The sequence below is a fragment of the Heptranchias perlo genome, chromosome 2, assembly GCF_035084215.1.
Source record: "Heptranchias perlo isolate sHepPer1 chromosome 2, sHepPer1.hap1, whole genome shotgun sequence".
Taxonomy (NCBI): domain Eukaryota; kingdom Metazoa; phylum Chordata; class Chondrichthyes; order Hexanchiformes; family Hexanchidae; genus Heptranchias; species Heptranchias perlo.
The window spans coordinates 32601598-32745776 of record NC_090326.1 but is presented as its reverse complement, the minus strand read 5'-3'; the positions used below and the strand labels follow the sequence as shown (position 1 = coordinate 32745776).

Below are 144179 nucleotides of genomic sequence, written 5' to 3'. Positions count from 1 at the left end.
TCCCCATCGCCCATTCTCCCTCTCTCCCCATCGCCCATTCTCCCTCTCTCCCCATCGCCCATTCTCCCTCTCACCCCATCGCCCATTCTCCCTCTCTCCCTCTCTCCCCTGCCCCCCATTCTCTCTTTCTCTACATCCCTATTCCCTAGTCTCCCTCTCTCCCCATCGCCCATTCTCCCTCTCTCCCCATCGCCCATTCTTCCTCTTTCCCCATACCCCTATTCCCCAGTTTCCCTCCCCTCTCCCGAGTACGCGGGCCAGTCCCAGTTCTCCGCGGCAGTGGGTGGGGTGAGGGTGAGGGTGGGGGTGATGATGTCACTGAGCCGGTGATGTCACGGGGGGGGGGGGGGGGAGGTTACTGCTGAGGCGGGAAATTTAAAGTGTGAAGATCTCCTGGGCAGCTCGCAGCAGGAGCCGGGAGATCCGTGCCCCATTCTGGGAGACTACCCCCAAAATCCAGGAAGATTGCCAACCCTCCCGGATTGATGGAGTCTCCAGGAATTAAAGGTTAATCTCCTGGACACGGCAGCGAGCAACACAGGAGAAAAGTCACAGTGGCATGGAAAAAAATGCGATTTGTTTTTCATTTTCTTCGAGCATTTCCGTTCATCACGTGAGAAAAATGATGCAAGAAAACAAGGCTCTCGGGCTTATGGTGAAGAATCATTAACATATACCCCAAAAAAGCAAGAGAAAACTCATTAATATATACTGAAAAAAGCAAGAGAAAACTCACCCAATCGGGTGATGCACTGGGCGTGTCTGGTCACCAAAGGATGAGGTCTTGGGGACTAATCGCGGAAGTGATTGCATGAGAGGAGGTGACAAAAAACTGGAAAAGTGTAAGTCGGTTCGGTCAAGCGAGTAGGTAACGATAGTAAATCGCCAAAATAACATACAACTCTAAAATAAGCAGCATTAGTCCAGCAACCAGCATGGAGTCGGAGTCGGGGGCCACCTTGTATCTGGAGGCTTCCAGCTCGTCTCTGCAACCCCGGTGTGAGCGGGTGAGTTTGGTGCTTCTCTCTCTCTCTCTCCCTCCCTCCATAGAGCCGGTTCATTTTTTAAAAAGTTTTATTTTTTTTGATGTATGGAGAGGCGGATCATTGATTTTGATGGGGGGTGGGGGGGGGAGGTTGAGTTGGTGAACTCTCTGCTTTATTCTGTGTCTGTGTGTTTATCTCCTGGAACTGGAGGTTTTGACTCTGGTCGCAGCTCCCGCAACATATCAATGATTCTGTTTCCGTGCATTGGATTTTTGCTGCTTTTGAGTTACTGCCTTTCCCCGCTCCTGTTCGGGCTGTATTGGAATTTCCCCATGCGAGCGTAGCAAAATCAATGGTTGGAAGTAACGGCAGAGATCTCGCAAATCTCAGTTCAGAGCACTTTGGAGAAGTCGGATTCACCAACCCCACGTAGGTCGGGCCGAGATCGAGCTATCATTGCCGTGTCGGTCCCCCAGCCCACGCTTTCCACAGGACTAGAGTCAAAGACTTCGATCCTTCCACATTCCTTGTGTACCATCTCTGACCAGAATTGTGAGTGTGGTTGAAACAGTGCCATGCGATTCACCGAAATCCTTGTGGTTTTTGCAACCGCATACCGCTTTGTTAGTCTGACAAGACCCATGACCACAGATCATACTGCTCCATAATCAAGGATGTGTAACTTTACAGTACTACCATAGTTATGAGTTGTCATTATTTAAGTCCCGGAAGGCACAAAAACCACATTCGTTTTTTGACTTGATACCTTGCCTATCTCTTTAAATCGTTCATTCCTTTTTTTGCCTCAGAAAGACTTGTCTCTTTATACTATTGAACGGAGCTCCCCCTGTTATACTGTGTACAGTCACAAGAGTATTGTCACTCATTTTCCTTGCACTTCCATTTTATTTTTGTTAATATGAGGAGGTTTTGCTGTTTAATGTTGCTGCTGTCAGCCAGAATGTGGATTTGGGCTTACACCATCCTTTTCACCACTAAATTTATCGAGGAAGAAGGAATGTGAGGGAGCTCTCAGCAAATTAAATCACAATAAAATTCTTAGAATCATAGTCATAGCATCGTTACAGCATAGAAGGAGGCTATTTGGCCCATCAAGCCTGTACCGGCTCTTTGTAAGAGCAATCCGGTTAGTCCCATCCCTCGCTCTTTCTCCGTAGCCCTGCAAATTTTTTCCTTTCAAATATTTATCCAATTCCTTTTTGAAAGCCACGATTGAATCTGCTTCCACCACCCTTTCAGGCAGCGCATTCCAGATCATAACTACTCGCTGTGTAAAAAAGTATTTCCTCACGTCTCCTTTGGTTCTTTTGCCAATCACCTTAAATCTGTGTCCTCTGGTTCTCGACCTTTCTGCCAATCGGAACAGTTTCTCCTTATTTACTTTATCTAAACCCCTCACGATTTTGAACATTTCTATTAAATCTCCTCTCAACCTTCTCTGCTCTAAGGAGAACAACCCCAGCTTCTCTAGTCTATCCACGTAACTGATGTCCCTCATCTCTGGAACCATTCTAGTAAATCTTTTCTGCACCCTCTGAGGCCTTCACATCCTTCCTAAAGTGCGGTGCCCAGCATTGGACACAATACTCTAGTTGTGGCCGAGTCAGTGTTTTATAAAGGTTCAACATAACTTCCTTGCTTTTGTACTCCATGCCTCTATTTATAAAGCCCAGGATCTCATATGCTTTTTTAACCGCATTCTCAACCTGTCCTGCCACCTTCAAAGATTTGTGCACATATACCCCCAGCTCTCTGTGTTCCTGCACCCCTTTTAGAATTGTACCATTTAGTTTATATTGCCTCTCCTCGTTTTTCCTGCCAAAATGTATCACTTCGCACTTCTCTGCATTAAATTTCATCTGCCACGTGTCCGCTCATTCCACCAGCCTGTCTATGATCTCCTGAAGTCTATTACTATCTTCCTCTCTGCTTACTGCACTTCCAAGTTTTGTGTCATCTGCACATTAGCAACCCAGGTTAAGATCTTTTCCACAGAGGCCTGGACCAACTTGTAGAGTATCTAAGTTTATACAGACTCATTAGCTAATGTTATTTCGACATAACAAGGCAACTATGAATGCGGATCAGGAAAAGTTTATTGGACAGGGTGGGCCTTCTTACTTTCCTTTCACGTTAGCTAGAGAACCTGTGTTGACCCTCGATTCTACCAGAACAGGGTGTTCCAACCAATCCTGTCCATGATCCAAACAGAAAGACCAGCCCACCTCCTGCTTGCTGCTATTTTTATAGTGCAGTGGTCTTGAACAAGCTTTGGCACCATATATGGGCAGTCCAGATTGTGGGTGGGGGGGTGCACTGGTCCTAGACCCTCTCCATATGCAGTTTGATCATAACACTTTGGTTTTAGGGAAGCCATCTGCTTTATGAGCCTTGATCACCTTTGTTCAAGCATGGAGCTGGCCTCTTCCCATTCCCATTTTGCGTGCCAATAGCTGGTAGTTAGATAAACTGCTCACATCGTGTGGCGGCTGTGATTCAGACTCTCTTGGTCTCAACTGCAAGGGAGAGCCTTGGCTCCCGTGCTGGAGCTTTCTTCACACTGCTAGGCCAAGTGCAAGAGTCCGAGGTTCCCTGAGTGTCTGACATTCAACATCTTCTATGGTAATTCGGGTCCAGGTTGAGTCCCACTACTGCACGCACTAAAGGCAGTGTTGGTACAGTTCCTAGAAGTAATGGTCGGTGGGTGTTTTTGTGAGTGGAAGGCTGTTTCCAGTGGGGTTCCGCAGGGCTCAATACTAGATCCCTTGCTTTTTGTGATATATATCAGTGGTTTAGACTTAATCATGCCCCCGACATTTAAGAAGTTTGCAGATGATACAAAAGTTGGCTGTGTGGTTGATAATGAGGAGAAAAGCTGCAGACTGCAGGAAGATATCAATGGACTGGTCAGGTGGGCAGAAAAGTGACAAATGGAATTCAATCTGGAGAAGTGTGAGTTAATGCATTTAGGGAGGGCAAACCAGGCAAGGGAGTACACAATAAATGGGAGGATACTGAGAGGTGTAGAGGAACAGAGAGATGTTGGAGTGCATGTCCACAGATCCCTGTAGGTAGCAGGACAGGGAGATGAGGTGGTTAAGAAGGTATATGGGATACTTTCCTTTATTAGCTGAGGCATAAGAGCAGGGAGGTTATGCTAGAACTGAATAAAACACTAGTTAGACCACAGCTAGAGTTGTGTACACAGTTCTGGTCACCACATTACCGGAAAGATGTGATTGCACTAGAAAGGGTACAGAGGAGATCTACAAGGACGTTGCCAGGATTGGAGAATTTTAGCGATGAGGAAAGATTGGATAGGCTGGGATTACTTTCTTTGGAACAGAGGAGGCTGAGGGGAGATTTAATTGAGGTGTATAAAATTATGAGGGGCCTAGATGGAGTGGACAGGAAGGACCTATTTCCCTTAGCAGAGGGGTCAGTGACCAGGGGGCATAGATTTAAAGTAATTGGCAAAAGGATTAGAGGGGAGTTGAGGAGAATTTTTTTCACCCAGAGGCTGGTGGGGTCTGGAACTCACTGCCTGAAAGGGTGATAGAGGCAGAAACCCTCATCGGATTTTAAAAGTATTTGGATATGCACTTGAAGTGCCGTAACCTACAGGGCTATGGACCAAGAGCTAGAAAGTGGGATTAGGCTGGATAGCTTTTTTGTCCGGCACAGATACGATGGGCAGAATGGCCTCCTGTGCCATAAATTTCTCTGATTCCATAACTGCTTTTGTTGTTGACAGTTCCCTTATAGACTGCCATTCTGTGATTGCACATCCCTGCAGTAGCTGCAAGAACCCACTGTCTCTTACATAACTGAAAGAAATAACTTGTATTTATATAGTACCTTTCACAACCTCAGGACACCCAAAGTGCTTTACAGCCAATGAAGTACTTTTGAAGTGTAGTCACTGTTGTAATGTAGGAAACGCAGCAGCCAATTTGCACACAGCAAGGTCCCGCAAACAGCAATGTGATAAAAGACCAGATAATCTGTCTTAGTGATGTTAGTTGAGGGATAAATGTTGGCCAGGGCACCGGGGAGAACTTCCCTGCTCGTCTTCAAAATAGTGCCATGGGATTTTTCTGTATCCACCTGCGAGGGCAGACAGGGCCTTGGTTTAACGTCTCATCCGAAAGAAGATACCTCTGACAGTGCCGCACACCCTGAGTACTACACTGGGAATGTCAGCCTAGATTTTGTGCTTAAGTCTCTAGAGTGGGACTTGAACCCACAACCTTCTGACTCTTAAGGTGAGATTGCTATCAACTGAGCCATGGCTGACCAATGCAGCCTTCATCTTATAAAATGTGTTAGTCCCTTAACCATTTTTTCTTCACGTTTTCATTCTTTCCGGAATCTTTGTTTCCTTTTCTTCCAGATGCAGCGTGACTCTGCCTTCCTCCGTCTATGGGAGCAGTTTGGTCTGATTGCTATACTTCAGATTCAGAAGCTGAACAGTTGGTTCTCTTTCGTTGCCTTCATTCTTCTTGCATACATCGCGGCTCCGACAAAAAGTAGGTGAAGCATTGTACGATACCTTTGTGTTCTGTAGAAGTTACCAGTTATGCTGCCTAGTGGAATCACAACTGACATAAGCAAAATTTAAAAATGCAAAAGGTCATGTCTGTTGTAAGTTGATGCTCTTCTACACCTATAATAGGACCCTGTAACTTGTTACCAGTCAGACAATGTCTACATTTATGTACTATATATTTCACTGTGCTTTGGTATGTTGGACAATGCTGTCCTGGTCTATATCTTGTGATCAGAGCACAGATTGTAGTTTTGCATAGTGATGAACACCCTAAGCTTAATTTTATTTTTGATGATCTTAAACATAAAGGCCCTTAATTCCCTGTCCGCCACAGTGTCGACTGACATTCGGCAGGACACTACTCCTGCCTGCCCCTTGGTTGTGCCCCTGACAGTGGTCCATTTCCTGGGGTCAGGGACAGTTAAATATTTTGCCATTTGCAGCACTACTGGGGCACCTACCTCAGGAGGGGGGGACAGGGGCTTTGATGATCTTGGGGAACATTGAAAAAAATTTTGAATGTGCTCAGTTCTCTCTAATGTTAGTTACTCTAGGGAAGCTGGTCATTTAAAACTTTAAGCTACCCACCCCTGGAAGTCCTTAGCAACATTGAATGCTAGGGACGCACAGGCATCCCGTGTGGTCAACATTGCAAGATGCAATTGATAGGAAATGTTCGAATGATGTATTTTCCTCATTTACCTATTGTAATTATATGCCTGCTCATTTTGGATGGGCATATTATGCACCCATTCCCACTGGGCATGAAAAAAAGGAGCAGTAACCTAATATAGTGGTTTCTTTCCCAAATTACACAGAATTCCTGGTGCAACAGCACAGGAAATTCAGGGCCAAAAGTTTCCCATTGATCGCGTGCAATAAAACTGCAGTAATGGTGCCACCAGTTTTACTGTATGGTACAGAAAGTCACACTAATATCCACGCTGGCGTAAAAATGGGCTTAAAACAGAACAAAGCTCGCACCTATAATTAACAGTACGGTTTATATTTTGAGTGCCAAAATCACGGCATGTTACAGCACAGAAACAAGCCATTCGACCCATCAAGTCTGCGTAGAATCTGAAACACTGTTTTAAGTTCTTATGCAATGCTTTCAATTTTCAGTTGCTGCAGCAGAAACCATAATTCAAGAGAAAACTTACCCAATCATTCACATTGGAAACGAATGTAGCATTGATATTAAAAATATCTCTTGTGGCTGCACTGTTGGATGGCAGGAAGAAAAAGAATGGCATGCAGATGTAAGTTTTGTGTTTTAGCATCTTGCTGCAGAGGATCCCACTTGTTAAATATCTAATAGGAGACAAAGGTGCATTTCAAGCTGAAATTTCCTGCCACTGGGTCAAGGCAGTACAGCAGAGAACAGTCCAACCTTTCCTGTTCATTCTGAACCTAAGATTAAGCTAGGCCAAAATTTTTAAGTAATCCTTAATAATCTGTCTTTCAGACAAGACATTGAACGGTGACCCCGTCTTCCTGTTCAGGTGGACGTAAAAGATCCCTCGGTGCTATTCAAGGAAGAGGAGGGAGTTCTCCCAGTGTCCCATCCAACAATCCTTCCTCAATCCACATCTCCAAAAAAAGATTATCTGGTCATTCCTTCATTTGCTGTTTGTGGGTCCTTGTGCACTAATTGGTTCCCACATTTGTACACACACAATAATGGTGTTTGTAAATAATACTATTTAATATTTATTAAATAAATAACGGTTTACAAAAGTAATTAATTGGCTGTAAAGCATTTTGTGACAACATGACAGGTGTTATTAGAGTTCAAGTCTGCCTCTTTCCTTTCATTCTCTTTTGCTCCCTCCTCTTTCCTCCACTCTTCGATTTCCTTCCGTTTCTATTTCTTTCTCTTTTGCTCTATATTTCCCTCTTTCTTCCCTTTCCTCCATTCTCTTTTCTTCCTCTTCTCTCTTTCTCCCTCCTGTCCTCTCTATCACTGTGCCTCTAACCCTTTCCTCCTGTCTTTCCTCCTCTCCCCCTTTCCTTTTCTTTCTCTCTCTCTCACTCTCTCCTTCCCCCTTTCCTTTTTCCACTCTCTCCTTCCCCCTTTCCCTTTTCCACTCTCTCCTTCCCCCTTTCCTTTTTCCACTCTCCTTCCCCCTTTCCCTTTTCCACTCTCTCCTTCCCCCTTTCCTTTTTCCACTCTCTCCTTCCCCCTTTCCTTTTTCCACTCTCTCCTTCCCCCTTTCCTTTTTCCACTCTCTCCTTCCCCCTTTCCTTTTTCCACTCTCTCCTTCCCCCTTTCCTTTTTCCACTCTCTCCTTCCCCCTTTCCTTTTTCCACTCTCTCCTTCCCCCTTTCCTTTTTCCACTCTCTCCTTCCCCCTTTCCTTTTTCCACTCTCTTCTTCCCCCTTTCCTTTTTCCACTCTCTTCTTCCCCCTTTCCTTTATCCACTCTCTCCTTCCCCCTTTCCTTTTTCCTCTCTCTCCTTCCCCCTTTTCCTTTTTCTCCACTCTCTCTCCTTCCCCCTTTTCCTTTTTCTCCACTCTCTCTCCTTCCCCCTTTTCCTTTTTCTCCACTCTCTCTCCTTCCCCCTTTTCCTTTTTCTCCACTCTCTCTCCTTCCCCCTTTTCCTTTTTCTCCACTCTCTCTCCTTCCCCCTTTTCCTTTTTCTCCACTCTCTCTCCTTCCCCCTTTTAATGTAAGCGGGTGGGGGGAGAGATAAATTGACTCATTGAGGATTTGGCTGATGCATTAGGAGGTTGTGTCCGACATCATTACTTTCTTTGGGGCTTTTTTAATCTGCTTTATTATTTCTAATTTCATAGTAAATTTGAATACCATTTGCAAAAAATAATTTATAACTGGATGTCATTTGAGGAAATAAAACATATTAATAGCACTTTTTTTTCTTTCCACAGAATAGACCCATTGCTCTTTTGGAGCAAGGCAAACCATTACATTGTATTGAGCCTTGTATAAATCTACAGCAACATAAGATATGGATTGACTGCTCTTCAATGAAATATATAATAAAATATACATGCAGATGCGTAAAAGAGAATCAAGTAAGGTTAGAGGGGGAAAAATCAGTGAATTACTTTTGGTTTGACAGAATTATAATATTCAGGGATGTCTTCTGCTCTAATCAACGTGTTTTTTTATACAATTTTAGGTAAAAGAGGCCTACTTTCTCTTCAAATGTAAGTATCAGTTTGGATTTGCAGTACTGACAAAATTTGAAATAGCAGCTAAATACTAAATATTAGTAAGCTACTTCATCTCACCCTATCAGTATATCATTCTTAATGAGATTGTAGTGTTTTTCATATAAATATAAATCAGATGTGGCAAAAGAAAGGACAATTTAAATAACACGACAAACTAAACTACAGCAGGGATTCTTGACCATATCTGTAGCTGCCGTAACAATGTGCCCCAGTCCCAGGACCATGTTCCATGGGCAGGATCATTTGTGTTTTTTAGGCAACTCCCTGGCAGGGAGTGTGCCGCAAGGATGGGAGAGAGAGAAAAAAGGAAAGGGGGAGAGGAGGAAAGACAGAAGGAAAGGGTTCGAGACACAGCGATAGAAAGGACAGGAGAGAAGAGGAAGAAAAGAGAATGGAGAAAAGGGTAGGAAGAAAGAGGGAAATATAGAGCAAAAGAGAAAGAAATAGAGCAGTGAAGGAAAGAGGAGGGAGCAAAAGAAAGCGAAAGGAAAGAGGCATTGGAAGCCAGCTACACTGTCGCAAGGCTGGTAGCCGAAGAAGGGGATAATATTGTTTAACAAGTTAAATCACAGGCCCGGGGAGTTGAGTCGATCACCCCATGTAACTAGCATCACTCAAACAGGAAACCTAGGCCAAAGAGTGTTCCTGTTTTTTGTAGTCGTTTGTATTTTAAATTTCTGTGATTTTCTGTATTTAACTAGAATGTGACTATATTTATACAGTCTGCATAGTGTTGATAATTTTGAAATGATGATGTGCAAAAAGGCTCTATGTAACTTGACCAGAGCTTGAGATGCAAGTGGAGTTGGAGCTTGATCAAATGATTTCCGTTAGTCTTATAAATGAGTAACATGCTATAGACAGAGCTAAGCGATTCCACAACCAATGGATCAGATCAGATCAAAGTTCTGCAGTCCTGCCACATGCAGTCGTGAATAGTGGTGGACAATTAAACAACTAACAAGAGGAGGAGGCTCTGTGAACATCCCCATCCTCAATGATGGCAGATTCCAGCACGTGAGTGCAAAAGACAAGGCAGAAGCGTTTGCAACCATCTTCAGCCAGAAGTGCCGAGTGGATGATCCATCTTGGCCTCCTCCTGATATCTCCACCATCACCAGAAGCCAGTCTTCAGCCAATTCGATTCACTCCACGTGATATCAAGAAACGGCTGAGTGCACTGGATACAACAAAGGCTATGGCCCCGACAACATCCCGGCTGTAGTGCTGAAGATTTGTGCTCCAGAACTAGCTGCGCCTCTAGCCAAGCTGTTCCAGTACAGCTACAACACTGGCATCCACCCGACAATGAGGAAAATTGCCCAGCTATGTCCTGTCCACAAAAAGCAGGACAAATCCAATCTGGCCAATTACCGCCCCATCAGTCTACTCTCAATCATCAGCAAAGTGATGGAAGGTGTCGCCGACAGTGCTATCAAGCGGCACTTACTCACCAATAACCTGCTCGCCGATGCTCAGTTTGGGTTCCGCCAGGACCATTCGGCTCCAGACCTCATTACAGCCATGATCTAAGCATGGACAAAAGAGCTGAATTCCAGAGATGAGGTGAGAGTGACAGCCCTTGACATCAAGGTAGCATTTGACCGAGTGTGGCACCAAGGAGCCCTAGTAAAATTGAAGTCAATGGGAATCATGGGGGAAATCTCTCCAGTGGCTGGAGTCATACCTAGCACAAAGGAAGATGGTAGTGGTTGTTGGAGGCCAATCATCTCAGCCCCAGGACATCGCTGCAGGAGTTCCTTAGGGCAGTGTTCTAGGCCCAATCATCTACAGCTGCTTCATCAATGACCTTCCCTCCATCATAAAGTCAGAAATGGGGATGTTCGCTGATGATTGCACAGTGTTCAGTTCCATTCACAACCCCTCAGATAGTGAAACAGTCCGTGCTCGCGTGCAGCAAGACCTGGACAACATCCAGGCTTGGGCTGATAAGTGGCAAGTAACATTCGCGCCAGACAAGTGCCAAGCAATGACCATCTCCAACAAGAGAGAGTCTAACCACCTCCCCTTGACATTCAACAGCATTACCATCACCGAATCCCCCACCATCAACATCCTGGGGGTCACCATTGACCAGAAACTTAACTGGACCAGCCACATAAATAGTGTGGCTACAAGAGCAGGTCAGATGCTAGGTATTATGCGACGAGTGACTCACCTCCTGACTCCCCTTAGCCTTTCCACCATCTACTAGGCACAAGTCAGGAGCGTGATGGAATACTCTCCACTTGCCTGGATGAGTGCAGTTCCAACAACACTCAAGAAGCTCGACACCATCCAGGACAAAGCAGCTTGCTTGATTGGTACCCCATCCACTACCCTGAACATTTACTCCCTTCACCACCGAGGCACAGTGGCTGCAGTGTGTACCATCCACAGGATGCACTGCCGCAACTCGCCAAGGCTTCTTCGACAAGACCTCCCAAACCCGCAACCCCTACCACCTAGAAGGACAAGGGCAGCAGGCACGTGGGGAACAACACCACCTACACGTTCCCCAAGTCACACACCATCCCAACTTGGAAATATATTGCAGTTCCTTCATTGTTGCTGGGTCAAAATCCTGGAACTCCCTACCTAACAGCACTGTGGAACAACCTTCACCATGTGGACAGCAGCGGCTCACCACCACCACCTTCTGAAGGGCAATTAAGGATGAGCAATAAATGCTGGCCTTGCCAGTGATGCCCACATCCCATGAACGAATAAAAAAAAAAGTTAGTGATAATAATGTAGTGAAGGGTTTGCACCCCCGAGCTAAGCATGTCCAATTGTGTGGTAACTCCTGAATCCTGCTACTTTTTAACATGCTTTGCAAGTACTTGGGGTGGGATTTCATACACTGCTGCAATAAGGTGTCAGTCTTGCCTCAATGATGGTGCTTTGAGTCAGAAGGTCATGGGTTCAATCCCCACTCCAGAGACTTGAGCAATAATCTAGGCTGGCACTTCAGTGCAGTACTGAAGGAGTGCTGCACTGTTGAGGGTGCTATGTTTCAGATGAGACATTAAACTGATATCCGACAGCACTAGTCAAGGAAGAGGAAGGGAATTCTTCTGGTGTCCTGGCCAATATTTATCCCCCAAGCAACACCTTAAAAAAAAATAGATGATCTGGTCACGACCACATTGCTGTTTGTGGGACCTTGCTGTGCGCAAATTGGCTACCATGTTTCCTACATTACATCAGTGACTACATTTCAAAAGTACTTCATTGGCTGTAAAGCACTTTGGAACATCTTGAGGTTGTGAAAGGTGCTATATAAATGCAAGTCTTTCTTTAAAGTTAAAGGCTGTAGCTGCTGTTTAAAGGCAAGTGGTGAAATGTAGAAAGTTGTAAAAATGATTGGTTTGCAAAAATTATTTTAGGGCATAAAGTGCTTGGATCCCACACAGTACCTGGATCCCACACAGTACCTATCGGGGGGGGGGGGGGAATGTGGAGACAGCAAGAATGTTGAGCCAGGAAGCAGAAAAGTAAATTTTCATCTTCACAACATGGGTGGTAATCCGGATCGTCAATTTGAATGTAAAAAAATTGGAATAAAAATCAAGCAGGTTCTACAACAGTGGGTGATCTACTTTGTAGGTTTACTGCCCAGGCAGTGAAGACAAAAATTGCCCCTTGAATCTCTGGGCAGTACAGGACCAGGCAGTAACGGGTGTGCTAGACGTGGTTGCAGGGCCATGTCACGACTCAGCGTAAGAAGGCACAGGGGCACCTCAATTCCAAGTTTATATCACTGACAATCACCTTACTTCATCCACTGGGGAAGCACTTAGGAGAATTACATAGAATGGACAGCACAGAAATAGGCCATTCGGCCTAACAGGTCCATGCCGGTGTTTATACTCCTGAAGTAGCAATATAGGTTCTAGAAGAGGCACACCAACATTATCACTAGAAACCTGTGGGGAAAAAGAATAATAAAGGCATGTACACGTATTACAAATAGGGAAGTAAGCTTATTTGAACTTTGTCCAGAAAATTTTCTTTAGATAGTGCAGCATAAGTAGCAACAAATCAAAGAGTGGACAGCCATCGTTGTTGAGGTAGTGTAGAAGACAGTGTTGGGGATAGTGTATTGGGTAGATAAAAATGGGTTAATTGGGTGATTGAGGCGAGTGAATCTCACCTCTGAGAGCCTGCGTACTATTCCTCTAGGTAGCAAATGTGCTTCATTGTCGGTGTCCTGATGTGGCATTGCCTGTGGGCGGACCTCCTCCTCCATGGTTAGAAGTCTTTTGAAGGCACAGTTCTGTAATATCCAGCAGAAAATGATGATCTTGGAGATCCTGGTGAAGCTGTGCTGCTAGTTCGCTACGTGATCTGTACAAGCATTTGAAATGCTGCTTGAGGATGGCAATAGTTTGTTGCATTATCACTAGACTAGTTGCATAGCCCTTTTGTCTATAGTTCTCAAGTCATTTACCGGAGCTGTAGAGGGCCATTCTTCCAGTCTGCCTTCTCCTTTAAATAAACCAGACACAGGGTTATGTACATGTATTATATGTAGAGCAATAAGTTTATTTGAACTTTGTCCAGAAAGTTTTCTTTAGATGGTGCTGCATAAGTAGCAACAAATCAAAGAATGGACAACCGTCGTAGCTGAGGTAGTGTAGAAGACAGTGTTAGGGATAGTGTATTGGATGGATAAAAATGGTTAGTTAATTGGGTGATTGAGGCAAGCAAGTGAATCTCTCCTCTGAAAGATAAATGAATTATGACAGCTGCTTGGGAAGTGGTCATTGACTGGCATGATCTTAAGTTGCTAGTCACTGAGCACTTGGACATTGATCGATTGGAACCCCTTGCAGTTCGCAGACCTGAAAAGATTGTAGTGCCCTCTCATTCTATTGTTGCTTTTCCATCAGGAAAGTGATGAGGGTGTTTTCTCTGGTGAATAAAGCATTGGTGGCCTGCTTGATGCATCAGTGCACTGACTGATATTGCAGATGTCCACTGCAGTAGTTTGGAAAGAGCTGGAGGTATAAAAGTTCAAGAGTGTCATGACCTTGACTGCCAGTGCTGTGCGGTAGACTGTGGTGGAGGTTGTCAGCTGGTGGCACGGGTCTGTCGCTGCTTCCCTGGTGAACCTTGGCTGGCGAAGGCAGTTCTCCTCTGACATTTCCAGAAAGCTGTGCCTGGTTTTTAAAGATGGATGTGTTGGTAATGGCAGGTGCGTGCAGTCTGCATCTGGGGTAACAGGACCGCCCTCGCATCCCTTCCTTCGTCCTCCTCTTCCATCTCCAAAAAAAAACTCAAGTGCAGATCATCAATTTTTGTTCCATGTTGAGTGTCAGTTGGAGACTTTTGGGACTGTGATGACCCTCCACCTGCATTGAGTTAGGCTTTGGGATGATCTAATTACTGATTCTGCCACATCCGCAGCTGCAGTATGGCTCAGTTGGTAGCACTCTTACTTTCTGAGTCAGATGTTTATGCATTCTAGAACCATCCCAGGATTTAAACAAGTGACCTAAGCTCCAGTGCAGTACTGCGGGAATACTGCATTGTTGGAGGTGCTACCTTTCAGGTGAACATAAAAGATGCCATGGTATTATTTGAAGAAGAACAGGAGTTCTCCTCGTGTCCTGACCAACGTTCCTCCCTCAACCAGTATAAACAAAAACCGATTAATTGGCCATTCAACTCATTTGCTGTTTGTGGGATCTTGCTGTGCACATGTGACGACACTTCACTTCAAAAGTAATTTATTAGATGTGTATCACTTGGAGATGTATTAGAACGAACTTGCCTCTATATAGCAGCCTTTATGTCCTCCAGAATTATCTCGTTGTTAAAAAGGTACTTATGCTGTTAATTACCAAACTTTACTTTCTGCAACTGGTTTAATAGGCAATTAATGTGCAAATCCAGCAAGTTCTTAAAAATAATGGGAAGGGAGCGATGCCGTTTGTGCAAACCAAGTGGCGGAATGGTGTAAATCGACCAGCAAGTTCAGGAGAGTCACAACTCTCAGCGTATCTCTTAATCCCCTGAATTTGCTGGCTGATCTGCACATTAATAATGGCGTGCGGCATTAACACGCCTTTATTTTTCCAACAAGATTCGACCCAGTACAGCCTAGGATAAAGGAAGGAAGAAAGAATGTAATTCTATAAATCCCTTTTACGACCTCCGGATATCCAAAAGTGCTTCACAGTCAATTAATCACTTTTGAAGTGTAGTCATTTTGTTTCGTATATAAAGAGGGTAAAATATAAGGAAAGTAAATAAAGAATTGAAGAAGTGCATCTACAAAGAAATTACTGCTTCGTTTCTGAATTCATTAATTGGTCAATTGCAAAAAGGCATTATAGAAAAATAATAATCTTTCCTTTTATAACAGATATTCAGGAGCCGGTATCTTCTTTTCCAAAGCTGACCGCACTTACTCCAGGTAACCTCTTTGCAATTATTTCTGGATAGCCTACTGTATTGTACTTTTGTGTGTTGTTTTCCATTCATGCTTAATCATGCATTTTTTTTTTGTCTTCTCTTTCCATGCAGAATCCAAAACACCAAAATTAGAATTGGAAAAGCAAAAGCATATAGGTAAATCAAAAAAATCAAATTAGTATTTGTAAAAGTACAGTGAAAGTATTCTGTGTGCTACTGCTAATCGATGTGTTATATGTGGTCGTTTGGTGTGTCATAGATGCATTTAAGGGGAAGGTAGATTACATAGAATATACCACGCAGAAACAGGCCATTCGGCCCAACTGGTCTGTGCCAGTATTTATACTCCATATTGAGTAGTTGAGGCGATTTATCATAGATGCATTAAAGGGGAAGCTAGGTAAGTACCTGAGGGAGAAAGGAATAGAAGGATATGTTGATAGGGTTGGATGAAGTAATTTTGGAGAAGGTTCAAGTAGAGCTTATTATATGTTCATAAAGGTGAAGGATACTAGTGGTATCCAGTATCAACCTCAAATGTTCCTACAGAATTGTAACATAGTTAGCTTCAAATGAATCAACAATGTGCTCAATCCCAGCCTCAAAAAATGACCTCGACTTATAACAGCCTGAGACTTCCATTCATCATGCTGTGACCTTTTGGAGTAGGATTACAAGCCTAATGCCAATTTACACTAAATTATGGGCAGTTTTGTTCTGTAAAGACTGCCAAATGCATTTCAAATAGCATCCTTACAACCAACCATCAGTTGTGGGTTCAAGTCCCAATCCAGAGACTTGAGCACATAATCCAGGCTGACACTTCACTGCAGTACTGAGGGAGTGCTGCACTGTCAGAGGTGCTGTCTTTCTGATGAGATGTTAAACTGAGGCCCTGTCTGCTCTCTCGGGGTGGATGTAAAAGATCCCATGGCATTATTTGAATAAGAGCAAGGGAATTCTCCCGGTATCCTGATCAACATTTATCTCCTAACCAACACCACCAAAACAAATTATCTGGTCATTTATTTCATTGCTGTTTGTGGGACCTTGCTATGTGCGAATTGGCTGCCATGTGTTTGCCTGTATAATAACGATACTTCAAAAGTACTTAATTGGCTGTGAAACATTTTGGGATGTTTGAGGATGTGAAAGACACTAAATAGCGTGCTAGTTCTTTGTAGGTGACATCAAGTGTCTTTGCATTTGTGTGTATAGAAGGAAGAAAATATAGTGATCAAGGAACCCTGGTACCAAAACAAACTGTTAGTTTTATTATAATCTGGAATCATTTTTCTTTAGGTGCTGCCATGTCATTAGGGATTGTAGCTCTAGCAGTGCTTTTTATCTACCTAAAAAGGTGAGTGAGACTTTGCGCATCTAATATTTTTAATCTTTACGTTTTCATTTTGGAAGACTGTATCTGAAGAATTCTAAATTGTTATCAGTGTTGAGACTTATTTTACTCTGGGCTATTGGTCAGTAGTGTATGAATAATGACTTTAGACTGCTATAGAAGCCGATTTTTACAAAATCTTCCTGGTGGGGAGTCTCATCTGCACGCTCCCCATGATTTACTATCCATTCATTTCGGACAGAAAATTGTGGAGAGCTGCACCAGAATTCCCGGGATGTGCTGCAAGCAGACCAGGCTCGTCATCAGGAGTGTGATTTTATTTCATTTAATTCATTGTGACGTTGCTAACAAAGCATTCTATCCTGTTCTCTATTTGTTTGAAACTCACCAGCAAGTCGTTGAATAAAAGCAAATAGTTTTGCAACTGACATTTCCCACTCTGTGTGGTCCATTACACCAGTGTGGAGTTATTGAACTCAGTATTGCAGTGGTGGGATTTGACCTTATGACCACTGGATTGCTAGTCCAGTACGATAACCACTAGGCTACTGTACACCTGAGGATCCTTAACCAAGGAGAGAGACAAATGGGAGATGAAATTTAACACTGACCGATGCAATGGCCTAGAAATTGGATTGGGTCCGAGTCAGGGTGTCCATAGGACCAGGGCAAATGTGGTTCGCCGACGAGCTGCGGACGCCAGTTGCGACCCCAGAGACAGCTCACCGGTCATGCTGGGGGAGCCAATTCAGTCAGCTCGGACACAGGCTGAGATCCTCAGCAGAGTCCGGGAGCAGGGAGGCACTTGGGAGGGGAGCAGTCCCGCTCCTCCTGGTTCCACGGTAAGGTAAGTAAAAACATTAAGATATAACCCTTCGGGTAGCAGCCTCTAGTGGTCCCTTTAAGGACCATTGGTTTGGCTGCTAAGCCCCTGAAGAAACTGGCCGCAGCACGCACGGTGTGCGCAATTTTGCGAAGGGGCCTGAAACATACGTTAGGCCCCCTATTTGCTTTTGCAAAGGGCTTAATGTCTGTTTCAGGCGCACGTCCTGGATGCCTATGGAGGAGCCCTAACCAATATGGCGGGCGGCGCAATTCCTGCACACCGCCCGCCATATTGGACCTTTAAGTGCCCGTTTTATGCCTGTAAAACATAATCCGTTTTCTAGGCCATTGTGTTGGAAGAAATAACGTAAGTGATTCAAATGGGATGGGATGGCATAGAATTAACGCATGGTAATTGAGACAGAGGGCCTGGGGGTAATGGTGGGCTGGTCACGTCAATGTTTGAAACTCACCAGCAAGTCGGTGAATAAAAGCAAATTGTTTAGTGTTCAGTAGCTGACATTTGGCAGTAGCTAATGGTGCCACCGTGCATTGGGCAAGCCAGGGCCAGGGACCGGGCAGGGATCATATCGCTGGATCCTTGCAGAGCCTCGCAAAATTGGCCCTGCAATGTGGTTACTGTCGTGGACCAAGGATAGTCATTGTAAATAAATGCAGCTTAGAGAATGGATGCACGTCATAATTTACTATTGCCTGTTTGCTTTGCGTTTTTTAGGCAATGTCGGAAAACCAGACGAGCAGCTGAAACAGATGACTCCACAAGCTTATGAATGAAACAAAACTCAGCAGCTCAGAAAAGCTACGCTACAACTCTAGAAATATTTTTATTAAATGTATTTAATATTTTAAAACTAAATAAATATAAACTTTGTATATTTAATTGCTGATTTCATAATCATACTTAGACTTGAAATGACTTGGCTTAACCTTTGTTGGCAAGTTTAGTCCGTATCTACGGTGTCAGTACAGGAACTTCACGCCATTCAATATGTTTGAACGGGGAGCTGGACAGCAAGATACTGGGCTCGATATTAGCACCCGCTATCGGGTGCGTTCCTGGCGGGGGACTCCAAAAGTCGGGGAATCCCGGAGCGGGTCGGGAGCCCAGCTCCAACCCGCCCACTTCCGGGTTCCCCACAGACGCGCTGACATGCGCGCGCAGCCCCCACATGTGGGACAATTAAAGCAGGCGGGGTGCCACTTAACAGTATTTATGTAGGTATTTCAGGTCGTTAACAGACCTGATTAAGGGAATATTTCAGGAGAGGTGGGATTTTACAAACAACTGGGACTGTTTCCCATACTGGGGGAAACACTCCCAGTTGAAATGGACGTGTTGCAGCTATCAGCATGTGGCAGCTGCAAAGGTCCATTTGACAGGTTGGGGGGGGGGGGGTGGGGAGACCCTCACTCATTGCAGGAGGCCACTCTGTCACTTTGGACAAAGTTTGGCCTCTGCCACCCTCCTCCTAACAATCAAATTCACCAACTTGCACATTTACCCTGGGGTCCAGACACTTGTACCTACCTTGCGGACCCCCTCAGATGTGCATCTTCCGGATGGGGGCCGCCGTAGCTGCAGTCATGACCTCAGAGGGCAAACAGCATCACCAAACTCACCGGCCACGCCGTCCACCTCTGACACGTGGAGCTCCACAACACAGTGCTGTGACACATCCACCTGCACAGCAGGAGGGAGGGCAACTGCAGAGAGAGATGCTTCGCAGAGGGCACTACCCTCGCCACAGGGTCCACAGACCAAGGCTCAGCTTCCTGGACCTCTCTGAGCAGCAGTGCACACGGAGGCTCAGTGTCACTCGACATGCAGTCGTGGACATCTGCAGCCTCCTTCGTGCAGAGCTGCTCCCAGCTGGCCCGAGCACCATCTTCTTACCTGTCACTGTCAGTCACCACTGCCCTGAACAACTTCTCTTCCGCATCCTTCCAGGGTGCCACCGGGGACATCACCGACGTCTCTCAGTCATCTGCACAAAATAGCACCTACACCCACTCTGCAGTGACACAATGGGTGGCATCAGGTGTGGGTCTTCATCGTGATCCTCAGGAAAGGGCATTATTGCACAAAGCAGACAAGATTCGCAAAGACGTGGCAGTAGTGGTGCCAATATAATATGTGATATGAGTGGGTCAGAATGAGATAGAGCCATGAGATTGTATGAGGATTGGGTTGAGTGGTAGTGGCGGGATGAGTACTGGCGAGGTGAGTAAGTGCAGGTAAGATGAGGATGAGGTTTGAGTGGGTGTGAGGGGTGATGTGACAGAGTAGTGTTGGCAGTGCAGGAGGAGATGTGGGGTGGGGGCGGTGATGTGGCAGATGGAGTGTAGGGGAATGAGTGTACTCACTTTGGCTGACCTACTTAGGTCATTGCAGCGCCTCCTGCACTGTATGCAGGTGGGCGATATGTTGGTGGTGCAGGTGACCTCCTCTGCCACCTTGAGCCAGGCCTTCCTGGTGGCAGAGGCAGGCCGCTTCCTCCCGCCCGCCGGGGGGAAGATCTCTGTCTCCCCCTCCTCCTCACCCCATGTATTGATACCTGGAGTGAGGCATCATTAACCTGGGAGCAGCCTTCCCCCTGGGCTGCTCCATGCTGTAATTTTTCCTATTTCTTGCAGCATCAGTCAGTGAAGGACTGCCCCTTTAAATAGGGCTCCTCCAGCTGACGGATCTTACTGCGCATGCGCAGTCCGCCGGCCGCGCAGCTCGGCAGCGGGGAACCCGGAACAAGAGGTAAGTGGATCCAATTAGGCTGCGATCGCGCGCGGGGCAGACTGATTTCACCGGGCGCGAACCCGCAGCCCTCCTAATATCGAGCCCACTGTTTTCATGCAGCTTTTGGAGGAGCAGGGCATAGAATCATAGATTGGTTACAGTGCAGAAGGAGGCCATTCGGCCCATCAAGCCCATGCCGGCTTTTTGTAAGAGTAATCCAGTTAGTCCCGTTCCCCCACTCTTTTCCCTGTAGCCATGCAAGTTTTTTCCCTTCAAGTATTTGTCCAGTTCCTTTTTAAAAGCCATGATTGAATCTGCTTCCACCACCCTTTCAGACAGCGCGTTCCAGATCGTAGCTACTCGCTGCATAAAAAAGTTTTTCCCCATGTCACCTTTGCTTCTTTTGTCAATCACCTTAATTCTGTGTCCTCTGGTTCTCAACCCTTCCGCCAATGGGAACAGTTTCTCTTTATTTTAAGGAAACTCTTCATGATTTTGAACACTTCTATTAAATCTCCTCTTAACCTTCTCTGCTCTAAGGAGAACAACCCCAGCTTCTCCAGTCTATCCATGTAACTGAGGTCCCTCATCCCTGGAACATTCTAGTAAATCTTTTCTGCACTCTGTCTCAGGCCTTCACATCCTTGCTCAAGTGCAATGTCCAAAATTGGACACAATACTCCAGTTGTGGCCGAACCAGTGTTATATAAAGGTTCAACATAACTTCCTTGCTTTTGTACTCTATGCCTCTATTTATAAAGCCCAGGATCCCATATGCTTTTTTAACCGCTTTCTCAACCTGTCCTGCCACCTTCAAAGATTTGTGCACATATACCCCCAGGTCTCTCTGTTCCTGCACCCCCTTTAGAATTGTACCATCTAGTTTATTTTGCCTCTCCTCATTCTTCCTGCCAAAATGTATCACTTCGCACTTCTCTGCGTTAAATTCCATCTGCCATGTGTCCGCCCATTCCACCAGCCTGTCTGTCCTCTTGAAGTCTATTACTATCCTCCTCACTGTTTACTACACTTCCAAGTTTTGTGTCATCTGCAAATTTTGAAATTGTGCCCTGTACACCCAAGTCCAAGTCATTAATGTATATCAAAAAAAAGCAGCAGTCCTAGTACCGAACCCTGGGGAACACCACTATACACCCCCTCCAGTCCGAAAAACAACCGTTTACCGCTACTCTCTGTTTCCTGTTACTTAGCCAATTTCATATCCATGCTGCCACTGCCCCTTTTATTCAATGGGCTTCAATTTTGCTGACAAGCCTATTATGTGCCACTTTATCAAATGCCTTTTGAAAGTCCATATTCACAACATTAGCTGCATTGCCCTCATCAACCGTCTGTTACCTCATCAAAAAACTCAATCAAGTTAATTAAACATGATTTGCCTTTAACAAATCTGTGCTGGCTTTCTTTTATTAATCCACACTTGTCCAAGTGACTAGTGCACCTTGTACAGCAACTTTCGGATTTCCGTGGTCGCCAATTTGCACATGTTAGCCTCACCGTTATTTTTACAGCAAAATCCAACCCATTTTAATTTTTAAAATTGTATTTATGAAAGATTAAAAAGTAGCATTTGATGGAAGGCAATATTATTCCACACTGCTATAATTTTGTATTCCTTTTTAGGGATATTTTGTAAGGATCCTTCTCCCCAAACAATCCAATCATCTTTAGTACTTTGGATGTCTGCTGAGTAAGGGTTTTAGAACTATAGAAGTTTACAGCACATTCGGGACCATTGTGTCTATTTTGGGCCTTTGCTACAGCAATCCAAAACTAATCCCATTGCTTTGCTCTCTTTCCACCTCCCCATAGCCCTATATTTTCCTCTGCTTCAAATATTATCCAAATATTCCCTAAAGGATGTGGTGGTCTCTGCCTCAACTATTCCCTGTGGTAAAGCATTCCGTGTTCCAACAACTCTCTGGATAAAAAGAATTCTCCTAACCCCTATCCTCACTCTGTGATAATTTTAAATTGATGACTCCTTGTCACTGACTCCTTGACCACAGGAAATTGTCTTTCCCTATGTAATGTCCTTCATAATTTTAAACTCCTCTATTACATCTCCTCTTAGCCTTCTCTGCTCCAGTGGAAATAGTCTCAGTATCTCGAATGTCTCCTGCTTACTAATGAAAGCGAAAGACTGCTAGTTGATTGAGCCTGTTCTATACGGTTATGGTATAACTTCTACACACCATCATCCCTTCTGGAGAAACTACCCACACATTCTGCTGAGAGAAGTGAGAAAAGGTTGGACTATTTTAGGGAAAATCTTTGGGAAATTCTTCTCCAACCCCTGAAGGTGATCAGACAAGTTCCAGGAGGCCATGGTGACTGGAAACACAATCCCCAATGTTCCACCCACATTCGATATGCAGTTATGTTGGCCACTCTCAGGAACTTGTCTAGCTTCCCTTTGAATGCATCCAATGAAGATGCACTCGCTACACATGTCAGAAACATTATTTCAGAGGTCTCTGCAAAAGTGAGTGTCTTCCAGCAGCTGATCTAGTTCTATGCTTATGTCCCTTGGTCCTCCCTACCCTATCTAGCCTAAATGGCCTATTCACATGGACTGAGTCTAATCCTTTCATTTTTTAAAAAAAACCTCAATCAAATCTCCTCTAGAGTATAAAAACTCCAGCTCTTTAAGCCTATCATGGTAATCAAGGGCCTTTTAAACTATGTATCAATCTGGTGATCCTCCTTCTGAACCTTTATATCACCTACCGTGCGATGGGACCAAAACTGGACCCAGTATTCTAGATGAGGCTGACCAAGGCCTTGTAAGAGTCAGAATAGTATTTCTTGTTCTGTGTTTAATTATCCTAGCAACATATCCTAACACTATTTGCTTTTGCAACAGCCTCACAGCACTTTTTAAAAATTCAATCATGGGATGTGGACGTCCCTGGTAAGGCCAGCATTTATTGTCCATCCCTAATTGCCCTTGAGAAGGTGGTGGTGAGCTGCCTTCTTGTACAATTGATTGGCTTGCTAGGCCATTTCTGAGGGCAATTAAGAATCAACCACATTGCTGGAGTCACATATAGGCCAGACCGGGTAAGGACGGCAGGTTTCCTTCCCTAAAGGGCATTAGTGAACCTGATGGGTTTTTACGACAATCCGGTAGTTTCATGGCCACCATTACTGATACTAGTTTTTTTAATTCATTGAATTTAAATTCCCCAGCTGCCGTGGTGGGATTTGAACTCTGACTCCGGATTACCAGTCCAGTAACATAACTACTATGCTACCGTACCCGATATAGGGTACTGGTTATAGGCCTTCAGTGACTCGCACACTGTCACACCCAGGTCCTTGAGCGCACAACTCTGCATGGTGTATACCTTCCTGCGTAGTGCCTACCTTATAACTAAGTGTAGATGTTAACGGGGATCCGGGGAGGGTGTGGGAGAGTACGTAATCGGTCAAGGAAGCCAGCAAAGGCTGGGGACGAGGTAACAGGACCTAATTACAATTTGTTGGGCCACTTCCTGCCTGGCAGCCAGCCAAATGGACAGCCTGGCCAGCGAGTGGGAAGGAAAACTAGCAGCAGGAGGCCACAGCCAGGGACCTGTGGGGACAGTCCTGAGCCCTCCTGGTCCACAAGAAAACCGGAAAAGTAAATTTTAAACTTACCTGCTGGGCCTCTTCTGGCCCAGGATCTGGCTCCTGGGAGGTTTTGCCTGACAGGGGATACTTCACTGCCCCCCACCCCCCATCTCAAGCCTCTTGTTAATATTGCAGATCGGGTCCTGATGACATCATCCGACCCGATCTGCATATTTAAAATAGGACCCCGCTTTCTTCCTGCGGTTTTCCTGCTCGCCTGCTCAAAAGAGCAGGTTAGTATGGGGACATGCGTGGAAGGAAGCGGGATTGATGGGGGTATGATGATTGACTGACACCTGTTATTTTAACTGACCCCCACCCACCCCATACCCGGTTTCCGCCAGGTGGGGCAGTTAAAATCAGGGCCTCAATGTCAAAGTTCATAAATGATAGGCATTGTAGTGATTCTGTGATCCAGTGCTCCCAGCGGGGAGCAGTGCTCGCAGGGAGCACATTTTCCATCCACTAAAATTAATGGAGCGCTGGATTGCGGAATTGTCTCTCGTATCATATCACTATGGAGGTGCACAAAACCATTTTTCTTCCTGTACACTCAAGCACGCGAATCTAACATTTTTTGACATGAGAAAAGTGATCGTCCCAAATTGAACTCTGATGGTGATTTGTACAAAGCTGTTTTTGTGGTGGCACTATCGAAATTGAAAACTGTGTTCAGTCTGTTTGTCACATTGAGCCTTAGAAAAGAAAATCTTCAGCAGTTAAATAGTTTGGTATTAAATAAGGATACGATTTATCTATAATCCCTCTAGCTGTCTTAGGTTCACTTAGAATGCAGCTGTGGCGTTGGTGCGAAATGGCTAAGGCGAAGAAAAGCAAAATGGCAAAAGTTACGAGCACATGCTGGATATTGTGAACCTCAGACAGGAGATCACAATTTTCTGTATGAAGCTCCTACCAAATGCAGAAGATTTGGTCAGCCTGTTTATCAGTCTAATCCATTCTGTTATGTTTTTCCATTCCCACAGTACCTCCGTTGACCTGTATTGACATGTTTGCTTTATGAAGCTGTACAGCCTGTATGTTGCCTTATCATAGAATCATAGAAAGTTACGGCACAGAAGGAGGCCATTTGGCCCATCGTGCCCGTGCCAGCCGAAAAAGAGCTATCCAGCTTAATGCCACTTTCCAGCACTTGGTCCGTAGCCTTGTAGGTTACGGCACTTCAAGTGCACATCCAAATACTTTTTAAATGAGTTGAGGGTTTCTGCCTCTACCACCCTTTCAGGCAGTGAGTTCCAGACCCCCACCACCCTTAGGGTGAAAAAATTTCTCCTCAGCTCCCCTCTAATCCTTTTACCAATTACTTTAAATCTATGCCCCCTGGTCACTGACCCCTATGCTAAGGGAAATAGGTCCTTCCTATCCACTCTATCTAGTCCCGTCATAATTTTATACACCTCAATTAAATCTCCCCTCAGCCTCCTTTATTCCAAAGAAAACAACCCCAGCCTATCCAATCTTTCCCCATAGCTAAAATTCTCCAGCCCTGGCAACTTCCTCGTAAATCTCCTTTGTACCCTCTCTAGTGCAATCACATCTTTCCTGTAATGTGGTGACCAGAACTGTACGCAGTACTCAAGCTGTGGCCTAACTAGTGTTTTATACAGTTCTAGCATAACCTCCCTGCTCTTATATTCTGTGCCTCGGCTAATAAAGGAAAGTATCCGGTATGCCTTTTTAACCACAATATCTACCTATCCTGCTACCGTCAGGGATCTGTGGACATGCACTCCAAGATCCCTCTGTTCCTCTACAACTCTCAGTATCCTCTCATTTATTGTGTACTCCCTTGCCTTGTTTGCCCTCCCCAAATACATTAACTCACACTTCTCTGGATTGAATTCCATTTGCCATTTTCTGCCCACCTGACCAGTCCATTGATATCTTCCTGCAGTCTACAGCTTTCCTCCTCACTATCAACCACACGGCCAATGTTTGTATCATCTGCAAGCTTCTTGATCAAGCCCCCCCACATTCAATTCCAAATCATTAATATATACCACAGAAAGCAAGGGACCTAGTACTGAGCCTTGTGACCCCACTGTAAACAGCCTTCCAGTCGCAAAAACACCCGGAACCATTCCCCTTTGCTTCCTGCCACTGAGCCAATTTTGGATCCAACTTGCCACTTTCCTTTAGATCCCATGAGCTTTTACTTTTTTGACCAGTCTGCCATGTGGGACCTTGTCAAAAGCCTTGCTAAATTCCATGTACACTACATCAAACGCGTTACTCTCATCGACCCTCCTTGTTACCTGCTCACAAAATTCAATCAAGTTAATCAGTCACAGCCTTCCCTTAACAAATCCATGTTGTCTGTCCTTGATTAACCCGTGCCTTTCTACATGACGATTTATGCTGTCCCTCAGAATCGATTCCAATAATTTGCCCACCACCGAGGTTAGACTGACTGGCCTATAATTACTCGGTCTATCTCTTTCTCCCTTTTTAAACAACGGGACATTATATAGGGGGCATGATTTTAACTCAGAGAAATGGGTGGGTTGGGGGCGGGGGGCAGGGCAGCAAAAAAAAGTTTAAATCTAAAACCCGCTCCCAACCTGCCCATTTCCGGTTTTAATGGAGGCGGGACGAGGGGTGGGCAGCCAACCGCTCTCAGGAGGTGGGTTGGTAACTAAAAGCTTTCGAGGAGACTGCGGGCCTCCATTTTAATAGATTTTTTGTTTTTATCCCCTGGGTCCCAGGATTCCCGGGCCTTCTACTTCACACCACGTGAGAGGAGGTGAGAAGACTCGAAACAGCAGGTAAGAGCAAGAGTGCTTCCCCCAGGCCCAACAAGCCTACCTGTAGGCGGCCACCCTCCAGATCTCCGCCCCCCCCCCACCACAATTTCTGCCCCCCCCCACCCCACGATCTCCGATCCCACCCCCACGATCTCTAACCTCCCCCACGATCTCCAACCCCCGCGATGACCCCTGACCCTGACCCCCTGATGACTGATCCCCCCAATGACCCCTGATGACTGACCCCCCCATGATACCCGATGACTGAACCCCCCCCCCCACCCCGATGACTGACTCCCCGATGACTGAGCTCACCCCGATGACTGACCCCTCTATGACTGAGGCCCCCGATTACTGACACCCCCCCCTCCCCCGATGACTGAGCCGCCCCACCCACCCAATCTCAGACTTACCGGCTCGCACCCTCTTCCTTCCTCTTCTCCAGTCCGACTGAGACTAGCCTGTCAATCAGACCAGCCTGTAGGGCGGGAAACCGTCAAAAACAATAAAAGACGTCCTTACGTCAAAATTGTAAGGACATCCCGGAAACCCGTACTTCCGGGCTTCCCATCAGGAATTCTAGCTCCCGCTCCCTTTCCGATAAAATCATGCCCATGACGTCTGTCCTTTGATCCAAATAAAAAACATATTGTCTTCTCTGAACATATTGTATATTTGTACCAGTTTCTTCGATATACATTAATAGGAATTTTAATTAAGTTCAATCTCTTCAGTTTCTTCTGCGGGAGTTTAAGTGGGGCTGGGTAGAGTCCATGATAGACCAGAATTTGTATCTTCTTTGGATGTTACAATTCAGGCTTTCTCTAACTTCTTATTTGTGTTCACAACAAAAGATAGTGTCCATAAACTGATCCACACCTATGATCTGAAACTTACAACCTTTGTCATGTCATTTTTTTTTGCTTGATTTTTTTTTTCCTTTTTCTTTGTTTTAGGCCCCCTTTTTATAAGAAGGGGGGGGGGTAGGGTGTGTTTATGTGCAGAAAAACCAAAAAACCCATAATAAGTGTCAAATTAAACTTTTATTATCTTGGTCCAGGATGCACTCCAGTCCCTGCGGTGCCCACCGGTTGCAGAAAGCCTCAAGCATACCGGCAGACACCGCATGCTCCCTCTCCAGGGCCAACCGGGCACGGTGAATTCCGCGCAAGAGAGGCAGACAGTCGGAGCGACCGCCCCTGTGGGCCGCGTCTAACCTGGACCTGTGGATACTTTGTCATGATTTGAACAGAATACCACAATTAGTCTTTCTCCACAGTGTTAAGTACCAAAAACCTACACGGGTTGCCCACCACACACTCCCGCAACATTGATCTTGCAATGTGGTGCTTTCTACATTTCAAAACATTCAGGCTAAAATTAATAGTCAAATTTATATGTAAGAGGTATGATTGCACAGAAACAAGAAAATTTAGTAATTAATCTGCAACATAATCCTTAACTTGCTGAATTTGTAAACTGCTCTGAAACAAATTAATAGAGTTCAACCTTTTAGCAATTCCATCCAGAATCTTTTCACTGAGTTTCTGATGAATGTAGCATCCATGCTCAGTTTTATGGAGCCTCCACCCCCCACGACAATGTGAAAACAGGCAGACAAACATGGAACTGGAGAATGTAGAAAAATAGAGGCACTTATAACGTTGAAAAGTAGATTTCAACACACCAAATCAAAGGCAATCTTTCTCCATAAGTAGGTTTAACAGGCTCTTGGGAGCTCCGTATCCATGATAGGAATACAGCTTTAAGAAGTTCCATAAAATGTCAGAATGACCAACGTAGGGCAGTATAGCTTTAAAAAAATCATTGACCATAATCGCCTTTAATCAGGAATGACTCCCAGCCTGGAAGGATAAAAGGCAGGGAAATAGTTCAGTTGAGGAGAGGAGCTGAGTGTGGTAAGGTGTATGCTGGAAAGTAATCCCTATGGCTGTTTTGTTCATTGCTGCACTTAAAGATACAACTGCAGTGGGTGAATCCACCTCACTTGTGTTAACCATTAAGCTCTAATCTGTGTGTCTAATTGACCACTGGGTCCTGGACCTGCTTCAACTTGCTACATGTGGCGTCAGGAGTGGGATTTTGGCACTCTGAGAAAGGCCAAGATCCACCATCATGGAAGAAATGCTGAGAGCATTCATGCAGGCCGCATTGGCACAACAGGAGCAGACTAACAAGATTCTGGAACTCTAACAAGAAATGAATCTGATCATGATGGTGAAAGTGGGCAGAACTGAGGCTGAGATCCAGAATTTGATGCAGAGACTGGTGTTGGGGGGGATCCGTGGTGACAGGCCTACAGCTTATCTGGCCTAGCTTAGTATAACATAGAAAATATGAGCAAGAGTAGGTCTTTCGGCCCTTCGGGCCTGCTCCGCCATTCAAAATGATCATGGCTGATTGTCTAACTCAGTACCCTGTTCTGGCTTTTTCCCCATATCCTTTTAGCATTAAGAAATATATCTATCTCCTTCTTGAATACATCTAATGACTTGGCCTCCACTGCCTTCTGTGGTAGAGAATTCCATAGGTTCACCACCCTCTGATTGAAGAAATTTCTCCTCATCTCGGTTCTAAATGGCATACCCCATATCCTGAGACTGTGACCCCTGGTTCTGGACTCCCCAGCCATCGTGAACATCCTCCCTGCATCTAGTCTGTCTAGTCCTGTTAGAATTTTATATGTTTCAATGAGATCACCTCTCGTTCTTCTAAACCCTAGTGAATATAGGCCTAGTCAACCCAATCTCTCCTCATACGTCAGTCCTGCCATCTCAGGAATCAGTCTGGTAAACCTTTGTTGCACTCCCTCCATGGCAAGGACATCCTTCCTCAGATAAGGAGACCAAAACTGCACACAATACTCCAGATGTGGTCTCACCAAGGCCCTGTATAACTGCAGTAAGACATCCCTGCTCCTGTTCTCAAATCCTCTTGCAATAAAGACCAACATACCATTTGCCTTCCTAACTGCTTGCTGCACCTGAATGCTCGCTTCCAGCGACTGGTGTACAAGGACACCCAGGACTCATTGCACCTCCCCTTTTCCCAATCTATCACCATTCAGATAATAAACTGCCTTTCTGTTTTTACAACCAAAGTGGATAACCTCACATTTATCCACATTATACTGCATCTGCCATGTTCTTGCCCACTCATCCAACTTGTCTAAATCACATTGGAGCCTCTTTGCATCCTCCTCACAGCTCACATTCCACCCCAGCTTTGTGTTGTCTGCAAACTTGGAAATGTTACATTTAGTTCTCTCATCCAAATCATTGATATATATATTGTGAATAGCTGGGGCCCAAGCATTGATCCCTGCGGTACCCCACTGCCTGCCACCTGGACAAAGACCCGTTTATTCCTACTCTGTTTCCTGTCTGTCAACCAATTCTCAATCCATGCCAGTATATTCCCCCCAATCCCATGTGCTTTAATTTTGCATACTAATCTCTTATCAAAAGCCTTCTGAAAATCCAAGTACACCACATCCACTGGTTCTCCCCTATCTATTCTACTAGTTACATCCTCAAAAAACTCCAGTAGATTTGTTAAGCATGATTTCCCTTTCATAAACCGATACTGACTTTGTCCAATCCCGTTAATGCCTTCCAAGTGTTCTGTTATCACATCTTTTATAATAGACTCTAGCATTTTCCCCACTACTGATATTAGGCTAACTGGTCTGTAATTCCCTGTTTTTCTCTCCCTCCTTTTTTAAATACATTTGCCACCCTCCAATCTGTAGAAACTGTTCTAGAGTCTATAGAATTTTGGAAGATGATCACCAATGCATCCACTATTTCCAGGGCCACTTCCTTTAGTACTCTGGGATGTAGATTATCAGGCCCTGGGGATTTGTCAGCCTTTCGCCCCATTAATTTCCCTAGCACTATTTTTTTTACTAATATTGGTTTCCTTCAGTTCCTCCCTCTCAATAGACCCTTGGTTTCCTAACATTTCTGGGAGGTTATTTGTGTTCTCCTTTGTGAAGATAGAACCAGAGTATTACAAAAGATGACTCCAGATGATGATGTGGAGGTGTGCCTTCTGCCCTTTGAATGATGTACAGAGTGAGAACATTGGCACAAAGAACAATGGGCAGGGAGTGTGGCTCCATTCTTGATAGGAGATGCCCAAAAGGCATACTTTGAGTTGGAACTGATGGATGCAGTTGATTACCAGACACTGAAGGATGAAATCCTGGCCCATACTAGAGTAACCTGCATGATGAGAGCTCGACGGTTTCGAGCCTGGGCATTTGAGGTGGGGAAATCTCAAGTCGCAGATGTATGACGTAATACACCTGGCCCGGCAATGATTGCAGCCTGAGACAAATACCAGCGAAGATCCTGGAGCTGGTTAACATGGACCGGTTCATCTGAGCTCAACCCCTGAATGTCAAGATATGGGTCGGACAAGGAGAGCCGGCGGATGCCCAGGAGTTGGTGGCTGTAGTAGAGCGACATCTGGCAGCAGGAACTGGCTTGCGATTGAGGAGACGTCCCCTCCAGGTCCCTGTGGCGCCCTCCTAACCTGAAGAAAAGTGGCCATCCCAGTAAACTGTCCGGGGGGGATGCGGGTGCTGAAGTACAGCAAGAAGTGGAGCAGGAACATGGTAAGCTCTTTGATAACAAATATAATTTAAAAATATTAAATGGGTTATTGTTATGGGTTAGGGCATATTGCAAGACAATGTCCTAACATTGGGGAATCTATGGACAGTATTCGGGGAAACCAGAACCCAGCCTCTGGGGAGGATTATTTGATTGGCCAGTGCAAACTGTGAGCCATGCGGAGGCCACCCATTGTTTTTTTTAAAGCCCATAAAGATAAATGGTAAAGAGGTCACTGCGCTGACTGATTCCAGTAACACTGTGATCTTGGTAGCTGCCAATCTGGTCTGACCCTCCTGGTTACTTCATGATCCAAAACAAGAGTCCGGTGTGAGCATGGGGATTTGCAGTATTATCCCACTACTACTGTGACTTTAGAGTATGATGGGAAAAGTCAGGCAATTACTGCAGGGGCAGTCCCAGGCTTCCCTCAACCAGTGATCCTGGGAAGGGATCTTCCCGAAAGTGAAGCCCTTGTTCAGAACAGGCCCATGTCGAATACAGACGATAATGAGGAGTTTGCTCAAAATTTCCCCTTTCAGGCCCTTGACATATTTCAGGGGATTGGGAAGAAAAGAAAATCTAAAGGAGGGCGGAGGTGGAATATGGCTGGAGGAGCTAGAGATCCCTACTATTGTCGTAGGAGGTCAACTCGAGACCCCTTCCACTAGTAGAGCACCTCTGTCAGACGCAGAGGGAGAAGGTTCCTGAGAGGACCTTCTTTGGAGAAGGGCAGATTCCCGAGAGGAGTTTCCCATGAGTGACAGGTTTCAAACCGGAACAGGCTAATGACCCGACTTTTCTGAACGTGGAAACCGAAGTGGTATCAGTTAATAGACAGCTGGTAGAAGGTAAGTTTAAAAAGGGCTGGGCCTTATGTAATCGAGAATGATTTATTGTACAGGGTGATCAGTGAGTGTGTGGTAGAGGTAGAACAACTATTGTTTCAAAACCCTTCTGGTGGCTAGTATTAGATCCGGCCTATAAACATTTGTTGGGCAGATATCACGGGGTAGAGAAAACCCAGGAGAAAATCTTACGATGATTTTTTTGGCCAGGGATTTAAAGAAGTTTAATTGTATGATTCCTGTCCAGAATGTCAATTGGCAGGACCTAAACCTCCTCTCCATGCTCCGTTGCTCTCCCTATCCATAATCCATGTACCCTTCGTAAGAATTGCTATGGACCTGGTGGAACCTTTGGAAAGGTCTGCTTCAGCTTGTTACAGTAGGCAATAATGCAACTTATGAAAATTGCCATTCAGTTAGATAAAGTGTGAACAACAGTCTTCTGGCACTTATTTGCTTTTGACACAATTTCAATATCAAACAGCATACCTGCTCGCGTGCAGCTAGTTTGATGTCTGATAAGCGTATGCAAACTTGCATGCATTAGCATCTCGAAAAGGTGAAGGAATTTCTGATGCAATTATCTTGTGAATGCAAAAGGTGATTCTGCAACACCAGTCCAGAAACCACCTTGTTTGTAAGGTGGGTCAGAGATAGGCCTGAATTGCAGTAGAAGACTGTGCAAGAAGTCTTAATTTCGATGCAGAGAGGATGGTGAAAAGATTCCAAGAAATACCATTAATTGCTCAAGGTTAAGGTATAACCTTTATTTATGACAAACACTGCATTTCTTAGCAACAAACAAAACTTTAAGTTGTCGTCAATTGTACACAGTTACAAAGCTCTGTTTTGCTTTTCAAATCCTAAAAGAGAAATCAGAACTTGAGCATAATTTTTCGACCACCCATACCAAGAGCACTCCGCTAAATGTATGAGGCTGGTATGAAGATGCTTTGCTTTATTGAGGCGTCTAACTATAGGAATGTTATTGCAGCAGAGTACATTCAGCAAGTAGCATGTCCAGAATTTGACCTTTATGCTCATGTGGTGGGTGTTTCTGGTGTTCAGGATTGCAACCAGCGTAATGAGGATTTGGAAATTTACTGCAAGGTTTTGGTTGCTGGTGTTATTGTAGCAAATTCCAGCCAAGCTCTGCAGGACCGTGATCTTGTCTTTTTCTAAAAACAATGTTCGATTCAGGAAGCGGAGGAGATCTTCAATGTGGGCCTGCGCGCAATTCGCTGCCTCGGGTCCGCCTGGTGGAAAGAAGAAATTGATGCAATATCAATTATCTCCCTCTCCCAAAGTGACATGATAGAGTAAATGAACAACACTTGGCATACTGGGGGGTCGATTTTTTTTCTTATTTCATCTGGGTATGTTGGATTGCCTGGGCACAGTGCATAGAGGGAAAAAAACGGAAGGGAAGATTGCTTGACAATAGGGGAGCCCACTCGATTATCTGCGCATTGATTTCAATGGGCAGAAAATTGGGCAGGTTCCATTATCAGCATGTGGTTCTGGCATCTCCATTTTCCTCTATGTGTTGGACTCATGATACACTCAGGTATAATAAAAAATACCCAGCTCACTTAGTGAGCAATATCTTGTTACACCATTATGCTCTTGCATTAGACTCTAGAATCTTGAACGTAATGGGTTAAAGCTTATTCACCCAAACCAATTCCCGCTGATTCATTCGGAAATACACAGCATCGATTGTCATCTGGGGCTTCTGCTCCCTTGTAAATTGACTGGTGTGGTATTAGAATATCCTTGAGTCTTAATGCACTAGTTCTGCCTCTATTTCTGGAGTCAACCTCATTTACAAAGCATGGTCTAAGGCATCAGTAATGTCTCTCATTGGGAACTTGCCCATTAGTGGAAGGAAAACTGTATGTTTCTGCAAGCCTTAGAGCTGCAGCTGTGAATGGGACCATTACTGTTTCTGGATGCAATGGGGAAAGCACAGAAATTTCCAGGCATATTGACTGGTAGTTGTGCAAGTAGCAGGATGCCCCTATTTTTGGATGGGGAAACTGAGGTGTCGCTGATGCAAGTGCACCAGAAGAGGGAGAGGTTGCCAGTGTCCAGACAAGCAGCTCGAACTGTGTGTCAGGAGGTCGCCACAAACATTGATGCTAACTGCGTCACTCAGCAGGCGTGGCTAAGCTTCAGCCATGCCTGGCATATACAGTTGCCTCCCACTCACAGTCTTCCAGTGCCTTGAATGCTTCCCAGGAATGCCCACTCAGTAGCAGGGTAAACTTTCCAGTAGCTCTCTTCCCCTCTGAGTGCTCCTTCCCTTTATACTCTTGAATGCCATTCCCTGAAAAAGTCCTTCTATCCACTGCCCAACATGATGTATGTTCATGTACTCCCACACACTATAAGCTGCTCGTTGACATGGATATGACCTTATTTGCTCAGACCCACTATGAAAGAAAAAGAAAGACTTGCATTTATATAGCATCTTTCACAACCTCAGGACACCCCAAAGCACTTTACAGCCAATGAAGTACTTTTGAAGTGTAGTCACTGTTGTAATGTAGGAAACGTGGCAGCCATTTTGCACATAGCAAGGTCCCACAAACAGCAATGAGATAAATGCCTGGATAATCTGTTTTTAGTGATGTTGGTTGAGGGATAAATATTGGCCAGGACACCAGGGAGAACTTCCCTGCTCTTCTTCGAATAGTGCCATGGGATCTTTTACATCCACCCGAGAGGCAGAAGGGGCCTTGGTTTAAGGTCCCATCCAAAAGACTGCACTTCTGACAGTGCAGCACTCCCTCAATTCTGCACTTGAGTGTCAGCCTAGATTTTGTGCTCAAGTCTCTGGAGTAGGGCTTGAACACAACCCACAACTCCTGACCAAGAGGCGAGAGTGTTACCCAACTGAGCCAAAGCTGACACCTGATGCACTGCTATCAAGGTATGTACTCACACCCATTATGGGAAGCACAGTGGCTTGTCTGAAAATAAAGATGTGATTGTTGGGTATTGAGCTGCATGGTCACAGACAAGCTGTTGACAGACCAGATACATGTTGATGTAGCGATAAGCCTTGCAGTTCATGAATGCGCAGTAATTGTATGCTGAAGCAGGTGGGGCTAAATGAGACCAATCAATGTTGACTTGGAAGAATTGGAAAGAAACACGACACATTCTCACACTGCTTCCAGTTGTCTGTGGGGAAATGTTTGAGGTTGTAGCTGGCTCAGGAAAACACTGCATCAGTCACTTCCTTAAAACAATTGTGAACTGCAGATTGACTGATGTAGCTGGTGTTCCCTTTTGTAGCCTGGGTTGGGTCTGAGGCTTAAAAGTTCAGGGCTGATGTGACCTTGACAGCCATTGGCTGTGCTGTGCCTGGAATTTGGCTGTAGGTCAGTTTGTGGTATATGGCATGACTCCATCATAGCCTTCCTGCTGGACGTTCCAAGGTGGCACCTGGGCCGGCTGCTCCCTAGAGAACTCCTCTATCCTTGGCCATCCGTAGCCATCCTTTGCCCTTTCTCCCCCAATCTCCTCTCTTCCACTGTTTAAGTTCCCCTGGCTCTAATAGTGGGTGCATTTTAGCCCTAACTACAATTTCAAGCAGAAAGTTTAAAGTTACCTGGGCCCACTGCCCATCGCCCGACCATGCCTGCTCTTCTATTTTCATCAAACTTTTGCTCAAATTTGGCTTCCAAATTCCTGAACAATTCTGCCGTCAAGACCACACTACTCCACTGGACTACACTGTAAGTCTCAGCTGCTGTGACTCTGATCTGTTATTCAATTGCTTAAGTTTTAAAGCAACTTTGTCCAGCCTATTGCCCATCCGCCACTGCGTTGGTTACCTGCTGAGTTTATGACTGTCCGACTGGTCCTACTGGTTTTTTAGCTTTATTTTGCTACACTGTGGTTCCTGGTCAGAAATTCACTCTGCTGGGCCGTAGTCCATTTCTCCACCGCTTCTGGATCTTATTGTGACCTCCAACTTCGCCAGCGTTTTTTTGCCCCGTGATCAATTCTGCACACCTCCTGGGTCTTCATTACCACGGAAATACCTCCAACAGTGCGTCCTCCAATACTCTACCATTCAAATAGCTTCTGGACTCATTTGCCCTCTGCACCTGTCTCCGAAACTGGACATCAGTTCATCGATGCTCCAAGCTGACCCCCCCTTATCTACGTCAACTTTATCCCACCATCGGACCTCTGACTTTAACCTTCGACTCCCTCCTATTGTCTCCTCTCTATTCCCTGTTTATTACCAGGACATATCTATCCCAATCTTACTATGTAACCACACCTATGTATCTTGAGTTTTCAGTGTCCATTCACGTGCGTGTTTGGGCTGCTGCTCTGGACCCGAGTCCATCGCTTCTATTTCCCCTTTTCTCACTTTTTAAAAATTCTTTTCTCTTTGCCCCTCTTTCCTGTCACCATGCCTCCTTTCATTTCTCCCCTCTCAGGTACTCTGCCTCCCCAAATCCCTACCCCAAAACTTCAGCACTCCTCGACCTTCCTACACACCTTCTGCCATCCCAGGCCTGACTTCCTCTTAGATAAGCCGACAGCTTCACTCTGTGCTTCTCTTGGCATCCTCCGAAGGGCCCTTCGAGGCACTCATGGCTGCCTCCTTACATGCAACAACCCCAACTGCCCCATCCTACTCTCTCTCGCCAACTTTCCTGCCCAGCGCGCCTGCTAGGAGCTAATCTTGCCAATCTCCTGGTCCCACTCACCCCTCTCAGCTCTGACCCTGTGGACTCTGCCAGTGGGTCAGCTATCACCGCCCCTCTCTGCATCTCCCTCCAGAATATCCGTCACTGTGAACAAGGCTCCTGCCATCCATGAGCTTATTGTGGATGATTGCATTGACATCATGGCCTTGATGGAAACCTGGCTGTCAGGTGATGATACCTTCCCCCTAAATGAAGCCTCTCCGCCTGGCTATATCTTCCACCACTTGCCCCGCCCAGACCGCCGTGGTGGCGGTGTGGCCCTTATCACCAAATCACACTTTGGTCAATCCCCGTCCTCCTCTGGCACATTCTCTTCCTTTGAGTATCTCACCTCGTTCCACCCCTCTCACCTCTCCTTTAAAATCCTCGTTCCCTACCGCCCACCCAAGTACCACGCCAAGTTTCTCACCGAGATATCTTTAGTACTTTCCTCCATCAACCTCTGCACCAAGTGACTTCTCATCTTCGGTGATTTCAACCTCTAACTCAACTCATCATGCCCCCTCTCCTCTGAGTTCACTGCTCTCCTATCCTCCCTTAATCTGTCCGTCCATAGAAACTCCCCTATCCATATTCACGGCCCCCCCTCGACCTTGCCATCTCACATGGCCTCACTACTCCCATCATGTCAATCACGAATAGGCCCATCTCTGATCACTTCCTTCTGTGTCTGCCCCTGGAAAAAACTCATCCCCCCCCCCCCCCCGCCCCGCCCCGCCCAAGTCATTTACCACTGTACTTTCAAATTCCCAACAGCTACCAATCTGCTCAATCACACCCTTACCTCCATCTTTGATGCCTTTGTCCCCATTAAAATCATTACTCTCTCTCAACCTGGTCATTCCCCCCGGTATGGCCCTCATCTCCACTCCCTTAAATCTAAGGGATGCAGATTTGAACATTTATGGCGGCAACTGATTTAGCCATTCATCGCCAGATCTGTCTGGACCACATAAAGCACTATCAGGTCCTGCTCTCCTCTGCCAAAACTGCTCACTATTCCAGAAATGCAAAGATATTGCCCGGATTCTCTTCTCCACTACAAACCGTCTTCTTAAACCCCTTTCCCCTGCCCCCTCCACCCTCACCTCCAGCAAAAAATGTGAGGAGCGCATGGACTTCTTTGTCACTAAGATTAAGACCATCCATTCAGCTGCCTCTGCCGCTTCTTTCCCTTCCCCTAGCCCACCAAGCCAAACTTCCCCTACGGTTCCTCCCTGCCCTAGCCCTGAACTTGCATCTTTCTCTAGTTTCTCTCCTGTCTCCCCTCATGCCCTTCCCGAGCTCAGCTTGACCATGTGACCCACCTACTGCTCCCTCGACCCTATTCCCACTAAACTGCCAACCACCCAACTTCCCTTCCTGGCCCCCATGTTAGCTGATATTGTTAATGGTTCCCTCTCCTCAGGTACTGTCACCCTCCCCTTCAAATCTGCTGGCATCACCCCTCTCCTAAAAAAAACCACCTTTGACTCTCTGTCCTTGCAAACTACCGCCTATCTCCAACCTCCCTTTCCTCTCCAAAGTCCTTGAACGTGTTGTCGCCTCCCAAATCCGTGCCCATCTTTCCTGCAACTTCATGTTTGAATCCCTCCAATCAGGTTTCTGCCCCTGTCACAGTACTGAAACGACCCTTATCAAAGTCACAAATGACATCCTATGTGACTGTGACCGTGGTAAATTATCCTTTCTCATCCTTCTCGACCTGTCTGCAGCCTTTGACACGGTTGACCACAACATCCTCCTCCAACGCCTCTCCTCCGTCGTCCAGCTGGGTGGGACTGCGCTCACCCGGTTCCGTTCTTATTTATCTAGTTGTAGCCAGAGAATCACCTGCAATGGGTTCTCTTCCTGCTCCTGCACCATTACCTCTGGAGTCTCCTACGGATCTATCCTTGACCCCCACCTATTTCTCATCTACGTGCTGCCCCTCGGCGACATCATCCGAAAAAACATCAGGTTCCACATGTACGCTGACGCCATCCAGCTCTACCTCACCACCACCTCTCTCCACCCCTCCACTGTCTCTCACTTGTCACATTGCTTGTCTGACATCCAGTGCTGGATGAGCGAAAATTTCCTCCAACTAAATATTGGGAAGACCGAAGCCATTGTCTTTGGTCCCCACCGCAAACTCTGTTCCCTAGCCACCGACTCCATCCCTCTCCCGGACCACTGTCTGAGACTGAACCTGACTGTTCGCAACCTTGGCGTCCTATTTGACCCTGAGCTGAGCTTCCGACCACATATCTGCTCCATCACCAAGATCGCCTATTTCCACCTCCGTAACATTGCCCGTCTCTGCCCCTGCCTCAGCTCATCTGCTGCTGAAACCTTCATCCATGCCTTTGTTACCTCCAGACTGGACTATTCCATTGTTCTCCTGGCCGGCCTCCCAACTTCCACCCTCCATAAACTCAATCAAAACTCTGCTGCCCGTATCCTAACTCGCACCAAGTCCCGTTCTCCCATCCCCCCTGATCTCGCTGGCCTACATTGGCTCCTTGTCCGGGAATGCCTCAATTTTTAAAATTCTTATCCTTGTTTTCAAATTCCTCCATGGGCTTATTCCTCCCTATCTCTGGAACCTCCTTCAGCCCTAGAACCCTCCAAGATCTCAGCGCTCCTCCAATTCTGGCCTCTTGCCCATCTCTGATTTTAACCGCTGCACCATTGGCACCCGTGCCTTCAGCTGCCTAGGCCCTAAGCTCTGGAATTCCCTCTCTAAACCTGACCACCTCTCTATCTCTCCTCTCCTCCTTTTAAGTCAGTCCTTAAAACCTACCTCTTTGATTCAAGCTTTTGGTCACCTGTTCTAATACCTCCTTATGTAGCTCAGTGTCAAATTTTGTTTGATAATGCTCCTGTGAAGCACCTTGGGACATTTTACTATGTTAAAGGCACTATATAAATGCAAGTTGTTGTTGAATCCTAGCCAATGTATGCACTGCTCCTCAGACATGTCCAGGGAAGGCTGCCTTTGTCTATATGTACAATTTGGACAATAACAGTGGGTCACTGCAGTCCTCCTCTGATGTAATCTGATGGTGGCATCTCTTCATTCCTCCTCATCAACATATTCTCCTTCCATATAGCATAAATAAAGACGGATTCTCACAAGGACTTCCATTGTCCCAAGGTTGGTAGCAGAAAATGGGTGGACCAAAACCCAGGTCACGAATCTTTTTCAGTCCCAGAAAGAAAAGCACCAAAAAAACCTCAAAAAGCAATTGAAAAGAACATTCGAAAACTGTACACTAAAGCTGCACCGTGTCCCTTTTTAAATGCGTTCATTTTTAAAGGCATACTCGAGTACTGCTGGGTAAAATGATGATTAACTCGACTTCTGGTCAGGAAATAGCAGTGATTCCCAAGTAACACTTCCACCTCATTAACCCTGTTAATTGAAGCTCCTCCCAATACTGGAGGGAGCACCAGCCATACAGCCCCATTGGAACTGCACACCATACGTGTTTTGGAGGGCGATCCTGCCGAAGTGATTTTGCCATGTATGGGACACAACCAACACAACAATCCACCCTTGTCAGTCTTACTGAAATAGTACAGATGACTGTCTAATGACTTTGGCTTGTTACTGCAGTGAAAATTATTACGTTTTGAGTGACGATTCTGTGGCGTGAACTCTGACCTTTGGTGTCACAGCGATACCTGTGGTTATTCACTAAACATACAGTGAGACTAAAGCGCTGGTGAGTGAGGGGTAAAATTAAACTCATGTTTGTTGTAAATTTTCTATTCCTGACTATAGAAAGATAACTCCTTAGCTCGCAGCGATTCTGTGTATAGGTTTTGTAAGATCATTAGCTCCAGATGAAGAGCTTGGCCTGGTACAGGCAAAATGTGCCAAATGGTCTCCTTGACTGCTGTAAGTTCTATAATGAGCAACACAACTTCTGCCCTGTGTACATTTGTGCCTTTGTTTTTACTCTCCCCTCAACGACCAGGCATTATGTGGGCCCTAAGAATAACAATCATCTTTAAACCGATCTATTCAATGAGAATGAGAAATCTGTTTAGCTAGTATAACAAGAATGGCAGTAGCAGTAAGCTGACAGACCTGTAAAACTTAATATGCCCATGGATAATGCAGCTTGGAGCCTGCTGTTCAATGGCAGATGAGTTTTCTGTAGCGCAGCTCCCAAGTTCTTCATCTGTTTGATCTGCAGATTATCTTCCAGCGCAGGCAGCTCATCTTCCTGCGAGCCCCAGAACACACGACGTGCGATGTAAGTTTCATAAATTTCAACCAACCACTGGAACATTTTATGCAGCTGTCCTTGAAGTGGCTGTTCAAAGGATCAAAACGGTGGTTTATTAAGCAGTTCAGATCTCGGAGAGCGGACTGTTTAAGACTATGCCAATGGTCATGCTGCTGGAATTCTATTCAGTAAAGGAATGATAGACTCAGATAAGTAACAAAGGGCAAATGTGACGCCCTACCTTGTGATGCGATCAGATTCTTTTTTAAGAATAGTCGTTTTCTTTTTAAATCATCAAATGCATAGTAACGGGTAAATTCTATTACAAAGCATGATTCCACAGCTGCGGGACTCGTACTGATACTACCAGTTACAACAACTTGCATTTATAAAGTGCCTTTAACATAGTAAAACGTCCCAAGGCGCAACAGAGGAACGTACTAAACAACATTTGGCACTGAGTCATGTAAGGAGCTATTAGGACAGGTGACCAAAAGCTTGCTCAATGAGGTAGGTTTTAAGGAGGAGAGAGAGGTAGAGAGGCGGAGAGGTTTAGGGAGGCAATTCCAGAGCTTAGGGCCTAGGCAGCTGAAGGCACGGCCGCCAATGGTGGAGCGAAGAAAATCAGGGTTGTGCAAGAGGCTAGAATTGGATGAGCATAGAGATCTCGGAGGGTTGTTGGGCTGGAGGAGGTCACTGAGATGGGGGGGTGGGGGGGCGAGGACATGGAGGGATTTGTAAACAAGGATAAGAGTTTTAAAATCAAGATGTTGCCGGACAGGAACCAATGTAGGCCAGCGAGCACAGGGATGATAGGTGAACGGGACTTGGTGCGAGTTAGGATACGGGCAGCAAAGCTTTGGATGAGCTCAAGTTTACTGAGTGCAAGTAGAAAAGGACATCTGCATCGTTAGTTGCACATTAGACAAGTACCAGTTTGAGCCCTTGATAGGCAGACAGCAAATACCAAATTATTCAATAAGGCCCATCTTAGAAAATTGGCTGTTAGCTGGTGAGGATTTCTTTTATCGGTGATTGTGTTTTTTTAAATCTTTATTTTTGTTAAGTTTAGTTAATCTAATAAGTCGAGGCATGGCAGGGCATCTCGCACCCATGGAATGTGCACCCTGTGCCGTGTGGGAACTCCAGGACACTTCCCCTGTCCCTGGACAACCACAGGTGCAGGAAGTGTCGTCAGCTGGAGGAGCTTGAGCAGCAGCTGGCGTCACTGCAGTGTATCCGCGAGGCTGAGAGCTACGTGGATAGCACGTTTCAGGAAGTGGTCACCATGCAGCTTAAGAGTGTGCAGGCAGAAAGGGACTGGGTGACCGCCAGACAGACAAGGAGGGCCCAGGCAGGCAGTGCAGGAGACCCCTGAGGGCATCTCACTCTCTAACCAGTATTCAGTTCTGAATACTGGTGGGAGAGAGGGTTCCTCTGTAGAGTGCAGCCAGAGCCAAGACCGTAGCACCATGGGTGGCTCAGCTGTATGGGGGGGGGGGGGGGGGGGAGGAGAAAAGTCAGGAGGGCAATAGTGATAGGAGGTTCCATAGTTAGGGGAGCAGACAGGCATTTCTGCGGCCGCAGACATGATTCCAGGATGGTATGTTGCCTCCCTGGTGCCAGGGTCAAGGATGTCACAGAGTGGCTGCAGAACATTCTGGGGGGAGGGGGGGGGGGGAAGAGGGTGAACAGCCAGAGGTTGTGGTCCATATTGGTACCAACGACATAGTTAGAAAGAGGGATGAGGTCCTGCGCTAGTGAGTATAGAAATAGGAGAATAGAGCAGATGAATGCATGGCTGGAGAGATGGTGCAAGAGGGAGGGCTTTAGATTCCTGGGGCATTGGGACCAGTTCTGGGGGAGGTGGGACCTGTACAAGTCGGACGGGTTGCACCTCAATAGGGCCGGGACCAATATCGTAGCGGGGAGGTTTGCTAGTGCTGTTGGGGAGGGTTTAAACTAAATTGGCAGGGGGATGGGAACTTGAGAGGAGATTCAGAAGGAGAGTAACAAAACTGGAAGTGGAAGGCAGAAAAGTAGTAAGTGAAATTGGAAGACGGCGGAAACAAAGGCCAGCAGCAAATAAGGTCAAAATAGGAAAAAATGTTAAAAGGCAAAATTAAAGGTACTTTATCTGAATGCACGCAGCATTCGCAACAAGGTAGATGAATTGACGGCACAAATAGAGGTAAATGAGTATGATCTAATTGCCATTACGGAGACGTGGCTGCAGAGTGACCAAGGCTGGGAACTGAATAGTCAAGGATATTCGACATTTAGGAACGACAGGCAAAAAGGAAAAGGAGGTGGGGTAGTGCTGTTAATAAAGGATGAGATCAGTACAATAGTGAGAAAGGATATTAACTCAGAAGATCAAGATGTAGAATCAGTTTGGGTGGAACTAAGAAACAGCAAGGAGCAGAAAACATTGGTGGGAGTTCCTTATAGGCCACCAAACAGTAGTGGTAATGTAGGGCACGGTATAAAGCAAAAAATTAGAAGTGCACGTAACAAGGGTAATATAGTAATCATGGGGGACTTTAATCTACATATAGATTGGGCAAACCAAATTAGCACTAATACTGTGGAGGATGAATTTCTGGAATGTATACAAGATGGTTTTCTAGATCAGTGTGTTGAGGAACCAACTAGGGAAAAGGCCATTTTAGATCTAGTATTGTGCAATGAAAAAGGGTTAATTAATAATCTTGTTGTAAAGGAGCCCTTAAGGAAGAGTGACCATAATATGATAGAATTCTTCATTAAGTTTGGAACTAATGTAGTTCAATCCCAAACTAGGGCCTTAAATCTAAACAAAGGAAACTATGAAGGTATGAGATGCAATTTGGCTGCGGTTGATTGGGGAACTACATTAAAAGGTATGATGGTGGACAGGCAATGGCTAGCATTTAAATAATTAATTAATTCATAATTTGCAACAAATATATATTCCTTTTAAGGCACAAAAACCCAACAGGAAAAGTGGTCCAACCGTGGCTAACAAGAGAAATTAAAGATAGTATTAAATCAAAGGAAGAGGCATCTAAAGTTGCCAGAAAAAAGCAGTAAGCCTGAGGATTGGGAGTATTTTAGAATTCAGCAAAGGAGGACCAAGAAATTGATAAAGAAAGGGAAAATAGAATGAGAGTAAACTAGCAAGAAACATAAAAACGGACTGTAAAAGCTTCTCTATGTATGTTAAAAAGGAAAAGACTGGCAAAGGCAAATGTGGGTCCCTTACAGAGACGGGAGAATTTATAATGGGGAATAAGGAAATGGCAGAGAAATTAAACAAATACTTTGTGTCTGTCTTCATGGAAGAGGACACAAAAAAACCTCCTCGAAATATTAGAGAATCAAGGGTCTGGCGAGAATGAGGAGATGAAAGAAATTAGTATTAGTAAAAAAATAGTACTAGAGAAATTAATGGGACTGAAAGTTGATAAATCCCAAGGACCTGATGATCTGCATCCCAGGGTTTTGAAAGAGGTGGCTATAGAGATAGTGGATGTATTGGTTGTCATCTTCCAAAATTCTATAGATTCTGGAATGGTTCCTGTAGATTGGAGGGCAGCAAATGTAATCCCACTATTTAAGAAAGGAAGGAGAGAGAAAAAACAGGGAAGTACAGACCTGTTAGCCTGACATCAGTGGTAGGGAAAATGCTAAAGGATGTGATAACAGGACACTTAAAAAATAATAATAGAGTCAATATGGATTTATGAAAGGGAAATCATGTTTGACAAACCTATTGGAGTTTTTTTGAGGATGTAACTAGTAGAATATTTAAGGGGGAACCAGTGGATATGGTATATTTGGATTTTCAGAAGGCTTTCGATCAGGTCCCACACAGGAGGTTGGTGAACAAAGTTAGAGCACATGGAATTGGGGGTAATATACTGGCATGGATTGAGAATTGGTTAACAGACAGAAAACAGAGAGTAGGAATAAACGGGTCTTTTTCAGGTTGGGCAGACTGTGACTAGTGGGGTACCGCAGGGATCGGTGCTTGGCCCCAGCTATTCACAATCTATATCAATGATTTGGATAAGGGGACCAAATGTAATATTTTCAAGTTTGCTGACGACACAAAATTAGGTGGGAATGTGAGTCGTGAGGAGGATGTAAAGAGGCTTCAAGGGAATATAAACAGGCTAAGTGAGTGGGCAAGAACATGGCAGTTGGAATATAATGTGGAAAAATGTGAAGTTATCCACTTTGGTAGGAAAAACAGAAATGCAGAGTACTTTTTAAATGGTGAGAGATTGGGAAATGATGTTCAAAGGGACCTGGGTGTCTTTGTACATGAGTCACTGAAAGCTAACATGCAGGTGCAGCAAGCAATGAGGAAGGCAAATGGTATGTTGGCCTTTATTACAAGAGGATTTGAGTACAGGAGTAAAGATGTCTTCCTGCAATAACCTCGGTGAGACCGCACCTGGAGTATTGTGTACAATTTTGGTCTCCTTACCTAAGAAAGGATATACTTGCCACAGAGGGAGTGCAACAAAGGTTCACCAGACTGATTCTTGGGATGGCAGGATTGTCATATGAGAAGAGATTGAGTAGACTCGGCCTGTATTCTCTAGAGTTTAGAAGAATGAGAGGTGATCTCATTGAAACATACAAAATTCTTACAGGACTCGACAGGGTAGATGCAGGGAGGATGTTTCCTTAGGCTGGGGAGCCTAAAGCCAGGGGGTCACAGTCTCGGAATAAGGGGTAGGTCATTTAGGACTGAGATGAGGAGAAATTTCTTCACTCAGAGGGTGGTGAATCTTTGGAATTCTCTACCCCAGAGGGCTGTGGAGGCTCAGTCATTGAGTACATTCAAAACAGAGATTGATAGATTTCTAGATATTAAAGGCATCAAGGGATATGGGGATAGTGCAGGAAAATGGCGTTGAGGTCGAAGATCAACCATAATCTTGTTGAATGGCCTACTCCTGCTCCTCTTTCTTACGTTCTTATGATTCAACAGAGATGGCAGCACTGTCATGAAACGGGCAGAAATCTGGCCCTGATGAGGTTGTAGGAAGGAAAATCCCATCCTGCTTGTCAAATAAGACGATGTGCATGGTTGACTCGCTGCAGGGCATGTGCCAATTCTCTTGAGCTAACTATTAGGAGGTATGCGAGAGTGGTCCAGGGTGAATTGCCAGTTAATGTTTGCCCCTTCACTTTGGTAAAGGGCCTTGTCTATACTCATTGTCTCCCCTGATTATTAAACTGAGATTAAGAACTTTTCACATAGGAAAATCATGAGCATGCAACCATGTACTACCACCTGCAAAGCACGGCATCATTGACCATCAACCACTGCATTATCTTGGCTTCTGGGTAGAAATGAGAAAATAGGGGCAATTTTCATCTGTTGGCTGCCTGTTTCTTGCCTGAAAATCGGTGGGGGGAGGGGGGAAACACATCAGCTGCCCCATTGACACCCAAGACCTGTCTGATTCCATTTTTCAGGCTGACCTGTAAATGGGCGAGCAGCAGGCCCGCCTTTATCCAGTGGGAGGCTGTTTAAATATGTAAATTGGGGTCATACATTGGCTGTAGGACCCCGATTGCAATTTTCAGGCAAAAGAGACCGTTGGAGGTCGCTGACAAATGGCCGAAGGAATTAATATTTTTGTGGGGAGGAACTTGTACAAGGCCCTAACACCCCCCACCACCCAACAGGATCACCTCTCTCCCCACCACCCCCCAACAGGATCACCTCTCTCCTCACCACCCCCCACTCCCCCCAGGCCTTACTTGCTGCCCGGCTCAGTGTGAGCCGACTGATTTCCTGCCTTCCCACACCTGGCAAAATGAAATGCGGTGCCCACAGCTCACTGGCAGCATTTAAATGAGGCCTGGACCCGAAAATGCCTTGGGCCCGCCAATACTAGCTTCGGGCGAGCGTAGGGCTGGCAATCCTCCAGGATTGTCCTGGAGTCTCCAGGAATTGAAAATTAATCTCCAAGACACTGCTGCGAGCAACACCCGGGAGAAAAATTATCAGGGCATTAAACAAAACTGTGGGTTTTTGTATTTTCTTTGAACACTTTCATCTATTAGTCATAAAAAAAATATTGGAGATGGTGGTGGGGGGGGGGGGGGAAGAAAGGCTGTTTGACTAACGGTCAATTGGGCAACAAAGAATCTGTTCCCTTTCCAATTGGAAGGCAGAGCGCCTGGAGGATGGAGCAATGGTGGGAGTGTGGGGGCGGGGTGGTTTGAGGTGGGAGGTCATGTGATGAAACCTCCAGGAATATACCCAACCAGAGTTGGCGACCCTAGGCGGGCAGCACTCCGTGCCCATTTCAGACGGATGTCGAAGATGGCCCCCTGTCTCTCCCAAACGCACTCATTTCTATCAAGAAAATGACTATTGTAAATATTTGACCTCACATCAGGAAATGCTTTACAAATTCCTGCACTTCAGAATGTAAAATAGCACGCTGACACATTCTGCATTCTCAAACTTGGATAGTAGAAGAAATCAATGATTCAAGTCTTCACTCAAAGGACGCACGGGTCCTAGAATTCAGGCCACAATCTTGTAACCTTATTTCCCATCCACGGTCCCATCCAGCTCAGCTCCCCACTGGGATCACATGGTCACGATCCAAAAGTGAAGCCATGTTGAGATATTTTCTCCTGAGCTAGTGCGCAGGACTCACAATTCATCTGTACACCGCAGCCAAATCTTTTTGTTGAGTGCACTTGCTGAAATATTGGTAATTCATTTGATACTTCAGTCCACAAGGTGGCAGTCAGTGTCCACGATGATTGTCTTCCAATTCTTAGGAACACAGTACAGAAATTTGAATACAGTCAAGAGCGCAGAAGATTTACTGTGGAACGGCAGCCCGTGATATTCAAATAAACATTTCCCTTCATGGCTATAAGTCTGCTGAGTTCTAGTAACTCAGGGAAAAGTCACTGATAGATTAGTAGATTTCAGATACTCATGGGGTTTCGAACCATTGCAGTGGTATTAGGGAACGTGTGTCATATAGAATTCGACAAGAATGTGCACTCAAATGTAGAAAAAAGTTTGCAGTGTTTTTAGCTATCAAATAAGGGAGGGTAGCCTACTGGTCATGGTATTGGACTAGCAAGCCAGTGGTCCTGAGTTCAAAGCCCAGTTTGGAATTATGACGTTGAATTCAATAAATCTGGCAATTTTGTGAGTTGGTGACAAAATACAAGAAGGCACTAACAAACTTGCAAAATGGGCCTATAATCAGCAAATTAATTTCAATATAGATAGTGTGAAGTGGTGTATTTTGGTAGGAGGAATAAAGAGACCACCTACTCCTTGGAAAAATAAGAGTCTAAATGGGGTAGAGGTGCAGAGGGACCTAGGAAATACAGATTCAAAAATCACTAAAAGTAGCAATGCTGGTTAACTAATCCATAAAAAGTGCAAACAAAGCACTGGGGTTCATATCTCGAGGACTAGAATTCAAAAGCAAAGAAGTTATGTTAAACTTGTATAGAACCTTGGAGTACTGTGCACAGTTCTGGTCTCCATATTATGAAAAAGATATAGAGGCATTGGAGGAAATGCAAAAAAATATTTACAAGGATGATACCAGAACTGAGAGGGTACAACTATCAGGAAAGACTGAACAGGCTGGGGCTCTTTTCTCTAGAAAAGGGGAAGGCTGAGAGGTAACCTGATAGAAATTATCTAAGATTATGAAGGGATTCGATAGGGTAGACGTAGAGGAGGTGTTTCCACTTGTGGGGGAGATCAAAACTAGGGGCCGTAAATGTAAAATAGTCACTAATAAATCCAATAAACATTTCAGGAGAAACTTCTTTTACTCAGCGATAAGAATGTGGAACTCACCACCACATGGAGCGGTTGAGGCAAATAGCATCAACGCCTTTAAGGGGAAGCTGGATAAATGCATGAGGAAGAAAGGAATAGAAGGATATGCTGATAGAAGGGTGGAAGGAGGCTCATGTGAAGTATAAACAACGGCATGGGCTGAATGGCCTGTTTCTGTGCTGTAAAATTCAATATAATTCTAGTTCTACACTATGTAGATGACTCTGAACTAGGGATGATGCCTTGCCAGTGGCACCCACATTCCAAGAACAAATTAAGCATCTACCAGAGCAGGCCCTGACCAGAACCAGCTGGTTCATTTTAATCCAGTCATTTGTCAATAGTCTTACCAAGAGTGCCTTCTCATAAGCTCAGCAGCAAACGAAAGGCTCGTAAATTGATCTCGCCGCTCCATAGATTTATACTTGCCCACAAACTTACCATGGCCTTTACTGTGGGAACTTGCTCTAATGTGAACCTGAAGAGTCCAGCGTTAACTCCCGCAAAGCTCGCACACATGCAAGCGACGAGAGGATGGCTCGCTCTCCCCTCGACCAATCGGATTGCAGCATGATTGACAAGCCACAAAGAGTCAGTGCGATCGGCAATGAGTCAAAACTAGGAAGTAAAAGCTACAACAGTAAAATCATTGTAAAAACCGTTAGACAGCGGATTAAAAAACAGAAAGAAAAAGTTTTAAAAATTTAATTTAAAAAAAATGTCCAACAGCTATTAAAATTGCAATGACTGAGACTCCACATATTTTAATTTTCAGTGCCAGAGAGGTGGTTTGGCAGTCATTAAGACTTACCACGCTGTTAAAACTTAGTTTAGACCTGATGGGCCAGAAATTGCTTTCAAAATAACGGTGAGCCTAACAGTGCTCACTGTTTATTAGTGGCAAAATCATAGAGCAAGTTTCGGCGACCACACATTCGCAGTCAAACATGGAAATCCAGAACATGCTCTTCCTGGTTCACTGGTGATCTGACAGCTTTGCCTTAAAAGGGACCTCGCTGACTGCAATCAATGGAATCAATGGACCAGCGCCAATTTGCTCTCCTGCCCAGCTGGACACCAACTAATCTCGCCAGCAAACAGGTATGCTCAAATATATCCAGACTAAATCCCGATCGATCCCAACCCCTGACTCTCGACCCTCCCTTGACAGTGGGAGCTTACCGTGCACAGGTAATGAACCACAAGCCAGAAAAATGGGTCAGGGCTGAGGTGATTACAAAGGGTGAGGTGGAAGTCCCACCTGCCGTAACTCTGCCCCAAAGAGGAGAATTCCCCCCACCCCCCTATCAGTCAAAATGTCATGAGGTGATTTTTCAACACTTTACATCAGTTTCTTAAAATATGTAAATTTGCTTAGCAGCCCTCCAGTATCTGAACTAACGAGCCCTTCTTCGTGTATAAGCCTGGACAATGACAGTCCACCTGAGAGTGCAGATGGACCCTCAGTTTAACGTCTCAGCTGAAAGATGGGGCACCTCCGGCAGTGCAGCACTCCCTCAGTACTGCACTGGAGTGTCGGCCTAGATTTTATGGCCCCGATTTTCAAAGGAAATTGCGGGTGTGTTGGGGGCGGGGGGGCTGGGAAAATCCCAAGCGGGTGAGGAAGCCGGCCCCAACCCGCCGACTTCCGGGTTTCCCACAGACTCGCCCGTGTGTGTGCGCGCACTTCCCGAATGCGGAAGTCCCGCCGTCAATTAAAGGCGGTGGGATGATAGTTAAGAACCAAGTGTACCTCATTGAGGTTCTTAAGGTACTTTATTTCTGACATAGTAGATAGTTGAAACGATTTTAAACTTACCTGGGCAGCTTTCCCACGGCTTCCGATTCATACCTGGTGAATCCACCGATGTCACCTGCACCCCCCGCTCCGATGTATGTTTCTCCCACCCCCCGATCTTTCCCCCACCCCCCGATCTTTCCCCCACCCCCGATCTCCCCCCTCTCTCTCCACCCCAGAATCTCTCTCTCTCCACCTCCCTGATCTCCCCCCTTTCTCTCTCTCCACCCCAGAATCTCGTTCTCTCTCCACCCCCCGATTTCTCCCTCTCTTTCTGTCTACCCCCCCCCCCCCCTCTGCTCTCTGCCCCTCTCTCTATCTCTCTCTCTCCCCGCCCCCATCTCTCGCTTTCCTCCCTCCCTCACTCCCTCCTTCCCACCACCCTCGGTGTTGACACATTGGCTGCCGGGCACAAAACCGAAAACAACGTTAATCACCATCAATTACATCCCGAACCCCTCGGAAAAGATGTTTTTTTAATAAATTCGGATTTGCCACTCGCATCTTCACACCACCCCCACCCCCCCAACCTCTCGCTGCCAACTCGCCACCATTTCAAAATTGAGCCCTATGTCTCTGGAGTTGAACTCAATTGTTAGCTACAGTTGAGCCTCCTCCTCCCCCCACTGGACAACCATACCGTCATACTTATAGCAGCGGTCCCTGAACAGTGAGCGGGAGTATGAACCCTAGTTGATTTTCCTTTTCTAGGCTGGGAACAACATATTCAGTTGTAGCCCACCTTACATCCTGGTTGAAATCAGTGAGCTCGACACAGACCAGGGTTTGAACCTTGTGGGGTAGAATTGCAACTCCAAAAGACCAGTTCCTATCGATCCTCGGGCCTCTTGATTTGGGCCCAGACCAATTTCTACCCCTGTGTCTTTTTGGTTCCGTGCCACAGAAAGCAGAACACTTACCCCAAAGTTCATTTGTTTAAATCCATTAGTTTTACCCCAGGTCACTGCCTGACATGAATAAATGTTTTGTTTTAATTATGATGCAAAGATGTAGCAATGAGGACATAATGCGTATTTGAAATTTTATTTTAAAAATGCCATTTAGGTAAACAAAGAATTTGTTGCTTTTTCTTCAGACAGACAAGGCAAAGAAATGAAATTTTAATTGAATGACTTAATTATACGATAGAGTATTTGATCAGTGGGCAGTCCCTCTTTCACAACTGCATCTATTCATTAGTAGGTGATGTAGTCCTCAGTTTAATGTTCAGTCTGACACTCCACAGGTAAACCCTGCTTCATAACATTTTATAAATTAGTACCCCAGTCTCACACTGCTACAATAAACCTGTCGTCTCTGACATCTGTCAAAACTAACCTCTCAGCTCCATTTGCAGTGTGTTTGGAGGAGAGCTCCTGCCTCGCTGGAAGAGTATTCTAAGCATGTTACACGTACAATATCCACAGGTACTGCTTTATGCATATGACGATTGTCATCTTCTGTGGAATTTTTTTTGCTTCTAAAATCCTAATAGTTGAAACACTGCATCTGTCATGGATGCAAACTTCAAAGGACCAATCTCAATTGCACCGCACTCTCCCTTTCACAGGCCTCATGTCGGTCTGGCCTTTGTTTCAGCTATACGGCCAAATCAAGGCCCTGCGTCACCAGAAAGCCAATAGAAAGTAAGAATACGTTCACTAGAGAGGCAATATATACATTGTGTACCCTGATAACCCAGCTCAAAAATGTGCAAATTAAAAAAAAATAATGCCAGTGTGAGCTCAAAAAAAATGGAAAGAAATGGGAAATTCAGTAGTTGAAACATTTCAATTCATTCTAAATAAATTAACACAAAATAAAGTGATTTCCGTGGAGTTCGAATAACTTTGGTAAAAGTATGTTTGAACGAAATGACTCTCTCATTGATTTGTTCGCTTCCTCTTTGGATGGTGTCATCAGGCGTGTTGTGGTTGGACTGTTGTTGGGGAGGGCAGTTTTTGCCTGGAGAAAGTATCTTGTTCTGGTTGTGCACTCCTGGTTCTCTTCGACCTGCCACTGAGCCACATCTTTCACCCTCAGCACAGAGTTTGTGTGCAGCTACCATCCATTCGGGCAGTCCCTAATACTGAGGTGCGTTGCACAGTTTTTGTTTTAGAAGGCAGTGCTGACCGCATTTCCCCGTCTTCCTGCGAGTCGCACTATTTCCTGAGGGACTTTGTCCAGCTGCTCGTAAGCCAAGCGACCGTCTTCCCCTACGGAAGGTAGAAGTGTGGGTTATGAGAATGTATTTTTGCAATTGGGTCATGACTGTGATGTGCGTGCATTTTCAATACATTAAACATTGTGATGGATCATAGAATCACAGAATTTTACAGCATAGAAGGAGGCCATTTGGCCCATTGCGCCTGTGCCAGCTCTCTGAAAGAGCTGCCCAACTAGTCCCATTCCGTGTTCTTTCCCCATACCTTTTTAAATATTTATTTTTCAAATATTTATCCACTTCCCTTTTATAAGCTGTTACGGATTCTGCTTCCCCCATTGTTTATGATGGGGTATTCCATCTCCTAACAATCCTCTGCGTTTTTTAAAAATCTCCTAACCCCTCTCATTCTCCTGGTGATTATTTTAAATTTATGCCCTGTGGTTACTGATTTACTGACCAGTGGAAATAGTTTTTCTCTATTTACTTTATCAAAGCCCCTTATTATTTTGAACACCTCTATCTGATCTCCTCGTAACCTTTATGTTCTGGTGAAAAGAACTCCACTTTCTCTAGTTTCTCCTCATAATTAAAGCCCCTCATCCCTGGTATCATTTTAGTAAATCGCTTCTTTACATGGTCTCGATATCCTTTGATTATAGGGCACCCAAAAGTGGACATAAGGGGGTGAAAATTCCTTTCGGCCCATTTTCAGGCCTGAAATGGGTGCTATGCATGGAGCGTGCGCCCCGACTAGGAGGCCTGAGGCTGGCCAAAAATTGGGCCTCAGGTCTCATTAATGTTATTTGGGCGAACTGCTGCCGCCTGTCACGCCTCCACAGGCAGTTTGCCCATTTTAAGAAAATCATTGTCTGGCCGCTTGCCTGGCTGGCAGCTGCCCGAAGGTAAGTCCCAAGGGGGAGGTGGGGCAGCAATGGGAGGTGGGGGCCGATTGGGAGTACTGTAGGGTCGGGGGAGGAGGGGGAGTACTCCTGCTCCTCCAAGCTCCATAGCAATGTTTTTTTTAGAAACGTACCTTTTTGTGGCGGTCACTGCTTAGGCCACAGTGGCCACTTACCAACCCTGTGGTGAACAGGCCGGCTCCTGATCCTGCTCCACTCATCACTATCCAACTTTCCAAAAGGGGCCTAAAACATGCAATAGGCCCCTCATTTACTCATGAAACAGGTTTTAGACCCTTTACAGGAGGCCGCCAGGGACCCCTGAAAAACGACTCGATCCATTATCGGTTCGGACGTGTTTCAGGTATACTTTGGGTGTGGGACATTGACCCCTGTTATGCCCATTTTATGCCCGTAATACAGGTGCAATGCAGTCCAATTTCTACTCCAATATTCTAACTGCGACCTAACCAACAATTTGTATAGGTTTAGCATAACTGCTTTTGATTTTCTACCCTTTGTTCCTATTTATAAAACCCTTGATCCCCTCTGCTTTATCAACTTGTTCGACCATTTTTAAAGATTTGTGTATCTGAACCGCTAAGTCTCTCTGCTCCTCTACTCCTTTGAAAGTGGATGTACAAGCATGGCATAGCTGCTTCTACCCAAATTCTGAATTGTGCCCACGGACCTTGGTGTCAATTTACAAACATTTAAATACGCGAATGTCAGCCAAGCAATCTTGGGCTATGTCCGTTCAGTGCTGCTAAACAGAAAAGTTTGCACCAGGTGCTAGTTCTGCTCATATTATTAACACGCCAATTTTTAAAAAATGAACATTGAAAAGACACAAATAAAAAGTCTGCCATGCAGAGCTGGATTCTAGTTGACTGATGACAGTACTCCAGCCCATAATAAGCAGTGCAGTGTTTCAGTGAGCAGAAGTGTTGGGAGGGTATAAAGCCAGGTTTTCCATTACCTCTGCCCATAGTAATTTTCCTCCCAAATAGGGAAAAACTAAAATGGGTCATTGAGTCTGCAGTGAGTCAATCAGCTCACTTATACTGGTCCGCCCCTGGTGACCCTCTAGTAATGTCTCTCAGAAAGGCAATCGAGAAACCTTACAAGGTGGTAAAAATAAGTCAGCACCTGGTGGGAAATTCAGCTGCCCCATTAGCATCGGTGCTGCTTTCCACTACTGCAGGTAGAAAAATAACCCCCACCATCTCCTGGAACCAGACTGAATACTGGTAGTTGGGTCTGTTCAAAGAGCTCCCCTTCAGTGCTGTACAGCGCACATGTTCCAAATGACGTGAGCTATCCCACGGTAAAAAAGCACTTGTTTCTCAACCCAGAGCCTGCTGGTCCCAGTGCCTCAAACTGGGCTCAATTCCAGCCTTCTACTCGATGGGTTGCCTCCCATCAGCAGCGAGAATCCTCCTGCTGGTTAGTCACATTGGTGCCAGTCGTGGAGGAATCTGCAGCTCAGACCTGGCCCCAGTTTGAAATAGGTTGCCTAGAGTGACACCACAAGCCCCGGCCAGAATGGGCAATTCCCCCTTCAATCACGCCTGGAGACCGCACTGCTGTTAAGTGACTGGGATTGATTTTATGCACAGAAATGGTATTATTAACTATCCTCCACCCACTGCATTTTGCTGGAGAAATCACCCTGCCGTAGTTTCGGTTGTGAGTTCGGAGATTCTGTACGGTAATATCACAAGTCCCGCCACATCTCCAACTCATTGGCTGACGCGGTGGTGTCAATATTCCCTCCGATTGAAATAAAGACTACACGAGAGGTGAGGGGCAAGGCGTGGAAACGTGCAAATTACACTTTTTTTTATAAAGTAACCCGTTGGACCCTATCTGCACTCATTTCCATATACCAGCCTCAAGGGTATATGTCTTCCATTTGCGTGCGGGAGACAGGTCAGTGAATGGACGAAACAAGAAAAATGTAAGCATTACTGCTGGCAACCATGAAGTACTGTGACAGACACTTTGGAGCCATGTTACTGATCTACACATCATCATTTTTCAATGTACACATATTAGCATATGCCGACACTAGTCAAATGTACATTTTGCGGCAAAATAGAATCGCTTCAAAAATGTAAAAGCAATCCCACATTTTCCCCTAGGCGCATTCTTAATTTGGTTTTAATTTCACAAAATGAAAAAGAAGTTAAGAAAAATTAATTGGAGGTAGAGTACAGCTCATTCGTTTACTGATAGTTCACTGCAACTCATTTCCCAATGCTCAGTAGAAAAAGGCATCTTTTGCAGTGCCAGCCACATTAACTCAGTTGGATGCAGCTTTTATGCTGCTCTGCGTCTGAGTGGAGGAGGCAATAAAACAGCTGGGCGCTGGGATGCTCTGTGCTGGACCCATGCTGCAATAAAACGTTGGCCATTTTCTGCATTATCTCTGTCTGCCTCGTGTCATTGTGTGAAGATTTGTATTAAAGGGGCAGCACTGACTTAAAAAAAAAGGGCAGGTTTTACAGTTTAGTGTTTCCCGGCGCTGAATTCTGCATGATGAGATCACCAATCGTAATATCAGGCGAGGGAGTTAGTGCACCTGACCCCTGGCCCGCCTGCCTGATTTTCCATCCATTAATTTCAACGGTCGGATGATCAGGTGGGCTGTAAATCCGGTGCACTCACCTCTGTGGCCGATATTCTAGTTGTTGTCCCAATACTAGAAACCTGACAACCAGAGGGCTAGAGTGTAAAATCTGGCCCAAATTATTCGGCAAATGTTGAACATAACATTGAGCAAAGATCCACTGTGTGGCTTGCCCACAAAGATGAGCACTCACCTAGTGAGAGGAGTGATTCTTCTGCGGCTTGCCGTACAACTTCTCTCTCAGATTGGCACAGGCTCACCAGTACGTCAATGCTTTCACAAGCCTTGAGGGTGGAATTAGAATATCTTCAGTTGATCAAATTGAAGGAATTGATCATTCCACAGTAACATAATAATATTCAATAAAAGGTTAAATGATACATCAAAGAACACACATTCAGCGGCTGTGCATTCAGACGCCTAGCTCCCATTCTCTGGAACTTCCTCCTTCGACCCCCTCCTCTCCACCTTCCTCTGCTCCTTTAAGACCCTCCTTAAAATTTCTAAACATGTCTTTGACTAAGCTTTTGGTCACCCCTCCTAATCTCTCCTCCTTTGCCCCGCTGCCTGTTCCTTCCACACACCTCTGTTTTGAAGCACATTTTTCTATGATAAAGGCGCTGCATAAATGTGAGTTGTTGTTGTTATGCCTTCAGAGCTGCGAACAATGGGAGAATCCTAGAGGTGAGAATTTTATGAGCCATGAGTCAGCTGCATATGGTCAGATGTTGCCTTGTGCCAAAGACATAAATATGGTTAAGCCCAGCAACCGGCAACATTGACACGGGCGGTCGGAGATGCCTATCCCCTGCTTTAATCTCAGCCGGGCAGCCAGGGTTAAAATCGCTCCCGTAGAATCATAGAAGTTTACAGCTTACAGAAAGAGGCCATTCAGCCCATCGTGTCTGTGCCGGCTCTTTGCTAGAGCAATCCAAAACTAATTCCACTACCCCATAGCCGTATATTTTCCTCCGTTTCAAATATTTATCCCCTAAAGGATGCATTGGACTCTGCCTCAACCACTCCCTGTGGCAAAGCAATCCATGCTCCAAAAATCCTCTGCATAAAGAAATTTCTCCTAAGATCTCTCTTCACACTCCTTGTAATAATTTTAAATCAATGGAAATCAGCTTTCCCTATTCACTCTATTGAACTCTTTTTTAAAAATCGTTATTAAATCTCCTGTTAGCCTACTCTGCTGCAGTGGAAATAGTCCCATCATCCAAAAGGATGGTGGATAAATATTTGAAAAGGAAGAACATAAAAGGATTCAGGGAATGGGGAGAGTATTAGGAATGGTTAGCTCCAGCACTGGCACACGCATAACGGTCGGAATGTGTCGTAAATCCTGTGATTATTATTATTTTTATTCTATTGCAGATTTGAGGAAAGCTGTACTTACTTTGATGCTTTTCAGTGCTGTGCAAGCTGCCCTCTGGGCCTTTACATTTGGTTGGGTCAGTGCCTTGGTGTAATAAAGCAAAGCCTATGAGAGGAAGAAAAACATTCTTTCAAATGTGCGCTTAATAGTATTTTTCTCGAGGAAGTGCACATGAAATTTTGCATCACATCAAGAAAACAAAACAAATGTCATCTCTTTTTTGGTTGATTTGTGTATTTTATGCAATTATAGAACTTAGCTAAAAGAACCTGAACTTTCAGGTCCTGATTTTTTAGTTTGAAATTTGTAAAAAAAATGAAAAATACTGTTTGTTCTGTCAGTCACGTCAGGACTCATTCCTGTTATGTCCATAGATTCATCTGCTTACTGCCTTATTATCAAGCCTATTATGTGCTCTGTCCCCTGTTGAACCAGGAATTGACCAAATCCTTTAATGTTTTAATGGAGTCTGCATTCACTGCACTAGATGGTGTTCTATTACATAGGTGAACAGCTTTGCAAAGTATTTATTCGATGTCATGTTAAGGTGTCAGCTGTGGCTCAGTCGGTAGCACTCTCGCCTGTGAGTCAGAAGGTTGTGGGTTCAAGTCCCACTCCAGAGAATTGAGCATGTCATCCAGGGCTGACATTCCAACACAGTACCGAGGGAGTGCTGCACTGTTGGAATAATTTTAAATCAATGACCCCGTCTTTTGGATAAGACGTTAAACAGAGGTCCCGTCTGCCCTCTCAAGTGGACGTAAAAGATCCCATGGCGCTATTTCAAAGAAGAGCAGGGAAGTTTTCCCTAGTGTCCTGGTCAATATTTGTCCCTCAACCAATATCACTAAGAAACGGATTACCTGGTCATTTATCTCATTGCTGTTTGTGGGACCTTGCTCTGTGCAAATTGGTGCCGTGTTTCCTACACTCCAAAAGTACTTCATTGGCTGTAAAGAGCTTTGAGACATCCTGAGGTTATAAAGGGCCTTACATAAATGTAACTTCTTTCTTTCTTTCTATGTTTAGTTTGAGGTTTCCTTCATTCATAATACCAGAGTGAAATTTTGTGCAAAGAGAGCGGATGCTCAAGAGTGGGCTGGGCTCTAGCAGCGGATTTGTGATTAAATGCACTGTGTGGTGTAGCACTGAGCTCCACAGTCTAGGAAGGAACAGAGTTGGATCCCTAGTTTGTGCTGAGTTAGCTGATCTCAGCTGTGCAGCAATTGACCTCAGCACTTCTGGAAAAGTCAATCAGGATTCCAGCTACTGACTGCTGTGCAGTGGCCACTGTAGGAAAGGGCACATAAATGGATGACGAAAACCTTGATAATGCTCAGGATTTTGCTCCGGGAAATCCGGGAAACTTCCTGGTGGTCTTGGAGTGTTGTTCAGAGGAAAATGGGTCTGCCCACCTCTTCCTCTCCCAACCCACCCGCCCCCACTGCACCGATGTTGAACATCTGTCCATTGCCCGCCCTGTCGCTTGACTGCTGGTCCGACATTCAGTTCTGAAGGAGCCACAATTTCCTCCAATTAAACATTGAGAAGATCGAAGCCATCTTCTTCAGAGCCCACCAAAAACTCCATACCCTCACCACTGATTCCACCCACTTCCTCGGCCATTATCTCAGGTTGAACCAGATTGTTTAAAACCTCAAGCTAAGTTTTCAACTGCATATCCGCTCCATCAAAAAGACTGCCTACTTCCACCTCCATAACATTGCCTGCCTCTACTCCTGCCTCAGCACATCTTTTGCTGATACCCTCATCCATGCTGTTGTACCTTCAAACTCAAATCTTCCAATGTTCTCATGGCCGGCCGCGCATCCTCCACCCTCCATAAACTTCAGCCCATTCAAAACTCTTTTGCCCATATCTTATCCCACACCATCCTGCTCACCCAACGTTCGTGTGATCACTGACCTACAGTGGCTCCAGGTCCACCAATGCCTCAAATTTTAAAATCTCATCCTTGTGTTTAAATCCCTTTATGGTCTTGCCTCTCCCTATGTCTGTAACCCTTCTCAAAACTCTGGCTTCTTGTGCATTCCCCATTCCCTTCGCTTCACTATTGTCAGTTGTGCCTTCAGCCATCTAGGCCCTATGCTCTGAAATTCCTAATTCCCTCTTTGCCGATCAACTTCCCTTTCCTCCTGCAGGGCCCTCCTTCAAACCCACCTCTTTGACCCCCAATATCTCCTTCTTTGGCTCAGCATCAATTTTTGTCTCATTATGCTTCTGTGAAGCACCCTAGGATGTTTCTCTATATTAAAGCCATTATATTAATACAAGTTGTTGTTGACATCCTGGCCAATATTTATCCCTCAACACACTTCAATAAAACATGATGAAGAAAAACTGGCTTACATCCTTCTACTTTGCTGACGGCCTCTCTGAACGGGATTACCAATTTGTGTCTAAACCAATGCTATAGATTGTGCTATGGATTCATACACAGTGGAAACAGGGTGGAGACTGACCAAACTGATTTAATCTAAAACCCTACAGCTTACAAAGGCAGCAGATTTTCTGGGATAGATACAAGTCTAAGTCACGGAGGTGAAAGAATGACTTGTTTAACTCACTGAACCATCCATTGCTGGCAAAAACTAGTCAGATAAACGTAAGCTACATGTGGAAAAAACTAGAGCAGCTGGGATTGTTCTCCTTAGAGCAGAAAAGGTTAAGGGGCGATTTAATAGAGATGCTCAAAGTTATGAGGGGTTTTCATAGAGGAGATGGGGAGAAACTGTTTCCACTGGCAGAAGGGTCGGTAAGCAGCGGACACAGATTTAAGATAATTGGCAAAAGAACCAGGGAGGAGATGAGGGGAATTTTTTTTGCGCAGCGAGTTGTTATGATCTGGAATGCACTGCCTGAAAGGGTGGTGGAAGCAGATTCAATAGTAACTTTCAAAAGGAAATTGGATAAATACTTGAAAAGGAAAAAATTGCAGGGTTATGGGGAAAGAACAGTGGAGTGGGACTAATTAGATAGCTCTTTCAAATAGCCGGCATAGGCACAATGGGCTGTATGGCCTCCGTCTATGCTGTCTGATTCTATGATTCTATGATATGGGACAAAATAATGAGGTTATTTTTATGCACTCCCAGCTGGGAGCCTCACCACCAAATTAAAATTGATGGACAGAAAATCGTGGACAGTACACTCGCAATATCCTGGCATCCAAACTATTTTGCCAACCTAGATTAAAGAAAATGTCAACTATGAAATTATGAACTTAATGCTAGCTTAAAGTCAATTTGAGTTAGTGGAACTTGCTGTAAATGGGTGAGTGAAATAATACATATTTTTACTGGATACTACCTCTGACTCATACCATTAGCACTACTTTTGCACTCAAGTACCAAGCCTTCACTTGCACACAGATATGGTGCTATGGAATTGTATGCATCCAACATAACTGCATGTAGATAATACATATACTGTTAAACATTATAGTGACTATAAAGTGAACCATACAACACAGAAGTAAAACATCTCTCAATATTATTTTAGAGTTTGTACCTTTTCTCTGAAATTGTTGTTCTTTGAAGCTGTAGCAAGGAAGGAAGTGGAGGCCTGCACTAGGTCACTGTTAGTTTCCAACAGAAGGAAAGCTATTGCCTTTAAAGTCTCCTCTAAAGGTTGAAGGTTCTGGGCTGGTTGCTCTTCCAGCATTTGTAACGTCTTTGCCGGCTGCAAGGACTGAAGCGTCTGCAGCAGTGAGACTAGATTTGAAAACAAGGAGATGATTTTTAATCACCTGGCTTCATTACATTTCAAAGTTTAGATTAAAAAAAACTATATGAAACAAAGAAAGAACTTGCATTTATATAGTGCCTTTCACATCCTCAGACATCCCAAAGTGTTTCACAGCCAATTAAGTACTTTTGAAGTGTAGTCACTGTAGTGATGTAGGAAGCCAATTTGCGCACAGCAAGGTCCCACAAACAGCAATGAGATAAATGACCAGTTAATCTGTTTTAGTGATTTTGGTTGATGGATAAATATTGGCCAGTTCACCGGGGAGAACTCCCCTGCTCTTCTTCGAAATAGTGCCGTGGGATCTTATATGTCCACCTGAGAGGGCAGACAGGGCCTTGGTTTAACATTTCATCTGAAAAACATCACCTCCGATGGTGCAGCACTCCCTCAGTACTGCACTGGGAGTGTCAGCCTGGATTTTGTGCTCAAGTCTGTGGCGTGGGGCTTGAACCTGTGATCTTCTGACTCAGAGGCGAGAGTGTCATCACTGAGCCATCTTCAATTATCATGAAATTATTAATCTTTTCTGATTTTAAAAATGTTATGATGGTATGCTCCTGTCCACCTGGAGTGCATATGGGGAAAATCACATGAAACGTGCCTGTGTGACACTCCTGACAAGCAAGGCTCCATTGCCGGGAATGCGTATTCGTAAAACTTGCAATGTTGACTGCTTGTGCCACAAGTGTGTATACGGAAATATGTGAGCTCTTTTTATTCACACGACTTCTTTCATAATTCAAATCAAGAACATCAGTGGAGTCACTGTGGTTCACTGCTCCCAGCGAGGAATGGTGTTCCCAAGGAGCACAAGTCAGGAAATCGCTGACACACAGCCCATGACTTGCCGTCCATTAGAATTAGTGGGTGGAAAATCACAGGCGGAGCATCCACAGTGCGCATTCTACAAACACCACTCCCCGCTGGGAGCACGGATTGTGGGTTCACCCCTCGGAGTTCAACATAAAACGAGTAAACGCCATTGGTGGAAATGTGAAATAAATCCAGAAAATGCTGGAAACCCCTGGCAGGTCTGTCAGCAACTGAAAGAGAAAGAACGGGGCCATGTTTGACTGTGACCCTTGAACAGAACTGCCAGGGGTCAGGTGGAGAAGCCCCTTGCATAGGAATGTCAAGGACAAATCAAGAGAAGAAGGCTTTGCACTTATGCTTTCAGCCATTTTGCACACAGCTGTGAAATGACTGACTGACTAATTTTTGGTGGTTATTGGTTGAGGGAGGAATGTTGGCCAGGACATGGGGAGAACATTCTGCCCTTCAAATAGTACCGCAAGGAATTTGAATGCCCAACTGAACAGGATCTCAGGTTGTCTCATCACTCCCTCAGCACTGCGATCGAGCATCAACCTAGATTATGTGCTCAAGTCCTGGAGTGGAACTGGAATCCACAACCTTCCGACTTAAGGTGAGAGTCTGAGCCAGGTGGACACCTCTATAGTCTAGGAAGGCGAAGGGGCCTCCGATACACTGCCACTTTTGTATTGATGTATAACTTGAGAGTCACATCACGTAACCTGTGCAAAAGCAGGTATGCTGTGCTCCTTATGTCACTGAGTTTAGTGAGAGATGCACACAATAGTAGCAACAACTTGTGTTTGCTCGTTACGCGTTATACTCCTCAGGTGTTAAACCGAGGCTCCGTTTGCCTGTTCAAGTGGATGTAAACGACTCCATGGCAGTATTGAAAGAAAAGCAGGAGAGTTCTCTTGTTTTCTTGGTCAACACCAACAAAACAGATTAACTGGTCATTCACTTCAAAAGTAATTAAATGGCTATAAAGCACTTTGGGATGTCCTGAGGATGTGAAAGGCACTATATAAATGCGAGTTCTTTCTTTGTTGGCTCAGATTGGGTATTGGCAACAATACACCCAAACAGAGGGATAATGGGTTTGATGGCTTATTAACAGGCTTGAAAATGCTGGAAAGAGATACAGGGGGTAATTTTAACCTAACACTCCCGGTGGGAACGGAAGGGGTTCGGGTCGGATGCCCGTTCTATACCTTGCCTGATTTTACTCTCCATTGGGTAGGGTGTAAAACAAGCATCTGACTTGAACCTGCCCCGTTCCTGGTGGTTGGGTTAGGTTGAAATGACCCCAATAGGGGCAGATTTCATGAATTAATACTCCTGGGGCAGAGCTTCATGCAACAAGAGCACAGGTCGGGAATTCAGGCACGAAGGGTAGCGCATATCACACTACTTTCTGTTTGGCAAAGCTCTGTACCAGGAGTGCTGATTAATAAAATCTACCCCATTATGTGCTGCACATTGTACAGAAAATCATCTCAGATAGGGGTTAGATATGCAAACATTTGAAGGTATCAGAACAATAGAGGGAAGAATCAGACATGCTCCAAAATAGAAGGAACAATAATGGAACAGGAATGGTATTGGGAAAATCCAGCAAAACAAAAATAGCAGAGACAGCAAAGGTCTGAAGTTACTGAAGTCAAAGTTCAGACCACTTAGGCATTGTGTGAAAGAAGCTGACTGCTTCAGTTTCTTGAGTGTGTGCACAATGAAACAAATAGCCAAAGCCATCAGATTGTACCTTCATTTGCCAGCTGTGTCAGGTGATCACCGAGGTCAGATATGTTGTGACTAGTCAGATAGTTATCAAACTGGCAGATAGTAATCACTTCCTGAGGGTCGGGGGCAGAGAACAGTTCCGGTTTATCCAGCATCTGATTCACGAGGGTTCGAAAGACTGGGGGATCAGAAAAATGTGTTAAAATATTAAAATTAAAGACAGGTGTACAGAATGATTGGCTCGAATACAAGTTTCTTTTTTGTGCACTTTAAAAAGCTTTCCCTTTCTCTTAGACTCTAGTGGTGTCCATTTGGACATAAAGTGGTCACAATGAGGGCCAATTTTGGAGCCAACATCCCGCGCTCAAAGTACACCTGAAAGACGCCTGACCAAATATTGGTGGTCACCCAAAATGGGCGTTAGGCCTCTTACATATGTAAATGAGGTGCCCAATGCCTGATTTAGGCCCCTTCTGCTAAATTGGATTCCAATGATATAAGCAGGCTCGAGGCCTGGTCCATTCAGGATTCCTCAGCGGTCTTTGCGGCCTAAGCAGCAACTGCCACCAAAATGTACGTTTTTTAATTTAAAAAGTTGATGTGGAGCCAGAAGGAGCAGGAGTGCTTCCCCCCAACTCAGTACTCACGAGCACCTCCCCTCACCCCCCCCCCCCACACACTCTCCTCCACGTTGCCACTCCATTCCCCTACCAGGACCTAACTTAGGGCCGCTGCCGACGAGGCAAGGGTGCCCGAAATTCAGCTACTTAAAATGGGCGAGCTATCTGTGGAGACACAACAGGCGCTGGCAGCTCACCCAAATCAGGTAAATGAGGCCTTATGTTAGGCCGGCCTCTGGCCTCTCAGTTTGGACGTGCGTTGACGGTGCGTCACTGGTTATGCGCCCGAGAATGGACCATAACCAATTTCTACCACTCCACCTTCTAACAAACATCTTTGTGAAAACATTACTTCTAATTTACTCCTTCTTTCCTTCTAGTGACAACCCCGAGACTAAGTTCTCTTATTACTGATTCGGTATGAGTTACAGTCAGGTTAGTGACATTAATATTATTCTATGATTCCAATATAAAACGGTAGCTTCTTACTGCCGCCTGTAAATCTGCTGCTGAGTCTGTTAATAGCGGTGTAGTAACATTAATTAACTTCCCATTTTACATTGCTGCATCTGGCCAAACTGAGCTGCCTCTGAAACCACTAGCCACTTAGACCCATTCCCTGCCCTTTCTAAAACAAAAAGTTCTAATATTTATCCACTTCCCTTTTAAAAACTATTATAGCTTCTGCTGCCACCATTGTTCCTGGTATATCATCCCATAACCTAACCAGTCTCTACATAAAACAATTTCTCCTAACTTCATCCTTTGTTTTTTGGTGGTGACCTTAAATTTATGTCCTCTAGTTACCAAGTCACCAAATAGTTTTTCCCAATTTACCTCATCCAAACCCCTCACAATTTTGAACACCTCTATCAACCCTCTGTCTGTGGAATTTGCTGCCCCAGGAAGCTGTGGAAGCTACGTCATTAAATAAATTTAAAACAGAAATAGACAGTTTCCTAGAAGTAAAGGGAATTAGGGGTTACGGGGAGCGGGCAGGAAATTGGACATGAATTTAGATTTGAGGTTAGGATCAGATCAGCCATGATCTTATTGAATGGCGGAGCAGGCTCGAGGGGCCGATTGGCCTACTCCTGCTCCTATTTCTTATGTTCTTATGTTCTCTCCGAATCATTCAGTTTAGCTCAGCTGCAAGAGTGCAGGACAGGGGAATTGTAAAGGTGTGCACTCTGTAGGCAGCACTGAGCTTAATAGTGTTCTTCTTTCTAAAACAATGATCAGAATCTCATTATATTCACAATGTGTGCTGATTAATGCTGGGGAGCAGCCTTCCTGCATATCGCCATTCATCACATAGGATCTAAGCCTTGAATTTTGATGGGCTCCTTAATTAAGGGTATCGAGGGATATGGAACAAAGGCGGGAAAATGGAGTTGAGGTGCAGATCGGCCATGATCTAATTGAATGGTAGAACAGGCCCGAGGGGCTGAATGGTCGCCTTCTCTTCCTAACATTCCTATGTAACCTCACCCTTGGAGCAGGTACCCAGCTTGATTTTTCCTTCCCTGTCTCAGGGGCACTGAGGGCAAGTCCCAACCCAACTGCCACCTTGGCTGAGATCAGCACAGACCAGGGATGGAGTCTTGGACCTTCTTGGTCATTGCTGTTTGTGGGAGCTTCCTGTCCGGAAATTGGCCGTTGTGTTTCCTACATTACAACAGTGACTACACTTCAAAAGTATTTTGTTGCCTGTAAAGTGCTTAGGGACTTTGAGGTCGTGAAAGGCGCTATATAAATGCAAGTCTTTCTTTACGTGGCTGAGAGCCACATCATGTGGTGCATTTAGCCACTGAGCCACATGGGGTCACCACTATTTCATTTTTAACCTGTCATTTTGAGATACACAATTTCCAGCTACAAGACGCCAAAATCACTTGGTAATTTTGGCTTCTTCATTTATGTCTGAGGCAGTTCTTTTATAGGTGATGAGAAGTCTACCTGGATTAGCTGATGGCTGCCATACCTGCTTCGCAATGACCTGGACATCTTTCATTCACACTCTCGCCAAAACGGGTACTCATTTGTTTCATCAGCCTGTCCACTGGTGCATAAAACGTATTTCCTGAGCTGGAACTCTCTAACCAGCTGGAGAGCAAAGCCTGATTTTCCTGTAGCCGTGGAACAACTGGAGATAGATAATTAAATAACACAGCTCAGTTTTCGAACTGAAACATAATAAAATATTAACCAAACAAAAGGAAACAAGGCAGAAGGCTTTTGTCTCAGAGTCAACAGTGAACAATTTTATTGCCTTTCATAGAATTTTTCCAATGTAAATTATTTATTTTTTCCCACACAATTATTTTCCCCCAGCTCATAATTTTGATAACTGAAAGGCAAACAGCAAAAGCCCAGTTTGGGAACCACAGAAGTTTACAGCGCAGAATGAGACCTTTCGACCCATTGTGTGTTTGTGCCGGCTTCTTTGCTGGATGTGCATTGCTGCATTTTTAAAGTAAATTGGCGTCCGTATGCATCAGTCATCCTGTTTTACTTCTGAGCATTCTTGAAATGATCAGTTTTTCACACGCTCAGTGTGTTTTTCATGCAGCAAAATCTCCCCTTATTTAAATATCAATGTCGTGTGTCTGTGACATTATCCCCTTATTTACATTTGAGGAGTGTAGAAGAGCATGCCAGGAGCTGCACCAGGCGTACCTAAAAATGAGGTGCCAACCTGGTGAAGCTACAGCTCAGGACAACATGCATGCTAAACAGCGGAAACAACATGCTATAGACAGAGCGAAGCGATTCCACAATCAACGGATCAGATCAAAGCGTTTGCAACCATCTTCAGCCAGAAGTGCAGAGTGGATGATCCATCTCAGCCTCCTCCCGATATCCCCACAATCACAGAAGCCAGTCTTCAGCCAATTCGATTCAGTCCACGTGATATCAAGAAACGGCTGAGTGCACTGGATACAGCAAAGGCTATGGGCCCCGACAACATCCCGGCTGTAGTGCTGAAGATTTGTGCTCCAGAACTAGCTGCTCCTCTAGCCAAACTGTTCCAGTGCAGCTACAACACTGGCATCTACCCGACAATGTGGAAAATTGCCCAGGTATGTCTTGTCCACAAAAAGCAGGACAAATCCAATCCGGCCAATTACCGCCCCATCAGTCTACTCTCAATCATCAGCAAAGTGATGGAAGGTGTCATCGACAGTGCTATCAAGCGGCACTTACTCACCAATAACCTGCTCACCGATGCTCAGTTTGGGTTCCGCCAGGACCACTCGGCTCCAGACCTCATTACAGCCTTGGTCCAAACATGGACAAAAGAGCTGAATTCCAGAGATGAGGTGAGAGTGACTGCCTTTGACATCAAGGCAGCATTTGACCGAGTGTGGCACCAAGGAGCCCTAGTAAAATTGAAGTCAATGGGAATCAGGGGGAACACTCTCCAGTGGCTGGAGTCATACCTAGATGGTAGTGATTGTTGGAGGCCAATCATCTCAGCCCCAGGACATTGCTGCAGGAGTTCCTCAGAGCAGTGTCCTAGGCCCAACCATCTTCAGCTGCTTCATCAATGACCTTCCCTCCATTATAAGGTCAGAAATGGGGATGTTCGCTGATGATTGCACAGTGGTCAGTTCCATTCGCAACCCCTCAAATAATGAAGCGGTCCCTGCCTGCATGCAGCAAGACCTGGACAACATCCGGGCTTGGGCTGATAAGTGGCAAGTAACATTCGCGCCAGACAAGTGACAGGCAATGACCATCTCCAATAAGAGAGTGTCTAACTACCTCCCCTTGACATTCAACGGCATTACCATCGCCGAATACCCCACCAGCAACATCCTGGGGGTCACCATTGACCAGAAACTTAACTGGACCAGCCACATAAATACTGTGGCTACAAGAGCAGGTCAGAAGCTGGGTATTCTGCAGCGAGTGACTCACCTCCTAGATTCCCCAAAGTCTTTCCACCATTTACACGGCACAAGTCAGGAGTGTGATGGAATACTCTCCACTTGCCTGGATGAGTGCAGCTCCAACAACACTCAAGAAGCTCGACACCATCCAGCACAAAGCAGCCCGCTTGATTGGTACCCCATCCACCACCCTAAACATTCACTCCCTTCACCACCGGCGCACAGTGGCTGCAGTGTGTACCATCCACAGGATGCACTGCAGCAACTCGCCAAGGCTTCTTCGACAGCACCTCCCAAACCCACGGCCTCTACCACCTAGAAGGACAAGTCACACACCATCCTGACTTGGAAATATATCACCGTTCCTTCATCGTCACTGAGTCAAAATCCTGGAACTCCCTTCCTAACAGCACTGTGGGAGAACCTTCACCACACGGACTGCAGCGGTTCAAGAAGGCTGCTCACCACCACCTTCTCAAGGGCAATTAGAGACGGGCAATAAATGCTGGCCTTGCCAGCGACGCCCACATACCATGAACTAATAAAAAAATATATTATTGTGGTGGAAAGAAAAACTGAACGGTGGAAATCTAAATTAAAGCCGAAAATGCTTGACATACACATCATTGCTCTTGGCATCTGTAATGAGGAAAGGCGGGTTAACACTTGGGGTAGAGACAGAAGATTTTCCTCTCTGGGCCCCGCTGAGTGCATGACAGGTGCTGCAAATCAGAGGTGTGCTGTGCCTGTGATGGGAGGAGCGCACCCCAATTTCCTGGCTCAAGCCATTTGCACGTCCTTGGTGCACCCCTAGCGGAAGCTCACCCACTGACAGGGCCTTGCGTTGGGATGGGAACAGGAGAGATGTAGCAGGCCTCGAAAGCTGTTTTCCACCATGGTAAGCCTTCCACTTGAAGATGCAAATCTTCTGGCACTGGTATTACTCTCAGAATAAGGCAGGCCATTGGCTGAATTGGAACATGGGCGAGTGATACTTGGCTCCAGCAAGCACAGGATGAATGGAAAAATTGACCATTTTCTAAATTAACCCGGAGAGAGTCATGTATGAAGAGCTTTTGACAAAAACAAAGGTGGGCCTCGGTGCTGATATGGTTTAACCTGCCACTTACCTTCTAATGCAGGGTTAATGCATCCTGGTTTCTCCATGCTGAACTCGGCCAGGTTTTCTAGCACACGGGTCTGCTGGGAAATCTTATCTAGGAGGCTGTCCCGAATGACCGGACATTCTTCAAATGACAAGAGTTGCTGTTAAGTGGAAAAAAAGGATGTTAATATTACATTAAGTACATTAATTAATCTAAACAATACTGAGATTTATTAAGTGCATGTGGCACATTTCTCCAGAAATAGAAGTTCTTCCTTATTAAAGTGACAGTAAATGAGACATATCATGATGCACTAACTGCTTAATAACAAGTACCAGTGCCGTTGCACTGCACAATCTGTACTTCTAAAAACTATACATTTTTTGTTTCCTAAATAATTATGCTTTACCCCTTGGTGGAAAGTTTAGCATCACTGGCTCAGCTTCTATGAGTACTTGGAGATATACCTTAACGCCTTAACCTTGTGGCTTCAGTTATTTTCCACCTGAGTCTTTAATGACTGCCTTGTGTCTTTAGACTCAATTATGATGCCAGAAGTTGTGTGTCCCAGTCATATGTCACCATGGGTTGATGAAGTATTTGGGATACCAGGCATAGCCTGCATTTCTTTGCCATCAATATGTTGTTGCTATACTTAGTGCATTTTCACTCGGGGACACACAAAAAAAAACATGCACAAACATGATCAAGGACTTTAAAGGAAAATCTGCATTGTACAGAAGACAAAACTGATTATGATCTGGGAGCACTGCAGTAAAAAACAATTCCAATCAAAAGCACTATGAATATACCGCTTAATAGATGGAGTTGTTATATTCATCTGGATGCATTACCTGGAAGAGCTGTTCAGAGTGCTGCAAGTGCTTGACGATGGTGAAGTCAAGACTTTCGTTTCCTGTGGTGAGTGGCAGGGGACTTCCAGCAACACTAGTGCCCACGCCTGTATCTTCTGTCAATGCCTCACTGAGGTGGCCTCTGGCATCTGGGTGCTCTGAGCTGTTGTCATTGAAAACAAATCAACTCAATTACACAAATCTTAAAAGATTTCCATTTTAATGACGCTTGATATAATGTAAAACAATCACATTGAACAAAAGTGTGTGTATGTGTATATATATATATATATATATATAAAATCTTTTAAGGATTCGGACTGCACTTTAACTGGGATCTAACTATTCAAAGACAATTCAGAAACGTTGCAGTTTGTTCCATTTGCAAAAATGTTGTAAGGTTCCAGATGGATTTTATTTTGTATCCTGCAGTCCTCCTCCTCCTCCAGCAGCTGCTGCTGTGGCCCCTTCCAAAGCCGTCCCTTGTAATTTCTGTGAATTCTCCTTTCCACTCTCCCATTCCGATCGTGCAGTTATTAAAGAAAAAGCTGTCCTTTTAAGGTCACGGTTTCCTCTAATTTTTGGTGATCTTGGTATAGAATCTCCCTGCATTGCTCCATTTTCCTATCACTAAGACCAACATCAAACTTTAGCTCCAGCTGATCTACGGGATCCTCTACATTTTGCAAACCAATAAACCTTCTGGTCCCTCCTATTGTCCTGAAGATGCGTGCCTTTTAAACTTTCCTCTGTCCTAGGCCATCTCACCTCAGTCTCTCACTCCCAGCCCACATTTCCTTCTCCTTGGAAGGTGGCCCAACCAACAGCTGCCATCCCCCACGTTGACGACTCTGCCTTTAGTTCCCCTTTATCTATTGACTTTGTTGGCCTCACTAGCTCCTCTGACCTCAAATGGAACTTCCACATCTTCATTGCTAAAGCTGCCTCCAAGAAGGTTGGTTTCCTCCTTTGTGCCAAATACTTCTTTTTCCATGAACAACTCTTGACTCTCTATAAAGCTCAATTCTACCCAGGGCTTAAATGCTGCTCCTGTACCTGGGAAAGCTCTCTCATACCTCTTGTTTGTATCCTAACTGCAGCTGTGGTGCACTACCTCTTGATTGCTTCACAGCATTCAACATAGTTGACCACTCCATTTTCTTCCACCATCTCTCTTCCCTTGTCCACCTCTGTGGTACCTTCCTCATTTGCTCACTTTTCTACCAGTCTCAACATAGCCAGCAGATCTCCTCCAATACCTTCAACTTATATACCTGCACAACCCCTCTAGAGTGTCCCAAAATTCCATCCAGGGACTCCTCCTATTCCTCATCTACACACTCCCCTATGGCAACGTCATCCATAAGCATATGGTCAACTTCCACATGCATGTTCTATCTCTCCGTCATCAGTCTGGACTCCATGACCACAACTGTGCTGTCAGGCTGCTTGTCTGACAACAAGTCCTGGATGAGCCACAACTTCCTCCACCTTAATATCAACAAGATCAAAGAAGTCCTGTTCCGCTCCCGCCAAAAACTTCAGAGATTCCTGGTGTCATCCAACATCCTGGATATGCTGTTTGACCCAGAACTGAGTTTCAAATCCCATATGCTATGCATTCCCAAGAACACCTATTTTCAGGTCCATAAGTTCACCTGTCCCTACCCTCGCACCACCCCCACCACCACTGAAACCCTCATCCATGCTTTCATCACTTTCAGAGTCTCCAATGATCTCCTCACTGGCCTCCCATGTCCCAGCCTACTTAAATTCCAACTAGTCCAAAATTCGACCGCCCGGATCCCATCCTTCGCTACGTCCTGCTTCATGGTCACTTCCGTCCTTGCTGATCTCCAATGGTTCCCCCCATCCCCCAATGCGCTGAATTCATAATCTTCATCCTCGTTTACAAATCCATCCACGGTCTCACCTCACTCTACTTCTGCAACCTCCACCAACCCTATATGTCAGCCTTTGCCCTCTATTTTTCCAACTCTGGCCATCTTTGCGTCCAACCTACCAATGTAATTTTCAGAGCCTCCAGCCATCTTGGCTCTACACTTTAGAACTCTCTCTCCCTAAACCAATCCCCTTCCATTACAGCCTCTCTTGTTTTTCTCTATTTTATTATTACTATGGCCAGTGCTGTTCTGAGCTTTTCACGTTCTTTCGAGCTTGAAATGTCCTGCCCTACACTCTCGCCTTCCACCCTTCATCAGTATTGTGTTGAAATCAGTGCAGTCTCCTGTTCTAATTTGGACTTTCCGAGGGCCATGGAACTGTGGCTTTCCTTACCTCCCTCAGTCTTTCCTTCCTCTTGCAAACTTTAGGCTTTTAAAACTCACTACTTCAAATTATCTTTCACTTTAATTTCTCATTAATAAAAAGATCCTGATTGTTATTATAATTACGACAGTGTCTGTCACTGCTGGTGAGTTGGATGGAGACAGGGTCAGCTTGGTAGAGATACACTAGAAACAAGTATTAAAAATAAATACGTATTTTACATTAAAATAGGACTCTCTGAAGCAACAAGAATCCTCCATTTAAAAAAATAAACTGAACACTCCTTTAACATATAATTGTAATTTTTTTTGAATTTTGTTGAGCATGTTAGTTGCTTAAGTGCAAAGGTAGAGAAAATGTATTCTCGTATGACAGTCATTGCACTGGGTTTTTAAGCAGATGATTATAGTCCCAGGGCTTCCCATCAATTGAATATGCTGAATAGAGTAGGGACCGACTTCATCTGTTCCTAGTTTGGGCACTAGGTGGAGCCCTTGTCCCATGTGGTCGGTTTCAGAATGGAGGAGGGAGACCAACCTTCCCATTCTCATCGCACTGCAAGTGTTGATTATGTATTCTAACATACAACATGGAAAGGCCTGGACTTGGGCAGTGAAGGAAGTAAATATGGAGAAAAAAGAAAATATATTCTATAACATTTCATCAGAAATATGTTAAGGGCAGTCATAGTATTATGAATTCAGGGGGATCAAAAATGTAGCTCTTTTTATCAACGCTAAAGCTCACGGAGAGTTGGGCTCCTCTACTAATGGGACCAGTAAAGTGTCTAATGTTGAGCATTCATTAACTACTTGGAGCATATGTTAGAAATGTTCCAACTATTCACAGTATTAATGCTGCTGCAAAAACAGAGTGAAATATTGTAAATCATTCATAAACTAGATTGAAAGCCCAACTGGACAGAAAGGAAACTCACAGAAAAGTGCACTAGTGGCATTTGGCAACAAGCAGTTAAACAGCAATCTAATGAAGTTTGTGTTTATGTACTGAAAGTGCAATTAAGTTGAAAGGAACACAGTAGTACAATCCAAGCAAATCACAGAACAAATATAAAAACACGGGGACAAAAATCACAGGGAATGCTCATTGTGACTAATTAGTAAGATAGAAGTGTCATAGTTTCTCAGAATGAACTCTTCCAAACTCCTGTAGTGTGTTCCAGCCTTTTAATAGAACCCCAGCCATTATTTATTCCTCATAAAATCCAAGTTTTAATTAAACTTTAAAGTTTATAATTTCCTTGCCATTATTGGGGATGTTTTGCAGTTGTCCAGCCTGCTGTACTTCATTGCAAAAATACTACAAGGTCTGGTCACACTTTGCCTGGTCACACACTCCTCAAGGCCTGGTCACACACTCCTCAAGGCCTGGTCACACACTCCTCAAGGCCTGGTCACACACTCAAGGCCTGGTCACACACTCCTCAAGGCCTGGTCACACACTCCTCAAGGCCTGGTCACACACTCTTCAAGGCCTGGTCACACACTCCTCAAGGCCTGGTCACACACTCCTCAAGGCCTGGTCACACACTCCTCAAGGCCTGGTCACACACTCCTCAAGGCCTGGTCACACACTCTTCAAGGCCTGGTCACACACTCCTCAAGGCCTGGTCACACACTCCTCAAGGCCTGGTCACACACTCAAGGCCTGGTCACACACTCCTCAAGGCCTGGTCACACACTCTTCAAGGCCTGGTCACACACTCCTCAAGGCCTGGTCACACACTCCTCAAGGCCTGGTCACACACTCAAGGCCTGGTCACACACTCCTCAAGGCCTGGTCACACACTCCTCAAGGCCTGGTCACACACTCAAGGCCTGGTCACACACTCCTCAAGGCCTGGTCACACACTCCTCAAGGCCTGGTCATGCTTCAAGGTCGAATCTTGCTTCTCCTTCAGTTTAGACTTAATCTCTGTCATTTACAAATTCTTTAACCATGATCTTTGATTCTAAAGTTACATCAGACCTCTCAGGTCCTGTGCTGGCACAGCATTACCTCACTCCCCTTCAAAGATCTTTTAAACTTCATGTCAAATTACTGCTGCTGAAAACATGTTTTAAAAAGCCATTCAGCAAGTCAGTATCTGTGGAATTCCAACTGGCCAATGACAGTAAAACAGTCGGTGTTTACACATTTGACTGCTAAACTAAATTTGTCTTCTGGTAAAAATTCTTTCAATGTGTCACTGTCTTCTGGATGAGAAGTTAAACTGAGGCCCCATCTGCCTGCTTGCGTGGAGATAAAAGATCCCATGGCACTATTTGAAGAAGAGCAGGGAGTTCTTTGTGTATCTTGGCCAACATTCATCCTTCAACCAACACTACCAAAACAGATTAACTGATCTTTCATCTCAGTTGCTTTTGTGAGACCTCGGTCTGTAGAGTGACTGCACTTCCAAAGTGAGTCATTGACTGGAAAGTACTTGGGGACATTCTGGAAGTCGCTACATCAATGCAATTTCTTTCTTCTTTAGCTTATTTCCAACTTTCAATCTTTTCATTCAAATAGAGTTCCTATGGGCAGCTATCAGTTAATCAATTGAACGATTCAGGCCACAAATTGCATGATACCATGTGGGCTTTTGAGACACGGACCAACTAGATCCACTAATTATTCATTCTGTCCCTAGATGAGAACTTAAACCTTATAATTAGAAATGAGGTTGCTCTACCAGCTGGATTAATCAAAAAAGAAGTCATCTAAGGTGGAATTATTTAGAAACTGAATTTAAGAAGCAAATAATAACGAAGAACTTTAATATGTTACAATACATTTTGCAAGGTTGGGTTCAATGTGCAAAGTATCGCTCGATGGGAGTGCAAATCGGAGAGTTGAGCACGGAGCTCATTGCACCTGACTGGGTAATTGGGAGCACGATAAATTAGGCAATGCTAACATCCACACCAGGTGTTGCAATCTGCATTCCTGTTGAGTGAAACTTTAGGCTTCACCTCAAAATCTACCCTATTATATAAATGATTATGCCTAACATAAAATTTGGAATATATAACTGAGTCTCCCTCCATTCAAAGGCCTCTGAGATGCCTGATTTTAAGAATCGGGAAGCCGTTTCCCACCGACTTCCCCACTACTTTTGCTCGGAAAGTTGGCCAGGGCCATGTTAATTAGGCCCAGCCATTAAAATTGGCTGGGCCTTCCACTCGCTAGGCTACTTACCCGCCCAGGAGTTAAAATTGCCCCCTGATCTTTGAGGTTAAGCTGTTCACAATAATCTGCGTCCGGGGTATCAGCGTTAAAAAAAATGACTAAACATTGTGATAAATAAAAATGGATCAAAATAAAGTAACACCTTCCTTATGCTGATTGTGAAGGAGATTAGCATAACTAAGAATACTCATCATCCTGCGATTTTTCTCAGCCAACTTACCCAACATTTTTCTGAGCTTCGACGTCAGAACATTCAGAGTCAGCATCATTGTCACAGTTGTCATCACCACCGTCGTCATCACCACCGTCGTCATCACCACCGTCGTCATCATCAAAGTCTGAAGTGTTTAGGAAATCAAAGCTTTCTAAAGCACTTTCAACGGTGAGACTTACACTGGATGACCTGCTTCTGTTAGCACTTGGTTTGCACTGCAAGCAGAATGAATCGATGAAAATCATGGAACAAAAATGCGAGCAGGATGACTGAGAGAAGTAAAACAGATCACCATATTTTTTTTTTACAAGCATGTAATGAAAATTGAGGCAAGAATGTATTTAATTAACAGGGCTTCAAATTACTATAAATAACCCAGTAAAGGGAAATGCAGGCTAAAGGATTGTACTTGGTGCATGGCAGCATAGGATGCCACAGAGGGGTGGACATAGGTATGTGTTTGCAGCCCTCCAGACAACTGAATTCCTATAATCTCTCCAATGCTATCATGGGGAACCACTGGTAAAGGCTGGGGAAGGCTGATCCCTGATCCATTCTTGCTGCTTCAGAGCAGCACAGACAGAGACTTAGAAGCAGGTCACTTGTGTGCTCTCTCAGCTATAGTTGGTGCATGGCCTGAGGGGATTAGGACATGTTGAGAAAAATGAAGTCAGCGCTACTCTCAAATAACATTTTTTTAAGTGATTATATGGGGCAGGGGAAGGGAAGGTTGTTGATTAGTTATCAATTCCGAATAGTGGACATATCCTTTATACTTTAAATTCACAAGTGTATTAATTACAAATTAGCAAAACATCGAGGTTTGGCACAAATTTCACTGTGGCAGTTTCTTTTGTTTGCCATCAGTTTTCATTCAAGTTTTAACTTCTGACTTTAAGTTGGTGAATTGGGAGTGCCGTTTGGAGAATCGGGCGTGGAGTTCACTGTGCCCAATTTTCAGTGCTCTTAATTTTTCCAGTCAATAAAACGAATGCTGGAAGAGCAGGAGTGCCGCAAATTGGATTTGGTGACCGATTTCCTGATTGGTGCACCCAACAAACAAGATTCCACGCCAGGAGCAGAATCGTGGAAAATCTACCCTTCGTGCCACAATTTAGTCACTCTGCCTACATAACGACAGTGACTGACCTTCACAAATAATTTATTGGTTGCATTGCGACTTGAGATGTCCTAAGGATAAGATGAATGCAGGTTCTTTCTTTCTCTGACCCTTAGTCTGGCATAGTATCATAGAATCATAGAAGTTTACAACATGGAAACAGGCCCTTCGGCCCAACATGTCCATGTTGCCCAGTTTATACCACTAAGCTAGTCCCAATTGCCTGCACTCGGCCCATATCCCTCTATACCCATCTTACCCATGCAACTGTCCAAATGCATCCAAGGAACATAGGAGCAGGAGTAGGCCATTCAGCCCCTCGAGCCTGTTCCGCCATTCAATTAGATCATGGCTGATCTGTATCTTCACTCCATCTACCTACCTTGGTTCCGTAACCCTTAATACCCTTGCCAAACAAAAATCTACCAAACTCAGTTTTGAAATTTTCAATTGACCCTCAGCCTCAACAGTTTTTTGGAGTTTTCCAGATTTCCACTACCCTTTGTGTGAAGAAGTGCTTCCTGACATCACCCCTGAATGGCCTAGCTCTAATTTTAAGGTTATGTCCCTTTGTTCTGGACTCCTCACCAGAGGAAATAGTTTCTCTCTATCTACCCTATCAAATCCTTTAATCATCTTAAACACCTCAATTAGATCATTCCTTACTCTTTTATACTCAAGGGAATACAAGCCTAGTCTATGCAACCTGTCCTCATAATTTAACCCTTTTAGCCCTCGTATCATTCTGGTGCATCTGGAATCAGGAGAGACACGCTCACCCGATTCTCTGATCCACGCTCGTGTGGAGTGAGATTCAATGTGGAGAGCCTTGCCTTTCAAAAGGGTTTTTTCCTCCACTGTTATTCTCCATAAAGTATAATAAAACAATAATTGCACATTTATGACACACATTACTAATCAGATGTTTTTGAAAATACGGACCTTTAGCAGGTCCTCAAGTCGCATGACTTCTTGGTCCAAATCTTGAAGTTCTTTATATTGCTCTTTGTGTGGCTCCAATGATAGAAGAAGACCCTGCAGGGCTTCCTCCAGGCTCATCTCTGAAATGGACCTTATTCCTTCATAATCACTGGATATGAAGCCCTCGGATTCCTGCCTGTCAGGGGCCAGCAGCCTTTCTGTTGAGGTCAACCTTTTCACCAGTTGCTTGGTTAGATTGCCTTCATAGGCATCCAATTCAACAGGCTTGAGGTCAGACATCTCATCTGAATCTTGAAGGATACCCACTGTGACATTGGAATCCAAAAAAACATCATTTTCGTGGTCCGATGCCTGTTGGTGGTATTCGGTTTGTAGAGAAGACAGGTCTCCAATGTCTGTGACCTCTTCTCCTAGGTCAGATTCAAGTGAATGTGGACCACCAGTTCTCTCTGTTTCGTTCGCTGGTGTTCTGACATCATTCACCTCAGTTGCTGAAATCTGAGATTCAGAGTCTTCATCTTGAGTACCAGGTGGAGTCACAGTGATTTCGGGGTTGGAGTAGACTCGACTGGCGGATGTCAAACTGGGCTGGGTAATGCAGTTACCATTTGCAAGGTAGTCATGGCTAAGTGAGACGGATTTCTCACCGGTCAAGTTCCTATTATCAAGGATATCATCCTCAAGCCGTGAAGACTGGAATTAAAAAATAAAAGGCCGCTTTAGAAATAAGCTGACTGAAGCAGTTTACAGAAAGTGATCACCACTGCAAATAACATGGCAGCTTAGGCAAACTACTGATCAAAATGGACCAAAAAATGTCATGAAGTAGTGCATTAGCATAGCAGTTAAAAGGGCCAATGTCACCAGGAGATGTTGGCTGGCAAGATCTCACCTGAAAGACTGGCGGTACCAGTGGAAATTTACATAATATAAACTGCAGTAGTTTGGGGTAGTGGAGATTCAAGTCTGCTTCATATTTAATAATAGCATTTGGACAACGAGACCTTCTGAGAAAAGGTACTATTTTTCAGAGAAAAGGAACTATGGTTCACTAATGTCCTTTAGGGAAGGAAACCTGCCGTCCTTACCCGGTCTGGCCTATATGTGACACCGTACCCACAGCAATGTGGTTGATTCTTAATTGCCCTCTGAAATGGCCTAGCAAGCCATTCAGTTGTAAAATCTTGCTAAAAAAAAGTCATAATAAGAATAAAACCAGACAGACCACCCGGCATCGGACACGACAAAGGCAAACCAAGTCCAGTCGACCTTGAGAAGTCCTCCTCACGAACATCTGGGGGCTTGTGCCAAAATTGTCCCACAGCAACAGCCTGACATAGCCATACTCACAGAATGATACCTTTCAGCCAACGTCCCAGACTCTTCCATTACCATCCCTGGGTATGTCCTGTCCCACTGACAGGGGAGATCCACCAGAGGTGGCGGTACAGTGATATACAGTCAGGAGGGAGTGGCCCTGGGAGTCCTCAACATTGACTCCGGATCCCATGAAATCTCATAGCATCAGATCAAACATGGGCAAGGAAACCTCCTGCTGATTACCACCTACTGTCCTCCCTCAGCTGATGAATCAGTCCTCCTCCGCATTAAGCACCACTTGGAGGAAGCACTGAGGGTAGCAAGGGCACAGAATGTACTCCGGGTGAGGGACTTCAATATCCATCACCAAGAGTGGCTCGGTAGCACCACTACTGACTGCGCTGGCCCAGTCCTGAAGGACATAGCTGCCAGACTGGGCCTGCGGCAGGTGGTGAGTGAACCAACATGAGGGAAAAACCTACTTGACCTCGTCCTCACCAATCTACCTGTCGCAGATGCATCTGTCCATTACAGTATTGGTAGGAATGACCACAGTCCTCGTGGAGATAAAGTCCCATCTTCGCAGTGAGGACAGCATCCAACGTATTGTGTGGCACTATCACCGTGCTAAATGGGATAGATTCAGAACAGATCTAGCAGCTCAAAACTGGGCATCCATGAGGCGCTGTGGGCCATCAGCAGCAGCAGAATTGTATTCCAGCACAATCTGTAACCTCATGGCCCGGCATATTCCTCACTCTACCATTACCAACAAGCTAGGGGATCAATCCTGTTTCAATGAGGAGTGTAGAAGAGCAGCACTAGGCGTACTTAAAAATGAGGTGCCAACCTGGTGAAGCTACAATTCAGGACTACATGCATGCTAAACAGCAGAAGCAACATGCTATAGACAGAGCTAAGCGATTCCACAACCAACGGACCAGGTCAAAGCACTGCAGTCCTGCCACACCCAGTTGTGAATGGTGGTGGACAATTAAACAACTAAACGGAGGAGGAGGCTCTGTAAACATCCCCATCCTCAATGATGGCGGAGCCCAGCACGATACAGGGCTGAAGCGTTTGCAACCATCTTCAGCCAGAAGTGCCGGGTGGATGATCCATCTTGGCCTCCTCCCGATATCCCCACCATCACAGAAGCCAGTCTTCAGCCAATTCGATTCACTCCACGTGATATCAAGAAACGGCTGAATGCACTGGATACAGCAAAGGCTATGGGCCCCGACAACATCCCGGCTGCAGTGCTAAAGACTTGTGCTCCAGAACTAGCCGTGCCTCTAGACAAGCCTCGAGCCAAACTGTTCCAGTGCAGCTACAACACTGGCATCTACCCGACAATGTGGAAAATTGCCCAGGTATGTCCTGTCCATAAAAAAAAGCAGGACAAATCCAATCCGGCCAATTACCGCCCCATCAGTCTACTCTCAATCATCAGCAAAGTGATGGAAGGTGTCATCGACAGTGCTATCAAGCGGCACTTACTCACCAATAACCTGCTCACCGATGCTCAGTTTGGGTTCCACCAGGACCACTCGGCTCCAGACCTCATTACAGCCTTGGTCCAAACATGGACAAAAGAGCTGAATTCCAGAGATGAGGTGAGAGTGACTGCCTTTGACATCAAGGCAGCATTTGACCGAGTGTGGCACCAAGGAGCCCTAGTAAAATTGAAGTCAATGGGAATCAGGGGGAACACTCTCCAGTGGCTGGAGTCATACCTAGTGCAAAGGAAGACAGCAGTGGTTGTTGGAGGCCAATCATCTCAGCCCCAGGACATTGCTGCAGGAGTTCCTCAGGGCAGTGTCCTAGGCCAAACCACCTTCAGCTGCTTCATCAATGACCTTCCCTCCATTATAAGGTCAGAAATGGGGATGTTCACTGATGATTGCACGGTGTTCAGTTCCATTCGCAACCCCTCAGTTAATGAAGCAGTCCGTGCCCGCATGCAGCAAGACCTGGACAACATCCAGGCTTGGGCTGATAAGTGGCAAGTAACATTCGCACCAGATAAGTGCCAGGCAATGACCATCTCCAACAAGAGAGAATCTAACCACCTCCCCTTGACATTCAACGGCATTACCATCACCGAATCCCCCACCATCAACATCCTGGGGGTCACCATTGACCAGAAACTTAACTGGACCAGCCATATAAATACTGTGGCTAAAAGAGCAGGTCAGAGGCTGGGTATTCTGCAGTGAGTGACTCATCTCCTGACTCCCCAGAGCCTTTCCACCATCTACAAGGCACAAGTCAGGAGTGTGATGGAATACTCTTCACTTGCCTGGATGAGTGCAGCTCCAACAACATTCAAGAAGCTCAACACCATCCAGGACAAAGCAGCCCGCTTGATTGGCACCCCATCCACCACCCTAAACATTCACTCCCTTCACCACTGGCGCACAGTAGCTGCAGTGTGTACCATCCACAGGATGCACTGCAGCAATTCGCCAAGGCTTCTTCGACAGCACCTTGCAAACCCACGACCTCTACCACCTAGAAGGACAAGGGCAGCAGGCACATGGGAACAACACCACCTGCACGTTCCCCTCCAAGTCACACACCATCCCGACTTGGAAATATATCGCCGTTCCTTCATCGTCGCTGGGTCAAAATCCTGGAACTCCCTTCCTAACAGCACTGTGGGAGAACCTTCACCACATGGACTGCAGCGGTTGAAGAAGGCAGCTCACCGCTACCTTCTAAAGGGAAATTAGGGATGGGCAATAATGCTGGCTTTGCCAGCGACGCCCACATCCCATGAACGAATAATAAAAAAAATTTAAATGCAGCTGCTTTAAACCTTTACTGAAAAATAATTATGGCATAAAATCACAGTGAGCTGTCCTTTCTGTCACCATCATCTTTGTTACTGGAACCAGTGTCTGTTGCAACCTATTTTGCCAAGTGAACAGAAAGAGACATTAGGACCAAAGTCAAGGCCATAATCTTCCTAACAGACACTCCCTGCATCTGATGGATCCTGCTTAAGCCATTGGAAATGAAAGCCGGAAGAGATGTGTTATGGGCAGCTGAATCGATATCACCCATTTTACAAAGTCAGAATTACCCCCAAGGACTCTTAAGGTGCATGGAAAAAAGGAATGTAACAAATACTGAAAAGTCTGAGGTCCATTTTGATATTTTACAGTACTGAGCTGCTCTTACAGGTGAGTACTGCCAGTACTTAAATCCCAATTCAGAACTAGTATGCAACCAAGAAGCAGGATGCGATTAACACCAGACATTGCAAAGATGCTTTAGTTCAGCATGCGATGAGTCTAGAAACTAGTGGGGACTTCTACAAATAGGATACAAAGATGCGAAAATGTTTATAGTGATGTTGCTAGCAATCCGGTACTGAAAAACACCAGCACCATCCACATTCAGCTTTCGTACCAAGGTGCTGAAAACAATTCTGTAGAGTTTTATTTAGTAGTAAAATTAAAAGCAAATCAGGCAGATATCATCAGTGTGCAACATACAGGAGGTACAGTATCTCCAGATAGCTCACTGATTTAGGTTAATTTATATGTACTATTAAATAAAACCCGACAGGATCGTTTTTAACCTGTTAATTAATTAAAATTTTTAATTAGTCTTTCTGTTATTAATTAAAATATATAACATCCTTAATTTCATTTTTTTCTTCACCAAATTTAAAAGAATTAAGTTGAAGCTATGGCTTTGTTGGCCACTACTAAAATTTCGTGTCCAATTTGTTGAATTTTGGATAAAAATATCTACATTTGCAGATTTTTCTTTCTTCGGGAATGAAGAGCAGTTTGATGAATGTAAACATAAAAATCACCATCTACATTTTGTAGGTGGAACTATCGTCTCAAAGATTGGGACCACTGGTCAGAAGCCTCTCACGTTAACTCTTCAATGATCAGAAGCCAAACGAGTGGCTGGCAGCTATTGTTGGTGGTGATGGTGTTTGAACATTCAAAGGTATTGCAGGTCGAACAATACACTTGTGATATTATAATGTGCCTGGCTGTAAAGAATGGAATCTGATATTGGAACTTCAGTTGCCTGATGCCACGGTTACTGGAAAAGGAACATAGTTCCATTTCCTAAAAGTATTAAACTTAGAAGTCTGCATTCTTTCATTATTTATGAGTTCACTATGTAGCATAAATAATGATATAAACAAGCTTCTTTTATACTTCTCAAACCAAACCATGTAAAAGTATACACCAATCCCTCAAGGAATACACCTGAAGCTGATATCCATTGTAAATTTATGTCATGGGAAGCCCACTGGCAGTTGTAAGAGGCCCTGTATTTCATATAGGTTCACCAGCATACTTGCCAATACCTGTCAACCCAAATTTGGGTGGAGGTGCAAGGAGCTCAGGTAGACTCATGAAGCCTGGACACTGTTTCAACAAGGGAAGGGCAGGAGGTAGATAGGGGAAATCGGGAAAAGGCTCACTGTCCGGTCTCAGCTTCAATGCCCAGGCAATGGAGAGATGTGTTTTACATGATGGGAGATTAAGAAAAAAAATCTTCAGCCAAAATTGGAATGCAGCAAAGTGTAGGGCAGATTTCCCTCTGCTTTGCACCTGGGGAATGCTCAGTTTGTGGGTGCAAAGCAGAGGATAAAGGGCCGGAGGATCATTATGCCAGGTCTCTGCCCCCTTTATGTTATTGGGATTTCCGGGGTATCCCCCAAGGGGGACGGAGAGCTTGCACCTGGAGCATGTATGGGTTGGTTATGCAAATGAGGTGGGAGGGCATAAACAGGACCTTTCATCTCGTTTTCCTGCAGGTACACCAGGCCATTATGAAGGACGCTCAGAAGAAGCAGTGAGTAGCTTTTGTGCCTGGCTCCCATCAGATTGGAGATCCGAGGGGGGCTGGCAACAAGGCCATGGATGCCGATAAAGCTAAGTAGCACCTTTTTGTTTTAGCTTCCCAGAGATCTTTGAGAGTCTGGAGGCCTTCTGGCTGCAGTTTCCGTCCCGAAGCCAGTGTCTAATCCCAACATCTGGATTTCCATCCCTGAATTCTGGGCGCAGGTCCCTCCCAGGGCCTTGGTCTGTGTGTGGGGCACATCAGGTCCATGCTAATGACATGAACCCTGAAATGAAGGTGGGTTCAGGTCATGGAACACGCGACTAGCACCGGGCGGGTTGGGGGGGGGGGGCAATTGGAGCCTAACTGGAATCCAAAAAGCAGGTGTATCCCAGAACATTGTGCCAGTTGGTAAGTAAGGAAAATCAAAAGTTCATAATTAAAACCAATGGAATGAGGCTTCCTATCAACTATAATTGTTCTCCTCTGGTTTATTCATAAAGGAATTTGGTTTCAAGCAGGACTTTTTGCTTCTTCACAACAATACACAGAGGTGGAATGACACACACACGCACACACACATACATCTGTAAAATCAGCAACCGCTGTAACAGGAAAACAAACACATGCGACTGGCACAATCCCAATCACAGAAACAGATCTCTCCCACAAAAGGGGACTCACATAGAGCTCCAGCCTTTCCCTAGGCCGCAGCCTAAGAGATGGCAGGTCACTGAATGAGCGACTCCGTCGCAGTTTGTCAAAGAACGTGTCTCGAAGAGCATCTATGAATGACAGCCGTAGTCTGTCTTGTGAAGGCTGCAGGCATTTCTTGGCATGTCAAAATTCAAAGAGTTAGTAAATGTGGTTCACGATTAATGGAAGGAGCCGAACGCTTTAAAAAAGACAATAGCCAGTTTACTGGGGATATGCTGAATGGTGGCATTATGGGAGGGACATGGCTACAGGCTCAGATTAAAGGACTGCAGTCACTTCTTTAACTCTCTGAGATGTCATTTGGTGAGATTTATTGACTCATGGGCCATAACCTTCATCAGATCTCACTAATTTACTGTGAGTCTCATAATTTGGGGACCTATTAAAGCATCACGGAAAATATCCTAAATCTAGATCCCCCCCAACCCCCCACCATTATCTTTAAATTCAGAAGTCTTTATGTGCCTGGTACTAAATCATCTTAAAAAAAGGCCTCTAAAGCCTTTGCCCCAAAACTGTAAGGCTCCACTCCCAGTTTGGAGTCTCGTTCAGTGGGAATTGCAGACAGCATCTTATCCAATTGGCTACACTCCAAATTTCTGACTGTTAAAATGGATAAGCAGCAGAAAATGGGGAGTGCCACGGATCAGGTGTTGTGAGTTGGTCGCTCGATTCACTGATTTCCACTCCTTTCATTTGGTGGGGTGAGGAGGAGGTCTAGGCTGGATTATGGTCAAGTCATGAGCCACTGTCCCCTAGCATCCCACCGAAATTTACTTCAGGAATTTGCCTTAAAAACGCAATAAATCTGCCAGATTTGCGGGCAGCGTGCTTAAATAGTGAACGTTCAGGAGACGGTTAAACTTGTTACTGATGTTCTGAAGCAAGAGTCAGCAAATAAGGCTGAGAACAAAGTGTCTGTGAAGAATGAGGTCTGCTCAGTTAGATATACCAACAGCTGAAGACACGAGTGGTACCTGAAGTTAACTCCACGGCCCTACATCGCAAAGCCCTTGCTAATCTGCTAAATTACAGCTTCACATAGGAATTTCTACAAATGATGGAATGTTATTCTTTGTGGAAAGAATCATATTTGAAGAGGTAAATAAAAGTTTAGGAATTGGGATCAATTTTGGGAATAATGGAGCGTTTCGGGGTGGAAGTTTGTCTCAGGCGGTGACGGTAAACAAGCACTATCGAATTGGCCGCCTGTTTATACACCTCGTCCTGATATTCAGCTCTATTGAAGTCAATGTTACTGAATATTGGGCGGGGAGTGTATCAGGTGCTCAATTCAGCACTGCCCAAGACACATTTCTAGGCCAACGTGTCTTTTTTAGGAATTCTCACTGATGTATAAGCCTAAAAATACCATGGTTTGCATCCTCCGCTGAATTTCCGCCTGCCACTTTCGACCATTGGTGACCCCATACCAAATCCCGTTGACATGGTCATTTAAATAATGGGGGGGCAGGTGCCCATCCCCATGGCAGCACAGTAGGGGCACCCGGCCCGCAGACAAATCAGATGTAGTGGAATCTCAAAGCAGCATCCTGCTCCATGAGGGAGAAAGAAAAAGCCCAGGAACACCCCCTACAAGAGCTGCCAAAGCAGAAGAAGCATCCCCCCCTGCCCCTGCCCCACCCCACCCTCTGAGCGCAATTTGCTGGGTAGCTTTAAACTGGCGGAAACTCAGCAGATTTCGATTTCATCCAAATTCTGCTTCCCCTCCCTCCCTCCCTCCCTCCCACCACCCCCTCCCCTCAGGCTCCACCAGAATTACCCCAAAATTGTATTAAAATGGTCACTCAGTTTCTGGACTATAATATTTAGTACCAACCATCACAATGCCTGCAGTCTCAGGGAGTTCTAAGCTCCCTGGCCCAGCCATTTTTGCAAAGCTTTCAGCTTATACACAATGATGCTAAAAGAAACCCCAATATTTCAATAATAATTATTCAGATATCAGGAGTAACTTTGTTATTGTAATATTAATCCTACAAAAATAAAATAAAAACCAAGAAATTAACCTTGAATTTAAAAAAATAAACACTTCTGTTTGGCCTGCCTTCACGTTTTTCCCATTCTCTCTCCCTCTTCTATTTTTATTATACTGACTGTACTTTATTTGTAACTAATAGACGTTACTTGCCTGTTTTATTCTGTCTCCTGGGTCTCATTATCGAACTGGGAGGTGGGAGTCACATTGATAAATAGCCTCCCAAAGTTTGTTTATTCAGCCAATCAAGCTCTAGGTGTGACTATTTTAACATTTGATTTTTTAAAGCATCAAATTCAGAAGCATGGAATGGTACTTTGGAAATGTAGGAGCAGAATCTCACACAACGGGAACTCACTTTGGGAATATGGGCGCAAAAGTCAAGCGCTTACCCATGCAGTGTATCGTCCATTAAAATTAGTACACAGAAAATCTACCCTGTTATTTAATCTGAGGTAAAATCAGCTAATTCAGTGATAGACATTGTATCTATCGTGATGGGGGATGTCAATGCTGGGATACTTCCTGTTTCCCAGCATCACCATCAAGCATTCCTATATCAGATAGAACCTGCTCAGATCCACTGGAAACCTTCCTCTACTTAGCTCCAACCACAGGAAAACACCCCCGCTGCACCATTGTGATCATTCTACATCCCACGCCAGTCATGCTCGAGGTCTTTCAAAGTGAGACAATTAAGATCAAGTTATGCACAGTTTTGTTCTATGAACTGGGTTAGGACCAAATGATATCACACTGGACCCTTACAGTCAGCAGAGAGGGGAGACCTTTCATCCCATCAGTCGGGGCTGACTTTGAACTCAGGTCCCAAAGGTGAAAGGTCAGGGTCCTAATCCACTGGGCTACACCATCTTTATTGTGGACAATTTTGTATCTTAATAATCCCAATCTACATTCTAGTATCCCTGCTTAATTTCACAATATCATTGCAATAAGATGACAAGGAAACAAAGAGTAAGGAAACAGAAAACAAGGAAATCCACCAAAAAGCAACAGCTTTGCTCTTTTGAATCTTTTAAATAGACTATTAAATACTATCGTGCACGCATAATACTTTTTTTTAAACCTTGTACAGGCTTCTTAATGGAGCACATTACTTACAAAGAAAGAGAAGTCTTCAAAGGTGGGTGTTTCTGGGGTGCTTTGGCTGTATATGGAACATCGCCTTTGTACACCGGAGGCTTTGTTCAGATTGCCTGTGGATGGACTCAGGTCTTCCTTGTCAAATGGACTGCAGGTAATGCATGAAAATAATAATTAGCGTTCCAAACTTCTCACAAATTATATTACCATTTAACATAAATATCCTATTTTGTTGGTGTATTTTTCATGATATGTTGTAATATGATATTAAAAAATTCTTCACTTAAAAGATTTCTTCACACTGATAAACAATATTATCACTGAATAAAGAGGCAATGAGTGCAAGTGTACCCCTGACACCAGTAACACTACTGCCATCTAAGGGACGTGAAGAGCATAGCAGCAGTCAACAACTGATACTTACTACCAGATGACCTCAAGGTTTAGTTTAACAGTTCCAAGGTCATTGATGTCAACGGCAACCATCTGAGGTCTGGCTGTGAACAAGTCCTTCGTTTCACAAATGACACTGCCAACCAGGAGATGAGTGGCCAGTCCCTTCAACTCTGACACCTGAAGATCAGAGAGAGATAGAGAGAAAAGTATATCAGCTGCATGTTAATCAGTTACATGACTTCCAATTAGCAGACATATGTACTTCTATCAAAATACTGACTAATAGCCACACCACCATTGCTGGTAACTCTATAGACCTGTTTCTTTGCACTGTCTTTTTCTTGAGGGTACCTTTCTATGAACAGTCACACTCTACATTTTCTTACTTTATTTCCCTTTTGTAGGGCCTCCCCTGGGACGGGTGTCTCTGCAGCCAAGCAGTAGGGTGGGCAGCGTGGTCCCAGGCCACAGCTCTCAGCCAGGCTGTAGGAGGCTTGAAGCAACAGCCTGGTAAGGATACTTGATCCAATTTTTCCCTTTCGCCTGCAAAGCGACAACAAGCCCCCACCAGTCACTCACCAGAGTGGCACAGTTGTCATGGCAAACTTCTTGGTGCAGGGAGGTCAAACCAGCATTATTCACTCATTGGCATCATAGGTTGGTGCTCCAATGGGCAATGTCACCATGTCACCCTTCAGCAGTGTACGTTTTTAATATCTGCATGAATGTGCTCAGGAGAAAATTAAATGTATTTGATGAATTTTAACACTACTCAGTATAATACCTGCATTTATATGGAAGCTTAGCACAAAAGAACTCAAAAGCCTTTTACACAATGACGCTACTTTTGAAATGTTATCTAGACAAACAGAAGAGCCATTTTACATCAGCAACATCCTACAGATACCAGTGAGATAACTAACCAGTTAATCTGGTGTGGGTGGTATTGGTTGAGAGAAGAATTTGACCAGAACACCAGATGAACTCTCTGCTCTTTTTCAAATAGGGCCATGAGATCTTTAATGCCCAATTGAACTGGCAGAGCGGGCCTCAGTTTAATGTCTCTTTTGAAGGACAGCATTACCAATAATGCAACTGTCTACTTGCGGCATTAGATTGAGTGGTCAAACCTGCAACCTTCTCAGCCAGAGGTGAGAGTGCTAGCAATGGAGGCAAGTGCATATCTACTGAATGCGTAGCATTAAAAAGATACTGGATACTGGAATCCTAAAAGAGATCATGTTGAATTTACTGAGAACAACCTGATGTGAAACAGAGATGTCCTATTAAGGAATTCTAAATTCTGCACTGACACCACATAAATCTGATAACTTAAAAGGCAATTAGTTCAGCTATAGAACTCACTGTGGGCTGATAAGATCAGACAGCCAGTGGAAAGTAGTAATTTAGCTGCTGTACCTATTTCCCAATGTCAGCAGTTAGTCTTTCTTTTAAAATCAATGAAATACTTTTGAACTGTAATGTAGGAAATGCGGCAGGCAATTTTGGGCACAGCAAGTCCCACAAACAGCAATGAGATATTGACCAGATAATCTGTTTTTTGTGTGTCCTGTGGTTACCAACTGGAAATAGTTTCTTCTTATTTACTCTATCAAAACTGTTCATGATTTTGAACACCTCCATCAAATCTCCCTTTAACCTTCTCTGCTGTAAGGAGAACAACTCCAGCTTCTCCAGTCTCTGCCTAACTGAAGTCCCCCATCCCTAGCACCATTCTAGTAAATCTCTTCTACACCCTCCCTAAGGCCTTGACATTCTTCCTTAAGTGTGGTTCCCAGAATTGAACACAATACTCCAGCTGGGGCCTAACCAGTGATTTATAAAAGTTTAGCATAACTTCCTTGCATTTGTACTCCATGCCTCTATTAATAAAGCCCAGGATCCTATATGCTTTTTTAACAGCCTTCTCAACTTGTCCTGCCACCTTCAAAGATTTGTGTACATACACCCCCAGGTCTCTCTGTTCCTGCACCCCCTTGTAAAATTGTACCATTTAGTTTACATTGCCACTCCTCATTCTTCCTACCAAAATGCATCACCTCACATTGCTCTGCGTTATATTTCATCTGCTAGGTGTCTGCCCATTTCACCACTCTGTCTATGTCCTCCTGAAGTCTGTTACTATCCTTCACATTGTTTACTACATTTCTGAGTTTCGTGTTATCTGCAAACTTTGAAATTATACCCTCTATACCCAAGTCCAGGTCATCTATATATCAAAAAGAGCAGTGGTCCTAATACTGACCCCTGGGGAACACCACTGTATACTTCTGCCTGAAAAACAACCGTTCACCACTACTCTCTGCTTTCTATCCCTGAGGCAATTTTGTATCCATGCTGCCACTGTCCCTTTAATCCCATGGGATTTAATTTTGCTAACAAGCCTATTATGTGGTATCAAATGCCCTTTGAAAGTTCATAAACACAACATCAATCGCACTACCCTCATCAAACCTCTCTGTTACTTCATCAATTGTAAACAATTTTACAACACCAAGTTATAGTCCAGCAAAATAAAATTGCTGGACTATAACTTGGTGTTGTAAAATTGTTTACAATTGTCAACCCCAGTCCATCACCGGCATCTCCACATCATTACTTCATCAAAGAACTCAATCAAGTTAGTCTTGTTAGCCTAGATTATATGCTTAAGGCTCTGGAGTGGGACTTGAACCCACAGCCGTCTCACTCAGAGGCAAGAGTGCTACCACTGAGCCATGGGTTGACACCCTATAAGAGACACATAACTGGTAGAAAGTGGCAGTAGACTATTCATCCATTTGTACGTCCATTCTCAGTATCACTTCCATCCTGAAATACATTCACTCAAACCAGCGTGAGGGAAAACAAGAACTTTATGCTTGTTAATGCCTTACTAAAGGCCAATCAAGGGAAGTTTGGTAAGAATTATTGGCTTGGAAGAAAGAAAAAAGCAGAAGGGCATTTATTGAAGTTTGGAGTAGACGGTGAGTTAGTGAACAAAAATGAACGGGAAGATTCAAAGTACCGCCGCAGTCAAAAAGTTAAATCAAACTATGCTCCATACACAGGTTACAAAGCATGGAAGCCAAAACACTACTGGCATTTCTCTGCTCTTGTAGGATCATATTACTCATTTGCACGTTTTGCAGTTGCTTTATTAGTAAAAGAAAACGTAGCTCAAAAATCAGAGACTGCTGGAAAACTTAGCAAGTCACACAGCATCTGTGAGGAAAATAAATTGTTAATGTTTCAGGCATAGCCTGGCCTTCATCGCAACATGAAGATATTACAGATAAACAACTTAGAAGAAGGAACAGAGCGAGGGAAAAGGGAGTGAGAAAAAAAGGGGACCACGTACACAAGAAAAGAAAAAGAATGAGCTATTAAATTGTTTGGGTGGAGAACAGGAGATGGTTGACTGATACTGGCATAAGACAAAAGGAGGCATCATAAGAACATAAGAAATAGCAGCAGGAGTAGGCCGTCCGGCCCCTCGAGCCTGCTCTGCCATTCAACAAGATCATGGTGAGAGAAATTGGAGAAATAAAAGCCATATCCGAGATCTAGAGGATGTGAGAATTGTTGAAGCAGGTTAGCCAAATTGGAGGAAGCAGCATGAAACCCTGAGAAAACGAAGCAGGCTCCGGTGGCCCAGGAAATTGGTGGAAGAAAAAGGCAGGTGAACACCAGATCAACACCAGGGATCTACCAATGATGTACCGATGAAGGGGATCCCCATTCCAAGCCGGCAGGGTGTTCTGATCAAGGCCAGGCTACACCTGAAACATTGACATTTTCCTTTCTTTACAGATGCTGCCTGACTTGCTGGGTGTTTACAGCATTTTCTGTTTTTGTTTGAGATGAGAAAGAATTGACCCCCACTGCGTGCACCGCTGCAGAGGTGGCTATAGACCTGTTCACTAAATTACAGTGGATCCAACCTTTTTAAGGTAAATGCAATTACATTTGCAAACTGCGGGCAAACGTCACGCGATCAGGCATCACATGATCAGATGTCTTGTGACTAAATGTAACGTGATCAAATGACACGTGGTCAAACCTCCAGGAATATGTTCAACCAGAGTTGGCAACCCTTGACGCAGGTTGCACTCAAATCCTCAACGTGCACTAGCGTCAATCAAAGTACCAGGAGCACTAATTTGTGAGATCTACCCCGAGATCTATATGTGTCGGCCTTCAAGTACCTTAATTGAGAATAATTCATTAATCAGAGGTAAGAAGACCATCTCCTCTCCATCCCAGCTTTGCCGATCATTAACTTCTATTTTGCCTTTTAATTTCCACCTTTGACGGCCATAGCGCATAAAGATCTTGGTGAAGACAAAAAGAAAACAGTTAGCGTGTATCTTACATATGAACATCTCTAATTTCAATTTGAAACTCAGTTCACATTCTGTTTCCCCTCCCCCCTCATGCTTTGCTATTGTTCCATTAACAGGAATGGCCGCCCTGAACAGTGTCCGTCACTCAGATTTCTTGAGCTGCATGTTACACGGAAAATGTATAGCAAAGAGGAAAGCTTCCTCCGGGTTAAAAGTGGAAGTAAAGGGTCAAACTGATTTTTTAAATCTTCGCTGCAGTGAAAAGACCCATTATCACCTCACTGAGGATCAATATGTCCTTAAGGTACAAGGATTATAATGTCACGTCTCTCTTGAATAACCTAAAGTTAAAGTATAAACCACTTACCTCATATTGATCTCCTGGACAAAGGCGCGCAAAACCGGCTAAACCTGTAAGGTACAAATTATATCAAGATCACAGTTAGAGCTTCAAGTCGGCAATCCGTAGAATCTACTCAAAAGCCTTACACTTCCAGCTGCTGGGTGTAGGCCTTGAAAGCTTCCCATTCACGTATAAATATTATTTCATAAACAGATAAGGGTTAATTTCCCGAGTTCCTGCTGCTGGCAGGGGTGCCTGATCACCGAGAACACATATGGGAAATTCAAGCTCGCACTGTGTGCGGTTTTGGTCAGAAAATCCCGGGCGTCCAAACATCCGATTCATGCTCTCGGCAGGAAGCATCTCTCCACTGGCAGCGGGAAACTAGAAAATTAAACCTTATGCTTGATTTTTTTTTATTGAAAAGAAGCGCCAGTGTCCATTTGCTGTTACTGTGAGCTTTAAACAGTCTTTAAATGTTCTAGGTAAAAGTACATGTTGATGTTCTTTATCATGCCGCCTCTGAATCCTGTCACATCCAGCACTGGCACATAAAAATAATGGGGCGGATTTTCCTCTTTTGCACTTTGGCATTAAATAATCACTCAGATGGAACACACAGAGGAAATTTGGGCAGAGAGGATCATCCATAATGGTGCCCACCCAATATTTCTTGCTCCACCCGGGTGATTATCGGATGCTCCAGCAGAAGAGGAAAAGCTGCCCCGGTAAGTCTCTGTGGAATATTCCACACTTTACCCAACAGTGTATTATAGTGCAAATACTCAGATTACATCTCTGTAATACACACTTGCAGTGTCCACCAATAATATACTATCACTTATTTGCTTCTGTGTTTCACATTATGATTTCCTAATTTGAAAGAAAGAACTTGCATTTATATAGTGCCTTTCACAACCTCATGACGTCCCAAAGTGCTTCACAGCCAATTAAGTACTTTTTTGAGGTGTAGTCACTGTTGTAATGTAGGAAACGCGGCAGCCAATTTGCGCACAGCAAGATCCCACAAACAGCAATGAGGTAATGACCAGATAATCTGTTTTAGTGATGTTGGTTGTGGGATAAATATTGGCCAGGACACCAGGGAGAACTCCCTGTCCCTTGAAATAATGCCATGGAATCGTTTACATCCACCTGAGAGGGTAAACGGGGCCTCAATTTAACAGCTCATTCGAAAGACGGCACCTTTGACAGTGCAGCACTAAAGTGTCAGCCTGGAGTGGGACTTGAACTCACAACCTTCTGACTCAGAGGTGAGAGTACTACCATTGGCTATGATTGTATTCCACTCTTCGATCCAGTCTGGAGCTGTATTTTCCTCTTTGTTTGAAAAGAAAAGTTACTAACTTTTTTTGTAAACAGTCATTTACAAGCCACCAATAAAATGGCAGGTGCGTGTGATTCTTAAAGGGGCAACTTCTCGCTATATGAACCTGTTACTGCAAACACCATTAAAAAAAAACCAACCAATTACGATACGCCTGTAATAATGATCCTGTAACACTTCTCAGTCAGTTAACCAGCCAGCTAATTGGTACAAAACAACAGAAAGCTGCTGACTAACTGCTTGTGGAAAATGTGAGTGCGTGGATGATGAAGGCCGAGTCGTGCTCACGAGGCTGAACCGCCTGTCGATAATCAGAGCCTACATATCACGAAGAGCAGCTTCAGGGGCCGGGGTTACTGGTGCTGTGGATCTGTACCCCAGCTAGAAATTTCCCCAGAAAACTCCCCACCTCTCCCTCCAGTGAGCACAGTGCCTGAGGGTGAAGGGAGTGACAGTCAGTCCAAGGCACACACAGAGATCAGCACACTGCCGCCTTTGGGGAGGGGGAGGGGGAATCGGAGGGGAGGGGTTGGGTTGGAAACTCTCAGTGAAATCTGCTGCAATCCAGTCCATTAAAGAACATTACCACAAAATAATTCTGTAGACTTTCAAGAAAAATTCAGTGTTACAATATTTTCCATAAATCAAGGCAATATATATAAGGGTTCATGACGCGGGGGTAATTTTGTGAGTCGACGCTATTGGCAGGGAGCCTCGTCCGCTGGGGGTACATATCCGAAATTCGAGCAGCTGATTTTCTAATTTGGATTGAAAGTCGTGGCCATTACACACCCCAATTTCTGATATCGCTCCTGTGAGGTAAAGGCCCCTACTGTTAGTGCTCCCTAGGGCAACTTGTTAAAAAAAAGTGCCATTTTTATTTTGTTAATACTTGCCTTTCATCTTAATATGAAATTCTCCCAGCAGATTCCCCACCTCTCCCTCCAGTGAACACAGTGCCTGAGGGTGAAGGGAGTTACTGTCAGTCCAAGGCACACACAGAGATCAGCACACCAGAGCCAAGAATGTCAAGGTAAACAGTACAGAAAAGCTTGTGCGACACAGAAGATCAAGCAGAGATATGCTCATATTGTTTAATTAAATGCTTTCTCCTGGACATTCAACGGTTTACTGGAAAAATGAGCCGTTCTTTCTTTTACCCAAATAAACTCTCACCTGCCTGGACTAACTCGGCATTAAAGATCAAGTGAATCATTAAACATGCAACCACTTTTTCACTGGATGGGTGAAAAATACCGCAGCATGTAAACTTGCAAGGAATCCAGTGGTTATCTACAATATGCCCTGCAGTGTGAAAAGGATGGTATCTTGCTGTAAAGAATAAATTGTAGACTTGCTCTAATCGGAGTTTTAGTGGACAAGCCTGTCTGGGTCTTGGATTTATATGTTAGGTCAGCCATCCAAAAATTATTTGGCTGCGAATCCTTAGAGCTGGGATGCATTTGAATATTGGGCCTTAGACCTGAGATGTAGTCCCAACTCAAAGAGACACCTTTTAGGTAACTTTTCAATAATCACATAACCTTGACAACTGCCAAAAGGATTTATTTGTAATATAAATAACACTGATTTCAATGCAACTATTTCCAATAAAATATAGAATAAGTGTCTGCTTCTTAAATAAAAAGGTAAAATTTGAGAGGGTGCATTCAGTGTATCCAGGATCTATCTGATGGCATTTGCTTTTTGCTTTGGTTCTACCTAATGGCCAGTGTGCTGACACAATTTGTCTTCTTAATGGCTGCTGTGAGAGACTGAATATATTTCTGGAGAATGTAGATTTTACAAAAGCAGTTTTTTTTTTGCACGGACCCCTGAAGTACACAGTGTGAGTGTTTCTAGCACTGTAGAGGGATATCTAAGGAGAGGTCAGCCACGCAAAGTTAGCCTTAGCCAAGTTAATCAGTCTTCATACAGTGCTACAATACATTTGGAGCACACTTCCACTACAGCTGGTAATCCTTTACCCACTCAGTGAATCCTGTACCAATTATTTGCAACTCTTACCTTTCCTGTTTGCAAGTGTTCTGTAATGCACACTCTTCTTCCTCCCTTCATCCTTGCTGTGTTAAAATCAAGACTCTTGCACTGTCACCTAGTCTAACGCATTCTATCCCAGGTCCTCAAAACTACCACCCTCAGTCTCCTCTTCCTCCTATAAGTTTTTTAAAACCCAATTAATCACTACAACTATTAATTACTAAATTCCCATCCGGCAGCTCAGCAGCGACGATGGGGCTGAAGGACTTCACTCCACTGTTGTCGGTTCTGAACTAGTCTGGTCGCTTCAGTCATCTGTATCCCTTTCTGTGACAAGACACTCTTGACATTGTCTATCCAGCCCTTCCTTGATTTTCCTCGGCGTCATGTTCCAGGTACCTCTGTACGCAGGGCCATAAAAGCTATTCTAACTGTATCCATTCTTGAAACGTGCCCAAACCTACACTGTGGTCTTTCTTGGATCTACTGTATAAACGTTGTTTTATTGTCCAAGCCATGTTCTTATTATATCATTCTTGATTCTTTCCATCCCGGATACTCCTAGTATTCCTCTCAACCAACCCTTCTCTGCTGTTCGTATCTTTTGCTCGTCAACTTTTCTCACGTTCCAGCACTAATCGTTTCATAAACTCTTACCTTCATTTTTACCGAAATATCTTTGGCCTTCCACAACCTGCTTAATCTTCCGAAAGCAGCAGAAGCAAGAACAATCCTTCCTTTATTGTCTTCTTCATAACTCCCATTCTCTGGCACTAACTCACCGAGGTATACAAACGTTTCCACCTGTTCAACTGCATCCCCTCCAATTGTAATATGCACATCTGCGTGATGATTCCCAAAGGACATGACCTTTGTCTCCTTTATGTTAACCTGTAATCCAATTTTTCTGCTCTCCACATACACCGTATCTGTTAGTCTCTGCAAATCTGTTTTAGATGTTGCTATAAGGTCAATGTCGTCAGCAAATCTGAGATTGTTTAAAATCTTGCCACATAAGGAGACTCCTCCAATATCATCTTTTAGTGCCAGATTTATTACTGCTTCCAGTCCTAGATTAAATAAATCAGGCGACAGTGTGCATTCTTGTCTCACCCCAACTGTTGATCTAAACTATTCCGTCAGCTTCCGCTCCACTCTAACAGCGCTCAGGGACTTGTTAAAAATGTTTTCTACAGTCTGACAAGTTTCTCAGAAATACCATATCCCTTCTCGACATACACTGTTTAAAATCTATGAAGTCGTTATAACAATGGATGTCATGTTGAATAAATTTCTCCAAAATCTGTCTTATCATAAACAGTTGATCTATCGTACTTCGTCCTGGTGTAAAACCAGCTTGTTCTTCATGCAGTACCATTTCTACGTATCTCTTCATTCCCCTATGCAGTGTCTCAGCAAAAATTTTTACGGGTATACTCAGTAAACATTAATCACTACTTCAAGATTTATATCCTCGCGACCTTGATAGTGTTCTTCACAGTGAGCTTTTCCCTTGTGTTTCTCAATAAGAACATTCCTCCCCAGCAGGGAGGCGTTGGGGTAAATTTTATGATTTAGCACTCCCGGCACAGATTCTCAGTCCTTTAATAATGATGCTATCACCATTGAGTCAACAACAACTGGCATTTATATAGCGTCTTTAACATAGAAAATACTCCCAAGACTCTTTACATAAGGTAAAACAGATGCTGAGCAATGAGATTAGGAAGGATGACCAAAAGCTTGGTCTGAGAGTTGGCTTTTAAGGAGGATCTTAAGGACGGAGAAGGTCGAGAGGCAGAGGGATTAAGGGAGGGCATTCCTGAGAGTGGGACCTGTCAGCCTGTAGCAACGGGTGAGTGTACTTGTGAATGTACTGCCCTATTCAATTTGTACCAACGCTTTCTAATGAGACATAAAAATCCACAGCCATGAATTGCCATTGTACCCCTCTCAATGCAAGACTCCAGGCCCACCTACCCTTACTACCTTAAAACAGTGACCCATCAAAGTTGCATCTCAGCTTTTTGCAGCAGAAACCATGCGTGCGACACAGAATAACTCTCGTTCAATGGGGTGTGCGTTCTTTGCTAAGCAAACTGTTGCTGCTAAAATGAAATATATTCTTCAGTGCTATCACAGTTCCATAAGCTGGTGCCATTAAAGGTAAGACTGTACCTCTGTATATTCTTTGTAGCTCTTGCTTATTTCTGCTAGGCTTTCCCGGGCCCCTTTCGTGGAGGGAGACATTGCAAAGGCCTGTTTCATTTTGGAGGCTCCATCTCGGAGCCTTTTGTGGATGCAAAATGTCTCGTACAACTCATCCACCTGCCAGGGCAACATGCAAAAAGAAAAGTAGCATTAATCAACCGCGTATTTCATGAACTGGCGATTTTTCCAAACTACACCGAGAGAGTTGCCTTGATCAATTTGATGTGATTATCGATGGGGAATTTCAAGAGCAGAGTGGTGCTCACAATCTCCTTCTACACACATGTACTAAGAATATTAAAAGGAAAAACATTAGGATAATTCTTAGAATGGTAGAATTTTAATAACACAGAACGAGGCCAATCGGCCCATTGTGCTTGTACCGTATACCATCCATTCAGGATTTCACAGGTGCAATGCTCATTATTTTCAGCCCATTCATTTTAATGGAAGGAAAATCATGGGCAGTGCACCCACAATCTCCAGTATACATGGCCAGGGGGCTTTCGCAGTAATGCAAACTCAAAAAACGATCTCCTTTCAGTCACAATGGCTTAGAAAATGATTATTTTTACATATAGTAACAAAAGCTGTGTGCTCCCTCTCATTTTCATTTACTCATTCTGAGTCAAACTTTCCGATGTTGAACTCTGTGTTTGTGAAGTTTGGTGAGCATCACATGAAAGCAATGAAATTAACTGTAGCCGGGAGCAGTCACAAGATGGAGTGCCCTCCTGCCAGGAGGGCACTCCATCTTGTGACTGCTCCCGGCTACAGTTAATTTCATTGCTTTCATGTGATGCTCACCAAACTCAGAACCCTCACTTCATCATCCTCGTGGACCAGGCCATGACAAGGTCTTTGGGCACTATTTGCAAAGGCTGGCTTTCCACATAAATCTCAATTTGCTGCTCAGTATTTATAGAATTGCACAGGGCTGCAATTTAGAAAAAAATCTTCCAGGAGTTTCTCCATCTGTGTGTTGGTAATGGAGCACCATGGAGATGATACACATGTCGTAATTGGAAGCTAAATGAATCATTGTGGTGTTCAAATAACCACAGATATGGGATAAAGCCACATATTAGCCCAATGAACTAGGAAATAGCACAGAAAAATGAAATAAAGTGGAAGTCAATTAGGTCCGACTATCAAGCATTAATTTGGAGCAGAAACGTTACAAAATAGAATTTTTTAAAAACAGGATTGCCTTTCCCCCTAGGCATATGGTAATTTAATAATGGTGCAGGAAAATATACCATTGGGTGGTAGGACATAAGTCCCTCATATTGTGAGTTCCCAACGCCAACCATTGGTCTGTGGGAAGGTGCCGAGCAGGAGTAATGCACTCTCTCACAGGTAGGGTGGAACTGCAGAAGGGTCAGTCAATCAAGGACTTTATACTCCTTGGAGCAAAGCCATGTAGCAGGATCCCAGCCTGTCATTTTGCCTGCTGAAAGTGAGCAGGGAGCTTGAAAATGGAAAAAGGGTAAACAAATTATAAGCCAGTTTTATTTCCGAAGGTCCATGTTGCTGTTTAGACCATTGGCACAGATTTACATTATTGTTAATAACTATCTAAGTGCCAAGGCACAAAAATAGCAATTTTACATTTTACTAGTAAATTGCCCGTGACGTTGTTTATAATCAGTTGATTTATATAAGTTTTGCTTTTTTCATATACAAGATGGTGATGGAGTTGAAAAAGGGTCTTCAGAAACTCACTCAACAGCACTATCTAGTGACCAGAACCTCAAACTACATCATGACATTTGATATAGTGAATTTGAATGGGAAATGTTGACATACCAATTTACAGTGATAAATGTTGACAGAAAAGTATAACCTAAAATCATGACCACAGCAAGTAAGTTTTGTGAGCAGGAAATGTGAGCTCTATGCAAGATTTTTAGTAACATATTGTTGACCTTTTTCCCCTTATTAAATTGACAGTAGTCAGTTCTATGGAATGGATCATTTCACATTTTTGCCACTGACTTTTAGCATCAAACATTCCTAGGTACACAGTAAGCACTAGAGTAAAGGTCCCTCTACTCTGCCCCTCAACTACCAACTTTAGATGAGCACTCCCTGCTACACTGCCTTGAAATTTCCATCCTTGTGAGATTTGTAGCAAAGTTGAATGGCTGGTTTGATTTACCTAAAAGATCGAAGCAGTTTGCATCCTTGATTTAATTATTCATTTGATGTGAAGATATATTATATGGATTTTTTGCTGATCAACACATATGTGTGGAGTGGTCATATTATCTGGGACTTGTGGCACTGGCGTAGAATTTCCATGGGGGTTTTCCAGATCTCCTGGCATAACATTGCCGGAAAGCTGGAGAAACGGAGTAAATCCACTGTGTTTATCACAACATTTTTTATTTTGTTAATTGCATATTTGTATGAAGTATTGTTGCCGTTATCTGGGAACTTTTTTCCATATTTGCTATCTGTTTTAGCTTCGCTTTATAATAAGACAGTTCCTGAAATAATAAACCCCCTACGTGTACATGTTTCTCATTCAATGTTGTAAAGTTCACAATTTTTTTTTGAGAAAATAGTAGGGGTTTCATTCTCAGTGTCAACGGCGAGCTAGCCTCGTTTAATAGAAATGTTAATGATAGCTTTGTCATGAACTGGTTAATTTTAAGAATTTACACTGTTGGGAGCTTTGTAACTATTGTCAATCATTGGAAATTTCTGCCACCTGTTGCACCATTTCCTCTTAGCCACAGCCTGCTTCCTGTCACTAATTGTACTTGGACACTTGTCACTTTAGTTGGGTATGTTCAGTACAGATATGACCAACATGAATCTTGCACAACACATGCTGATGAAACCCTCTTGAACTCTGAGGCCTTCCTGGTATCTTAAATCAAGCCACATCCTGGAAACAATGCTATGCCCAGTTCAAGAAGTCAGGGAAGGTTCATAGTGATTATGGCAATCCAACTTGAGAATATTGACACGTGCTAGAAATGCATTTAAATTGGCAAAAAAAGTTGATTAAGTTTTAACCAGAGGAAATTAGTGCTAAAAAGGAATTAGATCGCACTTGGGGTTAAACAAGGAGCTGGTAAATAAAGACAAGCTGCAACAGGTCACAAGGGATCTGATACAGGAAGAACTTGGAGGGAGCAGTAGACTGATTCTACTTGTGAATTACTTTGTTTTTCATATCCTGTTTACAGTACAAGGCTGGCTCTGGTGGTAATAATGCCCCCAGGAGCTACCCTGTAAAGTATATAAAGTAACGCTAGTGCTGTCCGAGGCACTGAAACTCTTGGCAGAGCCTTTTCCCTTGGTGCCTCTCACCACTTTGAACTGCCAGCGTCAAATGTAAACAGCTTTTGCTGGCTTCACGTAGGTCACATCGCCATCTTGCCTCTGGGCTACTGCCAGGCTGACCCTTCAAGCTGTCTGTAGAGCCCGGCACATGTGGGCCTGCATTAAGGAAGGCCCCAACCAGACTGGCAAAGTCACGAACTGACATATGAAAAGTTGTCCATTGTTGTTGCTGAATGCGGTCCGCAGTATAACAGGGCACATCTGGCAGGAAAGGAACTTGGTTCTATTACAGAACCATTTCCATTGGATTTAATGGACTGATGAAAGTGGAAAGTAATTTTCTGTTGGATAGCTAGCAAGTGAAATTTACTAGGCCTGTCATTAGTACCTAACTAATGAATTTACTTAAACTCTTCTATTGAAAACCTCAAATCCGCAGACCCACCTACAGCAGCAGCAATACTTGAGTGTTAGATCTTGGACCACAGAACACATTGTAAAGTAATCATTTGCTCACATCTGGGACCCTGCTTGTAATAGCGTCAAAGTAAGCTATAAACCGGGTAAATTGTATAGCCATCGCAGTTAAAGAGTGCGACAAATTTTCTTGGTGATGGAGAGGCTCTTTTCATTTATCCAGCAGATGAGATGGTGGGTATCTGCCATACAAAAGGCATATGTTTTGTGCAAAGCTGCTGTATGATACGTATGTGACAGGTAAGATGTGTGTACCAGCATGCCAGAGATCCACGTTCAAATTCTTATTTATAACTGGTGTTCATCATCAAGCTTCCCCGTGAGGTAAACTTGTGAACCTTGGCTAAGTTGATAAGGGAAGAGAAGGGAAATTAGTTATGAAGGATTTCCACCCTCCCCAATCATCATATTGATTAATTGATCAATGAGTAAGAGCAGTGGCATCTCTGGGCTGGAAAATCCCATTATCTTGCTTCAAATTAACATAAACACACCCACATCAGAATGAGCAGCTGTAAACTAATACCCTTCTTAGGTCCTTCCATAGGAAACCATATACCAGAATAGGCCAAATAATGTTATTGAAAAACCATGTGGTAATGATACTGCACGTCCAAAATGTCTTCCTGTTAGCACATTGGTTTTGGATGTACATTGAGATTTGTCTATTGGCATAAAACTGTGTTTATGATCCAAGGTGAATTTAATTTGAACTGTGCCATTATTTAAATGGAAAATATCAGTACCTTACTGATGTGGAACTCCAGCCTTCTTACGTATCGCTCTATTGCTTTGATTTGCTGTAATGAGAAGCAAATGTATCATCAGGTTCCACAACTAATAACAATGGACTGACCAGCAGTTTAATAATCTAAGCATCCTCCTCCGAAATAGCAGCAGAAAATTAGGGAGAAAAGGAGTAATGGCCATCAGAATATTACTTCCACATCTTCATTGGTCAAGTTTGGCCAAAGTGTCTCATCACTAAATTTGTTTAGTTGAGCTAGGACTGCAATATTTACGGTAAATCGGGTTTTACTTCTTTCGCAAAACCCTGTAGCAAGTGTACACCATGGACCTCAAATCACCAAACCCAAGTACGCATTGCGGGTTATCAGTACAAAACACTCGATTAGTTGCATCATTGCAAAGTTCCTAAAATTATTACATTGTTACAAACCCCTTTAGTTACGTTACTACAATATCCTTCATTACCGGTCTCCTGAGCTAGTTACATCATTATAGGGGTGATTATGCACTCCCAGTGGAAAAGTCACGCTCATAAGGAGCATGGGTAGGAATTGGACAGCGGGAATTTCCTCAGGGGGGTTCTCCTGATTGGCTGCTGTGACTTTGGCAGAAACCTCGGATAGACGCACAAACAGGGTTTCGGCCGATCTTCCACCGCCTTTACGGAGGCTGATTGGGAGAACCACTAAGGAAATTCCCGGCGAAGATTTCAACATTGACACTTGATCCTCCGATCGCAATCCCTGCAAGCACAGCTCCCCGCTGGGAATGTGGGATCGCCCTTTACAGGTTTCTTCAACTAGTTGCATCATTGCAATTCTGCGTGCAGTTATTCCGATGTTACTGAGTATAAGCAGGAAAAATTCAATAGTGGGAACGAATCATATTGCAGAACCGCTGTCTAATGTGGCCTGGTTCTGCAATATGTCTTGGTTCCCGCTGTGCCAAACCTGAATTCATTCCACAATGAAAATGGGCACCAGGAATTCCCGTGGAGGTTCTCCCGATCGGCTACTGTAACTTCGGCAGAAACTCCATTTACGTGTGTACCCAGGGTTTCCTCCGATCTTCCGCTAAAGATATGGGGGCCGATCGGGACAACCTCCCCCACGACCCCAGAAAATTCTTGGCGGTGGTATCGTACAGCAGGATTTATTATAGTACTGTACTGATCTATGTAAATAAGGTCTCATCCTACTGAAGTAAGTTGCACACTGGATGGGTATAATAATTACTCACCTTATCCAGGTCATACAAGACTCCCTGTGAATGAAGCACATAAAGTATTACATGATGATATGTTATATTCATTTTTCATTTTGTATAAAATGTTTATGTCCCTTCCACTGATTAGGGCCAGAGCTCTCCTGTCAGTAAGTAAGTGAGTGAGGGTTCACCGCAGGCTAGAATTAATTTACTGCTGCAATAAGTTTACTGCTGCAAGTTTTACACATTTAAACATGCCATCTACAGTGGTATTCTACTACTTTAATAGCAGTGGTGAGGAATGCTGCCAATAGACAGAAGAAGAAAGAAAATCCAGCAACTGGCAACATAGAAAAATAAAAATATATACTGAAGACCTGGCCTCATGGCCTCCCCTCGTTGCCCCCTTCCTATGCCCAAATACCATTTAACCACATGGTTGGCATTCTGTCTCAGTAAGGGTACGATTTAGAGGAGGAGAGGTGAATTTTGAAGAGGCATTATCCTCATGTAACAGTGTTTGGCAAAGTTGTGTTTTGTTTGGAAGAGGAGAAGAGCAGCCAAGTGTCGACCTTTTGAATGGTGTCACACACAAGTGCTGTGGTGCTGTGGTAATGTGGTTTGACACGGTGTATATCTATTGTGTGGTGGGCTGTAAACACACCAAAGGAAAGGTTTCCCAAAATACATTTTTCAAGAAGACAACACTCCTTTCAAAGTGACAATGGATACCTCAACGGTGTTTTAAACTAGATAGCCCGGTGGTGTGGTGTGGAGTGGAATGGAATGGAATGGAATGGAATGGAATGGAATGGAATGGAATGGAATGGAATGGAATGGAATGTTAGCGCCTGGTCTTGAGTTGCTTCCAAGCCTTTATTCACAGAGCTCCACATTACACACACCACACTCTAGATCAGCTCTCTTATAAATGGATACAAGCGATCCCCAATTGATACACACCACCTGAATACAATTAATACTAATTGATCACATGGACACAGTTAACAGATGACTCTGTGGGTAAATGCACTGCACTGGGTAGTACTGAGGTTCAGTCTCTGGTCTGTACTGAGTTAGCTGATTTCAGCTGGGGTTACAGTAGGACTTTGGAGGACAGATCAGGCAAGGTTCCCCAGTCCTGATCGCTGTCCCGTGGCCCTTGCTGCAAGTGTCAGGCTTGGCTGTGATACCCTCCACAATTGAATTGCCCATTGACACTCTTTTTCCAGACTCACGTGTGAGTAACAGCCATTTCGGCACTGGCCTAGAAGCCTGCTCAAGCTCGTGAACCGTACCCCAGTAAGAAGTCATTGCTTTCAGGCAACAAGGAAAGAATTTTTTTTTTAATCAAGAAAAGGAAAACCTTTTCCCAGGTCTCCTTGATTGCCCTATCCTATACCATGCATACTAGTGGCAAACTCTTGCTGTTGGTGTGAGTACAATCCGGAAAACAGTTTTACCCAGAGGATGCCACTGCCAGTTAGCACCAAGTAACAGCCAGCACTAGATCAGTTTCATTTACAACTGTTGGAATGGGGCCCAATGACCTTTGTTAGAATTTCCCTCTCTATTTGTTACTGTGTGTGGTTTAACACAGAAATTACTGCACCATGTCCAATGGTTGGAGAAAAGCAGTGTGGAAAATTCATTTCAGCAAGTACAAAACCCATCTATTTCGCCTCTTCAAAATCCACCTCTCCTCCTCTACACGGCTAGTTGCTGATATTCTCCAAGTTATTAATAGGGTAAATTCTGTGGTCCCAAGAGATAAAGCTGGAACATTGTAGCCCCATTTCTCCAACCCATGCTCCCTGTGATTACAGCTCCTCACTGAGTTTGCAGAATTTCCACTAATATTTCAGTAATAATCCATCTGCCTTTTATTGAAAAATGGGAGATTAATGTAGGTAACTCAAATTAAAATAAATGGAAGTGACACTGTTAGCAGAATGACTCATCTTTAATGAATTTAATGAAAGGGATAGACTCATCCATAGAGTAAGATCTAGTAAGATACCCATGTGTTTCTCATGAGACAAATAAAAGGCGTTGCATTTTTCTTCTACTATTGTACATGATCGGCTTAAAAAAGGTAACATTTCCCACTTTATTTCAGTAATTTTCTCTATTATTGGACAATAAATATTATAAATATAATATATGACCGAGGTCAGCGATCTCTACACATTGCGTGGAGGAGATACAGATTTCAGTTGTCGTGTACATCTTTAAACTTGCACAGATGCTTGAACCTTTAGAACCTCTCACAATGTATAACAGTTTGTAAGTCTATGAATAAAAAGAGAAGCTGTTCAGCTCATTGAGAGTTCAGTGGTTAAATGCTCTGTGTCACAGGTTCAATCCCTGGTCTGTGCTGATCTTGGTTGGGACAGCGGTGGGCTACTACAAATAGCCTCAACAACCTTTGTCTGGGGAGGGGGGAACAAAATCAGCCAGGGTTCTGCTTCCGATTCCTGTATAGAGGCTAGTGTTAAAAAGTGTGCGCGTGGGTGTGTGAATGTTACATTAAGACAGGGTGGGATTTGGCTGTAAAGTCACCATGGATGAGAAAAGAGGAAAGAGAAGACTGAGAGGTGACCAGATAGAGGTCTTTAAAATTATGATAGGGTAAATCATAGAATCATAGAAAATTTACGGCACAGAAGGAGGCCATTCGGCCCATCGTGTTCGCACCGGAAATGTAGAAAAGATGTTTCCACTTGTGGGGGAATCCAAAACTAGGGGCCATAAATATAAGATAGTCACTAATAAATCCAATAAGGAATTCAAGAGAAACTTCTTTATCCAGAGAGTGATGAGAATGTGGAATTTGCTACCACAAGGAGTAGTTGAGGCGAATAGCAAAGATGCATTTAAGGGGAATCTAGATAAGTACATGAGGGAGAAAGAAATAGAAGGATATGTTGATAGGGTGAGATGAAGTAGGGTGGGAGGAGGCTCGTGTGGAGCATAAACACCGGCATAGACCAGTTTGGCCAAATGGCCTGTTTCTGTGCTGTAAATTCGATGTAATTCTATAAATACCCTGCCAAGCATTAATTGTCTAGATACGAACGTGCAGAATTACAAGGTACGGTGGTGCTGTCAGACACTTTCAGGAGCGGAGGAGTAAGGGGAGGTAGTGGAAGGTTGACTTAACATTTGCAGCACCAGATTTCATATTAAGTGGTGAAAAAAAGAGGAAGAGCTGGAAATCTGAATTAAAATCAGGCAATGCTGGAAATATACAGCAGGCCCTTTAGCATTGGTAAAGAGAAATGACAGCTTATGACATTTGGTTCAGATGAAGGGTACACACCCAAAAGGTGATAACCTGTCTTTTCTCTGTACAGATGCTGACTGACCTGCTGCGTCTTTCCGCTACTTTCTGTTTTGATTTTGGTTTAGGTTGGCTGGACTCCCACTTACCAGTCTGGAATTGCGCTTCATATCTTTCAGCTGGGTAGTTAGCTTGTCCAGCTCTGCTTGATGCACCTCCAGATACTCACTGTTTAACAACAAAAAGAGAAAGGTTTGCAACAAGGACATGACTTGTGAGCAATGGCTATATCACATTTCAGCCCCTTTCCTAGCATCTGCTTTAAATCATGTAACGTGCAATGTATTCTGCTGCTCAGGTGGAGCTGTGTGTAACCTGGCCCCAAGGTCCATGAATAGGCACATCTTAAGGTCAATTGAAAGGCTAATTGCTGCTTGGCATATCCTCAGTCACATAACTGTTCCTCTGTAGATGGGCAGGTTGCTTCCAAGTAACTGTCTCTCCTTCAAAGGTAGGAAATCCAACAGGAAATGACCGTCTTTCTTTTTGAAAAGTAATTTTGTGTGTGTGTGTGTGTGACTCAGAAATGCGCGACACCTGAAGTGACGAACCTGACAACAACCAGAATCTGTAACTGGCACTCATCAATCTTTAAATCATCAGTTTGGGAATTAACAAGTTCTTACATTAATCCTTTCTTCAGAGCCTCGTACACTTCCTCCATTCGCTTTGGCTGCACGTCCTTGGGCGTGCTGTTGTTCTTATGGGCCGAAGCATTCATTTTCTTTAGTTTTCCTTGTGGTTTTTTAAGGGCTCCGTTATTTCCAATGAAGGAGTGACACCTGTAGGGAGATCACAGTGGTGAAACGGACTGAAGGGAGCAGTTACAAATAGCACCTTCAGTGAAATGTGAATGATAGATCTGATTTGTCCATGTAGCCACACATGATATTCTGTATGTTGAATAAAACTGTTTTTAAAAAAGCACATAGGAATTCATATTGTAGCACATTTAGGAATAATTTTATGATTTATCGCACTCAGTGCAGAGCTTCACTCAATAAAAATGCACATTGGGAATTCAACCATGAAAGTCGGCACACTCGACCCGCAGCCCACAAGACTTTCCAGTTATTAATTTTAATGGATGGAAAATTGTGAGGGCCACGATACTGGGTATGCTGACCCCAACGCCTGAGCTCCCAGTATATGGTCTCATCACATGAGGCTCTGCGCTGAGAATGTTAACTCATAAAATGTGCCTCTTTTGCCCCATTGACTAACAACTGCAGCAGAAGAGGCAATGCCTGTTGCCTCACATGTGGCTGTTGCGTTTCTAGGGCGAGAATTGCAACTTAAAAAAAAATCTTGCCCAGCCGATAGTTTGGGTCAGCCGGTAGCACTCTTGGTGCTGAGTCAGAAGATTGCAGATTCAAGCCCCAATCCAGGACTTGAGCACACAATGTGGGAGTGCGGCATTGTTTGGGGGAGCTCTCTCTTGGATGAGACTTTAAATGGAGGACCCATTTTCTTGGCCAGATGGATGGAAAAGGTCCGCACTATTTGAAGAAGAGCAGGGAGCTTTCCCAGCAACCTGGCCAACATTCTTCCCTCAACCAACACCACCAAAAATAGATTAACTGGCCATTCATCTCATTACTGTTTGGGGGACTTGCTGTGCACAAATTGGCTTCCACGTTTGCCTACAAAGCAACAAGTGCATTTCAAAAGTAATCCATTGGCTGTGAAGCATTTTAAGACATCCTGAGGGTGTGATATGGTGCTATATAAATGTAAGTTCTTTTTTTCCTTCTCTTGTAAGGCCACAGACTAAATAACTTTTAGTAATATGTTGTATAGTCTGATTATATGCAATGATTTTCTTTAATGACCCCTTCTCCTTTCCTGAAGGTGCAAACTCTAGATAGACTCTACACCATGGGCACCAGCATCCTCCCAGAGCTTCATTTTGAGTATTGGTAGTGAATTCTGGCATGCTATTCAGCTTCAAGCAGCATCACATCTGAGCCTGATCCTGTGCTTCACATATGTGCATCCTTCCAGCAGGGGTCAGGGGTGGGAACCCAAATGATCATTTCCCCCTCCCGAACCCAGGTGCACTGTGGCTCTACTAGTATCCTGGCTCAGATCAGCTAACACAGCACAGGGCAATAAATGAACATGGCAGCTTTCTGGCCTGTGGGAATAGTCCCATAATAAGAGGTGCATCTACTCAATGAGCCTTTTGGAAAGCTACATTTGCAAAATATTTACGTAGAAACGTCATAATGTGGGCATACTTTAAAAGATTGGACATCATAAAATCAAGTTGGGGATGGGGTGGGGGGGCATGAGGGGATAGGTTGGGCAAAGTGATGGCTGAGATTGGGAAGGGGATGACAGAATTAAAATGTTTGGCTCAACAATGAAGTGTCACCAAGCTAGAAAAAGAATGAAAGAAAGACTTGCATTTAAACCACACCTTTCACGCCCTCAGGACGTCTCCAAGCGTTTTACAGCCAATGGAGTACTTTTGAAGTGTAGTCACTGTTTGTAATGTAGGAAAGGCGGCAATCTGAGATACAACGCCATTTCTTGAGTAAAAATAACCCTTTTCAAATGAAACTTTAAAAAAAAGCAGGAGACAACAAAGTTTGATTGGGAAGAGATACAACCGAGATGATTTGGGATGGATCCAAGTAAGATGACATCAGGATGGGTTGCAGCAGGGTAGAGCTCAGACTATCCTTAAACCAACAATATAAATACAGCAGCAGAATCTTAGCATGATGGGCCACGTTAAAATGTCAGCAAGCACACTGGATACAGACCCAGCGGGACATACTGTCAGTCTGCTAAATGGTTAAAAGTCATTCTATATCATTGGGCTGATTTTGGGGATTACTGCTACTTTGATATCTCCTAATGCTGAGTGGCCAATTTCCATTAGTTTGGATTTGACTCGGTCTTCATGAACATGAAGTGAGACAGGGATTTACTTTTCATGCTAAAAAGTTACTGGTTTTACACACACACATAAATGCAAGAGTGCCAGGGAGATGAATCGAATTGACAAGAGTTTTCCAGGATTATACACATTCTATCGCTGACATTCTGTGCGCTCAGAACTCTGAACTCCACCAAAAGAAAAGGCCCACTATAAACTATTTGTCATTGGCCAATAAACCAACTCTGATAGCAAATATCTGCTTCCAATAGTGGATGTTTTATACGCCAGTCACATTGCACCCACTACCATGTAATTGGATTTTCTTCCTGTTAAAGGGTGGTATCATTGTAGGGGGAGGGGGAAGGGTTAAGACAGACTCATGTTCTGAAACAGCTGAGGACAACATGCTATGAAAACACCCCTGCAATCCCATCGTCTTGCCCAACATTGTATGCTTGTGCTGTGACCAGTGCTACCTATGCAGTTTTTGTGCTTGTACAGTTTTAGTGACTTGGGCTTCTTCTGCATTGCCCTCTCCCTTTACCTCACCTTTGGCGGCTGTGCCTTCAACCACCTAGGCCCCACTCTCTGGAACGCCCTCCCTTAACCCCTCTGACCCTTCACTTCCCTGTGCGCCTTTAAGACCCTTCTTAAAATTGCATCTTTGACCAAGTGTTTTGTCACCTCTCCTAATCTCTCCCTCTTTGGCTTGCCGCCGTGTTTGCCTCATGTTTCTGTGGGGCTTGGATGAGAGGCAGGCTGGGGAATGGGGTGGTTGGATGTGGGGCCCAGCATTTCCTGCAGAGCCGGGAGCAGCAGCAGCAGCAACATGTGAGTGGGATCAGAGCTGAGAGAGGAGCAGCCAATAAAGGGGTTGAGGGAAACCTAGGGACCTCATTGTGGGTAAATAGTGAAAGATTGTTTCCATGGGTGGGAAAATAGGGAACTGGGAGATGGAAACCGAGGATTCTCACTGGAGGAAGGTAGACTGAAGGTTTTTGAACTGAGAGCTGTTAGACCATGGGATGCTTCACCACAAGTGGCTATTAAGGCAGAAACTAGAACACCATTTTAAAAGGAATGGGATAAGTATTTGAAAAGGAGGAATATAGAAGGATCTGGGGGGAATGGGGTTACAGGAGAGAGCGCTCACACTGGCACAGGTATGGGGGGCCGAATGGCCTCCTACTGTGCTGTAATTTCTATCATCCTATAAAAACTCACCTTCATTGAGTCTGAGCCTGGGGAGTGGTTTAGAAATATTGTTGCTGAGCTGAGTTTAGGACAATGTGCTCTGTGAGAAGTGCCCCAAACACTGAGCCCGCTTTGTGCAATCTCTCGGTTTGGTTCAGGTCAGTCCGTGCCGGCCGGTTTTGACATGTGAAGTCCAAGCACAGATCAGCTCTGACTGAGGCTCCCAGTTCAGTTGTCATTTTCACACAGAACCTGAGTCCAAACCAGAGTCCAAGAAGAGAGATGTGGTCTGTTAAAAGTGGCAACATCTCGGACTCCCCCCTTTCCCCCCCCTCGGACTCCCCCTTTCCCTCCCCTCGGTTTTCCCCCTTCCCCACCCGCGGTTTTCCTCCCCCCGCCCTCGGTTTAAGAGTGCAGACATAGGGCTGTGCTTTCCCCTGACTAGACAGCGAGGCTGTAAAGAGAGGCTTGCATTTATACAGCATCTTTCACAACCTCAGGACATCCACAATGGGATTTACAGCCAATTAAGTACGTTTCAAGTGCAGTTGCTGTTGTAATGTTGGAAATAATTCTGTCAGTCCCCTCCCACTGCTCTAAAAGCAGTATACTCAGCAGTAATATAATAATACATGCTTGGTGGTACCTGATACATGACCCCATGCCTGACAGAGCACTCCATATTGATCAGCCCTTTAAATTGTAGAATTGGAGGATGCTTTTTTCACTGGAAATAGGTTGGCTGTCATGTTGTGATTCATACAAGAAGGGTTAAGCAATCTAAGTGATTGATGATTCTGAATATTTCTCTTATTACGGAACAAAAATTAGACCGTGTCTCTGCACCTACCTCGACCTTCTTTCCTGCTGCGTGCTGAAGCCAGCAAAGGATTGGCTTCTAATGATACCATTGGGCCCACCTGGGGAGGAGGGTAATCCTACTGACATGACGTCCGGTAACTTGGAGGAGATTTCTGTTTAAACAAAAAAAAACAGAACAGAAAAGTGAGTAAATCTTAAAGCCACAATACATTCGAACAGACAATTTTTCTGGAGCTTTTGAAGAACAGTGGGGGACTTTTGTTCAGTGAGGTCTAAACTGCTGAGATGGCAGCCTCAATATTAACCCACCACGACAGGTGGGAGATGGTCGTGGGGGGGGCGCGTTGGGGTGTTAACATTTTTAAATGGGGAACGCGACCCCAACACGCCGCATAGGCGTCGTTGCCGTTTTTACGTCAATGGGTTTCATGTCGTGCGAGTGTCCTGCCGAGGAGAGATGGGATGCCTCATTATCACATTTAAATCAGGCTCCCCATAGTGCAATTGGGAACCTGATTTAAATTCAACAGTTGCCACATGGGTTTCCCAGGGCTCGGGAAGCCCGCCAGTGATAGGAAGGCGGGAGCTGCCTGCTCCACAAGGTAAGTGCCTTTTCCAGCTCTCCTTGTGGGTCAGAAGGAGCAGGAGTGCTCCCCCCTGCCCCTCAAGGAAATTTTCGGCCTCCCCTCTGCCGATTGCGGCAGGGGAGGGAGGCCGTGACGTTCCCCCCCCCCACCCCTCCAGCCCTGATCTCTTGCTCCCTCCCTCTCGCGATGGTCTCTACCCCCCCCAACCCCCCCAAAGACCCGATCTCTCACTCCCTCCCTCTCTCCCTACTGCGATGGCCTTTCTCCCCCCCCCCCCCGCTCCCCCAAGCCCCAATCTCTCGCTCCCTCCCCCTTCCTGATTGCCAGGGACGGTCTCCAAGGGTCCCCGGCCATGACCTCCTGCCATTGGTTTTCCCTCCCGGCCAGCCTGTCAATTTGTTCGGCTGGGAAACAGAAGAAAAAAATTAGAATGAGGTCCTCCCGAATTTAACTTGCCAGGTTTGCTCCCGCCAGCCATAAATATCAGGGCTAGCATGAGCGAGGAGCGAGTGAGTGAGATTAAGGGAACGAGAGAATTGCATGAGTTACACTGGATAAGGGAATAACAAGCAAGGAAACAAGTGAGAGGAAGCAGGACGGAGTGAGTGAGAGAGAGAAAATTGAGAATGCATGTGCGAATGAGGGAGTAGGAGAGATTGAGTGCAAGATTGGTGAGATAATAGAATCATAGAATCACACAGCACAGAAGGAGGTCATTCAGCCCATCGGGCCTGTGCCTGCTCTCGAAAGCTATCCAATTAGTCCCACTCCCCTGCTCTTTCCCCATAGCCCTGCAGAATTTTCCTTTTTAAGTCTGTATCCAATTCCCTTTGGAAAGTTATCATTGCATCTGCTTCCACCACCCTTTCAGGCAGTGCATTCCAGATATTATATTATGAAATCATCCGGCAAGTGATAAACCTCAACTCGGTGCTAGGCCAGCTTGTTAGAAGAAGTACAAACATTTGGCACACTTTCAAACTGATATTTAAAGTTCAAAATAAATGAGGAGAGACCATGAGATAGTGATCGTACGTTCACAGGACACAAAATATGTGAGATGGAAGCTATCAATAAAAATGGACAAAAATCTACAAATGGCATAAAAATAATACAAAAGGAGTTAAATTTAAGGTTAGGAACCCCTATTTAACAGGCGCCTCACTGATTTTACACAATACCATGAAACTTTATAGTCGTCTTTTGATGAGACTGGGCTAAGCAACTCTAATTGCTGAAGCCCTCAACCATGCCTTTGTCACCTCCGGACTCAACTATTCCAACGCTCTCCTGGCCAACTTCCACCCCCCACCCCTGCAAACTTCAGCTCATGGAAAACTCTGCTACCTGTATCCTATCCCGCACCAAGTCCCGCTCATCCCTGCCATCGCTGACCTACATTTGCTCCCGGTCCCCTAACGCCTTATATTTCCCATTCTCATCCTTGTGTTTAAATCCTTCCATGGCCTCGTCCCTCCCTATCTCTGTAGCCTCCTCCAGCCCTACAATAATCCCTTCATTCCTCAGGCTCTGGCCTCTTGTGCAACCCCTCTCTCTTCGTCCAACCACTGGCACCCGTGCCTTCTGCCACCTAAGCCCCATGCTCTGGAACTCCTTTCCGAAATCCCTCAGGCCTCACCACCTTCCTCTCCTCCTTCAAGACCCTCCTAGAAATTCCATCGCTTTTGACCAAGCTTTTGGTCACCCCTCTTTGGCTTGGCGTCCACTTTTTGCTTTCAGCTCCGTGAAGTGCGTGCCGATTTTTTTTTTACAGTAAAGGCACTATATAAATGCTAGCTGTTGTTGCTGTTGTAGTTACAACAGCTGGTCATTTCCCCCCTCTCCTCCCACACTTCTGGTGGAAACTTACCAATAGTGTTTCATACAGGGTTGAATTTAGAACATGATGCTAAGAATAATGACTTGAGAATATTGCCCTGTTTACTGAAGTGTGCAAAGCAGCAAGATTGTAGCACAGTGCAGCCTGTTATCTCTTACAATTGAAGTTTTGTTTCACTCTTGGAGTCACTTTTCTGGATACACAGCTATTTTTATAGATTCCACATTTAATACTGAATAAAGCTCACACTGAGTACAGTAAAAGAAACGTTCTTTTGATGAAGGGGAATAGAAGAACTTAATGGGTGATTCCAGTGAGGCAGAAATTTCCTGTGACCAATATTTCCCTCTCACCCTACCAAAGCCCTCCCTTGGATAGGTTTAGTATTGGGTTGCTTGGCTACCAATCACTGATGACATTACACATTGGCGACATGCACAAATGTCTTGATAACTCAGTGTATAATGTTCTTGCAAAGTACTGTGTGAACGAAACATTACACGATTTCACCTTTCATGCACTCCTTCTAACTTTCAGTTTAAAAACTGGCTGACATGGAACTTTGCTTTATACCTCATTTATATAGGACCGCCTCCAGTGGTTTTGTAACACAGGCCGGTTCCCTCGTTGCCGTCTGTGCCCCATTTATATTGTAAATCAATTCAGTAGCAATGGGGAACAGCACGTGTGTGAGATTCATCAACAATGCAGCACTGCATATGTGCCAGATTCATCAACATTGCAGCACTGCATATGTGCCAGATTCAGCAACAATGCAGCACTGCATATGTGCCAGATTCAGCAACAATGCAGCACTGCATATGTGCCAGATTCAACGACAATGCAGCACTGCATATGTGCCAGATTCAGCAACAATGCAGCACTGCATATGTGCCAGATTCAGCCACAATGCAGCACTGCATACGTGCCAGATTCAACAACAATACAGCACTGCACGTGTGCCACATTCAGCACCAATGCAGCACTGCACATATATCACATTCAACACATTGCAGCACTGCACAAGTACCACATTCAAAACAACGCTGCACTGCACAAGTGCCAGATTCAGCAACAATGCAGCACTGTACAGGAGCCAGATTTAGCAACAACGCAGCACTGCACATGTACCACATTCAAGACAACGCAGCACTGCACATTTGCCAGATTCAGCAACAATGCAGCACTGCACATGTACGAGATTTGGCAACAAAGAAGAACTGCATATATGCAAAACTCACACATTATATTTGCCCCAAAGCCACAAAAACATCTTCAAAGGAACAGTGCAGGCAAAGACAGTGCAAAGTTACGTTTGATTATTCGCGTCTACACTTAAGGACAATTTTACTAACAAGTGCTAGCAATGGGGTGCCCCGGCTGGCAGCCGCCCATACTGGGTGCATGTGGGCACATGCACAGACCGAAGGTCATCTGCAATGCGAAAGTGATGTTCCAATGTACCCGGCCAGTGGCTGAGGCTCCCGGTCAACAGCAGGCATTTGTAAAATGTGCTCTTTACAATCTTCAGTCCCGTTCATAAACAAGTATTTATTCTGTTCTTCATTAACACAGCTTGTTTTTATTACTCTGTGGAGACAAGTACCTCAGAGATTTTTAAATGAAGGCAACCAAAACGTCCAAAATCTCAATCTTAAATTTATAATTTGTGTATTATTTTTTTCCTTGCAGTTCTGTTCTGCAACTGTATTTTTGAAGCTAATTACCAAAAAAAAGGTTTGAAATTCAGCAATGGAAAACTGCAGAGAACTGTGTAGTGCCAGTATTAAAATCAAGCGCTAAAGCATCTAAACAAACATTTTAACACTTAACATTTCCTGAACTTTGTTTTTTGAGGTCAGGAAGAGGTCAGGGATGGCCCAGCAATCTCTCTAAAGTTTGTTTGTGAAACTCGGTAATTCTTTCATGTTACAGTATCAGCTTCCTGTTTTTTTTTATTCGTTCATGGGATGTGGGCGTCGCTGGCGAGGCCAGCATTTATTGCCCATCCCTAATTGCCCTTGAGAAGGTGGTGATGAGCCACCGCCTTGAACAGCTGCAGTCCGTGTGGTGACGGTTCTCCCACAGTGCTGTTAGGAAGGGAGTTCCAGGATTTTGACCCAGCGACGATGAAAGAACGGCGATATATTTCCAAGTTGGGATGGTGTGTGACTTGGAGGGGAACGTGCAGGTGGTGTTGTTCCCATGTGCCTGCTGCCCTTGTCCTTCTAGGTGGTAGAGGTCGCGGGTTTGGGAGGTGCTGTCGAAGAAGCCTTGGCGAGTTGCTGCAGTGCATCCTGTGGATGGTACACACTGCAGCCACAGTGCGCCGGTGGTGAAGGGAGTGAATGTTTAGGGTGGTGGATGGGTTGCCAATCAAGCTGGATGGTGTCGAGCTTCTTGAGTGTTGTTGGAGCTGCACTCATCCAGGCAAGTGGAGAGTATTCCATCACACTCCTGACTTGTGCCTTGTAGATGGTGGAAAGGCTCTGGGGAGTCAGGAGGTCAGTCACTCGCCACAGAATACCCAGCCTCTGACCTGCTCTTCTAGCCACAGTATTTATATGGCTGGTCCAGTTAAGTTTCTGGTCAATGGTGACCCCCAGGATGTTGATGGTGGGAGATTCGGTGATGGTAATACCGTTGAATGTCTAGGGGAGGTGGTTAGACTCTCTCTTGTTGGAGATGGTCATTGCCTGGCACTTGTCTGGTGCAAATGTTACTTGCCACTTATCAGCCCAAGCCTGGATGTTGTCCAGGTCTTGCTGCATGCGGGCACGAACTGCTTCATTATCTAAGGGGTTGCGAGTGGAATTGAATACTGTGCAATCATCAGCAAACATCCTCATTTCTGACCTTATGATGGAGGGAAGGAGCTGAAGATGGTTGGGCCTAGGACACTGCCCTGAGGAACTCCTGCAGCAATGTCCTGGGGCTGAGATGATTGGCCTCCAACAACCACTACCATCTTCCTATGTGCTAGCTATGACTCCAGCCACTGGAGCGTGTTCCCCCTGATTCCCATTGACTTCAATTTTACTAGGGCTCCTTGGTGCCACACTCGGTCAAATGCTGCCTTGATGTCAAGGGCAGTCACTCTCACCTCATCTGGAATTCAGCTCTCTTGTCCATGTTTGGACCAAGGCTGTAATGAGGTCTGGAGCCGAGTGGTCCTGGCAGAACCCAAACTGAGCATCAATGAGTAGGTTATTGGTGAGTAAGTGCCACTTGATAGCACTGTCGACGACACCTTCCATCACTTTGCTGATGATTGAGAGTAGACTGATGGGGCGGTAATCGGCCGGATTGGATTTGTCCTGCTTTTTGTGGACAGGACATACCCGGGCAATTTTCCACATTGTCGGGTAGATGCCAGTGTTGTAGCTGTACTGGAATAGTTTGGCTAGAGGCGCAGCTAGTTCTGGAGCACAAGTCTTCAGCACTGCAGCCGGGATGTTGTCGGGGTCCATAGCCTTTGTTGTCAGCTGCCTTCAAACGAAATACTCAAGATAACATCCATCACTATCTATCACTTCACAAAGTGTGCTTTGCATCAGCACTATCTTAAGTCACGACTGTACCCTAATGCAGAGTATGTGCATACATAATCTAGCGCTATGGCGTGTGAACCCCTTCAGGCTTTCCCAGGGTGCTGACACTAAGGGGTAGAAATTGGTATCCGTTGCACCTGTTTCTCGGGTATAAAACTGGCGCAAATCATATCAATTTAGCAGTTGGACGGTGGGCGCCCAACCTGCACAGGCATTGGTCCCACTACTATATTCATGGGGACCATTTTTTAGGCGTCCCAACAGGCAATAGATCCCTTAAATATATTAAAGAGAGGCCTACCGTCTGTTGAAGGACCCCTCTACAAAATTTGTTCCGGACGAGCACGACCTGCCCTACTCAGGATTCATCAATAGCCCCTGTGGCCTCCAACGAAAGGTAAGTTTTCTTTCATTTAAAAAAACCCTTTCTGTGGAGCCAGGAGGAGCAGCAGCACTCCCCCTCCCCACCACCGACTCCACAGTCCTGATGACTGGCTGCATCATTGCCCGATCCAATCGCCCTCCTGGGTCTTATCTGAGGACCACTGCTGGGGGACATTAATCTGTCTCATGGGGCAAACTGCCAGGTAGTTCACCCCGAAAATGTAGATAAGCCCTGAGGCCCAACTTCAGGATGGCCTCGGCTCTCTAGGTGTGGGCCGAGACTAATATCTACCCCTAAAACCCTTACAGTGATCCCAGTGTAAGGGTTTTAGGGGGATGGCCCACTGGAAACGTCTGTTACTGAGTATTTGAGACCATGGGAACATTCCCTGATTTCAGTATTACCGGTGGACGCCCAGAACGTTATGCATGCATCTCAGGTGCCCGCCAAGGTGGGTGCGGGGATTGGCAGGAGGAGTGGCAGAAAGCATCACTCGAGTGGACCATGGCGGCACCAGCCAAACTAGTAAATTTCAAAGGCCCTTTCGGCCCTCTTGTGAAGGGGGGAGGCTGAAATCGAGGTTAATACTTCAGGTCAAGATCCAGGTCTGGACCCCCTTAGGTGGACCCCACCTCCACCAGCCATCTGAAACACTTTATAATTTCACTGGCAACTTTCTTTAATGTTCAGAGAGCGGGCACTCAAAAAAAAATGGACAGTTACCATTTTGCTATAAATACCGAACCGGAAACCTTCACAAAAACTCTTACAATGTCGCAAGACATAGTGACCGGAGCAGGTCTTTCCCGGAATGTGAGCTCGTTTTCTTCCACCTCTCCTTCCTCTCTTTCTGGACAAGCTGACACGACTGTTTTTCTTTCATTTTTGACATGGAACTAGTTTACAATTTGATTGTTTTTATCAATTATTTAAGGCCGATCTCTTTGATTCACATCACAAATAATTCACAAGAGTCACTATCAGTCACAAGGTCAGGCTCACAACATTAAATGCAGCTATTGTTTTAGAGCTTGCACCATGTGATAATGCCAGGCAAGAAGCAGGGAATGCTATATTAGTGCTACAAGAAGAGATAATGTTGGGACAGTGTGATAGAACAATTTCAATTGATCTTTATGTCCCATCCTCTCCTGACGTGGTTGACGACAACAACAGCAACAACTTGCATTTATATAGCCCTTTTAACATAGTAAAACTTCCCAGGACACTTCATAGGAGCGTAATCAGACAAAATTTGACACCGAGCCACATAAGGAGATATTAGGACAGGTGACCAAAGGCTTGTTCAAAGAGGTAGGTTTAAAGGAGGGTCTTAAAAGCAGAGAGAGGCAGAGAGGTTTGGGGGGGAAATTCCAGAGCCTAGGCAGCCGCAGGCATGGCAGCCAATGATGGAGCGATGGAAATCGGGGATTCGCAAGAGATAAGAATTGGAGGAGTGCAGAGATCTTGGAGGGTTGTAGGGCTGGAGTTGGTGTCTGATGTCAGCCACCCTCCAGCAACTCGCTCGAAACTCCACTCTCCGTGGGCTAGATCCTGCAAGTCTGGTCTGCCGGAAGGGAGCCTCACCCAGTAGGCCTCCCACACGAAAAATCCCCTCCCTTTCTTTTAATGGCTGGAAAGGTTGAGGGAAGCGTGCTGGAGGTTTCCTGAGATTCCGGGTCAATGGATAAGGCTCCCCGCCAACAGCTGCAGACTTGGAAAATCAGCCCTCGTGTGTAAGCCTGGATGTTGGGCGATGACAGGCTAATCGACCATGTGGGGCACCCCAGGAAAACCCATACACAAGCTCTCTCAAGCAGGCGTCACCACAAAACAATCAGGAGTGGGACACTTGGATGTTTCTTTTCTCCCCTCCATAAGTAACTTTGGCAGAAGTCCGACAGAAACTCCATTCGCATGTGTAAAAGATAAAAGAGAGACTTTCACGGCCTCAGGATGTCCCAAAGCGCTTTACAGCCAATGAAATACATTTTGAGTGTATTCACTGTTGTAATGGAGGAAACGCAGCAGCCAATTTGCAAACAGTAAGCTCCCACAAACAGCAATGAGATAATGACCAGAAAATCTGTTTTTAGTGATGTTGGTTGAGGGATAAATATTGGCCAGGACACCCAGGGAGAACTTCCCTACTTTTCTGGGATCTTTTACATCCACCTAAGAGGACAGACGGGGCCTTGGTTTAATGTCTCACCTGAAAGACAGCACCTCCGATAGTGCAGCACTCCCTCAGTACTATACTAGAGTGTCAGCTGAGATTTTGTGTTTAGGTCTCTGGAGTGGGACTTGAACCCACAACCTTCTAACTCCTAGGCAAGAGTGCTACCATCCGAGCCACTGGCTCCGTGAGCAAGGTTCCCTCCAAACTTCCACCGCAGTTAGGGTGGTGGAATGGGAGAAGCCCCGAGGATATTCCCGGAGCAGGAGCGCTGGTCCAATTGTAACATCCCAAACTGCCGTCCCCAGTCAATAGTAGCTCGCTCAGCACCGGCCAGAGATTGAACCTGGGAGCAATCTTAACACTTTTCCTAATCATGACAAGTAGTAATTTACCTGAAATTAATTATTAAAAAAAAATAATTTGCTTGCATACAAAGTGAATTGGGACACTCCACATTAGCCTATCTATATGAGGAATTGAATTAACCTCACACTCTAGCATTCCCATTTCAATCACAAGACATCTTAGTTTAATAGAAATCTTAATAGAATTAAATGGGATTGATTCGGCCTCATTAATCGCCATGTGACAGCAAATAATCATTTCTTTGTCACCTTGAGGCCTCAAGTGATGAAAGAGCTGGAAGTGATTCAAGGGGAAGGTCAGACGATGGTGTGTTTTTTTTTTAAGTGAGAGGGACACAAAACTATTTGCATGAGATTGGAAATCAGCTCAAACACAGAAAAAAAAATGCTTGAAGAAAAGTACTTGCTGCTTCCTAATAGAATTGCACTCGTAAAGGGAACTTGTAAATCGACACTAGGTGCAAAAGTCACATTTTAAATGCTTACAAGCAACATGATGTGTTGACAATATTATGAAGATGATAAAGTGGTGGGGCGATAGATCAGGTTGGATTGTAGTTCGAGTAAGATATTACTACACTGCCCGCAGAGTTGCCCATGGGCACTTGATGAATTTTTTTTTTATACACATGAGGTGGCAATGGATTTGGGAGAAAGACTTCAAAAAAACTTCAACCTAGTGATCAGTGCCTGCAATTACATTGTGACAGCTAAAATTGCAAAATTGAATGGAAAATGTTGATATAGCAATTTACATGAAAGTGTAACCAAAAACCACAACAGAAGGTAAGGTTTGTAGGAAGGAAATGCAAACCCTACACATAGGTTTTTAAAAGCGTATAGATACGTAGGAGCCAAAACTGTGTGATTGGGTCCCAGCCTTGGACAGGAGAAGGAAGAAAGACTTTTATTTATATATTGCCTTTGACGACCCCAGGATATCCCAAAGCGCTTTATAGCCAATGAAGTAATTTTGAAGTGTAGTCACTGTAGTAATGTAGGAAACGGGGCAGCCAGTTCATGCACAGCAAGATCCCACAAACAACAATGTGATAAAGGACCAGATAATCTGTTTTAGTGATGTTGGTTGACAGATAAATATTGGCCAGCACACTGGGGGGGAACTCCCCTGCTCTTCTTCAAAATGCTGCCATGGGATCTTTTACATCCACCTTAGAGGTCAGGCAGGGCCTCGGTTTAATGCCTCAACTGAAAGACGGCACCTCCGACAGTGCACTACTGCACTGAAGTGTCAGCCTGGATTATGTGCTCAAGTCTCTGGAGCGGGACTTGAACCCACGACCTTCTGACTCAGAGGCAAGAGTCACAGCTGACAAAGGGCTACTAAGGAGCAGTACCTCCATCCGCCCCTTACTTGGGCACACGTGTCAGAAGGGGTGGAGACTTGTATTCTCAGCCTACGGGGGAACCCGGTGAAACAATGGAGGCAGATACGTCAGGAGAAAGGAAGCAAATTGGCCTCCATTCCAGTCAGGGCTGTCAGGCCAAGAAGGGAGAAAACTAAACTAAGAGCTGACTCTTTCCTTTACCACAGCATTTGCTAATAAAATCATGTCACATAGGAACAGGAGTAGGCCAGTCAGCCCCACAAAACTGTTCCGCCATTCAATTAGATCATGACTGATCTGTATCTTTACTCCATTTACCCGCCTTGGTTCCATAACCCTTAATACCATTACCTAACAAAAATCTATCAATCTCAGTTCTGAAATTCTCAATTGACCCCCAGCCTCAACAGCTTTTTTGAGGGGGGGGGAGAGAGTTCCAGATTTCCACTACCCTTTGTGTGACATTGACCCACAACAGCCTAATTCTAATTTTAAGGTTATGTCACCTTGTTCTGGACTCCCCCACCAGAGGAAATAAGTCACTATCTTTGTTAGAATAGAAAGAACTGGTGTCCCCCCTGTGGGAAATCATTTCCATTAATCGCATATTCCACCGAGTATCAGAGGGTCTATTCTGAGTCGCTTAACAGCCTTCACTTAATGACTGACTGACAACAAATATGGATTCCAGAGAAAGCAGCCTCTAGCAGAGCAGGCACGTAGTAGATAACAGAGACAACTGCTGGTTGACAGTGCCAAGGAAGACATGTAGTGCTGCTGTGTTGTTTCATTGTTAATCCAGCACTTCATCCTTTCATTCACAAACCTATCTCTCTTTTATCGCAACCACGTCCTGCAGAGGCTCAGACATAAAACCTAGTCAGCGTCTGCCATTTTACTTAAAGGGGCGCCGTCTTCACACAAAAAAAAGTATTCAGCGAACCTTTCCTTTTTTTATTTCTTTACAAGAACAAGGCAATGGAAATTGTGCCAAACTATCTGTGGGTGGGCCATCAGCGTGACAGAAACAACTCATAGTTCGTTCGTATCAAATAAAATATAGTTTAACAAAACTTTTTCCACAAGGGACGGTACCTCTTTAAATCATCTGCTTAATGGTATGGGATCCTTGATTACCATGGGGGGCTGAATTTCCTCATGGCTTCCCCCACTTCGCCTCTGTAACTTCAGTAGAAGGTCAGTGGAAACCCTACTTACACGGGTAAACTGGGTTCCTGTCAAAATGACGGCAGCGGAGCGGGAGAAGCCCAGAGGAAATTCATCCCCTCATGTTTCTAATGTCTAGAGCAGTTGGCTGAACGCACACTGGAGCCAGGTTTAGGACTTGCACTCTTCTACAGTCAGAGACATGGTCAGAGTGTAATTATTACTGAGTGAGACTAACCCTGCTCTGTCACACCTCCCACTCTGAACAAATATATTGTAATACTCATCACTGCCCCAGCTCTCACAGTTCTTCCCCTCTCTCAACATCCTCTCGTCAGTCCCCAGACCACTAACCCTATTCTGTCTGATCTGCCACTGCAGTGGTGGAGACCTTGTCTCTTCTTTGCTGTTCTGAGGGAGGCAATGAACCGAAAGCAGACCTCTGTGCAGGTACCATTTGTGCAATCTCTCCCTTATCCTCAAGGGTAACCGAGCAAACTCTAGAACAGGGGTGTCCAAGTTCTTTGTCTTTGGAGGCCACACATTGCAAACCATGGAGTTTTGGGGGCCGCACACATACCTCAGAAAGTGAAAGCTCCTCAAAAAGTGCCTGACCTGAACCCCTCCTTATTTGTGGCTTCGGTCATTAGCCTGGGCCCAACACACTCCACATGCAAGCCTGCCTGGCAGAGCCTTGCCTGAAAATGAGGACGGAAATCCAACCACTGCTGTAGTCCTGAGAGGCCTTGCAGCAATGTAATGGCTTCTGGCTTTAGGGCCTTCTCGCTGTTGCCTCCCCAAAAAATGCTAACTTGTTTTCTCGGGTCCTCCATTCCCTTGCTGCCTGCCCCTGCCTTTCAACCTGAACGGGGCTGGACACAAAATGCAATGCCAACTTCAGGGCACATGTGTTCAGGCACCTATTGAATCATACAGCACAGAAGGAGGCCAATTGGCCCACCATGCCAGTGCTGGCTTTATCCAACTATACCCACTCTCCTGCTCTTTCCCCATAGCCCTTCAAATTTCTCCTTTTCAAGTATTTATCCAATTCCCTTTTGAAAGTTACTATTGAATCTACTTCCACCAACTTTTCAGGCAGTGATCATAAGTCAGATCATAACAACTCGCTGCGTAAAAAATTTCTCCTCATTTTCCAGTGGATTTTTTGCCAATTATCTTAAATCTGTGTCCATCTGGCACACCTGCAGGGAAATGGAAGTGGGAAATGTCATTACGTCCATCCTGCCTCATTTGCAGGTTGGGCTAAGTGTCAGCCTTGGAGCTCAGTGGTCGCACTCCTGCCTCTTGATGTCAGAAGGTTGTGGGTTCAAGACCCACTCCAGAGTTTTCAGTACATAATCTAAGCTGATGCCTCAGTGCAGTATTGAGGGAGTACAGTACCATTGGAGGTACAGTTGTTCCTTCCCCTAAACACAAAAAAAAATGGAAAAGCACTTTTTTCATGACAACCGAGCTCCCACTAAAAATAATATTTGCAAAATAAGTTGCAGGGTTAGGTGCTTCTTTGGGTTGATATTACATGGGTGCTGAACCCAGAACATCCTCCCCCCGGTTCCTCTCTTTGCACGTGCTCATGCTGTGTAATGGCAAGAATTACTGGCATCGGGAATGAGTGTCACATCCTAGAATGAGGCAAGAGGGTCAACCCTTGACCTTTGTCAAAGTCACCAATACTGCCACCCTAGCATACCCATTGACGTAGTGGGTCTCTGTGCTGACATTGTAGAAATGTTTCAAATCTAGTCAATAAAACTATCACCAGGAATATTAGGCTATTGTTGTTTTCAATTTGAGTTCTGTAAAATTAGAAGTCAATGCAAAGCAGTGAAAACAATTCCAAAATGTTCCAGCAAGAAAAAAAATGCAGAAAAAATCGTGGAAGTTACATGAATCAAACTGTAGGAAGGTATAGTTTTAATGGGGTGTCACTAGTACACAATGGACCATGTCCAAATGTCAGTGCAAACTGCCCTCAGCAGTGCTGAAAGAACATAACAAGGGATATGAAAATAAAAACATGACTATAACAGCCTGTGTAATAGCCTGGAGCCTCTCTTAACATAATTCTGGAAGCAAGTTTTAGTGACTGGGGTCTGTTCCATTTTATTTTGCTGTTAAACTGATTGTGGCATATCACTGAACAGTGAGGGGTGCCCTGTTACTGAAACTTATTATCAACGCTGATACAGAATCACCACAGCAAACACTTGGCTTTACAGTAAATCTAATGTGAGCTACTGGCACAGACTGTACTCATTAGCTGCAGATCAGAGTCACGCTTACCTTCAGGATTCTCATACAGCAGGAATTCTGGGTCCCATCAGAATGGTGAGTGCAGCTTAAAGGAAATCTTCACAGTGTGGACATTTCACTGGCTAGGAGACACCCACTTCATGCATTTCTCGTTAAAGTTTGGCTGGTTAGCGTTCAGCTGAGTTCCCTTTCAAAGAAACCTTTTCTTGCCCAGGTGGTGAGACACTGCTACCCACAGGCTGGCACCAGTGAGTCCCGCTGTCTCACTCCAGACAAAAAGGCCAGTGAAGATTTTTTTTTGTCTTCTTCACCCAGTTGCTTACTGTGAAATGACTGATGCTAAAAGTAGCTCTGTCTCAAGGGATAATTTAGAGAGAGAGAAAGAGAGAGAGAAGCCTGGGTGCAGCCTGGGATTCTGCGTCATCTGTTACACAAAGCGAGCAACTGGCAGCTGCTTCACAGTATAGCAAGCTTCAGCTTTCCACAGCTGTTTATTTAGACATTCCCGACTACTTAAATAGTTTCATAAATCACAAATAGCCCACCCTGCACATATTGTTCTACAAGACCTATAATCAGCATTGATCAGGAAAGCAAAAATACTTGCACACTTATTTCTTTCTCTCTGTGCAATATCCATGAAAACTGCCAGTGACGATCTATTATTGACCAGATCGCAGAGCTCCAACTGTATTGTTATTACAATGTCCAGTTGTAAATTATTCATTTGCCTTGGATGTTAGTCTGTCATTACTTCGTACAGTAGGGTTATAAAAGGAAGATTCACGGTCCCCTTGTTGCTGAAGTAAAATAAACACTCGGATAGGAATTACCTCAGACTGCCCTGCAAGGTTATAAGATCGTCTCCTATCTGTAAAGGCTGATATTATTTCACCAAAGATGTTGACTAAAGTTGCTACGGGGGCCGCACAGAGGATTCTTACAGAGTTCAGCCAGATTGGCGGAGTTTGTGAATGTGTGGGATGCTGATATCTATTTTCTTATATAATCATTTTATCTTTGATATGATTTATTCAGATATTGGGATAATGAAACCAATCATTTTGAAATGATTATGATGATCTGAAACACCAACATTTGAAATGAATAGCTGTTAATTTGTGAAATGATGAACTATATTTCTTAAAGGAAACAGTTGTAGGAACAGCTACACAGCATGACTTTAGTGCAGACTGCTGTTTAAGCTCTGCCATTTATACCTCCATGCAACAGCCACAGAAAACTTTGTCAAGGCAAGAGTTAGATTATTTTTTTAAAGATACACACTGCTAACCCTGTGCTCTTTCATTCAAAGCCTTTGCGTTAAAAAAAGTTTAAATAAACGTTTTTCGTTTTTATGTTGATTTCAGGCAACGTTACATGATGTCACCAGGTTTGTATCCCTGCATTCTCTCACTAAACCTGCAATGGGAAGTCTAGCTGGAATTCGTGGAAAATATCTATGAATTATGAATTTAAAGTCAATTTATTTTTCTTGGCAAATAATCAGGACCATTGGTTTATGGAGAATCCCGCCAAGCTGCTGTGCACGGGGGTTATATGGTTTATTCTCTGAGAACATATCAGGGACCTGTGGTTTATGTTGTATATTTAAACATTTGAAATATATAAAGAGGTTGTCTCACCTGAGATGGTGACCTATAATCCAAACAAGCTCAACAGAACACTACTGAGGTAGTGGAAGAAAGTCCTTAACATCAGCAAATCCATTTGTTTCCAGGCTCGCAGTTCCTGACAGAAACTTAAGGACATTATTACTTTTTGCTGATGTTTAGATTCAGTTCCATTGGCACTGGCAGCCTTCTTATATCTCACTTAGCGTTAAACTATTAGCAATGGCCTGGAGCATTCTACTCACCACTTAGACGTTCTAGGGTGGATTTGAACTCTTGGGCGGGAGGCGGGGTGGGGGGGGGGGGGGGGTAGGGATGGGTGGTGGAGTGGGGCGAGGGGGGAGCCGAAGGCCTTCCATCCCGGGTATCTCCATGGGAAGCCTTGGCCAATTTTAATGGCTGGGCCTCATTTACCGCATTCTGCTGGCTGGCTGCCCCACTTGAAACAGGAGGAGGGAGGCAGCTGGCCAGCATCGGGCAGGTCCAAACCACGGGGCCTGGAGGCCGCCCACCCGCTGGCACCAAGGTAAGGGATCGGGGCTGTTTCTTAAGTGGGATGGTGGTGTTGGGGTGGGGGAGCCCAGAGTAGCAGAGGCTCTCCTGCTCCTCCTGGCTTCACCAAGGGAAATTTTTGACTTAGAAAGTCTCCTCTACTTCTCTGTTAAGATGCAATCAGGGTCCCAATGACACCCCAATTTGCATGTATTCATCAAAAGCAGGTGGGTGCCTCGGCTGAAAGGGGGCGGTAAGTACTCCCAAGCCATTTTAACTGCATGTCCTCTCCGTTCCCAGCGAGCGGGGTGGATTAAAATTCCCCTTTCTGTCTTAACACATCCTGTCTCATCCTAGCTCTGTTATTCATCACAATGAATCATCGCATCCAGCAATCTCGGGTGAACTATCCTCTGCAGAGAAAATGTTTAACAAGCTGAGCAGGGAGGCCTACTCCTATACTGACAGGGTAAGTTAACATCAGGCCATTTCTCATAGTTTATCTAGTAATGCAATAAAGGTTCCCTCTTTGAACTAGATGGAGTTTTTTCTAAAGCTTCAGATCTTCATCAGGACCCCAAGACTGGATGACAGGTTTATGACAGCACTGCCAGGATCCATTATACTATAATTCTCCTGTTATCAGTCTTAGCTATGTATGCACACAAACCCTCACATATATTTGAAAACCATCACTTAGTTTGTTACCTAGTGCATACAATTCTTCCAATTCTTCCTTAACAGACGGAAAGCAGATACATCTGCTACAAGCTGTGACATCATTTGGTGCTCAGATGATTAAGAATAAGCTGAGTGACGTTTTGCTCAAACTTTATTTGCCTTTATACCTCACTTATATATTTTAGCAACCGGCGGATGTCAAAACTATTTTTCTCCAACTGTCTAAACATTTTAAGTTCAAATAAACTTTAATAGATCAGCTCTTCAAAACAAAGGGACGTGCTATGAAAAAAAATAAGGGGCATGCTTCAGTTTAAAGTTACATTAAACAGATTTGGTGCTAATCTGAGTGAAGTTGAAGACAGACAGCTGAGTTATTCCTGGCAGTGTCCCTGGTAACCAGCCTCTGTTCCTATAGATAACACATAACAGATGATTTAACTCTTCAATGCAGTCCTCGATGTGCTGCCAAAATTATTTAAATCTTTATACCTGTCTGATAGGCAACATCCCACAGGGAGTGGAATGCCTGGGCCAAGTTCAACTTTGAAAAAATTTTTTTTGTCAATTTTGAAAAAGGAAAGAAGAGAGAAAGACTTACATTTATATAACACCTTTCACAACCTCAGGACATCCCAAAGTGCTTTACAGCCAATGAAGTACTTTTTAAGTGTAGCCACTGTTGTAATGTAGGAAATGCAGCAGGCTAATTGCACACAGCAAGGTCCCATAAACAGCAATTAAATAAATGACCAGTTTATGTTGGTTGAGGGATAAATGTTGGCCAGGACACTATCCCTGCTCTTCTTTGATAGTGCCGTGGGATCTTTAACATCCATACGAGAGGGTAGACTCAATTTAACATTTCATCTGAAAGATGGCACCTCTGACAGTGCAGTATTCCCTCAGAACTGCCAGCCTAGATTATGTGCCCAAATCTCTGGAGGGGGACTTGAACCCACAACCTTCTAACTTAGAGGCAAGTGTGCTACCACTGAACCACAACTGACAGTCCATATAAGGATGCATTTTAGCTACCCGAAAATGGCTTTTGCAACTTTCTTTTTCGTTCCTTCCCACCATTTCGTAACGAGGAGGAAATATACTCTGCATTTGTGCCGTGCGGTGTGACGCCATTTTGTCTCAGACCACACAGAACATTCCAGCACCTGTGATGCGGTGCTTCGTGCCACCAACTAAAGTTGGCAAAACAGCACCTCGAGTCGCTGAGACGGGCAGCCTGAGGCTGTGAGTGTCCACGCATACTTCAAAACTAAAATTTAGCCTATGTTTGGTATAGGGTTGCCAACTTTGATTGGACATATTCCTGGAGGTTTCATCACATGACCTCCCGTCTCCAACGCCCCGTCCACTCAAACAGCCTTTTTTTCCCATCTCCAATACTTTTATAACTAAGAAATTAAAGTGTTCAAAGCAAATGAAAAATCTCACAATTTTCTTTTTTAATTCCCCTATGATTTTTCTCCCGGGTTGCTCGCAGCAGTGTCCTGGAGATTAATCTTTGATTCCGGGAGACTCCAGGACAATCCTGGAGGTTTGACAACCCTAGTCTCATATAAATATAACTGGACACCCTAGGACTGCCTACGGAACTTAGTGCGCAGTCTTTACAGTGCAAGGGACAATTCACAGTTACATCAGTGAGAACAGAGTGTGGAGTACAAACTTAATAATAGCAAGGCACCAGTGAAATTGAAATGGAACAATTTGTCTTTGAAGAAATGATGCACTCACCAGAAGTTTACATTCAACAGGTATTCATACGAGTGGGACAGACTGTATTTCATAAGTATAGGTGTAGCTATTTATTGCAGTCATACAGGTGCAGTCATTTTGACACCTTGGGGTAAATTCACAGATGCTGGGCTCCCGGTGGGGAGCTGCGCCCAAAGGGAGTGCGGGTCGGAGAATCAGCACTGCAGTTTTACAGCCCTATTTCTGGCCCATGGTCCTTTATAAGTGCTGGGACTACAGGATCGGCGAATCCAACCTCTTATGTCAAACTTTCAAAGTGAATTACATAGAAGTACATAGAATTTTATAGCACAGAAACAGGCCGTTCAAGTAGTGGTGAAGTGACTCTAAGCTTGGGTTTTAAAAGCAGGAATGACTGAGGTCCTAATGAAGAATCTGTTGGTGCAATGAGTCTTGATTTCAACACAGTGAGGATGTAGGAAGGAGGAAGTGTGTATAGAACAGCATATTTGCAGCTTCAAAGAAACAAGAGAGATACGATCGACGACAGTAGTATCGATAAGATAGCAAGAGACAACAGAGGCTGTGAGGGGGAGAGAGAGAGAGAGGCCGGTGGTGAAGGGGTCATTGATCAGATGTCTAGTATATGTACATATGGTTGTGTATATGATCAGGATGCTGTGAAGAAAATGAACAACTCAACATTGGCAGCACAATTAGGGAGAAGGGCACGACAGCATATTCACAACAGGAACAGGTTGAAGTGCTTTTCCAACACCGTGAGGTCTTTAGAGTGGCAGTCATTGGGCTCGATTTTCAAATGAAAGTCCGGGTGCGTTGGGGGCAGTGAAAATCGGTAAAATCCCGAACGGGTAAAGAACCCGGCTGCAACCCGCCGACTTCCGCATCTCACACAGACGCATCTGTGTGCGCACAGCTCTGGAATCTGGAAGTCCCACCAGTAATTAAAACCGGTGGGACGATATTTAAAGAGGCAAATGTACCTCATTGAGGTACTTAAGGTACTTTATTTGTTACATAGTAGGTAGTTACAACGATTTTCAACTTACCTGGGCAGCTTTCCCACGCTTCTGATTCACACCTGGTGAAACCCAGGCATGAAGGGCCGGATCAGGCAAAAATAAACTAAATAAATTAAAGAAAATAACATTTCACAAAGTTAAAAAAATAAATAAACCTACCCTTCAAACGATGTCACCTGCACCTCCCTGCTCTGATGTCCGATGTCTCACCACCCCCCAATGTCTCTTCTCCGATGTCTCACCCCCACGATGTCTCCCCCCCCTCCCCCCAATGATGCCCGATGTCCCTCCCACCCCCGGTCTTTGTGCCCCCCCCCCATCTTTGTCCAGCCCCCCATCTTTGTGCCCCCCCCCCACTCTCTGTTCCAGCACCTGATGATGTCTCTCTCTCTTTTTCTCCCCCCCTCCACCTTCGCCATTGCAGCTCCTGTCGGCAGCCAGCCTGTCAATCAGGTTGCTGCCGGGCCCAAAACCGGGAAACAAGATTAATGAGCATCAATTACCTCGCAATTGCCTGGGGAGAGGTACGTTTTTTTTAAATTCGGGTTTGCCGCACACCCATTGACCCCACCCACCCCCCCGCTGCCATCCCGCCACCCTTTTAAAGTTGAGCCCATTATATCAGTATTAATGGAAAGCCAAAGTCCTGATGAGACTAATTTCTGATATAAGAAAATTATTTCATGAATTTTCATATTCTCCTGTTATGAATCAGCTGAACTAATCACTGACACCTGAACTCAATTATCAACCACAGATATATCCATTCCTCACAAGGCTCATGTGATTAGCCTGCATCTAGGTTAAACAGTAAGGTTAAAGATTTAGTTATAAGATAAATAGTAATGTCCTCTATCTTATTTACACTTCACTAATTTAAAAATCAATACGATAGGGCAGGTGCAGGGGTGCAGCAGAGGCATTCATGCTGATCATCAGTGTACATGGACTTGCACTGGTCTGCATTGTGGATGAAAGTTAGCAATGCTTCCAACACCACCTCTCACTGCCACTCCAGCCTCTATCTCTGTAACCTCCAGAAACCATACAACTCTCCCAGATCGCCGTGATCCTCCAATTCTGGCCTCTTGCACATCCTCAATTTCTTTCGCCCCTCCTTTGGCAGCTGTGCCTTCAGCTGTCTAGGCCCTATACTCTGGAATTCCCTCCATGAACCTTTCTGCCACTCAGCCTCTCTCTCCTCTTTTAAGATGCTCCTTAAAACCTACCTCTTTGACTAAACTGTTGGTCACTTGTCCTAAAATTACCTTACGTGACTCAGTGTCATATTTTGTTTGATAATGAAGCACCTTGGGACGTCCAAGTTGCTGTGCAATCCCCGACACACCAAACTCGTTGGGTGGGAACCCCACGGGATCGGGTAGAACGCCAGTTTTACACTTCGCCCAATATTACTATCCATTGACTTCAATTATTCTCAGTTTCCCAACGCGCGGGTTAGGTTAAAATTGTCCCCGAGTGAGTTTGCAATCTCAACTGTGCCATTGTGGATAATAGCTGACAGGAGCTATGCATGTCTCCAAAGGGAGAGAGGGAGTGAGGGGAAAATCATAGATGGAGTCTCCATAGGCCAACCCCTCAGAAACCAGTTAAAGAGGGGCACTGGCAATGGGCTGAGAGGAGGTTCAAAACTGAAATGCTTAACCAGGGATAGTTTGTGGGACTAGGAGACCAAAACGGAAGAAGGAAGGGGAGGAATAGTAAATACTTTAGCAAAAAAAAAAATTTTTGATCTGCATACAAACTGGCTTTTAAAATACTGGTGTAGAACATACACAGACATACTCCGGACCAGTGTACAGAGAACACACATAACTAAGAAGCTTGTTAATTTGTTAAGTGTTCCGTGTTTATCTTTTTAGTGAGTCCAGGAGTGTCATTTATGGCATCAGATATCACCAGCTGAATCTTTGCTTTCCTTTATCAATTTGCAGAACCACATCTTTCTAGAGAGTGTCAGCTATTCCTTAACAATCAAGAAGAAAACCAAGCATGATGTTTTTGCTAGGGTTCCTCTACCTCACTGGCACAGTTATTAACTAAGTGGTTAGGAGATTGCAGTGCCCAATCTCCTAACCACTCAGATTCTCAGTATTAACCGTGATCGAGAGTCTTAAAAATAACATCATCCACTGCAGCGAGAGTGGAGAAGGCATAAGCAACACATGGTATATAACAAGTCCATCATGAAGCACACACATTAAACACTTTTATAATTTAATTCTGTTTTATTTTATAATATTCTTCCCCAGAATTTTGTGCTGTTTCTTTTTTCCCTCCAAAAATTCTCCCCTCATCCCTCCTCACATGGAGGTCGCCACTGCAAATTCCATGGATGGCAGCAATCTTGTTTGTACCTCACTGAACTAGCAATTCTTCATGTACAAGTTCAGAATAGTATCAGTGAGTAATTCAACCATGGGAACCATCATATGTCAAGCCCAATTCTATCCTGCTCTGACATCCCCCAGAGGCACAACTGTCAGCAAGGATGGGAATGGGGTTGGTTTTCCATCACCTAGCCCAGGCACACTGAGGGCAATTGTGGTGCCCACACCGCCACCTTGATTGAGACCTGCTTGAGCACACACTGGGGGATCAAATCTGGAGCGTTCTGCTCCGAATGGCTCAGTATTACATCCTGCAGTGCATTTACCCACTGAGCCATTGGCATCCATCACTTTCTATGGCCTCCATCTGTGGCTCAATTTAGTAATGCAACACCATTGGGGCACTATAAGGCTGTTATGAAGGTACATGGAGTTACTTAACTGCGTGCCAAAGATGCCTCCTTGAGACTTCCTTCTGTGCCATGATGATTTATAATCGACAAAATGGCCCTGAGTTCCACCTGAGTTCTCTTAATCTCCTGCCACAACCATGGTGGGAGATTGGCGGTCCCACAGAGAAACGGCGTAAATGACTGAACTCGGCCCTTTCCCCCTATCTTTAGGGGTTCCACCGATCTCTCACCAAAGTTACAGCTGGAAACTGGGAGAACTCTCCCTCCCCAAGAAATTTCTAATGATCACATCTGTCTGCTGGCACACTATGAGGACCAGTAATGCAAAACAGTACTGTTTCTATATACATATACACACACATACACTCACATGTACTCACACATACACGGAGTCAATATCCTGGAATTCCCTACCTAATACCATTGTGGGACCACCATCACCACACGGACTGCAGTGGTTCAAGTAGAAGGCTCACCACCACCTTCTCAGGGCCACTAGGGATAGGCAATAAATGTGACCTTACCAGTGTCCATATCCTGAGAACAAATCATTGTAAAAAAAACAGTACACCTACTTGTGCATGCACACATATGCAGGCGTGTGCGCACACACATACAGAGATACACATACATGCACGCACACACAGACACACATGCACACGCACACACTCCTTCACAGTGCCCACCATAATATAGGTGACGGCTCAGTTCTTACAAGGTCATAATAATTCAGTTCACTCTCCCCAAAGATACCACTGTTACTTCACTACACTGAAATAGAACCCAGTAACCAATAGTGCATAAAACAATAATTGGGGGCTTTATCTGTGTGAAGTATCCTGTATATCAAAATGTGACTTGCAGATTACTGAGTTATGCAGGGGCATTAAGAATTCTCTCAGTAGACACAATGTGGTGTACCCAACATGTTGTGTCACTAAGTGCTATGATGCTGGTCCACCTCTATGACTTCTCAAAAAACATGAGTTCCTAATGCACATCAGCCCACCAGGATAGGTGCCTGGCACAGAGCAGATGATTCCCTGTGGAAGTGAAGGAGAGAAACTTGGAGGTCAGACCAATCCGTGGAGACGCTCATGCACCTCCGAATGGCTGTTCACTAAGGAACGTAGGAAGCCACTGGGAGCAGGTCACCTGCTTTCCCTCGCAGAGCAAAATAATATCAAAAAGGGGGAGGAGGCAAATTTTTAAAAATACGTTAAAAGAAGTGCTTGCAACATCCTTAATAAAATTGAAATTAGAATGCTGAGATCAATACATACTCACTGCCCAATCACATTGCAATAAACAAATAAACGGCTCAAGTAAATGTTTGTGAAATGAATGTATCAAAACAGGCCTGAGAAGAACACGGTGTGCAGCATAATGGATTCTATTCTTGTACAATGCTTCTTTTCATGTATGAGCAACTAATCTCCCAGCCCATGTTGCAGAAGCAATCTCTATATATTTCTCATATGAAGGCAGAATTAGGAAAAGATACAAAACCTCAGAACAATCGTCTATTCATCAAATGGACTAAAAACTCCTACCCTGTTGTCACGGTGTTTATTTTTGTGTTCCCAAGCCACTATTGCAACCTCAAAGGGTTAAACACCGGTCCTAGAAGGTGCACTCTTATACTGAAGAAATAACAGTTGCTGCAAGGTAGCTTAGAAGCCAAAGTTGCTTTTTCCCCTCTATTTTATCATCAATACTTCTGCTATCATATCAAAGGCATAAATAACAAGGAAATGAACCGAGATCTATCACTGGACGGCTGACCGATACAAAGGTGTCTGTATTACATTACCCGAAGTCTCATCCATGTATTCACGAACACGTCTGCACTTGAGCTTGGCACAACGGTCTGCAGCTGCCCTGGTAGCCGAGACTCTTGAGTTATTTATAGTGCTAAAATTATCCATTCATCGTCATTTCCTCCTCACAATTTCAGCAGATCAAAGATAACTGGGGCTTCTGCTTTTGAGTTGCTGCATAACGTGAAGACCGTGAAAATGATAACAAAACGCCATTTCTCTCAGCAGGTGGTCACCAAACTGCTTCAATAAAAGTGACTGGAATTAAAGAGGCAATTTTCCACACTTTTTTGCTTCTTCGGAGCAGAGCACCACATACCACGGGGTTAATTTTGATTTTGCGCGATAGTGTGAATCGGGTGATAGTGAGTCAGCAGCCCGTTTTACATCTCTCCCCATTTTCATTGAAGTCAATGGACATAAAAACCGAGGAGAGATGTAAAGCAGGCTGCCGAATCACCATCACCCGTTTTATACTATCGCACAAAGTCAACATCTACCCCCAACAGCCCACATCAGAGTACTGGGCATGGAGGAACAGCTTACCCGTTACTCAACCCGTTCAATTTTGTGACCATTTACAGCGGAACACTGAACATGCTGTGTAACAGGCTCGCCAGCCTTCGCATCCCTTATTCCCAATATGCAATCCCAGTGTGCGATGCTCTGCTCGGAAGTGCTAAAAGTAGAAAATTACCCTCTTTGCTTCATTTTCCATGCATCTCTTGGGCTAGAAATGATTGCCAATATTAATGAACGAATACTTAACACATCAAAGAAAAGAAAGAAAGAATTTGCATTTTTATAGTGCTTTCTATGATCTCAGGGGGTCCCAAAGCCCTTTACAGCTAATGAAGTACTTCTGAAGTGTAGTCACTGTTGTAATATAGGAAACGCGACAGTCAATTTGCGCACAGCAAGCTCCCGCAAACAGCAATGAAATAAATGACTAAGTCATTCGTTTTAGGTGTTGGTTGAGGGATAAGTATTGGCCAGAACACCAGGGAGAACTCCCCTGCTCTTCTTTGAATAGTGCCATGAGATCTTTTACGTCCACCTGAGAGGGCAGAGTCTATTATAATGTAACAGCTCACCATAAATATCCAGGATTACGGCAATTTACCATCCGGGTACTACATGTTCGCATAAAAGGTTCTGGAAGGTGTGAAGATGCTAGTTTCTGAGCGAAATGTTCCTCTGCTATTGAAACAGAGGGCCTGATCTTTTTATATTAAATGGGCCAATGCGACCAGTTAAAATAGCACACAGAAGAACACAGGCGCCAAACTAGCCTCTTATTTTTCTCACATGCTATCAGGTTTGCAATCTGCTACAATTTTAATTAAGAGTCCATGGACCAATATTACTTTTTCAAAGACAACGTGAAGAAAAATCCTGTTTTATGAAATTTTTTTATGTGGCGGTGACAAAATCTATGGGAAGGTGCAACTTTTGATCACGCAGATCGTGAAGTACGATTTTAGTATTAACAGCGGAAAAGTATCTGGCCATCAGGGCTGATTTTACATAGTCTTATTTCCATCTTTCTCATCAAACTAATCCCATTTTTCTGTTTCCTCCCCATACACTTTTACATTTTTCTTCTTAAAGTAATTATCCAGAAACAGGAACGCAGGCTATATTATACTCAAATAAGAGTTGGTGTGCTGAGCAGAGAATACTGTAGTGACAGCGAAATGTTAGCAAGAATGTGGCAAGCTTTAAAAATGAAAAAGCAGGATTATGCATTACACATGTTATGATGAGAAAATGAATTTAAAGGAAAAACATTCATATAAATCTAAGCGGACACCAGGAATGTACTACTGACCAGCAAGTCATCATCAGAAGGAGGAAAATTATATGAAGATAAAAAGGATATGCAAGAACAGAAAATCTATTTTAATGGGAGATTTCAATCAACCAAATATAAATCGTGAAAACCCCAAGTGGTTTAGAGTCAGAGTTGGTATATGTAATGCATGACAGCTTTATGGCCAAGGAAGCTGTGACAGGCAGTGTTCATCCTGACCTGGTCTTTGTTAAAGAACCTGACAATATACAAAAAAGTGGAGCTTAGCATTCCTGGGACAATAGCCACAGAATGATTAAGTTTAACATGATCTGGGGTTCAGATATACCAAATACCAAGAGCCAGGTAAATATTTTTCTGACACTCCTAGTGCATAGCGTGTGATATGCTGGGATTGCACCAAGTTTGCAGGATTTCAGGCACCAGCAGCATATTAAACAGGACAGATCCATGGGGAGAGGGGGTAAGGAGCTCACATTGGGGAAGAATTTTGAGGCCTAACTCTGACTGAGAAGGTAGGCTGGGTGGCCCTGGCGCAAGGTTAGGGTTACCCCAAAAAAATGTTTTTTTTTACTTACAACAGGCCTCCCGTGATAATGTGTACTTAGCAGCTGGGGCTCTGCTTGGACGCCCCGGTTGCAATATGAGGTAGTCCCTTAATTTGAATATCCTTAGAGATTTAACGAGCTTTGTGCATCGTTCGTATGTGAGCTCCAAATCAGCTAAGCGCTGATCGCTGCATTTTGGGCTGCTCCCTGCCCTGCTACTAAACTGTCCTCTGTGCTGTTGGCGGGCCCACTCAGTTCTATATCCATACCCAGTTTGGAAGGGGCAGCCAGCATGCTGTGCCCCTACGCTTCAAAGCTGGTCCCTTATTACCCACCGCCATTGCTCCCATTGCCTCAGCAGCGGTCACTTGAGCATCTCAAGCATTGCCTCCGCTTTTAATGTACCATTTTCACACAGCAAGGAGAATTCAGCGAATTGTCATCTGCATCAGCAGAAGAGCAGCTCACATCTGAGTACCAACCATCACCACCCATATTTGAAGCAGGCACCAGCAGGCAATGTTAGTGACAAAGATGAGGGAGCATCGGGTGATTCAGTGACCGCTGCTGAGGCAGTGGGAGCAATGGCGGTGGGTAATAAAGGACCAGCTTTGAAGCGTAGGAGCACAGCATGCTGGCTGCCCCTTCCAAACTATAGAACTGAGTGGGCCCGCCAACAGCACAGAGGACAGTTTAGTAGCAGGGCAGGGAGCACATTCATGATTTGAGTTATAGGAGGTAATTTTCCAAGGCTGCACTTGCGGTGCGGAGCTTCACTGGTGCACAAGTGAGTGTTAAATTTGTGACCTCAATGAGGCTCGTGCAGAAATAGAAGAGTGCAAGAAATGCAGACCAGAAAGAAATTGGTTCAGAGCCCGCTCTCTCAATTCCACGCCCCTTCTACGCAAGTTGTGCACCCGTTCCCTCAGCACGCAGGACCACAGAATCGGACTTTGTATTCTATCATAACATGAGAAAAAGTTGGTTAACGTGTCTTGTATGACTCAATGGTAACGACATAAAATTACTTTAAAAACGTTTGAATATCCTTTCTGTAAAGAAATTCACTACCACAGATACTTCAGTGTTGCAAGTGTCTATAATTTTATATTGTTCCTTTGTGGCTTGCTTTCACGGTTGCCCATTTTTCTTTCAAATATTCCAGTACTTTTCCATCTCTTTATCTCAGTCCTCCCAGTTCGATATTCATTTACCTGTTCCTCTCATTTCCTTTTTTAGTTTAACTGCTATAATAGCACTGTCTGTAATGCTGTCATATTCTGATTCAATTGCACTCTTGTTTCATGCTACACAATTCCACACCAGGCTGTTGCACTCAATTAAAGTCAAAGACTCCGTTTCAGGGCATTAAACTGCTCCTGACATCCTACTAGAAGCTACCGAGTCTGCCAATTCATTTTCAGAATATAGTTTCTATCGAACTCCCATCCAGCCTTTGGCCCTCCATTCACCATGATTCTTTTGCAGCTGTCGATTTGCTTAAGGACATAAGAACATAAGAAATAGGAGCAGGAGTAGGCCATACAGCCCCTCGAGCCTGCTCCGTCACTGAATAAGATCATGGCTGATCTTCGACCTCTACTCCATTTTCCGGCCCAATCCCCATATCCCTTGATTCCCCTAGAGTCCAAAAATCAATCTATCTCAGCCTTGAATATACTCAATGACTCAGCACCTCAAGCTCTCTGGGGTAGAGAATTCCAAAGATTCATAACTCTCTGAGCGAAGAAATTCCTCCTCATCTAAGTCTTAAATGGCCGATTCCTTATCCTGAGACTATGCCCCCAGAGTTCTAGACTCTCCAGCCAGGGGAAACAACCTCTCGGTCTCTACCCTGTAAAGCCCCCTCAGAACCTAATATCCTTCAATGAGATCACCTCTCATTCTTCTAAATTCCAGAGGGTATAGGCCCATTTTGCTCAATCTCTCCTCATAGGACAACCCTCTCATCCCAGGAATCAATCTAGTGAACTTTTGTTGCACTGGTCTCTAAGGCAAGTACATCCTTCCTTAGATAAGGAGACCAAAACTGTACACAGTACTGCAGGTGAGGTCTCACCAAAGCCCTGTACAATTGTAGTAAGACTTCCTTACTCTTGTGCTCCAAACCCCTTGCAATAAAGGCCAACATGTCATTTGCCTTCATAATTGCTTGCTGTACCTGCATACTAACTTTTTCTATTTCTCTCTGAACACCAACATTTAACAGTTTCTCACCATTTAAAAAATATTCTGTTTTTTTATTCTTCCTACCAAAATGAATAACCTCACATTTCCCCACATTATACTCCATCTACCACCTTTTTGCCCACTCACTTAACCTGTCTAAAGCCCTTTGTAGACTCTATGGGCCCGATATTACCAGGGCGGCGGGTTCGCGGCGGGGGGGCGATTGGGCGCGTGGGTAACGTGCCCGGTGAAATCAGTCTGCCCCGCGCGCAATCGCAGGCTGATTGGATCCACTTACCTCTTGTTCCAGGTTCCCCGCTGCTAAGCTGCGCGTCGGGCGGACTGCGCATGCGCAGTAAGGTCTGTCAGCTGGAGGAGCTCGATTTAAAGGGGCAGTCCTCCACTGACTGATGCTGCAAGAAATAGGAAAAATTACAGCATGGAGCAGCCCAGGGGGAAGGCTGCGCCCAGTTTAATGATGCCTCACTCCAGGTACCATTGGATGGGGTGAGGAGGAGGGGGAGAACAGAGATCTTCCCCCCGGCGGGAGGGAGGAAGCGGCCTGCCTCTGCCACCAAGAAGGCCTGGCTCGAGGTGGCAGAGGAGGTCACCTGCACCACCAACATATCGCGCACCTGCATACAGTGCAGGAGGCACTGCAATGACCTAAGTAGGTCAGCCAAAGTGAGTACACTTACTCATTCCCCTACACTCCGTCTGCCACATCACCACCTCCACCGCACATCTCCTTCTGCACTGCCAACACTACTCTGTCACATCACCCCTCACACCCACTCAAACCTCATCCTCATCTTACCTGCACTTACTCACCTCGCCAGTACTCATCCCGCCACTACCACTCAACCCAATCCTCATACAATCTCATGGCTCTATCTCATACTCACCCTCTCATGCATCTCTTTCACAGTCAGCCTCACTCAACCTGCCACTACCTGTGCTGCAGCCTCAGGGCATGCATCACATATGTGCAGTAGGCAGCGTAAGGCAAACGTGTTGTGAGCATGAAGGGGATGCACAAGGGTGTTTGAGGGTTTGTCATGGTTTTTACTTCTATTTAATTTCTGAGGAACTCACATTACATATTATATTGGCACCACCACTGCCACATCTTTGCGAGTCTTGTCTGGTTTGTGCAATAATGCCCTTTTCTGAGGATCACAATGAAGACCCACACCTGATGCCACCCATTGTGTCACTGCAGAGTGGGTCTAGGTGTATTTTCAGGGCTCTTTTGTGCAGACGACTGAGAGACATCGGCGATGTCCTCGGTTGCACCCTGGAAGGATGCGGAGGAGAAGTTTTTGAGGGCAGTGGTGACTTTGACAGCGACAGGTAAGAAGATGGTGCTCGGGCCAGCCAGGAGCAGCTCGGCATGAAGGAGGCTGCAGATGTCCACGACTACATGTCGAGTGACTCTGAGCCTCCGTGTGCACTGCTGCTCAGAGAGGTCCAGGAAGCTGAGCCTCGGTCTGTGGACCCTGTGGCGAGGGTAGTGCCCTCTGCGACGCATCTCTCTCTGTGGTTGCCCTCCCTCCTGTTGTGCAGGTGGATGTGTCACAGCACTGTGTTGTGGAGCTCCACGTGTCAGAGGTGGACAGCGTGGCCGGCGAGGCTGGTGATGCTGTTCGCCCTCCGAGGAGGTCATGACTGCAGCTACGACGGCCCCCATCCAGAAGATGTACATCTGAGGGGGTCCGCAAGGTAGGTACATGTGTCTAGACACCGGGGTAAGTGTGCAAGTTGGTGAATTTTGTTGTTAGGAGGAGGGTGGTGGAGGCCAAACTTTGTCCAAAGTGACAGAGTGGCCTCCTGCAATGAGTGAGGGTTTCCCCCCCCACCTGTCAAATGGACCTTTGCAGCTGCCACAGGCTGATGGCTGCAACACGTCCATTTGAACTGGGAGTGTTTCCCCCAGTACGGGAAACAGTCCCTGTGTTTGTAAAATCCCAACCCTCCTAAAATATCACGTTAATCAGGTCTGTAAACGACCTGAAATACCAAAATAAATACCTTAAGTGGCACCCCGCCGGCTTTAATTGCCGGCGGGAGTCCCGTATGCGGGGGCTGCGCGCGCATGTCAGTGCGTCTGTGGGAAACCCGGAAGTGGGCGAGTTGGAGTCGGGCTCCCAACCCGCCCCGGGAATCCCCGATTTTCGTAGTCCCCCCCGCCAGGAACGCACCCGATCGCGGGTGCTAAAATAGAGCCCTATGTGTCCTCCTCACAGCTTACTTTCCCACCTAGCTTTGTATCATCAGCAAACTTGGATACATTACACTCGGTCCCTTCATCTAAGTCATTAATATAGATTGTAAATAGCCGAGGCCCAAGCACTGATCCTTGCGGCACCCCAGTAGTTACAGCCTGCAAACCTGAAAATGATCCATTTATCCCTACTCTCTGTTTTCTGTCCATTAACCAATCCTCTATCCATGCTAATATTATTATCCCCAACCTCATGAGCCCTTATCTTGCATAACAACCTTTTATGTGGCACTTTATTGAATGCCTTTTGAAAATCCAAACATACTACATCCACTGGTTCCCCTTTATCTACCCTGCTAGTTACATCCTCAAAAAACACTAATAAATTTGTCAAGCACGATTTCCCTGTCATAAAACCACGTTGACTCTGCCTAATCATATTATGATTTTCTAAGTGCCCTGTTACTACTTCCTTAATAATAGATTCCAGCATTTTCCCTACTATTGATGTCAGGCTAACTGGCCTGTAGCTCCCTCTTTTCTCTGTCCCTCTTTTTTTGAATAGTGGTGTTACATTTGCTACCTTCCAATCCTCTGGGACTGTTCTAGAATCTAGGGAATTTAAATTAACCATTCCCTCATCTCCAATTTTGATGCCCTTGTCATCAGCAAAACCTTTACTCTCTTCTATCCTGATCGTTCTCTCAATATTTGCCCCCATCTTCACTCCCTCAAGTCCAAG

General features: G+C 44.6%; 2 protein-coding genes across 6 annotated transcripts; one reads left to right on the top strand and one right to left on the bottom strand.

Annotated features, from left to right (window-relative positions):
• The first annotated feature begins 656 nt into the window (after nt 1-656).
• Nucleotides 657-18263, top strand: LOC137333241 (uncharacterized). Of its 2 annotated transcripts, none has more exons than XM_067997403.1 (9): nt 657-1007; nt 5401-5536; nt 6682-6818; nt 8449-8595; nt 8703-8730; nt 15131-15181; nt 15292-15336; nt 16483-16540; nt 18099-18263. In XM_067997403.1, the coding sequence occupies exons 1-9, from the start codon at nt 936-938 to the stop codon at nt 18151-18153; spliced, it is 729 nt and encodes a 242-aa protein (XP_067853504.1). In that variant the 5' UTR covers nt 657-935; the 3' UTR covers nt 18154-18263. The 2 variants fall into 2 exon arrangements, with proteins under 2 accessions (XP_067853504.1, XP_067853512.1); XM_067997411.1 differs by having other exon boundaries at nt 658-842.
• Nucleotides 18264-51619: 33356 nt separating this feature from the next.
• On the bottom strand, nt 51620-136726 carry ripor2 (RHO family interacting cell polarization regulator 2). Of its 4 annotated transcripts, none has more exons than XM_068001686.1 (23): nt 136656-136696; nt 132106-132181; nt 112841-112964; nt 108533-108688; nt 107996-108074; nt 104597-104620; nt 103354-103407; nt 98801-98950; nt 95518-95581; nt 93298-93341; nt 92793-92918; nt 88613-88761; nt 88207-88336; nt 78228-78920; nt 76172-76380; nt 70471-70633; nt 69641-69776; nt 66599-66760; nt 64017-64172; nt 61202-61404; nt 57692-57775; nt 56483-56573; nt 51620-52807 (listed from the first exon to the last, which is right to left on the bottom strand). In XM_068001686.1, exons 3-23 carry the CDS (start codon nt 112936-112938, stop codon nt 52707-52709), a joined length of 3072 nt encoding a protein of 1023 aa, XP_067857787.1. In that variant the 5' UTR covers nt 112939-112964; nt 132106-132181; nt 136656-136696; the 3' UTR covers nt 51620-52706. The 4 variants fall into 4 exon arrangements, with proteins under 4 accessions (XP_067857787.1, XP_067857788.1, XP_067857786.1 ...); XM_068001687.1 differs by lacking the exons at nt 132106-132181; nt 136656-136696 and adding exons at nt 85053-85199; nt 125441-125562; XM_068001685.1 differs by lacking the exon at nt 132106-132181 and having other exon boundaries at nt 136656-136726.
• Nucleotides 136727-144179: the final 7453 nt, after the last annotated feature.

What these genes read in the sequence shown, in the direction of transcription:
- LOC137333241 (XM_067997403.1), top strand. Translation starts at nt 936, where the DNA reads ATGGAGTCGGAGTCGGGGGCCACCTTGTATCTGGAGGCTTCCAGCTCG. An exon ending in GCTGACCGCACTTACTCCAG is followed by an intron (nt 15,182 to 15,291) that starts GTAACCTCTTTG and finishes CTTTCCATGCAG; the next exon opens with AATCCAAAACACCAAAATTA. An exon ending in CTTTTTATCTACCTAAAAAG is followed by an intron (nt 16,541 to 18,098) that starts GTGAGTGAGACT and finishes TGCGTTTTTTAG; the next exon opens with GCAATGTCGGAAAACCAGAC.
- ripor2 (XM_068001687.1), bottom strand. Translation starts at nt 125,489, where the DNA reads ATGAGGCAGGATGGACGTAATGACATTTCCCACTTCCATTTCCCTGCA. An exon ending in GGGAAAGGCTGGAGCTCTAT is followed by an intron (nt 78,921 to 85,052) that starts GTGAGTCCCCTT and finishes TTTTAATTCCAG; the next exon opens with TCTTCACGGCTTGAGGATGA. An exon ending in CATTAACCCTGCATTAGAAG is followed by an intron (nt 66,761 to 69,640) that starts GTAAGTGGCAGG and finishes ATCTATCTCCAG; the next exon opens with TTGTTCCACGGCTACAGGAA.